The following is a 121,896-nucleotide window of genomic DNA, read 5'->3' as shown; positions in this document are numbered from 1 at the left end:
CCACACAAGTGCCCAACTGCAGATGGATTAGTTGGGTGCCATCCACCCCAGGTGAGGCTGGACACTGAGCCAGGCCCAGGCTCTGCTCTCCCAGAAGCCAGAGAAATGAGCCCATTTCCTGGCGCTCTTTTCTGATAGTCCTTCCTGGGGTCCTCTGGCCCTTCTCCGGACGCTGAGCCCAGTTGAGCGGCTGCGGGCGGAGGTGCGTGACACTCGGTACTAACTGCTCCCGCCGGTCGCGTGCCCAGCAGTGTATCCGCCGGCCGGGAGCCCCCAGGACTTAGGGGCGAGGACAGCCTCCTGGTGTCGGACTGGTGGACCGGGGCGCCGCACCCTCGGAGCAGGACTGGGCTTCCCACCTAGAGCAACCAACCCCTCCGTGTTTGCCACCCCGAGGCCTGGCAGGGGCTGGCGGCCACCCTCCCGGGGAAGCCGCAGAGACACCCGGCGGCGGCGGGAGCTCCCGAACGAGCCGGGGCGCGGGGCTCTCCGCCGGGTCCCGGGGGGCGCCATCGCCCCGCGCCCAGGCCGGCCCGAGGCTCCCGGGCGGCGGGGAGAAGCGGCCCGGCCCCGGCCGCCAGGCACCCCGCCCGCGCGCCCGCAGGGAGCGGCCGAGCGCACCGCCCGCTCCGCTCCGCTCCGCGCCCTCCCTCCCGCGCCCCCGCCCTCGCTCCCTGTTTGGAGGGAGACACCCTGACGTCGGAGCCGCTCCCCGCACCGCGCGCCGCCCGCCCGCCCGGGGCCGCAGACGGCGCGCCGCGCAGCCCAGCCGAGCCTCCGGGGCCCCGCCAGCCCAGCCGGCCGCCTCCCCAGCCTCCGGGCCGCCGGGCCGCCACCCCCGGTCCGCGCCCAGCTCCGCGGGAACCGGCCGGCGCGCCGCACGGTAAGTCCCGTCCGGGCGGCACGCGGGCGCCCGGGGTCCGGAGACTCCGGCCGCGCCCCCGGCTGCGAGCTCCGTGCCCGGCTGAGCTGCCCGGCGGCCCGGGGCGCGGGGCCGGGGCGCCGCGGCGGAGCCCCTCCGGACGCCGGGGCCGGGGACGTGGGCGCGGCGCGGGGCGGCCGGGGGACCGCGCTGCGCCCGGAGCGCGGAGCCCTCCCCGGACCCGCCCGGCGCTCCCCCGTCTCGGTGGGAGTTTCTGGAGCCGGGAGAGCGCGGGAGGGCGGTGCGCGGCGGGGCCGGAGCCGGCGGGTGGAGGGCGGGTCGGGCGGCGCGGGGAGCTGGGCCCCGGGCTCCCGCATCCCCCTCACTCCCCCCGGCCTCCCCGCGCCACGAACCGCTCCGCACCGGGGCGATCTGCCTCCCTTTTGTCTCCCTGTCTCTGCCTCCCCGTCCGCCTCCCGCTCCCTCCCCGGCCCTCCGGCTCTGTCCCTTTCTTTCTGTTTCTCCGTCCTGAGTTTCCCCGGGTTTGCGTCTCTGCCCGTGCGCGTCTCTGTCTCTGCACCCCGCCCCGCAGCGGGGGCTCTGGGTGTCTGTGTGTCTCCCCGATCCCCCTCCCTCCAACTCAGACAACCGCCCAGGGTCGGGGTCCTCGCCCTGGTTCCCTAGACCCTGAAACAGAAAGGGAACCCTCTCCCTGCCTGCCGCCTGCCCCTGGAGCCCAGCCGGGGTCATCCCCCCGGAATGGAGCCTCGGCCCGGGGGAGCCGGCCTCTCCGGGGCTCAGTTTTCTTAGGACCCCCGCCCCCCGCCAGGCGGCCCGGGCCCCAGGGCCCGCTGCCGGCCACCTGCCCGCCTGGCCCGGGCGGGGCGCCCTGATCTTTTACGAGCGGCCGGGAAGGGGCAGCTGCTGCCTTGGCGCGGCCGGGGGCCTGGCGGGCACGGGGGGAGGAGGGCACATGTTCCGGCTTTCGGAGGCCCTGGCCCAGCTGGGGAACACCAGCCTGTCAGTGAGGGGGACCCCCCACCCCTACCCCATCCCTCGGAAAACAGAGGTCAGGGCCTGAGGCCAAAGTCTGGGCCCTCAGGAGATGGGGGTGAGGAAGCAATTTGTCAACAGGCCCCTCATCCTTTGTTACTGTCAGACCGCCGGCCTCCCAACCTTCCCCAGATGCTGGGGCTGCTGGGTCTCCTTTAGCTGGAGACGGAAGAGAAGGTGAGGCTGGAGTATTTACTCGGCCAGCCCCCCGCCCTCCCCATCTCTTCCCCCCACCTTTGCAAGCTTTCTCCAGGTCTGTGGAGTGGATGGGGGTGGAGTGGGGGTGTGTGGGTGCTCTGCGTTGGCTACGGATATATCCTCATTCTTTTAAAGTGAAATCTCAGGCTGAGTTTAGCCCCTTCCCCCAGCCCCCACCCCCAAGGGTCGGAGGCTTGGGAGCCGGCGGGGTGCTGGCGAGGTCTGCAGGGGACTTCTGCTGAGCAGATGTGCAGGCCGGCCCTGTAGCCGCTCATTAGCATGGGTTTGTTTCGGAGACAGCTTTGGGGCTTCCGGCTGCAGGGTGTTCGGGGCAGGAGGGCCCTGGCCTGGGCTGGGGGTTTGTGGCCAGGAAGGTGGAGCTGCCTGGCAGAGACGGGCAGGCCTCTGGGGCCGGGGCTGGGCCTGGACAGTGGGTTCGGCTCTGCCAGCGCGCTGACGGAGGGGGAAGCCGCCCTGCGGTGAGAACAGTGCTCGGGGCCGATGCCCGGTGAGAGGACCTGCTGAAGTGGATGCTCCCTGCTTTACAGACGTGAGGCTGAGGGAGGCGAAGCCAGTGGCCTGGGCTGTAACCAGTAGACTATCCTGCCTCCAGGCACACTGGGAGCCGGGACATGAGCTTGGGCCTGAAGTTGCCCTGGACCCCTGAGTGGCCTGGGAAAGCCCGCTGAGCTGACCGGGGCTGGGTCTGACACCGGCCGGCCCCTCTCAGAGTGACCTTTGCAGTTGCACCCTTCACGGAAGTCCCTGCGCTCCGTCCAAGCCCCGCCGCGATTGCCGCGCCCTTGCTGATCCCGGAGCCCAGGGCCACAAACGCCACACCCTCTGCACCCAGCAGCCAGCGCAGCCTGGCAGCCGGGCCCAGCCCTGTTTTCTGCAAGTTGGATTCTACAGGGGGCCGGTCTCTCCTGGGCCCTGTCCCTTCAGCCTTCCGCCCAAGAATCAGAGTCTGAGTGGGATCTTCCTCTCGGCTCCACACCCCCTTCCTCCCCCCCAGTAAGCGAGTGTGTGAAGGGGACAGGACTTGACAGTTTATAAAACCCTTTCCCGGCCATCCTGTCATTTGCTTCCGTTTCCCCTCGAGGCTTCCCCTCATCACCGTGGCAGGTGCAACCCCGGATTTGCATATTTTCAGGACCACCCAGACCCTGGGGGAGGGAGTGGGAGGAGGGGGAGGGGGGAACCCTGTGGGAGGCCGAGGGACGGGCGTGGGCAGAGTTCAGAGAGGATGTGTGGCCCAGGGAGACGCGGAGCTGGCAGTAGCAGTGACGTTCACTGAGGACGGATCCCAGGACAGGGCCCTCCAGAGGTCTCCACGCACAGCTGCCCTGTGAGATGGGGGGGTTATCTCTGCCCACTTGGCAGATGAGGGAACTGCTGCAGAGAGAGGGCGACGGGGCTGAGCTAGGATGGAACTCGCGTGTCACAGTTTTCGGTGGAGAAGGGAGGAGACCCAGCCCCTGCTGAGAGAAGGGGGGTGGGGGGGAGAGACAGAGGCAGAGGCAGAGGCAGACAGGCTGGCTTGGGGTGCGTGGATACTCTCTATCCAGAAAATCCTGCTGTGCTTGGCTCGAAGGGACCCTGAATATTTAGATGTACCCCAAAGAGGAAGTGGGGAGCGATTGTTATACAAGTGGACTCTGCGCCACAAAGAGCTTCACAGTGGGGGGCAGGCCCAGGTCTCCCTGGAAATCTGCCCCCTCCCTCCTGGGAATTTAAGACTGGATTCGGGGCCTCAGAATCACGTGGGAGACCATGCAGGTCCAGACCTAAGGAGTCAGAAAGTCCGGGGCTGGGACCGGCCTCTCTGAGAAGAGGCGAGGTTCTGGGCAGTGCGGACACCTAGAGGACCCCGCAGTCCTGACCCGAGGCCTGTGTTCCTGCTGACCCCCACCCCCAGCCCCACCCCCAGCCCTTCCCGCGGGAGCTGTGCGCTGAGCTCTCCCCGTGGGGGGGGCCTGGCGGCCGCTCTCTTGGGCTGAGCCTCCGTTTGCACAGGGCTGCGTGGGTCAGAGTGTCCCTCTGGGGGGGCCTTCCTTCTGTGTGTTGGCAGCCTCAGAACGTGGGGGTGTTTGCACGAGGCCTAGGGCTGAAGGGCTTGGAGCTGGGGGTGGACAGTGAGAGGGTAAACGGCCGCCCCCTGGGTTTGGCACCCTCGCTGAAGCCTCGCCTCGGCTCTGAGAAAGGGCAGTGCCATCCCCGAGGCTCCCAGGAGCAGGGTCGGCCGTGGCCATGAACTCGTCTGCGGGGGAGTCAGCAGTGGGGTTTGAACTCTGTTTGAAGGGCTTCCCAGATTCCCAGCCAGGCAGTGGCCACGCTCCAGAGCGGGAGACGCAGGCCGGCCAGGGATGAGAGACAGCGGCTGGGCCAGGGCAGGGCGGGGAGCCCCAGGCCTCAGGCCCACTCCAGACGATGCCCCAGATTCCCGCGGCTTCTCCGTTTCCTGCTTCCTCCTCTGTGCCCCTCTGCGTGTGCCCAGGTGGCTGGTGGTTCCCCTGCGGCTGTCAGGTGCAGCCTCAGACCTATGTACGACCTGCGGATTCTAACGGTGGGCAGGCATGTGCTAAGTGCATGCCCTCATGTATTCAGTCCTCACGACCGAGGCACAGAGGGCAGTTGTCAACAGATCTGGAGCAAACCTCTTACCCTTTCTGTGACTCAGTGTCTTCATCGATAAAACGAGGAGAACAAGGGTCTCGGCCGCAGAGGGTTGTTGTAAGGATGGATGAACGAGTTTGCAAAAGCACCTAGACCTGTGCCAGCCGGTACAGTTAGCTGTGTGCGCCGACGACAAATCCCCCCCTCCTAGCCTTTGCTCAGGCAGTGCCTTCAGCCAGGAGCTCCCTTCCTGTCCTCACCATGATAACTGATTGCGATTCTGTGTCAAATCCAGAATCAAGAGTCTCTGCTCCTGCCCTGGCCAGTGTGCTCAGTGGTTAGAGCACCCGCCTGCTCACTGAAAGGTTTGATTCTGATCAAGGGCAAGTACCTGGATTTTGAGTCCGATCCTCCTCTCCTCACCTTGTCAGTTGTGTGTGTGTGTGTGTGTGTGTGTGTAGTTCTTTATTATTGAAAGTATTACAAATGTCTTCTTCCCCTCCCCAATTACCTACCCCCCCCCTCGATGTGTGTCTTGATGTCTTGCTCACATCAATCACATCAATGTTTCTCTCTCTCTCTCCTCCTCCCTCCCTTCTACTCTCTCTGAAAAGCAATGGAAAAAATACCCTCAGGTGAGGATTAACAAAGTAAATGAAAAAGAGTCTCTACTTCCTGGCCCCCCCCCCCCAGCCCTCTCAGGCTGCCCCTACTTTAGACAACTTCCTCTTACCCCCCTCCCTCCCCTCCCTCTCTGGGCTTCGAGCTCCTGAGTGGGCCCAGGGTCTGGGCCCCCAGCTCCCCTGCCCGCACCCCGCCTCCTAGCAGTTGCTCATTAAAGAGTGTGGGCTGCAGTGAACTGGGTGGCTCAGGGGAAGGGCATTGTTTGGCCTGCCGTGCTGGGGGGCCTTGGGACCAGTGGGGATCCCCCTTCCCCCCCTGGTATTTTGAGGGCCCCTTGACTTGCTGTGTGACCTTCAGGGTGGGGAGGAAGGTCTAAAAAAAAATAAAAGGTAGCTGAGTTGCTGCTTGAAAATAGAAATAATCATAAACCAACAAAAAACGAAGCCTGCCAGCAAAGAGCCTACCCCGGTCAGTGTGAAGGGGGCAGGGGGAGTGCTTGGTGGTGGGTGTGAGGGCAGGAGGAGGGTGGGGGTGTCCCGAGGACCAACATGCCTGGGAGTGAGCGGCCTGGCACCCTCCTCGCCTCCCATTCCAGCGCTGAGCTTTGGCTCTGCTGCCCGCCCAGCCTTTCCCATGATCCCCCAGGGGAAGAGGACTGGGTGCCCGCTGGGTCCTGGGTGCTCTCCCTGCATCGTCCCAGTTGTTCTCCAAGGAAGGGGCTCTGCTCCCCATTCTGGGGTGGAGGTCAGCGGTGCAGAGAGGGGAGCTTTGTTAGGCCGGAGGCTGGGGCTCTCGGAGGAGAGCCCGCGGGCCTTGCATGGGGAGGCTGGGTGTGGCCCAGGCCCCTCCTCCTGCCCAGGGTGGGAGGGGGTGGGTGACCGCCCTTCTGTGGACACAGCTGACCCTCAGGATGAACTCTCGGCTGAGTACTAGGAAGGGAGGAAGGTCAGGGAGGTGGCCTTCCCCTCCGCTTATCTCACTTCTCTTCAGCTTCGGCCGTTGCGTGGCCCCAACAACCAACCAGTCCCCGTCCTCTGGGCCAGCGACCTCCCTAAAAGACTCCCTGCTGTCTCCTAGCGAGCCTTGTCATTTAGCCTCAGCCCCGAACCCTGCTCCCCGTGAGCCTCATCCTGGTCTAGACCCTGAGCTCATTCCAGCTCCTGCCCAGCCCCGAGCGCGCACCTCCAGGATTTCGTTAAAATCCCAATCTCCGGTCCAGATCCTAAGGAAACGGACACCACGCCCTGTCCCCGGTGCTTCTGCCCGGGCCACACCTGCCCCGACCTTCCTGAGCATCACGACGGGGTCAGGGACAGGACACAAGTCCCCGGGTTTCTCGGAGGTCTCCGGGGGCCGGTCCAGCCTGGGGAAAAGCCAAAAGCATAAACCAACAAAAACATTAAAAACTTGCTAAACATGAAAGCTCTCTTCTGGTGAGCCGTGGCCAGACCCTGACTCAGGCTGATCCCCCGGGGACGGACAAGCACCATTAGGAGCGAGGAGGCCTCCTGGATGCCAAGCCTGCTGAAAAATTAGCCAGGCTGCCAGCGAGGAAGGAGCCCGTTGTGTTTTGTTAGGATGTGGTTATACTAAAAACAGGGACTCTGCTGTCGAGCTTGTGAGAGAGGCCGGAAACGTGTGGGTGAGAGCCGGGGCCGTAGCAGACTCCTCTGGGATGGGGGCATTGATGCTCCCCCCGCTTCACCCCCGGAGCGGAGGGGACTTGCTGGACGGTGGAGGTCACAGCCCTGCAGGCTGGCTGAGCCCTGGGTGCAAGCCCAGCTCAGCCAGTCCACCTAGGTGTTCACTGCGAGGGGCAGGCAAGGCCTTGCCCTAGCATGACCCTCCTCCCCAGACTCTGTATAAAGCACCTGCCCCTTCAGTCAGACAGTGGGCTGGCGGTGGTTCTGAATGGGACGTCCAGCTCCGAGCCAGCCCGATTTAGTGCTGGGCATCTGTGGGACCGGTGGACAGTGCCTGACCCCTGCTCCTGTCTCAGCCTCACCCAGGCCCCGCTGGGGACGGTCCCTGGTGGAAGCACCCCTGACGGACCGAGTGGGCCTGGTTCCCACGCTGGCTGCAGAGCAGAGCCAACCTGGAGCTTGTTGGAACTGCAGACTCCCACCCGCCCTAGAACTTGCACTCCACAAGCCCCCGGGGAATTCTGAGCATCTACCAGGCTTGGGAACCGGTGGTCTAGGGCAGTGGTGGGCAAACTCATTAGTCAGCAGGGCCAAATAACAACAGGACAACGATTGAAATTTCTTTAGAGAGCCAACTTTTTTAAACTTACAGTTCTTCTAATGCCACCTCTTCAAAATAGACTCGCCCAGACCGTGATATTTTGTGGAAGAGCCACACTCAAGGGGCCAATGTGCCGACCACGAGTCTAGGGCACCTCACTCACCTGACAGGTGGGGAGGCTGCCACTTGAGTGTGCAGGGTCACATAGCATGTGTGGACTCCTGACCGTCTAGCGCCCTTTCCCCAGTGGACCTCCTTTCTGTATCTCCACCAAGCCTTCCTCCTCCTCAGTTTTCGAGGGGTTTGTGGTGGGGGGAACCTACAGAAGGTGAACTTGGGGAACATGGGGAGAGAGTCCGCTCTGCAACCTTGGGACACACACTGCCCTGCAGCGCCACCTGCTGGCCAGTTCTAGTATTGTTCTAGTGTCTGGCTTCTTTCAATTTACAGAGGGGGTCAGGTGCTTGGCTGGGATTGTCTCCTGCATGTCCCAGGTTTGGAGGGAGCTGGGGTTAATGATGTGTACGTGTGTAGACTCAGGGCTCAAGGCTTTGGTGGGTTATCCTAAAAAGAAATACAGTCTAGTCCGGGGTTGATTTTTTTTTTTTTTTTTTTTTTTAACCCGGGGTTCAGCCAGCAACATGGCCCGGGGTTTACAGTGACATGAAGGTGGAGGTGAGCTTTCCAGATGTCAGAATACTGACTCCTGTGGCAGCATGTCCAGGAGGCATTCTGGATGGCCAGCCCTCGAGGGCCTGCACCGTGTGGGCCATGTTTTGTGTTTTCCCAGAGGAGCGAGGAGGGGGCTAATGAGGGCTCAGCACTTGACACGTGCTTGCAGCTTAGTGTCCCATTGGGTCCCAGCAGCAATCCTTCACCAAGCACAGCATCGCCATCCCTTTTTACTTTTTTAATTTATTTTTAAAATATATTTTATTGATTTTTTACAGAGAGGAAGAGAGAGGGATAGAGAGCTAGAAACATTGATGAGAGAGAATCATCAATCAGCTGCCTCTTGCACACCCCCCACTGGGGATGTGCCTGCAACCAAGGTACGTGCCCTTGACTGGAATCGAACCCGGGACCTTTCAGTCCACAGGCCGACACTCTATCCACTGAGCCAAACTGGTTTCGGCTCACCATCCCTTTTTAGACGAAGCAGCTGAGGCACAGGGAAAAGCAGTGTTCAAAGCTCCCTCGTAAGATATAAAGACGACGGACATGGAGTGTGTGTTATCTGCCCAAGGCTTTTTGTGTAATGCCTCATTTAACCTTCACGACAGCCATTGGGGTACACACGGTTACCAGCCCCCGTTTCGTGGTTCATGCGGAAACGCGTGTCCAAGGTGTGATTGGCTCGTACGTGGGAGAGTTAGGATCTGAACCCAGGCAGTCAGATGTCAGAGCTCATGCTGACAATACCTGTGACCCTCACTTCCCAGCCTCCTCCGCCTGGCTGGCCTCACCGCAGTCTGTGCTCAGTTCTAGGGCTCTGCAGGCCACGGGCATGATGCTCCGGGTTCTGGTGGGGGCTGTCCTCCCCGCCATGCTGCTGGCCGCCCCCCCGCCCATCAACAAGCTGGCGCTGTTCCCGGACAAGAGCGCCTGGTGTGAGGCCAAGAACATCACCCAGATCGTGGGCCACAGCGGCTGTGAGGCCAAGTCCATCCAGAACAGGTGGGGTCCCGGGCATGGGTGGAGGGGAGGGGACAGGGGTCCAGGAGGGCGGAGGGGAGGGGACAGGGGTCCAGGAGGGCGGAGGGGAGGGGGCAGGGGCCCGGGAGGGTGGAGGGGAGGGGGCAGGGGCCCAGGAGGGTGAAGGGGAGGGGGCAGGGGTCCAGGAGGATGGAGGGGAGGGGGCAGGGGCCCAGGAGGATGGAGGGGAGGGGACAGGGGCCCAGGAGGGAGGAGGGGAGGGGACAGGGGTCCAGGCGGGTGGAGGGGAGGGGACAGGGGCCCAGGAGGGTGGAGGGGAGGGGGCAGGGGCCCAGGAGGGAGGAGGGGAGTGGACAGGGGCCCAGGCGGGTGGAGGGGAGGGGGCAGGGGCCCAGGAGGGAGGAGGGGAGGGGACAGGGGCCCAGGAGGGTGGAGGGGAGGGGACAGGGGCCCAGGTGGGTGGAGGGGAGGGGGCAGGGGCCCAGGAGGGTGGAGGGGAGGGGACAGGGGCCCAGGTGGGTGGAGGGGAGGGGGCAGGGGCCCAGGCGGGTGGAGGGGAGGAGGCGGACAGGGCTGCCCATCCCTGCCTCTGCCTCCCTGACAAAGGCACGGCGACCTCTCCTCCCGCAGGGCATGCCTGGGACAGTGCTTCAGCTACAGTGTCCCCAACACCTTCCCGCAGTCTACAGAGTCCCTGGTGCACTGCGACTCCTGCATGCCAGCCCAGTCCATGTGGGAGATTGTGAGTACCGCGCCCGCCCCTGCCCGGCCTGCCGCGCCCCACAGAGCCCGGAGTGGTCCGCTCGCCGTCTCTCACCTTCCTCACTGGCTGGACACATGACACCAGCTCACCTCCTGTCAGTCTCCTGTACCCGCCCGGTGTCACCCTCACAGGGCCCTTTGCTCATGCTCTTCTTTGTTGAGTGACTTTGACAAGCCTATTCCCACACTAGACTCTGAATTCCTCAAGACACTGTCCTTTTTTTTTTTTTTTTTTAATATGTATATTTCTATTTCAGAGAGAAAGGGAGAGGGAGAGAGAGAGAGAAACACCAATGAAGAGAGAGAGTCATTGATCGGCTGCCTCCTGCACGCCCCGCTCTGGGGATCGAGCCCGCGACCCTGGCATGTGCCTTTGGCCGGAACTGAACCCGGGACCCTTCAGTGCGCAGGCAGCGCTCTGTTCAGTGAGCCACACCGGCGAGGGCGAGGGACTATAGAGTCCCCCAAACTGGCACGGAGTTGAAGGAAGGGGGAAAGAAAAGGAAGGAAAGAAGGAAGGAAGGAAAGAAGGAAGGAAGGGAGGGAGGGAGGGAGTGAGGGAGGGAGGGAGGAAGGAAGGAAGGGAGGAAGGGGAAGGTAACGAGGGGAACAGGATGTTGAAAGGGTCCCTACAGGGCAAACCTGAAGGAAGGGAGGGAGGGAGGGAGGGAGGGAGGGAGGGAGGGAGGGAGGAAGGGAGGAAGGAAGGAAGGAAGGAAGGAAGGAAGGAAGGAAGGAAGGAAGGAAGGAAGGAAGGGGAAGGGGAAGGGAAGGTAACGAGGGGAACAGGGTGTTAAAAGGGTTCCTACAGGGCAAACCTCAGCCAGGCTGGCGGTCTGGGTGAGGGAGCGCTTGGAGGAATGAGTGTGAGCTCAGACAGAGGTTGAGGAGAAGGTAAGGGCAGTGTTTGGGCCCGGCGGTAGGGCTGGGCTGGGCTGGGTGCGGACCTCCCAGGCAGGGGAACAGCAGTGCAGTTGTAACCGTGGCCCATAGTCAGGGGTGGAGAGTTCGCCAGGGGCAGCCTGAGGCCTGGGTGGCCTTAGCAAGAAGCCAGGATTTTTCTCCAAGTGCAGGGGGGTGGGGGGTGGGGGGGAGAGCGGGAGGGGGGGGGGCACTGAGGGGAATTTAGTCAGGGGCAGGCCACATTGGGTTTGTCCCCCAGGTGGCCCTCTAGCTGATGGGAGGGGTGGATTGGAAGGCGGTGGGGCTGGGTGTGGGGAGACAAGTCAGGTGGCCTCTGCAGGGACTCTCCCCTTCTCTGCTGGGTGGGCCCGCAGAGCTAACTGGGGTCTTGCCTGTGGGCTCAGGATTCTTGGGCCCATGAGGATGTGAGAGCCTTGAGGCCGCCCTGCACCCCTGGGCCCTGTCACCCCAGCTCCTGTCTCCGTGGGTGCCCTTTTCTGGCCTTGTATGGGGCTAACGGTGGGCGTCCCAGCTGCTTTTCTTGGTTTTGGCCCTTGGTCCCTTGGGCTGGCCCATGCCATCCCTTTTCACCTCTCTGCTGCCCTCCGCAGGTCACGCTGGAGTGCCCCGGCCACGAGGAGGTGCCCAGGGTGGACAAGCTGGTGGAGAAGATCCTGCACTGCAGCTGCCAGGCGTGTGGCAAGGAGCCGAGTCACGAGGGGCTGAGCGTCTACGTGCAGGGCGAGGACGGCCCGGGCGCCCAGCCCGGCCCCCACCCCCACCCCCACCCCCATTCCCACCTCCACCCCAAAGGGGGGCAGACCCCTGAGCCCGAGGAACCCCCCGGGGCCCCCCACACCGAGGAGGAGGGGGCTGAGGACTGAGGCCCTCCACTCTTCCTCCCCGCGCGTCCCCCGTGGGATGCTGGGAGAAGTGTGTGGGGAGAGGCTGAAGCCCCCCTTTGGCACTGGATGGACTTGGATTCAGACTTGGGCTTGGAATGCTTCCCGGTTGCCGTGGAGACCTGAGGGGAGGGGCGGGAGCCAGGCCGCACAATTTAATATATTTGAGAGTGGGGGGAGGCCGCTTCGTCAGGGGGGGCTCCCTTCCTCTCTGCCTCCTAGGGATGCGCCCTCGGGAGGGGAGAGCGCTGGCTAAGCCACTGATGTGGGGGGAGGCCGTGCAGATGGCGGAGCCGGGCTAAGGCCCACACAGCCTCTGGTGGGGCAGGCCCCTGGGCACAGGTGGAGCTGGGCCCTGAGCTGAGGTGGGTACTTGCCACAGTGGCCCTGAAGGAGGGGCTGGGGCTGGGCTGGGCAGGCCACTGGCAGCAGCGGGAGCTCCAGCCCCACAGGCCTTCCCAGAGGCCTCAGCCCACCCCCATGCCCAGCGCACCTTCTCCCCTTGCACTGAAGTGGCTCTCCCCCCGTGGTTGGGAGTCAGGCCTGGGCAGGACCCTGCTGACTTGTGGGCCTCTGGTTTTCTCTGCTTTCCAGGGGATGGAGGGAGGCAGGGAGGCCAGGGGGTGGGAGGGACCCCAGCCCATCAGCAGGAGAGCATCCCTCCTTTTCTCTGAGATCGTTGTGCCTCCCACGGCCCCCTACCTGCCAGGCCCCTCAGAAAGCTGATGAGACAGCCTCACCCTGTTGGGGAAACTCTTTCTCAATCCCTGATGGTGGGGAGGGTCTCCCTTGCTCAGATCCCAAGGAGGGGCCTGGGGGGTGGACTCTGGCTGAGCCGCAGGGGCGAGGGCTCTGTGTTCACTGTGGCTCTGGCTGCCTGTCCCAGCCGCCTCCCCCTCCCACTGCACTTTAACCCCGAGGAGGTGCGGGATCCGGTCCGGGGCGGGGCAGGCGGTGGGAAGAACTGCCGGAGTCCGCTCTTCTGTCCCCAGCTCTGTCCCCAGCAGCATCCAGCCCCATGGCCCCCTGCCTGAGGGTGCCCTGCTCCTCATGGCTGTTCCGACAAGAGCTTCTGGAGCTTGTAACCAGTAGATTGTCCCCCTGATGGACCCTGAGTGTTCTCACGAATAAATCTGTTCAACGCCTGTGTTCTCTCCCTCACTGGCTGGCTCCACCGACCACGGTTTCTGGGGGGCCCCGCGGTGGGGCCTGGGGAAGGGTCAGCTGCACGGTGCGCCCTGAGTAGACCCTCCTGCATCCTGGGGCCCCTCTCACTTTTCTGCCAGGTGCATGGCACCCCTGGGCCCTGTCACCCCAGCTCCTGTCTTCGTGGGTGCCTGTTTCTGGCCTTGTATGGGGCTAACTGTGGGCTTCCCAGCTGCTCTTTTGGTTTTGGTCCTTGGTCCCTTAGGCTTGCCCATGCCATCCCTTTTCACCCTCACAGTGACCCAGCTTGGACCTTTCCTGGACTTCAGCCTGGCCTGGCACAGGAGAAGGGGAAACGGACAAAACTGGTGCTGTGCTAAAAAACACACATAAGCATGCATACACATACACACGCACACTGGTGCTGTGCTAAGCACACACATACCCATGCAAACTGGTGCTGTGCTACACACACACACACACACACGCACTGGTACTGTGCTAAAAATACATGTACACACATACACATGCAAACTGGTGCTGTACTAAACACACACACATACACATGCAAACTGGTGCTCTACTAAGCACACACATACACACATGCAAACTGATGCTGTGCTAAACACCCATACATGCACATGCAAATTGGTGCTGTGCTAAAAATATATGTATGCACATACATACATACATACACATACACACGCAAACTGGTGCTGTGCTAAACACACACATATACACACATACACACACAAACTGGTGCTGTGCTAAATAGTTGACATAAATAGCTCACCATCATCACCACCACCCTGTGGAGCGGGTATTGCCCTCATTTTGTAGATGAAGTGCAGAGGGGTAAGTAGTGTTGCAGGGCCACCCAGGTAAGAAATGTCGCCAATAGGACTCAACTCCAGGCAGTCTGGGCTAACAGCTCTGTAGGTGCCAGTTCTCAATTACCTGCTGTGAGATGGTCCTGACACCGCACGTCGACCCTGCAAATTTGGTCACGTTAGCCCCATGCAGCTGAGCTTGGGCTCCTCCCCACTCCCAGTTCTCCTTTGGAAGGGGACAGCGTGGGGGCCATGATCTCCTTTCTTCCTCGCACACACTGCTGTAACCACCGCATACCCGGCAATTTACATACATTATTCCTAATTCCTGGGAAATACTTACCTCGCTAATGAGAAAAATGAGGTCCTTAAAGCCCTGGGAGTCCAATCTGGCTCCCCCTAGTGACGACTTCCTTTGTGTCCCTAGCCTTTCTTTCATGGCTGCTCCCTGCTCTGTTGTGATTTATGACTGTCCCAACTCAAGAATGGCACCTCCTGCATGCAGACTTCAGTGACCCTCCGTCTTGGAGGGACAAGTCCTGGCCATATTAATAGTCTTTCTATATGGCCTGAGGTGAGAACCCTCTCGGGGTTGCAGAGAAAGTCCCGGGGGCTTCTGAGGACTCAGAGACCAGGTCCAAATGAGAGACCTGCTTACTGGGGCTTGGTTTTGGTGCTGGGCCTCGGAGACCTGAGCCCTTGGCCGGCTGTGTCAGGAACTGCCTCCATCCTGTGTATGGAACAAGGCAGGGAATAAATTCATCCACAGAAACATAAAGAAGTGAAGAGGCTGCTTGGGAAGACAGCAGGAAGGTGGGTTGGGGGGGCGGGGAGGCCGGTGGCAGGCCTGGAATGCTGGTCAGAGTCCAGGCCTCATGCTCTCTGCAGGAGGAGCCCCAGAAGTGACTGCGTTTCAGCAAGAATAGAAGCAGCCTCGCGGGAGGAAGAGGGGGAGGCTGGAGAGCAGCTGGGAACTGCAATAGTTGAGGCAGGAGATGGTGGAGGCCAGAGTTGGGCAGGAGCAAAGTCTGGAAAGGCGGGGGTCACACGGCAGGGGCGGGGCCACGCCGCTGAGACGCAGCTGATTGGATTGGAAGCCGCAAGTGGGCGGGGCCAGATTGGAGGGCCTGGAGGCGCGTGGCGAGCTGTGTGTTTGCCAATCCGAGTGAGATGTCAAGTGGTGGCTGCCAGTTTTTCTCTTCGCCAACCTCAAACGGAACCACAACGGCTTAGAAAAGAAAAATTGCACTTCCTCCCCCCCCGCCCCCTCACCCGCAGGGGATTAAAATCTTCGCAGGGATTAGCACTGGCACACGGCCTGCCATGCAGGCCCCTCTCGGGTCGGGCCGGTAATTGGCCCCAGCTTCCCCGCCTGGTTAGCCTCTTATGGAGCCAACATGCCCCACCTATTTTATTTATTTATTTTTTTCCTCTAGCTCCAAGCCTCAGGGAAAAGCCAGTCTGCCTGGGTTCAAATTCTGGCAGGGCCACTCTTTAGCTGTGTGATCCTGAGCCAGTCACTAGGTATCTCCGGGGCTCAGTTAACACGGGGAATCGTGATCACATCTTCTTCCCTCTCAGGGTCATGGCACAGCTTTCCACCCATCAATGTACATGTAAAGCTTGACACAGTGTCTGGAGGATAGAAGACCTCGGTAACTGCCAGCCACCATTAAAATATTGAGCATGAGTGTTCAGCCCATAACGGCTTTTTAGGCTGATGGTTTTGTTCATGCGCTCATTGGACATGTATTTACTGACAGCCTGACATGTGCTGAGGATACAGCAGGGAGCAAAACCAACTGGCCCATCATGCAGTTCACTCATTCGGTTGATGTGTTCCGAGAGGGCAGCTTTGTGCAGGTCACACCCTCCCGGGACCGCGGTGTCTCCATGTCTGTAACAGGAGTTCTCTGGGTTCTCCAGGTGCTGACAAAAGTGGAGGCCTGGGGCAGAGGACGTCCTAAGGCTCAGTTGTTCCTTGCGTCACCCGCCTTCTCTAGGAAGAGAGCAGCTCGTGGCTAGGAGTAACCACCCTAAGCATCTTTGAAGGCCCCTCTGTACCCTAAAGTGTTAAGGAAGTCTCGGACATTATTTTTTAAAAATATATATATTTTATTGATTTTTTTACAGAGAGGAAGGGAGAGGGATAGAGAGTTAGGGACATCGATGAGAGAGAAACATCAATCAGCTGCCTTCTGCACCCCCCCCCCCCACTCCCCGGGAATGTGCCCACAACCGAGGCACATGCCCTTGACCAGAATCGAACTTGGGACCCTTCAGTCTGCAGGCCGATGCTCCATCCACTGAGCCAAACCGATTTCAGCTCGGACATTATTAATTTATCATGAAATGATAGATCGAGAGGCACACACAGGAAGAACTTCTGAAAAGTTCTAAAATTCAAGCTAGTAACAGCATGGCCACTAGGTGGCACCACCACCCAGGCCCAATCTTGAAAAAAAATATTTTAAATTATAGCAAAGTACAGATCATAATATTAGGTCTAGTAATAATTAATGTCGTTTCTAATACTTTTTTAAATCGAATTTATTTAAACAATACAATAAAATTTAATCAACAATATAGTTGCCATTGTTTTCTACTACTTGTGCCCAACGCTCAGGAAGCATTTTAATCCCTCTGTTGTAAAATTCTTGTGATTTTGATGCAAAAAATTCGGTCAATGCATTTTTGAGGCATTCTTCATTATTAAATTTTTTTCCAAGAAGAAAGTTTTGCAAAGAACGAAACAAATGGTAATCGGAAGGGGCAATATCAGGAGAATATGCAGGTTGAGGGAGAACTTCCCATTCCAACTGGCGCAGTTTTTCAGCAGTGATTCTTGCAGTATGCGGTCGTGCGTTATCGTGGTGAAGAATTACGCCCTTCCGATTAATCAGCGCGGGTTCTTTTTCTCTTAAAGCTTGGGCTAACCTTTCCAATTGGGCACTATACACTGCACTTGTAATGGTTTGGTTAGATGGTAAAAGTTCATAATGAAGAATTCCTTTAAAATTCCACCAAACACACAACATCACTGTTTTCGCATTCAAGTCAGGTTTTGGCGTGGGCTGCCGAGCCTCATTTTTGTCCAACCATTGAGGCCGCTTTTCAAATTAACATACAGTACCCATTGTTCAGCTCCGGTAACAATTTGCTCTAAAAACGGCAAACGGTTTTGACGAGAGAGGAGCAAACTGCAAATTGTGACGCTTTGATTACGGTTGTTGTCGGTCAACTCATGAGGAACCCATTTTCCAAACTTTTGGACTTTGCCAAGTGCACGCAATTGATTGGAAATTGTTTTTTGTGAACAATTTAAAGTTGTCGCAAGCTCTTGTTGGGTAATTTGAGGATTTTGCACCAAAAGAGCTTGAAGAGCTTCTTGATCAAAATTGGACACACGGCCTCGACCACTCTTGTCATCTAACGAAAAATTTCCCTCGCGAAATTTCTCAAACCAACGCTGGCATTTTCTGGCGCTAACTGCATCTTGACCAAGAGCACTACAGATGTTTTTTGCAGCCTCACTTGCTTTTCTTCCTAATTGGAACTCGTAAAGCATGCAGTGCCGAATATGCTCTTCATCCGCCATCTTCTTAGCCCTAGTTTTGCAACAAAAACCAAACCAAAAACAAACTTTTTCAAGCAAAACTTGTTAATTGCACTTCACACGTTCTGTAGATACCACGTGTTTGAAGGTTATGTCAATACAAGTCAACGCCAAGCAAGATTTTAAACGAATGTTTAAAAACGACATTAATTATTACTAGACCCGATATAACAAACATTTGTGACTCTGTCACCCGGAATGAACAAATATTAACGTGTTTGTCATGTTTTCTTTATGTCTTTTTTTTTTTTTTTTTAATAAAGGCTGTCAAACATTACAGCAAATGTTAAAGCAGAGGGACTAATATTCTATTCCACTATAGTCCGTGAATTTTTCAAAGCTAAAATTGATCAGGCAGCCCCCATGGGTGGAATGGCTTAAATGCTCATTCTGTCCACATCTTTACCACCCCAATTTCAGAGTAGCAGAGAACCGAAGCGGCTTTGCCAAGTTCACAAAGCAAGGAGCAGAATCAAGATTCCGAACCCAAGTCACTGGGCTCCAAGATCTGCTGTGCACAGTGCGACATAGGTTTGCTGTTGGTCAGCCAGGAATCCCCGGGCCGAAGGATTTTCTGCGAAGCTGAATGCATTCCCATTGTTCAGATGGGAAGACTGAGGCCAACAGCTAGCACTGACACAGCACCATCAAGTTCACAGATTACACCAGAGTCACGTCCTCCCCTCAACAACCCGGTGAGGTGGCAGGGAGAAATTCTCCTCTCCCTTTCTAGGTTCTCCCAGCTGGTCCAGTCATCAAACTGACAGGAGACAAGTTGCAGATGAGAAAATAGTGACTCAAGGGGATGGAGCCGCTGGCCCCAAGTCCACAGAGCTGGTGAGCCACAGAAATGGGACCCCAGGTCTGGTCTTTATGACGTTCGCCACATGCTTGGTATATGACACCCTTTTCCTTGGGGCCTGGCAGAAACTGTAGGTAGGGGTGGTGCAAGAGTTACAGGCCTCCTCCCCCAGCTGCATCCACTGATCTGTGGGTAAGATGGGGGCTCTGAGCAACAAACACAGTGGTTCATGGGTGGCTGGAGGGTGCTATAGGGTCTAAAGGTTTTTCTGTTTGGGGTGTTGAGCAGACCCAGGTTTCAGTTCCACTTGGGTGAGGCTCTGAACCCCCGTGTAGCATCTCTCTCAGCATTTTTATAGTCAGAGCAATGTAACGGAGTCTTTGGAACACAGCAGGACTCACATGTGGAAATTACTGCAGGATGCACCTCTGTAGCATGCATGTTCTCTTGAGCAGAAAGCAATCGAGACCCTCCTGGGCTCAAGAGAAACTTGGACCTCTCCCTTAAAAAAATTAAATTTGGCGCCCTGCCCATAATACTAGTTATCACCAGAAATAACCTTTTGTTTGACCTCACTGTATGGCAGGGCGAACATCTGATTACTGAGCTCTCCTTACCCATCTGTGAAGAAGGGCCCTCCGCCCTCTGAGGCCGGAGGCCCTAACCTCACCCTCAGCTCAGACGTCACAGAGACTCGATTAGCCCGTCTGTCTCTGAACCCTGACGCGGGCGGGGTTCCCATACGTGCATACGCAATTCAATTCGGTTATTTTCTCTTGTTAATCTGCCCCACGTCAATGTGATTATGAGACCAGCTGGAAGAACCTGGAAAGGCAGAGGGACCTTTATTCCTCCAGCTCAGAGGCATGGCTTCTCATTTTCTATGGGAGTGGAGGGGAAGAAACGTCCTCCCCACCCCCACCCCCCCACCTCTGCCCACACTCTCTACATTTCCTTTATACTGCTCTCCATGACCGTTTTTTTCTCTAGCAAGTCTCCTTCTGCTGGAATGTAAACTCCACAGAGCTGGGGTCTCTGTCTTGGTTACTGTGTGTCCACGGGTCAGAACAGTATCTGACACCAGGTGCTCAGTAAGTGTTTCACAGAATTAATCTGTGAAGTGTGATGGGGACTCTCAGCTCGGGGGGAAGAGATACACAGTGGGGCCATACCACACCCCTCTGCCTGCAGTGATTCCACCCCCCGACACAGTTTCCCAAATCTGTCCACACTCTGGAGTGCCAGCAGGCCGGGGTCTGCTTCCTGAGCGCCTGACGCTGGAGGGGAAAGGGCTGGAAAGGGCTGGAAGGACCCCAGGAGGAGGGGACCTGCTGCTTACCTGAAGGTCTGAGGGAGTATGGGTATGCATTATCTGTATTATATGTGTGCATGTGTGTATATGTGTGTGCACACATGCGGGTGTCCAGTGATTTGTCCAGTATTTTCTGCTGGGTTCCCGCGGACAGTGCGGTGCCTGGGCTGCGGGCGGGCGCGCAGACCCGCCTTGGGGGGCTGTCCTCGGTAGAGGCGGGCCACAGCCTCCTCCCCAGAGTTCCTCTTTCGCCGCTGCCACGTGTGGTCTGGGGAGGGGTGCGCCGGGCCAGGGAGGGGTGTGCAAGGGGCCGGGGAGGGGTGTGTGGGGCCGGGGAGGGGTGCGCGGGGCCGGGGAGGGGTGTGCAAGGGGCCGGGGAGGGGTGCACCGGGCCGGGGAGGGGTGCGCGGGGCCGGGGAGGCTGCCACCGCTGGGGAGGCGACCTGCCGCAGCGGGGTCGCTCGGATCGACCCTCCACAGGCCTGGGGTGCCGGGGGCCCCGCCCGCCCGCGAGGCGAGGGCGCGGATCTCCCCGCCCCCCGCTCGGAGGGGCGCAGGCTCCGCGGAGCGAGGACCACGCTCCTCGGGTAGCGCCGCCGGCTGCGCGCGTGCCGGCCCCGCGCAGCGCCTCCCGGCTCCCTGGGCGCCTGCCCGGAGGGCGGCCCGCTCCCCGCAGCCCCGCGGGCCCGGCTGCCGCAGTCCCGGCGGCGGAGCAGCGCCGAGCGCCCAGGTACCGAGCGCGGGCAGAGCGGGCGGAGGCCAGGCGGCCGGAGGGGAGGGACGGAGGCGCGGCCGCCGCTGCCCTGTCCCCGCCGGCGGGCCGGGCAGACCACCCCGGGCTTCCCCGCGGGGGGCCCCACCCCGCGACCCCGAGCGCCACGGCCCTGGACCAGCGCACACCGGCCTCGGGGAGGGCCCCTTTGCCCTCTGCGCCTACCTCCCCGGGCCCCCGCCCTTCCCCCATCCCACCGCCCTTTCTAGGGGCCCTTCGCTCACCCGCTGACCCTCCAGGAGCCATCCTGCGCCCTGTGAGGCGCTCTGCTCCCCATCAGGGGCCCCTCCCAAACTTCCTACCCTTCTATCCGGGTGCCCCTGCCCTCAGCCGAGGACGCCTGTGTAACAGATTCCTCTCCATCCTCCTGGGTCCCTGCCCTGGACCCATCTCCCCATCCCTCTCTTCCCACCTGTCCAGAGAGGCGCGGGAGGGGTCTGATCTCACCCAGGACGCCCCTCCAGGCTCCGCACCGTCAGATCCTCGCCATCCTCAGGACTCCCCTCGTGGGTCTCACGGCCCGGCCGCCCCGATGGTGCCAGAGCCGGGCCCGGCGCACAACAGCACCCCGGCCTGGGGGTCGGGGCCGTCGCCGGGCGCCGGGGGCAGCGGCTGGGTGGCGGCCGCGCTGTGCGTGGTCATCGTCCTGACCGCCGCGGCCAACGCGCTGCTCATCGGCCTCATCGGCTCGCAGCCCGCGCTGCGCAACACGTCCAACTGCTTCCTGGTGTCGCTCTTCGCGTCCGACCTGCTGGTGGGGCTGGTGGTGATGCCGCCAGCCATGCTGAACGCGCTGTACGGGCGCTGGGTGCTGGCGCGGGGCCTGTGCCGGCTCTGGGCCGCCTTCGACGTGATGTGCTGCAGCGCCTCCATCCTCAACCTCTGCCTCATCTCGCTGGACCGCTACCTGCTCATCCTGTCGCCGCTGCGCTACAAGCTGCGCATGACACCCGCGCGCGCCCTGGCGCTGGTGCTGGGCGCCTGGTCGCTGGCCGCGCTCGCCTCCTTCCTGCCGCTGCTGCTGGGCTGGCACGAGCTGGGCCGCGCGCGGGCGCCCGCCCCGGGCCAATGCCGCCTGCTGGCCAGCCTGCCCTTCGTGCTCGTGGCGTCGGGCCTCACCTTCTTCCTGCCCTCGGGCGCCATCTGCTTCACTTACTGCCGGATCCTGCTGGCGGCCCGCAGGCAGGCCCTGCAGGTGGCCTCCCTCGCCACGGGCGCGGCCACAGGCATGACCGGCCAGGCCTCGGAGCCGTCACAGGTACCGGGGTGAGCGGGGAGATGGGGCTGGCGGGTTGGAGAGACAGGAGCAGGCCCCTGGGGCGTCTGTCTCTTAGTATGTATACACTTTCTGGCAAGGTCCGAGCCGCCACCCCCAGCTTTCCTCTGAACTCCAGACTCGGTGCGGGCCTGTCCACAGGACAGCTGCATGCGGAGGTGCGGCAGGCTGCTGGGAGGTGACACCTGCAAGAGGGAATTCAGGGCACCCAAGCCTCCCATCGGCTCCTGGGTCTCCCCCATGATGGCGGTGGCACCGTCATGACATCCCAGGCCAGAAACATAGGGATGATTTTCTCCCCTTGATCGTGAGACTCATTAGCGAGACCTGCTGGTGCTGTCTTTCACACACGTGCCATCTCAATGCCAGCCTCCTAAGCCAAGCCATTGCTACGTCTCACCTGGGGCCTTCGAGAGTCTCCCATGGGCCCCCTGCTTCCTCCAGACCCGCTCCCCTCCCTTTCCCGCACAGGAGTCAGAGTAGGAGAGAAAAGAGTGACCCCGGCACTATCTTGCTGCAAACCCTCCAATGGCTCCCTGTTGTTGTCAAGGTAAAGAGGAGACCCAGCCCGGCTGGTGTGGCCCAATGGTTGAGTATAAACCTATGAACCAGGAGGTCACAGTTCAATTCCCAGTGAGGACTCAATCCCCAGTGTAGGGTGTGCAGGAGGCAGCTAATCTATGATTCTCTCTCATCATTGATATTTCTATTTTTATCTCCCTCCTCTCTAAAATCAATTTTAAAAAGTGTGTGTGTTTGTGTGTGTGTGTGTGTGTGTGTATCCTATATAATAAAACCCTAATATGCAAATCAACTGAACAGCACATTGACCACCAGGGGGCAGACGCTCAACGCAGGAGCTGCCCCCTGGTGGTCAGTGTGCTCGCACAGGGGCACTGCCACTCAGCCAGAAGCAGAGCTGATGGCTGGTGAGCACAGCGGCTGTGGCAGGAGCCTCTCTCGCCTCCCCAGTGGTGCTAAGGACCCTTCAGGGGATGCTCAACTGCCGGCTTAGGCCCACTCCCTGTGCACTGGGCCTCTAGTATTGTACGTGTGTGTGTGTGTGTGGGTGTGTGTGTGTCCATGTCAGGATCTGGCCTCAGGAACCTGTCCTGCCAACCTCTCCCACTTCACCTCCCCTCCTCCCACTCTCTGCACCAGTCACATGGTTCTTCTGGCGCCAGGCTGACTTCTGGGCCAAGGTCTTTGCACTTGCTGCTCCCTCTGCCTGGAAACTGTCCCCCCAGAGCTCCCCTTGCCTGACTTTCTCAGCTCACAGGTCACCTCCCCCTCGAGGCCGTTCTGTGGACCCACGTCCTGTCTGACTAGCTGTTGACCTGTGTGATTTGTCTGTCTCCCCACGTGAATGGAAGCTCCATGAGGACTGGAATGTCTGGGTCGGTTTTGATCTCCACTGCACACGCTCATGCTTCCTGTCATTGTGAATGGGTGAGGTGCTCCATGTGCTGCCTGAGTCCTGTTGTCCACCCGAGGGGGCTTAGACTGACCGGACCTGAACCCCGAAGAATTAGGTCACATGCCGGAGGAAGTGTCAAGTTGGGCTCTCCAGATTCACCTTGGTGGAAGAGGCTCTTGCAGGATGGGGTGGGAGGTGCCTTGAGGGTCACTGGGTGAATAGGGAATTGGGTGGGGGCTGGGTGGGCAGGAGGTCCTGCCTGCAGGCCTGCTCTCTCCCCCTATCTGTGCTCATTGGAGGACATTCTGGAGTCTCGGCAGGTGTCTGTGGCCCTGGCTTGGCTCTTTAGCAGCAGGAAGAACCGCCACGGGCCAGCCCTACGCTCCTTGGGTTCTTGTAAAGGAACGTGTCCCGAACTTCAGGCACAGGGAACCACCTCTGGTTCCTGCCTTACCTCCCCTCTTCTCCCCAACTCTTCAAGCCACTTCATTCCTGTGTACTTAGCATTTTCTTTAAATCATCTCATTTATCTTTTTACTCCCATGCATTTGTTTAGGAAGGGAACTTGTTTCTTCCGGAAATGGAAAATCAATATTTTTGCCATAAATAGAAGGCGATCAGACACAGCTTCCGTGAGGGTGCAGAACCAGCAGTGTTCCCAAGACCAGCTCATTGGTCAGTGTCGGAGCCGAGGCCGGCTTCCTCTTTGTTGAGTGTTAGACGGATGGTAAAGCCAAAGGAGCATCCACATGAGGCTCTCTCATGACGTAAGCAGAGAGCAGATGTTCCGACTCTGTGGTTCAGTTATTTCACAGGATGTCCATTTACCACTTCAAGCCCCCGCCCGCCCCACATGAAGCTCTGCACCTCACCCGTGGACATGCAGAGTTTGTCAGTCACTGCGCCTGAGTTTGCAAACTGAAGCAAGGAGGGCACAGGAAGTCCTAAAACGAGTGCTGGGAGGATCATTTAGGCCAGCACACTGGGCCTCTCCCATCAGAAATGTGTCTGAGCTGATTCCTCCTGCTCCCGGGAGGCCTTTTCTCCTGGTTTGAGTGTGGAAGAGCCAGACCCCACCTCTCCACTCGCTTCCCAAACCACCCTGCTCCTAAGCAATCCTTCCGGTGCCATGGTCCATGTTGCCTGGAGAATCACTGCGTTTGGGATTTTGCTTCTGGGATGTGGCCTCTGTTCCGGCCTCCTGGGTCATGACCCCTTTCTTCCCACTCAGACAGTCCTGTCCGAGAGAACAGAGGGTGGAGGCTCTCTCAGTGCCTGGACTTACAGCAACTGATGAGAATGAACAAAAGCCAGGACACGTTGGGCCTCTTTCCTCCTGTTTTCAGCCCCAGTTAGCCCTTACCTCCCGCCCCAGTCCAGCCTCTGGCTTCCCCGCAGAAGCAAGGGAGTTGGGCATGAGTCCCTGAAGTCCCAGCGCCTCTGGGCTGAGATCAGGGAGCTGAGCAGGGCAAGCACCTTCTTTCTCCCTCCTCCCCTCTCCACACCTGCATCTTGATGCGAACGGGATTGGAAAAGCCACGTGTGGCTCAGCCCAGCCTTCGGGCCCCAGAGGCTGTGAGAAAGGGGGTCATGCTTAGAGCTGAGGCAGGGACTGTGGGCGTGGGAGGTGGTGATGTCAGAGTAAGAGGCTGCCTGAATGTTTGGGGGGGGGGGGGCGGGGAGGAAGAGAGAGAGGAGAATGGGCCCCAATGGGAGTGGGGCTCATCCTTGGGAGATTCCAGAGGGACCCGTGAGGGAGCTCAGCGTGGTGGGGAGCGAGTAGGAGGCCCAGCTGGCCATTTCTGCTTCCTCGGCTCCTCTGTCTGCCAGGATCCCGTGTCTCCGGTCCACAGCCCCATCCCCATCGTCTTCCTCTGTACCTCGTCTTTCTCCCCTTCTCTCCTTCAGTTCCATTTCACCCCATTTTCTTCCTCCTGCGTCCCTCCAGCTTCCTCTGCACACTTCTCTCCCATCAATTTCTTCTCTTTTCCCTCCCTCCTCCCCAGCTTTCCCACCCTCCCTCACCCAGCTATGCATCATTCTGTCTTAGTAATCTATCTCCTCCATCTCTGCTTCCTCCTCCTCAGAGGGGGAGGCTGTGATCACAGAAATATCTCAGAGGGAGAGGAGGGGCTGGACTGGGGAGAGGCTGACGGAGGAGCAGTGTCGAGCAGGGCAGGCTTGGCTGCTGCTGGGTCCGAGGCGACCTTGTGGAGCCAGGGCTGGGAGCAGGAGCCTGTGTGTCTGGCTGGTCATGGGCTCAAGTCCTGCCATCACACCCAGATGAGTTCAGACAAGTCCTCCAACTCCCTATGCCCCTGGGGTAATGCTACAATAGTTAGCACCTGAGGTTGAGAGAAGAACCAATAAGATGATATATATACTCTTGGTACACAGAGTGCTCAACAAATGTTCTCCTTTCCCCTTGTGGTAAAAATGGTTCTGGGGAGCTCACCGCCTTTTGAGCCTTTCTAGGAAAAAACACTATTGATGCCACCACCATCATCATCATCATCACCATTATCCAAGAGATAAACTGGACACTGACAACAGCCAACAACAGTATAGCTAACACATGGCATACACCATGTGCCAGGCTCTGCCTGAGTAACTCACTGCATACTCTCTTACTTCAGTTAATTCTTACCACAGTCATCTGAGGTCCATGCTATTGTGATTGCCATTCTGCAGACAGGAAATCGGAGGCACAGAGAGGTGAAGTGCCTTGCGGAAGGTCTACACCCAACCAACTGAGCCAGGCAGGACATGACTTCTTTGAAGCCTGTTAGTATTCTACAGTGGGATGTGCCATGGTTTATTTAACTGCTCTACTTCTGATGGACATTTAGGCCATTTCTGCCTTTTTCTTTTTTTTTTTTTCTATCACGAATAATGCTGTGGGACACCTTCTTATACCTGCCGAGGGTGCAGACCTGTGGGGGTTCTTATGAATATAGTCACCCGTTAGCGGAATTGGCCACTGGGAAGGCACTGCCAGGTTGTCCTCCAGGTCTGTGGTCACCAACTGGTGGTCCATAAGGCCCGAAAAGTTGGGGACCGCTGCTCCATGAGTCTGCCCTCTGACAGTCACGCTTGTCATGGACACGTATAAGGGACATGTAGAGACAATGTGACCACGAGGGGCCATGAGGTGGGTATGGGACAGAGAGGAGTGGGGAGGGGGAGGCTGGCATCAACCAGAGCCCGGGGTGTGGGCTGACGGTTGCCATTGGGTCCTGCCCTGTGAGGGGCTCTTGGTGACAGCAGTAGGGTTTTTGCAGCCCCACCCTGACTATGGCCCATGGATGCACCCCCCCCCCCAAATGGCAGCGGGATGGTGAAGCGCAAGAAGTGCAGCTCCTGGAGCCAGAAATGACATTGGCCCTGAGTCAACACAAATCTGCGGTTACTTTGCCTCTCTGAACCTCCTCTGCAACATGGAGATAATAGCACGCGCCTCCCATAGAGATGGAACGGCACCATGGATATCAAATGCTGGTGCATAGTTAGCGCTCAATAAATGGGGTCACCAGCAGGAGCTTCTCCTCCCGGATAACCATGGTGGGGCCACACAAGCCATGTGGAGACCACTCTGGAGGAGAGAAAACGAGAAGAGGGAAGAGAAAAGCAGATCCCCACCCTTGCCTGCCTGCCCTTCTGCCTTGCCACAGCACGGTGAGTCAGAGCATTTGTCCTGACGTCTGTGCTGTTTTGGGGAGCCAGAGCTGCTGGCAGAAGGACCCAGCTCCCGAGGGTGCTGAAATTTCTTCAACCTCATACACTCACCCTGAGCTCACATCAGGGCTACCATGTATGTAGCACTTTGTGTTGGGCACTGTGGATGCATTTATTACCCCAGCCCCACAGCGACTCCGTATGCTTCTCCCTCTTTACAGATGTGGGAACAGAGTTGTTTCTCCCTCTTTACAGATGTGGGAACAGAGACTCAAGGCCACAGTGTGAGCAAGTGGTAGAGGCATGGTTTGAAGCCAGGTCCCTTGTCTTAAAAGCCCTGCCTCTGCCCCACGCTGCCCCACGGAGGCAAGAGGGAGGGAGCAGGGGCCTCTCCTTGTTTGCTCTTTGTGAATTGGTCCTTGATAATCCTATAACCAGGCTTCACCTGGGCAAACACACCGAGGGCTGGCAGTTGCCGTGTGCTTCATGTCTCCCCTCCTGCCCACTGACATTTCAGAATCAGACCCCCTGATCCTATAGGTGGATAGTAGGGAGCTGGTGTTTCAGCACCATGGACAGGAACAAAGACTCTGCTTCTTTGAGGAGGCTGGGGAAGGCAAGGCTGGAAGGTGTGTGTGTGTGTGTGTGTGTGTGTGTGTGTGTGTGTGTGTGTGTGTGTGTTGGTGGTGGTGGTGGTGGTGGGGTGTCCTGAATCTGAGAGCACGTGGGGGGATTGACTTTTGTGCTAATGTGATGGGGCTGACACCTCCTGGCTTTGTCTCTTCCGCCCCCTTTCCATTTGGGAAGGTTGCTTGGGAATCTGGTTCCCTTATTGCCTCCTTTTGACTCTGTCATCTCTCTATACCCAACCCACTCCTGGCTGCCTCATGAACTAAGCTGCAGTTTAGGAAATGTTGGGGGCATTCTGTAGGCAGGTCTCACTTTGTGTACATGTTATATATGAAAATCCAAATTGCTTACAACCTGTGGTTTAGGGGAGGACTCCCTGGACTCTCAGCGGTTCATGACTGGACCTTACAATGGTCTCAGAAGCTCCTGGAAGTGTGGGAATTTTTTTTTTTTTTTTGATTTTGTTTTTTTGTTTTTTACACATTTATGTGTAACAATGGAGAAGCTTTTAGTTTTCTGGGGAGTAGTGTTTATTTCATTAGATTCTCGGTGGGCTCATGAGGTTGAAACAGTTATGGGAACTTGTGGGTGGAAGGATCATCCAGTTCAGGGAGACATTTTCATGTTTTGAGGCTGCGGACCCCCCCAGTTTTCAAAGTCATAATCTAATGTCCCTGTCCCCCTTCCGATGGCTGCTCTGGGGCAGCTCTGTTCTCCCCCTTCCTCTCCACACCCCTGCTCTTCAAGTCTGTGTTCGGGAATGGAGACGTCTGCCAGCGCACACATAATCTGAGCTGTGCAATGCCAAGGTCACGAGCACCCCTAGTAAATTATAATACATTTCATTGTAAACGTTTGCTGTCTGTACATGTTTTCAAAATAGCACTTTATTTTGTGGAGGGTGAGGGTAACAGTGCAAGCAAACAAAACCTTACTCCAGACCAGGCGTCCTCAAACTTTTTAAAGTGGGGGCCAGATCACGGACCCTCAGAGAGCTGGAGGGCCTTACTATATGAACTACTAATTCCTACTGTAACACCTCGGCTGCGCTCACTGCCCAAAAAACCTGGCGGGCCGGATCAGACTCCTCTGCAGGCCGCATGTGGCCCGCAGGCCGTAGTTTGAAGACGCCTGCTCCAGACCATGAGGAGAACCCATATACAGTACAAAGAGATTGCCACGTCCTGGACAGCAACAGGGGCTCTTGTCAAATACTCTTCAATTGCAACCAATTCTTGTAGCGCCAAAGGCTTTGGGGGGTGCTGGGGCTCACGGTCGTGCATGCTGGCCCGTGCAGAGCTGTCCTTTGCATGGAGCGTGGGTCTTTGGAACTGGTTTGTGTTTGGGGCAGTGTCGCTCTGTCTCACTGTAGTGCCTAGAGCTCGTTGGGAAGAGCTGGGTCAGGATCAGGGCTCAGTCTATCGCTGGGGTCAGGGCTCAGTCTGGGGCTAAGGTTGGCTCAGTCTGGTCCCCGGTTGAGTTTGACAACCGTGGTTATACAGGACTTAGTCTATGGAAGCCTTCAGGGATCAATCAGTCCTTGGCTCATGGCTGATGGCAGGGTTTGGTCTGGAGTCAGGTCAGGCCTCAGGTTAGGGCTGAGTGGGGGCTGAGTCAAGGATCAGGACTGAGTCAAGGATCAGGACTCAATTTATTGCTGATACTGGGGTCCAGTCTAGAATTAGGGTTGAGGCTCAGTCTGTGGAGGGGATCAGGGTCAGGCTGGGGCCCTCTCTCTCCGCTGACTCACGTGACCTTCCTTCCGGCAGGCGCCCAGGACCCCACGCCCAGGGATGGAGTCAGCTGACAGCAGGCGTCTGGCCACCAAGCACAGCAGGAAGGCCTTGAAGGCCAGCCTGACCCTGGGCATCCTGCTGGGCATGTTCTTTGTCACCTGGCTGCCCTTCTTTGTGGCCAACATAGCCCAGGTAATGCCAGTGCAGGGGGCAGGGGAGTCCAGGCCTCCCTGGGGAGGCCTCCAAGCCCCACCGCAGCCCAGTCACGGAGGGAGGAAGGTGGGCTGCTGCTCATGGGCTGTTTGGCTGTGTGTGTCCCGGCTGTGCTGGGTCGGGGGGTCTGTGTTCCTGCTCCGAGACCAGACGTGACGCACCCTTCCCTCCAGGCTGTGTGCGACTGCGTCTCGCCAGGCCTCTTCGATGTCCTCACGTGGCTGGGCTACTGCAACAGCACCATGAACCCCATCATCTACCCCCTCTTCATGCGGGACTTCAAGCGGGCCCTGGGCAAGCTGCTGCCCTGCCCCCACTGGCCCCAGGAGCCCCGGGCCAGCGCGGCCTCCCCCTCCATGCGGACCTCCCACAGCGGCGCCAGGCCGGGCCTGAGCCTGCAGCATGTGCTGCCTCTGCCCCTGCCCCCGGACTCCGACTCCGACCCTGACTCAGGCTCAGGGGGCTCCTCGGGCCTGCAGCTCCCGGCCCAGCTGCTGCTGCCGGGAGAGGCCACCCGGGACACCCTGCCGCCAGCCAGGACTTCGGCCACCGTCAACTTCTTCAACAGGGATCCCGCGGAGCCCCAGCTGCGGCTGCATCTGCTTGGTGCCCCCACGAACTGAGGGGGCTTGTGGTTGGGGTGTCAGGGGGGAGCTGGGCTGGGGGAAACCAAGCCCCCAGGCCTGGGGCCAGCTCCCGGCTGAGGCCAGGAGGCTGCAGGTCTCTCGGGAGCCCTCTGAACTCTGGTGGTGGGCACAGAGTCAGCCCCACTACCCACACCAGGCCTCCCCCTGTGGGGTAATCGCTGGCTTCATGCAGTGTCTCCAGGATGCTGCTCTGCTGGGTGTAACTTGGGTAGAGAATGGTTGGAGGGCTCTGGGAGTGGGGGAGGGGGCCCTTGGCTCAGATTAGGACAAAGATTGTGGCCATTGCACATTCTATCAGATCACACATTTGCAGAGACGGGTCAGTGCAGGCTGAGCCCTTTGCTCCTCTGACTGTAGTTCGTGGGCATGGTCTCTGGGGAGTTTGCTGAAAATGCACACCTCTGCCCCCCACTCCGGACCTGCCGAGGCATAATCTACATGTGAGCGAGGTCCCCGGGGACTCGGGTGTGCGCATGGTTTGAGGTGTGCTGGTTAGCTGACCTTTAACCCTGAGGATGGTTTGCTAGACAGTTTTTGGACCAGGAGCCCCTCGGAGGTGTGTGGCCTCCCAGGGACCCCCTGTGCCTGGGAGCCAGGCCGGCCTCAACTGGAATCCCTGCCCATTACTGACTAGCTCTGCACGGGCGACTTAACCTCTCTGAGCCTGTTGTGGGATGTGTAACCTGGGGCAGTGATGCCTGCCTCGTAGACTGTCATGAGAACTGGGACAATAGCATCGGACGCCAGCACCCGGCAGATAGTGGTGGGACCTGAGGTTAAACCTCTCGGCCATTCAGCCCCCTGGCCTCTGGCTGCGGGCCAGGAAGGGCCATTTGTTCCCATTGTTTCCCTCGTCTTCCTCCTCTTCCTCAGCCCCTCCCAGCTCCCAGGCTACGGCACTGCCTCTCCCGGGGCACAGGGGTGGCTGGTGGTTTTTGCCCAACATCTGGGATGGGTGTCCTCTGCCCTGGGCTTCGTTGGACCTAGAAGGGGACCTGCTGATACAGAACCAGCCCCTTGTCCTCCCTCCCTCCCTGGGTCAGTGGGGGAAGAGGGAGTGGTGGCCACTCAGGTCAGCAGATTGAAGAGGAGCTGTGCCTGGTGTGGGCTGGTGCCTCGAGCAGGCAGGTGACCTCCGGCACAGGGACCTGGGTTTTTTGTTTGTTTTGTTGTTGAGGGAGTGCTCAGTGACTTTGCCTGCTATAGGTTCCTTTTCAGTCTGAGGTTTTTCCCGAGAGCGCGTCCGTGTCCGTGCAGCATCCACGTACCCTGCTGCCATTTTTAATCTTCAGTCTGAGGTTTTTCTTACTCCCCACCTGCACCAGGTTCCATCAGCCCACAGTCCTAGGGGGCTTTCCGCAGGTGGCCGGGCACTCTCCTTGGTGCTGATTAGACTCCGGCTTTGGCTGCTGGCCACGGGCTGCAGAGGGTCCATGGTGCTTGTTGGGGCTTCCCCTCTGCCCCAGGCCTGCTCGAGTGGACGATCAATAAACACTAGCTGACCGCAGCGACTGCATTGTGGACTGGATTCACGGGAGTGTGGACTGGGTCCGCTGGAGGGGCCACTCGGGCTGGGGATGCTGCTGATGGAAGTGGGAAGAGACCCTGGCACAGGGACCTGGGTTCATGTCCACACTCTGCCCCTAGTTTGCTTTGGGACCTCAGCCAAGTCACCTACCCTCTCAGGGGCTCAGCTTCCCATGAGCTGTCTGGAATAATGGCAGCAAGAGTCTGTAAATATTTGCTAAATGAGCGAACAAATACACATGCCCCTGAGGGCCAGTTCAGCTCCAACACCAATTCCTCCCGTCTCTCCTCCCCACTGCCTGCTCGCGAGCTTGCCAACACTTTCTCTGTGTGGATCTCGATTTGCCCATCTGCACAATGGGTGTGGGACGACCTCTGGCCCTGTCACTCATGGGCAGTGGGAGGAACAAAGGGGAAGGTCCTTAGAGGTGTAGGGTCCCTGGATCTTGCTGGCACAGCTGGGGCAGCCCAGTGGGTTGGGGCTCACGTCATGGCTGCACGTCTGGGGGTTCTCTGCAGGGCAGGCAGCAGCAGGAAGCGAGGCCCCTTCGGGCTGGTCCAGCCCCACTGGCACCTGGTACAATGGCTAAGAGCTGGGCTCCAGAGGCCCACGCTTGAGATGGACCAGCTGTGTGACCTTGAGTAGGTCACCTGACCTTTCTGGGCATCAGTGGCTACAGGTGTAAAATGAAAATGGTACTACCCTGTTTCCCCGAAAATAAGACAGTGCCTTATATTAATTTTTTCTCCCAAAGTTGTGCGAGGTCTTATTTTCAGGGGATGTCTTATCTTTCCATGCGCTAGGTCTTATTTTCGGGGAAACACGGTAGTAGCTGCCTCATCCGGTTGCTGCAGGGGCCAACTGAGGCAATTCATGGTCAATACTCGCTAGGTGGTAGCCCTTCTTTATTTTCACCATCACCATCACCATCCCCTCTGCTCCTGCTACAGGCAATCCTTCCCCCGCATCACCCACTCTTGCTACCAGGCCCAGCTCCCACCCGTACCGCATGTGGATTCAGCATTGCTCGCTGTGCTCTGTAACAGTTATATCCAGGGCCGCCATGTGGTACAGCTTTGGGGGTGCCTCTCTCATAGCATCGGGGTGACTGGCACCCCTGTTGTTGTGCAGTGCACAGCCCACGTCTGATCGGCTCTCCCAAGAGCAGAGGGAGCGAGATGCCTGCTCCTTCTGGTGCCCACTCCGTAGGTGTCAGAGGTGTCCGTGGGCTGGTGGGCAGTCCTGGCGTGGAAGGAGGGCAGGCAGATGGAGGTGTGGGTGGGGGGGGAGTGGCAGGTAGGAACCTCAGGCCCCAAAGAGCCCCCCGGACCTCCTGATGGGGAGCCAGCCCCACTCTGTGACCTAGAGGAGTCCGAGGCTCTCAGCTGGGCGTGGTTGACTCTGCAGGGGAGGAGCCAGCGTCTCCCTACAACACCCCCTCCCATCAATTCCTTGCTCTTCACCCCCACAGCCTGCATTTAGGAAAGGCACTTCATGGTGGAAAGTCTTCCCAGCTCCTGCGGGGAGCCTGGTGGGCGGGGAAGAGCACCACATATGGAAATCTGGGACGACGGCTCCAGTCCCCTGTGGGGTCAATCCAGCCCCGGGCCCGGTCCCTGGGTCTCGCTGGCACAGCTGGGGCAGCCCAGTGGGTTGGGGCTCACGCCATGGCTGCAGGTCTGGGGGTTCTCCGCGGGGCAGGCAGCAGCAGCAGGAAGGGAGGCCCCTTCCAGTTGGTCCAGCCCCGTTGGCACCTGGGGTTGGCTGGGGTCAGCGGATGTGGGCACTTGGGAGGCGTCTCTGAGTGCGGAACCCTGAGTTTGCCCATCCTGGTCGCTGGTCTTGTCCGATGAGGCGGCGGCTGCCGCCTGGCGAGGCTCCTCTTGGGGCACGTTGCTTGGGGCCATCGTCAGCCCCTTTTCGTCCCAGCCTGGCTTGGTGGGGATGCCCACGGCCTTCAGGATGATGTCCATCTGCTTGCCATAGTCCAAGTGGCCGCTGACCTGCAGGAGGACAGTGAGTGAGGGCACCGTGGGGGGCAGAACCCAGCCCTCCCCAGGGCCCCAAGCTAAGCTCCTGGGCCTCACCCTCCATCACACACGCTCTGTCTCCAGCTCTCCATGACTCTGATATCCAGAGTGGGGCGGGGACCTCTACGTTCAAGGCTGCTCTAAAACCCCTGAGGTAACGATGAAATCTGGGTCCTGCTCTGGGCAGTGGAGGTTCTCATTCTGCAGCTGTAAGTTGTGGAGGAAGGGCTCTGCTGCTCACCACCCAGCTCTTGGCTCTTTTTTTAAAATTTATTTATTTTTTATTTAAAAAAATATATTTTATTGATTTTTTACAGAGAGGAAGAGAGAGGGATAGAAAGCTAGAAACATCGATGAGAGAGAAACATCTATCAGCTGCCACTTGCACACCCCCTACTGGGGGATGTGCCCGCAACCAATGTACATGCCCTTGACCGGGATCGAACCTGGGACCTTTCAGTCCGCAGGCTGACGTTCTATCCACTGATCCAAACCAGTTTTGGCTAGCTCTTGGCTCTTATTCTCTGACCTCCACTTGCCTCAGCTGTAAAATGGGGATAATAAGCGTAGCTACATCAGAGCGTTGCTGTAAAGGCCCCAGCCTGACAACAGAGCTATGTCACAGACTTCTTCTACAACCCACTCTCCCCCTTTCCCTGAGTCATAGAACTTCAGTGTATGGCTGGACACCTTCTTCTCTTGCAGCTGAGCATAGCACTGTGATAAATTCTGGCCGATGAATGAAGCGGCAGTGTTATGTGGTACCGCCTGGAGGTCTCTTTAAAAGGGGGCGTGCTCTCCTTTCCCCCATATTTCCTTTCCTGCTGGCTGGAACTCTGACGTGATGGCCAGAGGCAGCTCACGAAGTCCACCTGCTGGCTTGCACAGCAGCAAGGCCGGGAATTTTGGCCCCTGAAAACTAAGGAGCCACCATCCCAGCCCTGAACAACCTATTCTGTCCTGTTCTTACATGACAGTATCAACTCTTTTTGTTAAAGCCACTTCAAAGGGGCCTCGGTTAACTGGACCCGAATCTTCAGGTCAGGAACTCAGATGTGCCACCCTCTTCCTCCAAGACTAGAGACACCCCCAGTTTACTGTGTGTGGATGTGTCAGCAGAAGTGTGAATAGAATGCCAGATGCCCAACTGCGATAATGAACCGTGCTCAACACACAGGCGGTCCTTCATACGTTGCGGAAAATGAACGTACTGGATGTACTCCTTGACAGGAGTTGGCTACTAATTATAGATGAAGACATTGAGCCATAGAGAAGTAAAGTGACTTAAGTCATACAGCTGGAAAAGTATCAGAGCTGAGATTTGAGTCAGGTCTGTTCTCTTCACAGATAATCAGTGAACGAGAGGAAATTTTAAAAAATCACTCACATTTTACAGATGAGACAGTGAAGCTCAGAGAGGGGCGGTGGTTTGCTTAATGACACACAGCACGGGGAGAGCAAAGCCGCGTGCTGTGCTTGAGAGGTGCTTGCGAGGAGGAGTGCAGAGGTTGCTCAGCTCAGATCTGCTCCCTGCCCTGGAGTCCCATGCTTTACCGCCCAGGGTAGGGGGTCTGCAGTCCGTGTCAAAGGTAAACCTGAGACAGAACTTCCCTTCAAGGCTGAAGAGGAAGACTCTGCTTATAACAAAGACAGGGAAACCCGGGGGGGGGGGGGGGGGGCGAGGGAGGGGAGGGGAGGCTGGTGTGGGGAGCCTTAGGAAGCCACACAAAGGCTTGGCTGATAACATCTGCATTTCCATCTGAATCACCGATCACACTGGCTTATGCAAACCACTTCTCAAAAACACAAAAAGATAGTTCCCTGTACAGTGTGTTATTTTCTCATAACCAGAACCTGCCTACTTCTCGTTCTTTTCTTACCAAAACGTGCAAATCGTGTTCAGTGACAGCACTCACACAGAAGGGCCTCTCAGACTCCTGGGTACAGGGTGGGGGTCAAGGTGGGGCAGCTGCCTCCGCAGAGGGTGGGCATTAGAACCGGAGTTTGGGACCTGAGAAACGCCTTGGCTCTGTCTCTGACTAGTACCTGGGTGAGTCCTTACGAGGTCCGGAACCCCGGGTCCCCATCTGTAAAATGAGGGTCATCACACCCACCCTGAATGACAGCTACAAGAGTTCAAGGGCCTGGCATTTCCAAGGGACCCCGAATATGCTCCCTCTTACTGTTATGTTCCACGGGGGACCCAAAACAGTTCTCCAGGGACATTAACTAACTAGGGAGATGCTCACAGCACCTCCAGCACAGCACATGGCTTTGCTCTTCCCCTGTTATGTGTCACGGACAAGCTATCGCCCCTCTCTTGGCTCCACATGACCTCAGGGTGTCTGTGGGAAGATATAATGCAAACAAGCCACAAATGTACATTCCCCTTACCTTAGTTTCCTTGGAAGCAGGGGGTGGAGGGGAGGGCGTTAGCTAGGCGGATCTAGGTGGGAACCCAAAGTGGCTGCCAAGCTCTAGCCATCATGTCTGCATCCCAGCCAGCAGAAACCTAGACCCACAGGAACAAGCAAGAACTGCCGCCCTATCCCTTTCCAATGTTGGTGAAGGTGGTGCTAGGGCTGGGTGGAGGCAGGCAGGGAGGACGGAGGGAGGTGTCTGTGGCCACTGGCTACAGCTGATTCCAGACGGAAATTCGGTGTGCAGCTTCCTAGAAGGCACAGCTCTGGTCCTTGGGGGCCACAGGTCTGGGTCCCAGCCCACCCTGTTCCTGAGCTGCCATTCTGCAAAGACCCAGGGGGAGAACTCGCTGGCGGAGCTCCAGTTTTATAGATAGGGGGGAGGGGGGAAGAAAAGGGGGAGGAAGGAAACACGGGGGAGGCGGGGGGTGGGGGGGAAAAAGAGTATCTTTAGCAGTGGAAAGTTCTGGAGTGGCTGATGTTGGATCAAGATTTCAGCTTAGCCGTAGCAGGTTTGGCTCAGTGGATAGAATGTCACCCTGTTAAGGGTCCTGGGTTCGGTTCTGGTCAAGGGCACATGGCCAGGTTTCAATCCCCAATAGGGAGCATGCAGGAGGCAGCTGATTGGTGATTCTCTCTCATCGATGTTTCTCTCTCTCTCTCCTCCCTTCCTCTCTGAAATCAATAAATAATAATTTAAAAAGATTTCAGCCTATGATCATCTCCCTGTCTGTCTTGATTGAAATCTGCCTCTCACCTCATTACATGCTGGGTGCCACTGGTGTGAGAAGCCACCCTAGACCTTCCCACGCTGGTTAGGGCTCCCTGGGACAGTATTCATTGCACCCCATCATTTTCATCTGCTTACACGCTTGTGTTCTCTGACAGACTGAGCTTAGCGAGCACGGGGACCACTTCTAACTCACCTCTGCTCCCCACGGCCAGCCCTGTACATTGTGGGTGCTCACTGTTATGGATCCACACAGTATGAACGGGCCTCAGCACTTCCTGTTTCCTGCCTTGCAAGACGCCTGGTCTTGCCCAAACAAGCTGCTGCTACCCACCTCTGCCTGCCCAACACCTCCTTTCAAGCCTATCGGGCACCTTCAAGCTCCTTTCCTCCTGGACCTCAGTTTCCTTATCTGCAAAATGGGGCTAATAGCGACACCTATACCACGTGACCTTTTGTGAGGCTTCAATGAGACAATACATGTAACAGGCTCCCTGACCTAGAGGGAGAGGTCACTGATGGGACAGCACAGAGGTAGGGGAGTGTGTGTGTGTGTGTGTGTGTGTGTGTGTGTGCGCGTGCGCACGCGAGCGCGCTCGCAGTAGGAATGCCTTGGGCAAGAGCCTAGGCCCTGCAGCAGGTTCCCCGGATTCATCTGGCTCTGCCTCTCACATGCAGTGTCCCCTCCTGCAGCCTAAGTTTCCACATCTCTACAATGGGCTTCCTAGCCCTACTTCCTGGGAGCGCCCTAAGATCTGCGAAGCATGGAAAGCAGTACCTGGCACATGCTGGCTACCATTGTTCCTGTTAAGTGTCTATTTTATGCCACGTCTGTGCTAATAAGTTCTAGAAGCCAGCTGGCCTTTCCTTTGGGACATGGAGATTCAGAGACCCTGGGCTAGGTCTCTGCCCCAGAGGCCTTCTGGCTTGGCCCCTGTGGTGGCGGAGTCCCCTGCCTATGGTAACCCACCCTGGGAGGCAGCCTGGCCTTTGTCTGCCTCACTCACCCCGAGATGCGACAGGGCCAGCCCCTCCGGCTCAGGCTTAGGTTAGGGGCCACCTCAGGCCACGTTTGGGCAGGTGGCTGGCATCTGAGATGATACACCAAGGCCCAGGCCAGTGGTCCCAGGAGGAGGCAGCTCCGGAGGGTCCTGCCCTGAGCACAGGGAGCAGGGGCTTCCCCCAGCAGCTCTAAGGAAACTCTTTTGCCAGCAGCCTCTCCTCCAGCAAGAATTTTCAAGGAAAACAGGAGGGCGGCACAAAGCAATGCTAATTACTCTAATTGCCCCAAAGAGGAAAGCACTGCTTTTTGTGATGTTCTCCTAATGGGATAAAGAGCTATTATTAGGCAGAGCTGGGAAGCTGCCTTGTAGGCAGTCAGAGGAGGGAGATGTCTGTGAAGCTGCCCGGCCAGAGGGCAGAACGGAAGGTGGTGGCGAGGCAGGAGAGGAGGGAGCTAGGATTAAGTGAGGGCCTTCTATTGGCCTAGCCTGGAAGGTAGGTGATTTCCCCCAGTTCACAGATGAAGAAACAGGCACAGAGACGTTAAGTAACTGGCCCAAGGTCACACAGCCAATATACCAATGACCAAACCAGGATTCTAGGCCATGCCTCCCTGGTGCCAATGGCCATGCTCTTCCCAATATATCCCACTCAGGAGCTTTCCTGGGGGCAGAAACTGGATCTTGCTAGGGCTGTGGCATTGAAAGGAGTTTTCATTTAAAAGGAACGTACTATGGCCGTCCCGCCTCTGGCAGAGGGAGACTCTTGGGTGGTGAGGCACATATCACTTCTCCTATCCCCTTACGGGCACAGGATCCCTCAAGTGGGACAGAGGCCCCTGGACGTGAGTCAGGAGGCATCGCTCTGAGTCCTGTGGTTTCCGTCTCATCACCCAGTGCACCTCCCTCCCACAGGGAGCTGGGCCGCTCAGGCCCTGGACCTGGCGATAGGAACCCGCTGTCTCAAGCCTCGGCTTTCAGTCTGTGCCTTGGGGAAGCCTCACACCACATTCGGGGGCTGTGGTGAGGTTTGCATCATATGAAGCAAGTCTGTCGGGGGAAGGATGATGAAAAAGGCGTCCTCTGGGGCCACCGGCTCCTGTCTGCCCCGGGATGACTCTCCCTTTAACCAGGTGCTTCTGCCATGGCCTGGCCTGTCTCCTCCACCTGCGTCCTCTGGTTACTTTGGGAGAAAACGGACTGTCCTGACTAGTCATCTGGGGTGAGGAACTCAGGGTGGGGGACCCTGGGAGGGGGAATGGGGGAGAGGGGGAGGCGAGAGGCCTGGGGCAGAGCATGGGCTGTGGGGGCTCAAGTGCAGACTATTAATTGCTAGTTTGTGATAGAAACTTTTCTAAGCCTCAGTTTCATACCCTAACCTGCGATAGGCGGGTGATAATGCCGAGGCAAAGCGTGTAAAGGGCCGGGTGACGAAGACATGGTCCAGGGATGATGCACAGAGGAGTCCCCTCCCCACAAGCTGATGCCATGCTCTCCCTCCACGCTGAGGAATGGGCTGGGGCTAGAGTCCCTGGTTCATGAAGTGCCCCGGCTGGCAGAGGCAGAGCCCTGGGAGGGCCGGGGGGGTACTCACCACGGAGGACAGGTCCACGTTCTCCATCCTCCTGTCCTGCAGCAGTACGGGCTGCAGGCCGGCCACCTGGAGCTGCGCCGAGGACGTGCGGTACACGAAGCTCAGCAGCCAGTCCCCCCTGCGGGCACAGAACGGGTGAGTACCAGCCTCGGGGAAGCCCCAGGACAAGGAGGGGCCCTGCTTGGCCCAGGGAGTCTGGTGGGACTGGTGTTTCTGTGGGAAACCAGGGCCCTGACTGTACCCGTTGGGTGGGAACTGCAGGGGACCCTTGGCAGTGCTGCCAGGGGCATGGGAGCTCCAGGAAGGTGTGTGCTTTGTTCCCTGCTGGGTCCCCAGAGCTGAGAACTGACTGAATGCAGTAGATGGCCACCTATTGAATGAATGAATGAATGAATGAATGGGTGGATGGATGAGGGAACTGGGCGAAGTTCTGGACAAGTCAGCACATGGAACAGGAGAGGTGTTCTCGGGTCAGAGGAGTTCCCACTTCCTCCGGGATGCCTGGTCCTCCTGGGGGAGTAGATTGATTGGAGCTGGGTGCACGTTCAATTTTAATTCTTCCTTTGCTGTTTCTGACGCAGGCAGTTATAAACGAGCAAAGTCAGAATCGTTCCTTTCGAAACGTTTGTCTTATGACAGCACTCTACTCAAAGCGGAACACTGCACTCACAGGGACTGAGGGACAGAATGGGAGCATCGGTGAGAAGGCTCCCTGTTCTCTAAGCTGTGCTGAGCAAACCATGGGCCTTCAAGACCCCCCTCTGCCTCTCTGTCGGAGTGGGTCACATGGAGCCAGTTCAAGTCCCGCCTGGTCGATTGTTCACTGTGTGATCTTGGACAAGATGCGCGGCCCCTCTGAGCCTCAGCCTCCTCTCAGGGGAAAGGGGGAAGGGGGGAGCGTGCACTGAGATGGGGAATGGGGGGGATGGTGGGTGGAGCATGCACTGAGACGGCACGCTTGTGCACAGTGCCCCCATGCGAGCACTGGAGAAGATTCAGGGACCAATCGACCGCCTACTCTGGGCCTTCGTGGGTGGTGTGGCCTCTCCTGCGCGGTCTACTCCGTTAGTGTCTGTGGGCTAAGAGAGACTTTCCATCCTTTCAAAATTCAGCTTGGATTACTTTCCCCGGGGGGCGTCCTTGAATCCCTCCAGCTGATATCGTCACTCCTTTTGTCCTTCACATCTATGCTCCTTTGGTGATGTTTGTCACAAACCCTCCATGTGTCCGGTCCTGGCTCTTTCCCCCAGGACTGCGCCTCAGTCCCATCTCCTGTATCCTGAGCTGAATCAGGAACTCCCTGGGGTGGGGTCCAGCAAGCCTTGCCTCAGTGGCCCTCCGGGCGATGCTGGGGCATGAATCACACAGCTGGACCCTTGACTGGCCATCACATGGCCTGTTGAAGGGCGCTCCTTTGCTACTCAGAGGCTGAAGCCATTATGGGTCCTCCCTGCTCCTCCTTCTACCTCATCTCCTGCTCACATGGTCCCTGGAGCAGAGGCCACACGGGTTCCCCCTGGGAGGCAGGATGAAACCTTCTCTTCATGGAGTGAGACAGGCCTGCCTGAGTTCACATCCTGGCTCTGCTGTGCGGTCCTGGTGAGGAACTGGACCCTCCAGTACCACAGGGGGCAGCACCACTTGCCTGACTAGGCTCTGGGGGGTTTGTGAAGGGATATGTATAGAGCTTTATTGAAGTACACTAGAAGCCCATTGCATGAAGATTTGTGTAATAGGCCTTCCTTCCCTTGGCTGCTGGCACTGGTTTTCCTCTGGTACCTGGGACCCAGGCCTTCACTCTGGCCACAGTGGAGAAGCCAAGCCTCCTGTCTTCAGTCTTTGCTCGGGCTTCAGTCTTCACTCCACGCCTGCATATTCAAATTAACCCACCATATTTGTTGAGTTAATTTGCATAGTCACTCCTGATTGGCTGGTGGGTGTCATAGAAGTACGGCCAATTTGCATCTTTCTCTTTTATCAGTGGAGTATACATTTGTAAGTGTACTTAGTCTGACAGTGTTGGTCTGACACTCCCCTCACTCCCTCACTTCACATTCAAGTAGGCTCATGGCAACTAAAATGCCTTTGGGAACCAAGAATATAAATTTCTGATTGGTGTTTAATTTACCAAGAAACTACAGTTATTGTCTTGGTCTGTTAATGTTCCTTTCTTTTTCTCTCCTTCCTCTTCTTCCTCCTTCTTATTCTCCTCCTCCTCCTCTTCCTCCTCCTCCTCCTCCTCCTAACTCTCTCAAGGGATGGCCCACGATTTCACAGAATAATTGAAAAGCAAGCTTATTAGCCTCCGGTCCTCAATAGAATAGATGGGTTTAATAAGAATCTGTTGATCTCATATTGCACACATGCAATTTTAATTCTTTCCCTTGCTGCTTATGACAAGCACCAAGAAGTCGTGTGTTATGCGAAGATGCCAGAAACAGCCATTCTAACTGCTATCGTCTACTGGGCACCTGCTGGGCACCCTTTTTAATTCTCCTAGAACCTCATTTAATTTTCCCAGAACCCCTGTGCAGAGGGACTCCCGTTTCCATCTGATAGGCAGGAACACTAGGATCCAGAATTGTTTGTCCAAAGCCACGCAATAGGTAATGGTGGAGCCAAAATTTTAACCGAGGATAGTCTGACCTCAAAGGTTGGTCCATTCTGCTTCTTTTCTTGTTTTTCAAACTATCCTTACTTTAAAAAAAATTAATTAACGTCTCTTTCATGTCCTACCTCTGGTGCCTGTCCATTCCTTAGGGGTGGCCATGTCATCAGCTCCCGATGGCCCGCCTACACCTTCCTGGGGGCTGCTGGGCAGGCAGGCTCATGTGCGCATGGGCAGACGGCTCTCCCTTCTTATATGGGATCGCAGTATGGGTTGTGGCACCCCCTTTTTCTCCCTTTAACTAGTCCCCTTCCTATGGTCCTTCAGGTTGTTTTCATTTTTAAGTTATAAATGAAGTTGCAACTACCCACTTTTTACAGCCTTCTCTGTGCACATGTGTATCTAGTAGATCAGGATCTTAGAAGTCAAACTTTAGGGGAGGAGTGTCAGAAAAGTGGCCCTTTAAAACTCCTAAGAGCCGAAACCGGTTTGGCTCAATGGATAGAGCGTCGGCTTGGGGACTGAAAGGTCCCGGGTTCGATTCTGGTCAAGGGCATGTACCTTGGTTGCGGGCATATCCCCAGTAGGGGGTGTGCAAGAGGCAGCTGATCGATGACTCTCTCTCATCGATGTTTCTAACTCTCTATCTCTCTCCCTTCCTCTCTGTACAAAATCAATAAAGATATATTAAAAAAAAAAAGTAAAATAATAAAAAACAAACAAAAAAACACAAAAAACTCCTGATAGCTATTGCTGCTTGTCCTCCTGCCGGATGCTAGGTCCCCTGGGTTTGTTGGCGTGTTTGGTTGGCTTGTTCCCCTGCAGCCCCAGGCTGGTGCTCACTCAGAGTCTGTGGAGTGGACGCCCCATGTGGCCACTCCTGCTGCTGCTGAACAGTCACGGCATCTGCATGTGCTTGAACGCCATGTGCCTCTCTCTAGGCTTAACCATCCCCGCAATCCTGGGAATCACTAGTAACTCGCCTTCCTTTCTGATGGAGAAACCGAGCCAGCGTGGGGACCAGGTCTGTGTGGCTCTCGATCGTGAGCTCCTGAGCACGCCATCCTGTCCGGCTCCGTGTGGAGGCTGATTCCCGGGCATCTTCTCAGGCCCCTCCCCTGAGGTCTCAGCGATGGACATCATCTCTCTTCTTCCCCGAAGTCTGGGGCACGGCCGTGGCTGAAACCTCTCAAGTCCTCCTCTCAAACCCCATGCCAGGCGCCCCCTCTCCAGCCCACAGCTGTCAGTCCTGGCAGGTCCCCGTCCCTTGCCGGAGGTCTGATGCATGGCCTGGGTCCCGGTTCCCCTATCATTGCCAGCTTCCTGGTCCATCACCCTGCCCCGCCCAAAGCCGTGCTCAGACCTCAGCCTCCCGGCCCCTTCCTGCATTGCCAGGTGACGTGCACACGCGCTCCTAGTGGGCACTGGAGACTCCCGATGAGGCCAACCTTTGTTTCTCAAGCTATGCCCCACTCGCCCATGTCCCTCTCTCCCCTGGTCATGGGGACAGCCTGGTCTCAGGCCTGACACAGCTCTTCACCCTGCCGGACGGAGGCTTTCATTCAGAGCGCAAATGGGGCCAGGCCTTGGGCACACTGGCTGCTCCGTACGCGTGGGCACACCCACGGGGGGGGGGGGGGGGGGGCAGACCTGCTGTAGCCATTGATGATCCTGCCGGACACCACCTTCCGGAAAGGCTCCCAGTGCTTGGCTTCTCCCTCCACGGGCGCGCCCAGCAGCACCACGTCCTCCACGATCCCCTGGCAATCTGGCGAGAGACCGGGAAGGCTGTCAGTGCCCCTGGCCACCGTGCGTCCTGGGAGGGACTCTCCAACGGTGGAGGAGATGGGTGTCACATACACAGGTGCGCACGCACATTCAGGCACACACATGTGCAAACACATGCACTCATATGTTTGTGCACACATGCAAACACACAGTCATGCATACACATGCATGCATGTATGTGCGCACATATACACACACACACACACAAACACACACGCACATGAGCACACAGTCATAGGAGCGTCTCCTTCCTGAGTTCCAGGCCCTGCGTCAAGCCCCTTGCGTGCTTGAGCTATTCTGGCAAAGCACCGTAATTCCCATGTTAGAGTTAAGGAAAACCAAAGACATTTTTTTTTAAGTTTTCCTTTTTTTTTTTTTTAAAGATACATTTTTTTTCTTTATTTTTAAAATTTTTTTCCTTTATATATTTTATTGATTTTTTACAGAGAGGGAGAGAGACAGAGAGCCAGTCAATGAGAGAGAAACACTGACCAGCTGCCTCCTGCACACCCCCTACCGGGGATGAGCCCGCAACCAAGGCACATGCCCTTGACCGGAATCGAACCCGCGACCCGTCAGTCCCCAGACCGACCCTCCACCACTGAGCCAAACCGGCTTTGGCCCAAAGACATTTTTCAAGATCACATGGCCAGTGAGTGGCAGCCTGAGGTGGGACCCAGGCCTGTTCCACGATTCACGAAGCTCACCACTGGCCAGGGACTCGGATGAGATGTCTTCCTTTAGAAGGAACTGACCGGCCTCCATCATCACATCTGCCCGGGGGCAGGCACCACAGCCTCTCTTGGTGACGGTTCCTGGGAGCTGGTGCAGCACGGCGGGAAGGTGGGCGTGAAGGGGAGACGGGGCGGATGAGTCCAGGGAAGGATGGGCCCCTGGCACTGACGGCTTTGTTCGTGGCAACATTATGCCCAGACACCGAAATGGTCTTTGGGTTATGATTGATAATAGTATTTCACAAGCCAATAGCACACAGGGTCATGTCTCTTAATAAGCCAATAAAGAAGTAACATTCTCCAAAGCAGTGCCAGATGGAGGGCACGACTGTCCCAGGCGAAGGGGCGATGAAAGAAACGAAGCCCAAATCGCACTGAGGTGTGACTCTCCGCTGGCTGGTTCTCGGAGGAGTCGCTTCGCCAACCAGGAGCTGATCCCCGGCTGCTAGCGCTCATCCCGAGTCCCTGGTGCGAGAGCAGAACAAAGGTGCCCTGTTGGTGGGCCCGGAGCAGCCTTGCCCACGGCTGGAGCGAGTGTCCCGATACCTTCCGAGAGCCACTGAGGTCAGAGGGCGAAGCCTCGGCCGCCCTGGACACTCTCTCGCTAAGCCCTGCAGACGCTTGGTGTTTCACGTTTCAGCGTCCGTTACGCCACAGTCGCTCTTCCATACGTTTATGTCCATCAACACTGAGGAGCTCGACAATTCTGATGACATCATCCTGACACGGCCTCCCCAGGGCAAACAGATCACTCCTTAGATCGAAACAGCTTCACGTAAGTTATAAACCTGAGGATGTGAGACCCTAACACACCAGTCTGCAGCACTGGCCTGGTGGCTCAGAGGCACTTTAGCCAGGGCGGTGCCAAGCGCAGTTCATGGCCCAGGGCCGCTCCACCAGGACTATCTGTCCCGAGGAAACAGGGAAGGAGCCTGGAAACCAGCAGTTCACAGGTGATTGTAATTACGAGCACCGTTCTTGACCAATGAGAGGTACCCACGCACCCCCCGTTCTGTCACTCATCCATCACTTCACTCCCTTGCATTTTGCTCCTTGTCATTTACCACTTGTTCACGCCTGTCTCTCCCTCTAACACCCAGGTCCAATGAGGGCGAGTGCTCTAGCTGCCTTATCCACAGACGCACGGGCTCAGCACAGTGCCTGGCGTATACTTGGTGCTCAATTAAGATTTGAATTAATGGCCGACTGAATGAACGAACTGCCACCCCTCAGGAAAGCCAGGAGATGAACTTCCCGATCGCAAAGCCCTGGTTCCATTCCCAGTTCCCCACACGTGGCCCTTTCTTATGATTTTGAGTCTCTGCAGGCTCAACGTCACTGCTGGGGAATGGGCCCGGGAGGGGGCAGCCCCACCCAGCTTTGCTGAGTGACATCGGACCGCTGGCTCCCTCTCTCTGGGCTCCAGTTTCTAACCAGAGTGCAGCTAACGGCATTCTGTTTGGGCTTCCATGTCTGAGTTTGTCCTAGTAAAGGGTTCCAGGCTGAGAGAGGTCTGAGAACCCCTGTTGTACCATGTTCTCTGAGTGCTCCTCTGTCTCTGACATTGAAACATTCCGGGGCACAGAATGCTGATTTCGCTCCTTTTGCTTCCAGGGCGGTGATTATCTGGCAGAAGGAGGGAAGGCTTCGGTATGCTGGCGGTTTGTGCTGAGCAGAAGGCTGACTCAGACACCACTTGATGTCAGGGCTATTTCAGGTGCCTACGTTGCAGCAAAGCAATAGAGGACGAGATTTTATTCCAGCCCCTTCCCTGGGCAGACGAGGAGACTGAGTCTCAGAGGGGATGGGGGCATGCCCAAGGCCACACAGGGAGTGGGAACCAGGCTGGGACCAGGACCCAGACTGCAGAGAGAGCTGCCTGCTCCCTGGGGCCGTGCTTCCTGCTGTCTGCAGTAATAACACAAAGCTCAGCGACTGCATGCGCGTTACCATTGCTCCCACAGCGCCCAACGGTTATTGACCCAGGGCCAACCACTGAGCTCAGCAGCTCTCTCTTGGGGCCGCCCACTCAAGCCACCTGCTCTGCCCACTGAATCTCACAGAAGAGCTGGGACCACTTTCCATCCCTGGGTGTTGACACTTGGAGGGCTTGGGACCCCTTGTGGCCAGAAGTGGCAATGCAGGATTCCTGACTGAGTTATCCAGGGCAGCTGCTAGCATCCTGAAGTTGCCCGTGACCTTGAACTGAGACAAGTAGTTAAACCTCATTAGACTCAAGTCAGGGCGGGCTGCGGGCTGGAAACACGTTTACCCTTCTCTGAAGCTGGCTGGCCGCTGTCTTACTAGACCTTTTCCTCTTTCCTCCTCAGGCTGCTGCCACACTCCGATTGCTCTTCTTAGGTTTTAGAGACGTTGCAAACCTGCTCTCTGTGATGTTGCAAACGTGGGATAAGCCATGTGACGGGCTCTCAGTAACACACATGTTAGCGAAGGGAGGTCGGCGAGAATCACTTCAGACACAGGGTGGAGTTCTGTGGGGCAGCTCGGAGCCGTCACCATTCCCGTAACAGGATGGTCCAGGAGGGAAACTCGGGCTAGGAGACAGATGCTGGCCACTGGAGTAGGTGATGGAAGCGAAAAAATGCCAAAATTCATTGCTCGGTCCAAAACCTTATAACAGCAGATTTCAGCCGTCTGGGTAAAAGGCGAAAGCTCCTTGCTCAGGGACCACCTTCAGTATGAAGCAGGCCCCTTCCTGGCACGGACGACCCCTCCCATGACGAGAACTCATGCAGACGCCCCCACTGCTCAAGACCAAGAACAGACACCAGCTTTAACGTTTCCCAAGAGCTCCAGCGAGACTCCACCGCCGTTTTGCCGCAGGAACAATGAATGTTTGCTGCAATGTGTTTAGGTTTATTCCAGTTGCTACTCTCCACCTTGGGAATTTTTAAGGCTTTAAAAGATGGTCCTGCAGCTTACTTTTATCCGTGAGAACTTGGATAAACCAGTTTCTGTCTTGTCAAGTGCCCATGTTTTCAGCGGCTCACACTGGAATCCTTTTACCACATGGCCCTTCTCAGTGGGGAGACTGTCTTAGCTTTTCAAAAAAATTAAGAGCTGCCCTAACCGGTTTGGCTCAGTGGATGGAGCGTCGGCCTTGGGATTGAAAGGTCCCAGGTTTGATTCTGGTCAAGGGCATGTACCTTTGGTTGTGGGCACATCCCCAGTAGGAGGTGTGCAGGAGGCAGCTGATCGATGTTTCTAGCTCTCTATCCTTCTCCCTTCCTCTCTGTAAAAAATAAAAAATAAAAAAAAATAAAAAAATAAAAAAATAAAAAATCAATAAAATGTATTTTAAAAAATTTAAAAGCTGAGGACGAACACTGCCTTTGCAATAGCATACTTCCATCTACTCTATCACCTTGGCCTTAAAATATGTATATAAATTGAGTTTTTATAAAACTAAATATTTAAAAAACATATATATTTATTTATTTCAGAGAGGAAGTGAGAGAGAGAGAGAGGGAAACAGAAACATCAGTGATGAGAGAGAATCACTGATTGGCTGCCCCCTGCACGCCCCACACTGGGGATTGAACTTGCAACCCAGGCATGTGCTCCCGCCGGGAATTGAACTGTGATCTTTTGGTTCATAGGTGAACACTCAACCACTGAGCCACGCCAGCCAGGCAAAACTAAACATTTTTAAAATATACCAAACAGGGCCGGCTCTACCTAAAAGCCCACGGAGAACCCTCTGTGCAGAGGCCCCTCCGCCACTGGGAGCACCGCTCCTGGCCTGCCTTTGGCCTGTCTTTCCCACACAGCGGGCTCTCTCACAGCGGGGGCAGGCCCGCCCAGGTGTTTCCGAACAGCCTCCCCCCTGTCACGTCGTCAGTAATGAGATTCTCCTGGGCCGCAAAGACCAAAGGATCTCAAGTTTGAGGAGCGGAAGAGCCGGATTGTCTCCCTCCCGGCAGGGGGTCGTGTGTGCAGCCAGCGATAAGCGGCAAATGGAGGAGGGAATTATCTCCCGCCTGCCGGCCCAGGAAACAGACCTTGAAGGAAATATGAATTGCATCCAGCACAAACAAGATCCATTCCAACACCCCCCTCTCCTCCCCGCACCACGATAAGCACGTGGAGAGAAGCCGCCGGAGGGAGGGGGAGGGCGACAGGTGGGGAGGGAGACAGAGCTGAGGCAACAGGGACGCTCTGCCCGTCTCCCCCTCCCCTCCATGCAGGGAAGAGCTGCTTAAAGAAGGTCATGTGGCTATATTACAAGGACGTGGGGTGAATTCTTTAGGGGACGAGTAAGCAAGCCTTCATCTGCCCCTTGGGGTCCCAGTCTCTTGGATTTGGCCATGCAAAGTGGTAAGGCTGGTACCAGCACCCCGGCACCCGGGAAATGAATCTGCACGCCTGACTCCTCCTTGCTCCCACCCGGGGGACGAAAGCTGGGTGGGTCCGAGAACAAAACAGAACTAGTGGGTGGATGTCACGGAGGGAACTGTCACATCAAAGGTGGTGTCAGCCGTCAGGAGGATGGAAGAGAGGAAGGGAAGAGGGATAGAAAGTTAGAAACATCGTTGAGAGAGGAACATTGATCAGCCGTCTCCTGAACTCCTCCCCCCCCCCCCCCCCCCCCCCCCGACTGGGGATGTGCCCGCAACCAAGGTACATGCCCTTGACCGGAATCGAACCCGGGACCCTTGAGTCCACAGGCCAACGCTCTATCCATTGAGCCAAACCGATTTCGGCCATAAGATTTTTTTTGATTGACTAATTTTAGAGAGAGGGAGGGAGAAAACAGAGAAACATTAATTTGTTGTTTCGCTTGTTTATGCATTCCAAATTTCCTGTTCTTTTTTTAGTGCTTTGTTCTTTCCACTTATTTTCAATGTTTTAATTTATGTCTTTAATAATTGTAAACACTTTTTTGGAGGGTCTAATCCTGATGCTTGTTGTTTCTGAGACTCTCCCCATGGCAGTTTTTCCCTTGTGTGTTTTAAAGTAAGTCTAGATTCTGAGCTCATCGTTAAAGCTGCTCACGTGTTTACAGATGGGAATCTGGTGGCCTGGGTGGAGGGCCTGTTTTCTCCAGAGTAAGATGACGTCAGCTTTTTTGACGTGGGATTCCTGGGTCATGCAGGTAGCATTAATTTGAACGCTAATCCAGTAAGGCCTGGCCCTGAGTCTCTGAATTTCCAAGGAGACATCCCCGCCCCATTCTGGGGACATGACTACTGCTTTGGCTTCTGTTTCCTCCTTGTTTCTCAACTCTGGTAATTTCCTTACTTTTGGGGAGTGCAGCCAAGCATTTAAAGGGACATTTGCTAGAGCTTGCCTCGCATTTCGGGAGTATTTGTAATGGAAGAATTTCCAGGCAAATTAGTCCATTATTGCCACTGCAGAAGCTTCTGGTTTGTTTAGCTCTGTTATTTGTTAACCTCCCTTTTATTTATTTTTAAAAATACATTTTTATTGATTTTAGAGGGGAAAAAAGAGAGAGAGAGAAACATCAATGGTGAGAGATAGAAACATCAATCACTGATTGGCTACCTCCTACACACCCCACACTGGGGATGGAGCCCATAACCCAGGCATGTGTCCGACCAGGAATTGAACTGTGACTTCCAGGTTCGTAGGTCAATGCTCAACCACTGAGCCATGCTAGCCAGGATGTTAAATTCCCTTTTTAAAGAAAAGGTTCAGGTCTCAGGCTCAGAGCTTTTGGCAGGTGACAGCATTACGCTAGATCTCAATAGCATTGTTTTATTTTTATTATATAACTTAGAGGCCTGGTGCATGAAATTCATGCATGGAGGGGGGGCCCTCAGCCCGGCCTACACCTTCTCGCAATCCAGGACCCCTTGGGGGATGTCCAACTGCTGGTTTAGTTCCTATTCCACAGGGATACCAGCAGTTGGACATCCCTCTCACAATCCAGGACTGCTGGCCCCTAGGTGCTTGCCTACCTACCTGCCCGAATGCCCCTAATCACTCTGCCTTCCTGCCTGACCACCCCTAACTGCCTCTGCCTGCCTGCCTGCCTAATCACCCCTAACTGCTTTCCTGCCTGGCTAATCACCCCTAACCACCACTGCCTACCTGCCTGATCGCCCCTAACTGCTCATCTGCCTGCCTGATTGCCCCTAACTGCCTATGCCTTGGCTCCTGCTGCCGTGGCTTCATTTGGAAGGATGTCTGGAATGGTGTCCTGAGCAGCCTACATCCCAGGATGTCTCTGTGAGCATGCGTGTGTGTCCGTGGACCTCCTTGGTCCTGAGGCAGCTCTCAGGACCAAGGAGGCCATGACCTCGGTCACTGATTTCTCCTCTCTGGAACTGATTTCTCCACAGAGTCTGTCGCATGACAGGGGCCTCCCAGTGACGGCTGGGACGTTGTAAAATTCTCAAAAACAACCTCACCTGAGTTCCCATCCACCTTAAAAAAAAAAAAAAAGAGCCATGTCACTGTTTTTTCAGTGTTCAGGTCATTTTAAAACACGGTGACTTGGCACTAAAAAGACACAATTATTATTTCGTTGTCCTTTCTTATAAGAAATGTTTGGCCAGATCAGTCCCTCCGGATTGTCATCCAGGAAAAGAAAAAGGTCACTCAAATAACAGCACATGTCGGGCAGCTGCTGCCTGGAAGTCCAGTCACGCTGAGCTGGGCAGAGCTTCTGCTCTGATAACACTGAGCGGTGGTCCGATGCCAGCCCGAGGGAGCCGGGCCAGGACGCACCTGTCCATATCCTCATCTGGAAAATGGCCCAGGAGTCCCTGTGAGAAAGGGAAGCCTTCGGGCTGTTGGGAAGGTTCCATGGGATGATTCCTAGAAACACCTGGCACAGCAGGTACTGGGTAAATAGCAGGTCTTCCCCCTCTTTGTGCTTTGGATGCCTAAAATGTGAGCCAGAGGACGTTAAGTGGGTGGCACAGACATCTCTCCGGAAGCAGGAGCAGCTGCTCAGTCTTGCACAAGCCCTCGATGGAAGGCAGTCAGTAGACTCGGCCCAGCTAGCTTGTCCCAAACCCACCCAGTGCTGGGCTTTGAAGAGCCCCTTCTTCTGGATAACGTCTGCCCTCCTGAAAGTCACCAGAAGGTGGCGCTGTGGCGACCACAAAAATTCCAGGTGTCTCTATGGCCAGGTATGGGAGCTTCCTGGATTGCCATTCCAGTTAGAGAGGGCTAGAGTGGCCTGCCACGGGGTGGGCTGACCACACTCAGATCGCCCACGGCTCCCTGGGGCCTCTGAGATGAGCCATGAGACGGAACCTGGCGGTCCCTGATTTTAACTAGCTGTGCAGCCTGGGCAAGTGGGGTAACCACTCAGCTATAATGTGAAAGGGTCTCACGGGGGCAGGGTAGAGAGCCCTGGTGTGGGAGTCAGGCCCGGGCCCACCCTCAGCTCTGTGGTGTACGGGCTGTGTGATGGAGAACAATCCCCCGAGAGCTGAGCCTGCTCTCCTGAGAACCAGGGACAAGCGTCCCTCTGTCCCTGGCTGGCTGTGACAGTAAATGCAGCCACTACACGTGAAGGGCCCGCCATGAAGGGAACTCGATCAGCTGGCTTCGTTTGGTGCAGTTCGACAAGCCCTGTTATAGGGGATCCAAGGTGGGGCCACACGGGGCTGGAGACACTGCCTTGGGGAGGTGGGGCGAGAGAGGAAAGGCCTTCAATGGGTAGGTGCAGCCACCGGCGGGGACGGCTGCAGGGCAGGGCAGGGACTGTGTTCGGAAGGGAGATCCCCTTCTACCTGAAGTCCCAATGGGGAAGAGACCTGGCTGACCACTGCCCCCTCTGTGTTCTGCACAGGTCCTGGCAGAAGTAGGTGCTCAGCACAAGTCGGCGGCTAATGGATAAATAAATATATCGAGTGAAAGTTAAAACGGAAGACTCAAGTCAGGGCCTGCATCCGTCTCTGCTTTTAGTCTGACCGATCGAGCCCCTGTGTTCAGAGAACCCTGTTCATCCCAACCTTCCTCCTCCCACTTCCCAGCAGAAGCCTTCGCGCAGGCGGCCTGCCTTCCCAGGCCACTTACCTTCCTGCCTCTGCGTCTTTGCTGTCGCCAAGCCTGGGCTCCAAGGCCTCCTGCCTCCCTCACTGCCTCTCAAGGCTACTAGTTCTTAAAGGCCTACCATTCTCCCCCCTCTCCCTCCCCCAAACCTCCCCTGCCACCCAGAGGAAAGGCTTAGCGTCGAGGCCCTTGTGACAAAGGCGCCTGGACCAGTCACCTCACCTCTCCGGGCTTCTGATTCTCCATTCGTAAAAAATGGAAACTCTAACACCTGCTTCCAGGTGTAACCAGGCCCACACCTTCCACCGTGCCTGGGAAGAAGATCAAGATGGAGGTTGTCCCTCTCCGGCACATAGTAGGTTCTCAATAAACATCAGCTCCTCCCCTCCTCCCCCTGTTGGAACGACGGTTCTTTATTCTGGAGATGAGCAGCTGCTCTCCATGAGTGTCTGCAGGGCAATGTGGCAGACGGACTAACCCCACTTCCCACTGCTTTCTGAGCCTGTGGCCCAGGCTCGACGAGTCCAACGAAGCCTCAATCTCTAGCACCAGCTGAATTCCAAAATGTACAACCACCCAAATGGAAACACAACGTGGGACCTGCTGCCTGATTCATCGTCTCCCCAGGTGCTCCCCAAAGCGGAAGAGACCTGATCGACCTCTAGGCTCAGTTTCCAAGGGAGCCCCTGCCGCCAGCCTCCTGACAGCCAGGCAGCTTCCTGAGAGATTCTTCCCCACCAGGACACTCCCCTCCCTGTTCCGGGTCTGCAAGCCCAGCCCCGACCTTGCTGGCCAGCCAGAGGCAGAGATGTCTGAGGCTCTGGGGGCGGAATAAGCCTGAACCTGAGCGCTCAGCTCCTAACGAGGGTGCCGCTCTCTAGCAGAGTAAGTCAGGTTGAAAGCTGGCACCTCCGTGTGCCCTCACGGGCCTTCTGTTCTGCTTTGATCGCTTGAAAGCTACTCGCTAAATTCGCAGCTCAATTACGGCAACGGGGTAATCACAGGAGAAAATACCTTCATAACCCTAAGAGGGACAAAAATAGTGGTTACTAAGTGCCGGCAGTGAGACAGCCATTCTGCTAACTGCTTTACATATACCAGTGGTAAGCAAACTCATTAGTCAACAGAGCGGCAAACCGCGGCTCTCGAGCCACATGCTAGATACTGATATATACTATCCCACTTAATCCTCTTAATCGTCCTCTGAAGAAATATTGCTAGACCCATTTCACAGGTGAGGAGACTGAGGCCTAGGACTAAAGCATGCACCTGTTCGTTCAGCTTGAAGTAGTGGAGCTGGAATTCAGGTCCAGGCCCTGCTCCCCTGTATCTGAGCCTCTTAGCTGGTTTATGTATCCCGTTCAGGTTTGCCTTTTTTCTGGCTGTGATGTTTTATATGTATCCACAAGTTGTTGCTTTCGTGGCTGTGTTTCCTGAGAAGTCCTGCCAATCCTTTGAGGAAAGAGATGTAGCTTTGTATGAATGAATAGATGAATGAATGAATGAGTGGAGGTGTGAAAAAATGAGTGAACAAAAGACAGAGGAAATCAAGAATAATGAAGAATATACTACAGACTTAAAAGGTCAGAGTTTACACAGGGACATCCTGTCCTGGGGTGCCCTGCCATTAAAACACAAAGTGTGGTCTGTGCACTGACACCCCCCAACCCCCTCGGCAGGAGCGTTTCTATCTTCTCTTCTGCACAACAGGCCTGGCAGTTTTCTAAAAGATAACAGTTTGGACAATACCGGCTAAGCAGGCTTGATGCTCATGGACATCCTAGATACAAGGACAAGCAACCCCACTTCCCATTACAGAACGCCAGGAACTGAGATGGTGAATTAACATGTAAATTAATGAGACTGGAGGGTTTCCCTCCCTGTTTTAAAACCCCCCAGGAATGCTCCTTCTCTACAGACAGTCCAGATTCTTCAGTTATTATGGACTAAGTCTCATGCACAGGACTTGCTTTTGCAAAATTCTGAATGAGGGGCAGGCCAGGAGGGGAGGAGACAGCATGGCCACAGGAGAGGGGTCTGTCCAGGTGTCTGGGATGGTCATCAGGAAGAGAAATGTCCCTGGACACCATTCCCTCTCTATCCCTGGCACTTGCTGTGTCCCCAGGCACGTGGGCAGCGAGCATGGACATCTGTTCCATCTGCCGCGTGGCGATTATCGGGGGACATAAAAGAATCAGCATTCTGTTTGTGCATTTGCATAATGGGGCTCTGATCAGCTCTGGGTGCAAAATGGATAAACTCGTGTTTCTGAAAAGCCTAGGAGCAAACCTGGGGACATGCTGGTCACGTGGGTACTGCAGCCCGCACTGCTCCATCAGGGTGCCAGCGACCTCCAGGGCCCACATCAAGGGCGTCTGCATCCCTGAGAGGAAGCAAATGCCCTCAAAGGCAGTTGGCATAATCCCTGGCCAAGCCTCTTGGAAACACCCTGTTCGTGTAGACAAAAGCAGCAAGAACGCTAACTTCTGCTAACTCCTTCCTCCCTGGGAGCATGGTCGACTAAAGACGGTCCTGTGTTTAGCGAGCTCAGATGTGGTGTCGCAGCCTTGGATAAATCCATCTAATAAAGTAACCGAGAGAGGAAGAAAGTGGCCCCTGTTTAATGGGGGTCTCCCATGTGCCAAGCATTGTGCTGTCATTTCCACCATATTACAGGGCCAGCTATGCGGTCCCCCACACCTACATCATTGTGCCAAGTCCCTTACTGGCCCTGGAGACACAGGGGGAAGGAAATGGACACCTCTTCATTGGTAAAACAGGACTATCAATCCCCACATCTCAGGGCTCTTAGTACACCAAGGGGGGGAGACTATGCAAAATGCTTAGTGTAGCTTAGTGCCTGGTGCACTGTGGGAAGGGTTCAATAAGCATTCAAGCCCCAGGACACTGGGGAGGCATCAGTGTCCCCTTTGACTAACGAGCCTGAGCCACAGAGGTGACGTGACCTGCCGTAGGGCGCCCAGACAGAAACTTGCAGGGCCTGGACTTGAACTCAGGCGTCTAGATCCCGGGCCCCGTGTTTCTTCATTCAGCTTAGGGGTGTCGAACTCAATCAGAGAAGGGGCCAAAATCTAAAATCCAGCCTAAATCGCGGGCCGAATGGTTTACTGAACAGTCATAAACTGTCATTGTGATGGAAACGCAGTGGAGTGCAGTGATGACAGCGCAGTGCGGGCCACATTGCAAGGCCTGGCGGGACGGATTTGGCCCGCGGGCCTTGTGTTTGACACATGTGATTCAGCTCCTGACTCTCAACTGATTGCCACGGGCCTGTGCATCTTTAAGACACGGGGGGAGTGATTCAATGGAGGCAGCTTACAGGTGGAGAGGGGGTGGGGGAGCCAGGACTGTCCTAATTAGTGGGTGGCAGTGCCAGGGTCCAGCAGCCCCATGGGTTTTATTTGTCGGATACACCGACAGGCAAGCCGACTCATCTCGGGATGTCTCTCCCACGGGGTGGATGGGGTCCCGGGCAGAGGTAATGGCTCTAGTTCACTCCCTCCAAATCCTCCGGGAATGAAGAGGAGAGCAGATGCATACGTCAGCAGAGGAAGAGCTGATTTCTTGGTTCATGAGGCCATTGCCTGGCCCAGCCAGCAACAACAAGTCTGTCTGAATGGAGCTTACTTTCCAACCAGTTAATTTTTGAAACCTTTGAAAAGCAAATACATAGAGACATGAGCATTCCACTGTGGTCTGGGGCCCGGGTCTCTCAGGGAGACTTGGAGAGTGGCTCTTGTTGGCATGAGGCACTGCCACCCCTGCCCTTGCCACCTGCTGGGGCCAGAAATACTCTGGGTCAGAGGATTGGTCACTCCCGAAGCACGCCCACCCTGCTGGCTGGCAGGTGGGCCATCGTCAGAAGTGCCTGCTCATCTCTGGGCGTTCTGGCTACGCTCATGTCCTGTCCGAACGCACACACGTGACAGGTGTGCTTTTGTCTTGGGGTGTCGAGTGGGCAGGATCACTGCATGGATGTGCGTGTGCTGGCTGATCGTGCCTGCTGGGCAGTCCGGAAGTGGGGTGACCCAAGTGTCCTGGGTCACTAGAAGGTTGGGCCAGTGACTGTATCTTTGTAAGCCTCAGTTTTCCCGTGTGTAAAATGGGCACAGTGACAATCTCCTAGGATTACTGTGAGGATTCAATGACAGCTGGCAAGATGGTGACAGGACGAAGCAAGCAGGCTCTCTTTCTGTCTGAAGAGACGATGCCTCAGCCACACTGAGCATTCAGATGCTCATCCAGAAGGCAAGCGATTCCCCTTGGGAGACCTTCCTTCCCACCCAGCCCGGGCGCATCTGAGTACGGGGCAAGGCTGCTCTGAGAACCGGAGGAACAGATGGAGAGAGCTCCAAAGCTGCCTCACGCATCTCCAGGATGATACAGAGCGAGCAGGGTCCAGCCCCCGATGCCCCTCTGCCAACCCAGACCCGAGGGTCAGTCCGCAGGGTCAATTTTCATCGTCTCATTTTAACTTCCCCACGAGCCTTTGAATGCTCTAAGTCCACCTTCAGATGAGGAAGCTGAGGTTCAGAGCGATTCAATGACCTCCGCCTGGTCCCACAGCTGGTCAGGCCCCAAATCCAGGCCCACCTACCAGCAAAACCCCAGTTCTTTCCGTTGGGCCATCCGTAAAGATGCCGGGGAGGGAGCAGCGACCAGGAAAGAGGCAGGAAGGCAGCTGCTTTGGGAACCATCCCCGAAAACGGAGGTGCAGGGACATCTCAGTGTCTCCCGAACTGGCCCTGCTACCCAGAGGTGCCACCTGCCTCCCTCCACCAGCTTCCAGCCTCACTTCCGCTTGCCACGGCCAAATGGAAAATGGTAATTGATTCAGTTGGATCCATAGGGGAACGGAAGATTTGGCCTGCGTTACCGATCTGAAGTTATCGTGTAATTTATGCTAATTGCAGCCAAAGACAGGCCTTGCTCCTCTAAATGGAGAATCGGTCCTATTAATAAGAGCACGTCACTCCCGGTAATGAGGAGCCTGGCAGATGGTCTGCTGCATGGGCTGCGGGAAGGATGGCAAGGGAAGGAGCAAAACGATGACAGCACAGAGAAGGACAACTTTTCAGGAGCCTCCCCCGGGTCAGGGGGAGCAGTTTTAGAGACCAAGGGAGTCTGCAGCCACCCTGGTCCCTGGAGGCTGTTAGAGGATGTGTTGACCAGGACCCAGCCTGGGTTGCCTGCCTGACTTCCTGCTCTCTGGCCTTCGCCACTGACCAGCGGGGACTTGAATTTCTTATTGCACATGGAGAGATAAGATGTCCAGAGAGGCTGTGTCCTTGCCTAACCCAGGCTACCCAGAGGCAGGACTCAGAACCAGGTCTCACTGACAGCAACGCCCATGCTTTCCTTTCCGCAATATTGAGTCTGGGTTACCATCGGAGTCTGGGTTGCCGTCGGAGTCTGGGTTGCCGTCGGAGTCTGGGTTATTGTCGGAGTCTGGGTTATTGTCGGAGTCTGGGTTGCTGTTGGAGTCTGGGTTATTGTCGGAGGCTGGGTTACTGTCGGAGGCTGGGTTATTGTCGGAGTCTGGGTTACGGTCGGAGTCTGGGTTGCCGTCGGAGTCTGGGTTATTGTCGGAGTCTGGGTTGCTGTTGGAGTCTGGGTTGCTGTCGGAGTCTGGGTTATTGTCGGAGGCTGGGTTATTGTTGGAGGCCGGGTTATTGTTGGAATCTGGGTTACTGTTGGAGTCTGGGTTTCTGCCTGGCATTATGGGCGCAGTGCACTGCCCACCTTACACCCAGGCCTCGGCAATCGTTTGCTTTGGCAAGCAGAATACGTGGAAGATTAAAAACTGCCGAGCCCCGGAGTGTCGTCTCGTACACCAGAAGGTTGTGTGCGGGAGGCAGCCCTTTCACACCCATGTTTCTCTCTCTCCCTGCCCCCCTTAACAATCCAAGTTTTAAAAACTGCCCAAAATTCTTTGCCACTTCTCCCACCCAGAAGAGGAATCAATCTCCCCTTGGACCCTTTGAATCTGACCAGGCCTGCCGCTTGGTTTAACCAACAGAACATGGCAGAAGAGCTGCCTTCTAGAATCTCGGCCTTCAGACGCCTTGGGTTTCACTCTTGCCATCTTAAAAGGCTGCCTGAGGACACCACCTAAGGAAGCCGTGGGGGTGAGAGGTCTGGGGAGGGACTGAGGCGCCCGGGCAGCTGCCAGCGCCCACAGCCAGACAGTGAGTGGGATGGACTTGGATGGCCCAGGCATTCCAGCTCTGAGGGCAACTGCCGAGTGAGACGAGGAGAAGAACTGCCTAGTCCCAGGGTCAGCAAACTGCGGTTTGCTAGCCACATGCGGCTCTTTGGCCCCTGAGTGTGGCTCTTTCATAAAATACCACTGCCTGGGCGAGTCTATTTTGAAGAAGTGGCGTTAGAAGAAGTTTAAGTTTAAAAAATTTGGCTCTCCAAAGAAATTTCAAATGTTGTACTGTTGATATTTGGATCTGTTGACTAATGAGTCTGCTGACCACTGGCCTAGTCAATTGCCACCAGTAATCAGTTATGGCTGTTTTGAGCCACTGTGTGGGCAGGCTGTTAGCAGTGATAATTAACTGATACAGAATGCTAGTAAATACGATGTGAGCAAAGTTCTGAATGTGCATGTGTGGCCTGGCCTGGCTCTGTGCTCTCGTGAGAAACTGGAAGAGCATGCCCCAGTGGCTGCTGCCCTTCAACGTCCCCCGGACAAAGGCACGTGGAGCCAGATCCGAGCTCAGCCTGCAGCCTGGGCCCAAGCCTATGCCACTTACAGCCAGAAACAGGCTATTCAAGATCCTGGGCATGAACATATCTGTTTGGGGGTGGTTTGTTACGTGGCGTCACTGTAGCACTAACTGACTGATACACCCATCCCGCCTCTCTATATCCCACACGTTTGCATAGCAAGGACTGTGTTCTGTGTGAGAGACAGTCCCCCTGTTTTTCCCGAGAGAGGTTTCGGTGGCGATATAGGTATAATTTGTACAAAGCTGCAGAAAGACGGAACAAGGCGTTATGCAGTAGGAGTCAATGGCATTTCTGCAGCTCAGCAGAGCCATTTACTGGAGGGGATGAAGAGCTAAGGATGGGGAGATGTTGGGGGGACCCACAGGGGCCCTCCCAGCAGGCCATGAGGCCCCAGGTGGATTATCTCTGGCAGGCAGAGCAGGAAAGGCAGGCAAAGGGTGCCTTTTTGACTTGCTCTGTCTCTGCTGATGCTGGGCAGGGGGAGCTCGTATATAGAGAGGGAAGGCACAACGCCCGCCTTCACCAAAGCTCCAGATTAGCCTTCTCAGTGGTTACTGCCTGACCTCTGACCCCAGGCTGGATTTTCCTGCTGAAAACAGCCCAGCCTCCCCAGGGCCTTCTGAATGGTGGTCCCAGGTTACCTAAACTGGGAATGGGACACTGTTGACTGATGTGGACAAAACCAGGTGGAAAGGAGGCCGCTGAGAGCTGCAGGGGGCCTCAGGGGCCTCCAAAACGGCATAGAGAAGGTGGGGAGGCCCCGCGCGGTGCTCACACACAGGGCATGGCCCTTCCACACTGAACGCCGAGGATGGCACGTCCCCCATGTCTGTGCAACCGAGAAAACAGCTCTGACCCCCAGTCCATGTCTAAAAGCTGAGAACACATTCACAGACTCACGACCCCAGGTCCCAAACCTCTGGACTGGGTGTAAACGTGGGGAGGGGCTTCGCCTGTGACAACAGCCAGACTCACCTTTCTCCTGCGCCATCTCGTGCAGGCAGAAGTAGATGACTCTGGCTCCCAGGCTGAAGCCAATCAAAGTGACAGGCCGCCGGCCCTGGGGGAGAAGGACACAGGTGTCTGGGAGGGCACATAGCTGGTTCTACAGAACACCAGCTCCGAAGAGGGCGGCCCTTGCCCACTCCTCAGTGCCTGCCGTGAATGTGATGCAAGGTGCATGTGCCTGTCTCGCCCCCCGAACTCCGATGGCCCAATCAGGAGAGTCAGGGCCCTCGTCACACAGGATCACACCTGACCCCGGAGTCGGCTGCCTCCAGGGCCCACGGGCAGCCGCTGGCTGGGTTAATTCCTTTTCACCTCAAACCATAATCCAGCCCTCATCTCTTCTGCCCCCGGAGACAGGACCCATCTACCTCATGACCAATGACTGCAGGGAGGTGGGGCCATTCTGGAGCCGGGGAGAGGAGCGGGAAGGTACCCCAGATGCGAAGGGAAAAAGCAGAGTGACATGGGAGGGCCAGCTGTTCTCTCTCTAGACAGGCAGGTGGGGCATGAAATACTGGCCTTACGTGATAGGAGTAGGGAGTCAAGTTAGACGTAAAGAGGAACTTTCTGACTAAAGAACTAGTAGAAAAGGTAACACATAAGAAAAAGGAAGTTATTTGGGGTATCTGGGCACAGGTTCTGTTTGGAGCAGATGAGCTCCCAAGGCCCAGTCCGGTCTCACTGGTCTATCCCTTTTCCTTGTTTTTGTGTCAACACGTGCCCACCTCCATTTACTGCCATTAAATAGGACTCCAGCTCTGAGGACCCTGATGGCAGAGGCTGCTACTCAGCTCCCAACATCTCTACACCACCACCACCCTTCTGCCCGCCCCGTCCGTGGAGACAGAACTGAGTTTTCCTGGCTCCCAGCCACAGGCAATGTTTGTAACTCCCCTGTAGCGAGGGACGGCCACAGGCTGAGCCCGGGCCAGGGGTGTGAAGGAAGCAACTGGTGTGACTTCCAGGCATGCCCTTCACTCCACTTGCCTGCCTCTGATGGTTTGGGACAATGTGGATGTAACCTGGGACATATCACATGGTATATGGACCACTGATGATCTGCTCTATGCTTCTTCTTTTTAAAAAGATGTACATTTTTATTGATTTCAGAGAGGAAGGGAGAGGGAAAGAGAGATAGAAACATCAATGATGAGAGAGAATCATTGACCAGCTGCCTCCTGCACATCCTACCCTAGGCATGTGCCCTGACCGGGAATCGAACTGTTTCCTGGCTCATAGGTCAACGTTCAACCACTGAGCCCTGCCGGCGGGCAAGAGCTCCGCACTTCTATGAAGAAACACCTGGCTTTGTCCTTCCCTGCGGTGCCTCCCTTATCCAGTCCTCACCTACTTACCTGCTAGGGATGCACAGTCCATAATTTTTACTGGTCTGTCCTAGGGTACTTTTGAGACTGGGGTCGGAGGAGCAGTGAAGACCACTCCCCCCAAAGCCACTGGGCTCCCCCCACACAGATGAATTTAGGGCTAATGTCTGTGCCAGCACCCTCATTCCCCTCCGGGCCCCCAACCACAGCCGTTGCCACATACCTGCTGCCGGGAGAGCAGGACGTGGGCCAGGTGCTTGCCAACCTCTGCTGACCGATGGAGACAGACCCCCCAGGGGTTGTCAATGATGTTGGCGACAGAGAGGAGTGAGGCTGGCCAGGTCAGGGCAGCCGTAATGCCTGGGGAGGTGAAATGTCCGTGATGAAGGCAGTGGGGGTCCTTTTGGGGAAGGGGCTGGCTGGCTACTGGATGCCCGAGTGAGTGCGTGTGGCATCTCTGCCTTGGAACCTATAAGTTCTCCCAGTGTTGTCAAACTGCTACACAGCAAAGAAGAAACTTGAAGCTCATGCATTTCTGACACATGGCCTAGATCCCTTCTGTTCAGGCATCTGTCATGTGGGAGATTCCAAAGATGACCCCACTTTGTCCCTCCACTTGGTACCCTCCCACTTAGCCTGGTAACTCTGCAGTGTCTCGCCCCTGCCCTGCCCCTCCACTGTGGGCTCAGCCATGTAACTTGCTTTGGCCAATGAGATGCTGCTATTGATAGATGTGAGACTTCAAATGGACTTGTGCATGGAGGCCAGCCTCCCATGTGCTCCACCACTGGTGTGGGCTAGCCTGCTGACCCCAGGAGGAGGAGGAGAGACACATGGGACAGAGCCAAGTTGCCCTGGTTGCCCCAGCCCAGGCTAGCTAGATCGGTGGACAGTCAGCTGACCCACAGATGCACAAGCAGACCCAGCAAAGATCAGCCAACTGCAGACTCATGACTCCGGAGCTATTATGATAAGTGATGGTTATTTTAAGTCATTGAATTTTGCGGTGGTTTCTTATGCAGCAATAACCAACCGATACATTATGTGATAAAGGGATTGGCCGTTTACCTGTCTCCTCCCCACAAAGACCCTATACTTCTCACAGACAGGAACTCAGTGTCTTAACCTCTCCATGTTCCTATGGGCCAGCCCAGGGCCTGTCTCGCCCGGGGCCTCAGGTACGCAAAGGTTTGGTACCAGCGTGGATTGGGAGCGGGGGCATGCAGCTGGTGGTAGACAGGAGGACTTACCAGACAACACTGTGTACTTCAGGGCCTCCTGGGCCACGATGTTTGCAAGGCCGCTGAGGATGGTCTCCAGGGCGTTGCCGAGCTCCATCAGGTACTTGGCCTCCCAGGCCAGGCAGTACTGCTCGCAGCTGCGTGCCAGGGCAGCCCACGGAGCGCTGAAGGTGCCTGGGGAGGACGCAGGTAGGTGGGGTCTCTCCTGTCTGTGTTAGAGGATGCCCCGCCCCACTTCCCCAGACAGGGGACCACTCACCCTTAGGAATGGACAAGAGGCCCATGGTGTGTACTCTATACATACTGATGAGTGGGTGGATTTATTGATGGGTGGGTGGGTAAACAGGTGGATAGATGGATATTAGGATGCAGGGATAGTGGGATGGATGACTGATGGAAGGATAGATGATGGATGGATGGATGTGTAGGTAGTTGGGTGGATGGGTGAATGGACAGACAGTTGTATGAATGGATGATGGGTGACAGATGAATGGATGAGTAGATGGATGTCGAATGAAGTCTCCTTACTTCTCTGAGCCTCAGTTTCCTCCTCTGCAAAATGGGGCTCCCTTACCCACCCTCTAAAGACACACACAGGCCAGAGCCAGGTCAGGCCCCCACAGCAGGCCTGCTCAGCCAACATCTACCCCCTCTACATCCTGGTCCATTCCACTCTGGTCCTCACGGTATTTGCCGGATGCCAGCCACCCCGTGATGGCGATGGTGATGTGCAGCTGCCTGCCTTCCGTCAGAGGCAGGAATGTGAACTCCTCAATGGCCCCGACACGCTTCTTCATCTTGTATCCTAAAGACCCAGACACAAAAACGAGAATGGAGGTGACCTGGGGTCCCCGGGGAGGGTTAGCCAGAGTGGCTCTCTGTGTTCACAACTCACACAGTGAGGGCAGGCCATGTGCCCTGCCTTTGGACATGTCTCTCATTTTCCAACTCACTAAGGTAGGTGCCATCATCGTCCCCAATTACAGATGAGGGCAAGAGGCTTCCAGAGGCTGGCCTGCCCCTGAGTGGCAGAGCTGGGGTTGGAGCTCACTGCCCAGGCTCATCACTACCACTCCGCCCTGACTCAGTCAGTTCCATGTCGTTTTTCCTGCCCACACACTTCAGGGGTACAACACACTCCTCTCAGTAAAAGTGGACCCAACGGACCAAGATTCTCCATGTGGAAAGCGACAACCCATGTGAGGAGTTAGAGGATGCCCCATCCCAAGTCATATGTGTCAGCGGCCCCCCAATAGGAATGTGGGGGGCTGCTGACACATATGACTTGGGAAAACTCCCCCAGCAGATGCTGGGAAATGAAGAGCAGCCATGTGCTCTCTTACATGAGGAAGCCCAAGTGTCTCCGAGGAGGCCCGTCTGGAAACTTCCTAACTGGTGACAGGGAGGTCCAATGAGACCTTTCCCAGGATGTCTACACAAGGTGCATTTTCTCAAGCGCAACCCTTACACCGACCCATGTCGAGCGATCGCCCAGTTCTCTGGGAAGCCTGCTGCCAGTTCCGGCAGGCCTGGGACCCAGCATGAGAAAGGCCGTGTGCTCCTCCTCCATCTCCCGGGAGCCATCACTGGGGAGAATCTGGGTGGGGCCACCCTCCTCTGGAACCTTACCTGTCAGACTAGCTCCAGCTGCACCGAACAGCGACGTCATGACAGCTATGCCGGCCACGGAGCCCAGAGCCGCTGCCCCAGCGCTGCCAATGATCGTGGCGGCCCCGGCGGCAATAAGAGGGGCAGCCAGACCCCCCGTCACTCCTGCAAAGAAAGCAGAAAGTAGGGTAAAGGTGGGAGTGAGGACGTGGCCTGCTGGGTTATTCTCCCATCAGCTACCCGCTGCTTTCCACAGAGGCACACTAATGAACACACTGCTGATGGAGCACCTGCTATGTGCCCGGGGACACCTGCCAGCCCATCTCCTCTCCACTCCCAGCCTGACATCCCCCGTCACTCTGCACTGCACTGACCCACGTGCCACCACCTCGGCTTGAGCTGGCCTTACCGATCACTGTCCCGCCTCCGACGGTCGCCAGGCCTATCAGGAGATAGCGCTTCCATTTCCTCCGGTTTTCTTTCTTCTTCCTGGACGCCTCAGCCGTTCTGAGGGAGAAGAGGTTGGTCCTTAGGGTCAGTTGTGCCTGGCACCCCTTGGGACCCCTCTGCCTCACCAACCCCCAAGCTGGGTACTCTGTCCTTCAGAGCAAGGTACCAAGGCCACCCTGGGCCCATCGGTGCTTTTAAAAAGCTGAAAACATCCTAAAACCCAGCTGGGGAATCCCAGTGTGTGGGATGCACTACTTACCCAAAGGATCCATCCTAACAGGGTTGCAATTTGAATGATAGGAAGACAAAAAAATAACAATAACAGTAAAAGAAGCGCAAAAATATCTTTTCACAGATGGACCTGGATGAGTACCAGATAGAATCACAGACTCCCTCGCCTCCCTCCTTCCTCCCCTTCCCCGTGACATCTGCGCTCGCCTCCTTCTGGGATATTTGGAAACCAATTTCTTTCAGAATCATCACTTCAAAGATGGGTTAGAGACATGTCTGCTCTGGAGACCGTGGCCGTGGGGCAATAGCTAGAATCGTTCGGACTAGAAAGGTAAAAGCTATAAGATGTAGCAGGAGGGAAGCATTTAGAGTGATTTGGGTCAGTTGAATCCTAGGAATTGCCAACGTGAGTGCTCAGAGCGTCACTCAGCCTGTTTTCCTGATGGACACCCGGTCCTCAGTGCTTTGGGACACTAAGGAGTAGGACGAAGAGGTCATTAGGGGCACGAACTCTGAACTGAAGTTGGTGTTGGGAGAATTCAACATGTAGAGGATAGCAGACGATGATGATAAAAGAGGAATGGTTATATTGATTATGGAATTCCTGCATGTTTCATGTGGTTTATCTTATCCTTGAAGCCGTGTCACTATTGTCCCCATGTTACAAAGTCAGGGCTAAGATCCCCCCTGGAGGGGCTATGGGGATCGGTGAAGAGGAAGTCTGTCAACCATGCGGCACCATGGCACACAGTGAATGCTGACTAACGGTGGCTCCTGGGTCTTCCCGAGCCTCAGTTTCCTCTTTTGTAAAATGGCGACAACAACTCCTACCTCTTAAGGTAGTTGGTTTGTAAAGATTAAATCTATTCCTTCTTCATTCATTCAATCAACACACTGACTTAGAGTGGATGACCTGGGGGCCCTTCCGGGTGCCAGGGATCGGTAGTCTGGACCAGTATCTGTTTCCTTCCCATCTCTTCCCTCATGAACTGCACAAGATGGTGAGAAATAGCTCGCCTAGCCCGGTCAGAGCGGCGTGGTGGTTGAGCACTGATTCACAAACTAGGAGGTCTCGGTTTGATTCCTAGTCAGGGCACATGCTCAACAAGGAGGGATAATAACAATACTTAATTCCCAGGGGTATGGTGAGAGTTCTGGGGAACAGTCCACATTCAACCCTGGCATGCTGTCATCTTTCTGGTGGTCTCAGCTTGCACTTCTGGGCCATCAATTCTCAGGGGATGGGCCCTGGATCAACTGCATCAGAATCCCCGGAGGGTAGCCGTTAAAAGCACAGCTTTCCTGGGTCAGAAGCTCTAGGCGTGAGGGTACGGAAACCTCCTGTAACCAGCTCTCCAGGGATCTAGTTTCCTAGTTTGAGAACTGCCGAGCCAGACCTTCAGGGCTCAGGCTGAGCCTTTCCTGCTTTCCACCCTCAGCAGCAGGCACTGGGCTAGGACGGGGAAGGTGCTCAGAAAGAGTTTCTTGAACAGAACCGAGTCATTCTGACCAGGATTGACCCTGAACCTCTTGCTGCAGCAATCTATCCCCCCACTCGCTGTCCACATCTATGAAAATCAGAGGGGCATGGGACAGAGCATAGGCCAATCACCATCGAGAATGAAATTCTGGTTGACCAGTGTGGATCAATGGTTGAGTATCAACCTATGAACCAGGACATTGACCTATAAACCAGGAGATTACAATTCAATTCCCAATTAGCGTATATGCCCTGGTTGTGTCTTTGTCTCTAGTAGGGGCTGTGCAGGAGGCAGCTGATCAATAATTCTCTCTCATCATTGATATTTCTATCTATTCTTCTCTCTTCCTCTGAAATGAAATCAATAAAAATATCTTAAAAAAAAAAAGAATGAAATTCTGGTTGCAATAGCTATGTATGGTATCAGGTAGGTACTAGAAATATTGTGGAAAACATGTGGTAATTTATATGATTGTCTATCCACTATGCTATCCTCTTGAAACTAATACAAAATCATATTGAATGTAAACTGTAATTTAAATAAATAAAATTATTTTAAAAAGAATAAAATTCTGGGATATTAGAACAAATCTGGAATGATATAATATTTTAATGATTACTACAGATTTGTTTTTAAGAAAACAGTCACATTTTTGAGCTGGTGCCCTTGACATCTGTCAGCCCCTTCTGCTTCTAGATGGTTCCTGCAGTGACATCAGCACGTCTATGACACTAATCATCGTGTTTAGCTGAGCTTATGGAGGGGAGACTCATAGCCTCGAGGAAAGAAAAGAACTAAAAAATAAAAATAGTTCTTGAGGCTGTTGTATCTAAAGGTGTGAATGCTAGTGTATCACATCCATTTTGCCAAGGTTAGATGGACCATTACTCTAATCTCCCGCATTCTGCTCTGTATTATGAGTGAAATGTTTATAAACATTTGCTGAGTCACTCTCTCCTGGCATTCACCTGAACTGCCAATGTACTTCCTTATTTATGTAAGCACCTGAACGTCCTTCATAACTGTTTTGTCATCATCAATTATCCCAGCGTTTTCCTCCTGCTATTACTTCCCTTGTCTGAATGTCAACACGGAAAGCAGGAGATATTCGCTCTGAGTGACAGGACGATGTGTCTGTCCTATAGTTGGGAGTGAGAGCTCCGTGCACAAATCCCAATTCAAATGAAGATCTGTTCCTGCTATTGACTTTGCCTGTTGGTTAGGTACCATGGCAATCTCCGCCATCCTAGTCCCTGGCCACACTCAGGTTCTGGAAGGCCAGAGAGGACCCTGAGTTGGCCTTCCATGTCTGCCTTCCGAAGACAGAGGCAGGCGTTTAAAGACAGATCTGGGCCAAACCCCAGGCTGAAGCCACAGATGCTTAACCAAGAGCAAGAGGTCACCCTGCCCATCGCCCAGTCTCACACGTAGGTTTCAATCCCAGCCAGCTTATCTCCCTGGGAGGGTGCTCCTTGCCCAGTCATCCTTACCCCACCCTCTTCTTGGTTTTAGTCACCTTCTCCAGTGGATGGAGATGAGAGCTTATCCCTGGGATATCTAGAGACACTTCCTAGTAAAAGCTCAGAAAGCTCCATAAAACAACTATCATACCTTTGCTGCTTTCTTCAGAATTAAGGAGGGAACCTGGACGGTCCACCATGCCTTGAGGGATGCGGCAGTGAGTGACATGCAGACTGGATAGATGGTTGAGTCAACTGACCACGGGTGACCTTGGGCAAGTTAAGTCCCTCCTCTGACTTCCTGTTTCTTCCCCTGTGAGACCGTTACAACACCCAATGAGGAGACCTCGTGTGCTACATGTGCTACATCAGTAAACACTCAATAGAAATTAGATGATAACCATGTTCTTATGTCATCAGGTGTGACCGGTGTCGACCTCCAGTAGGACTTTCCGTAAGGTTCACTGAGACCGACTATGTGCCAGGCACTATTCCAAGCTTTTGATATGCATTCATTAACTGAATCCTCTGAACTGCCTAATGATGGAGATTCTACCATTATCCCCAAGTCTGAGAGGAAGAAACCAAGGCACAAATGAGTAAAATCATCAAAGAAATGGGGAAAACTTGGATGGCTTAAGGACTCAGACAGGGACCCAAGGACAGAAAGGAGGTACGTCACAGCCTGAACCCCAGCTGCGAAGGATCGCCTTGGGGTGCCGAGTGATAAGCTCACCTTGCAGAAACACAAAACCTTCGAGTTAAAGGAAACCTACATGCAATCCGATCCTCTGCTTGTATCGGCGAAGAAGCTGGTGCTGGTGCTGGTGCTGGTGCCGGAGAGGGAAAACGGCATGTTCTGGCCCACACAGAGACTGGGCAGTGGAATCAAACCAAGCACCAGGCTGAACAAGTGCTATGCTTTTCCTGGGCCTCAGGTCCTTCCAGAGACCACAGACAGAACCTGAAGCATCTCCCTAACATTGAATTAAAAAATTCCACACGTGGACTATTTTTCTGAGGGGAGGGTTCATACATAGTAATAACAGCCATGATAACAGATACTATAACAAATAATGAGATTTGTCAGCCAGTTGCTCTGTCCAAGGCCTATCTGAAGCACGTCACATGTATGAATTCATTTGAGCCCCATGAGAACCCTATGAGCAGGGTGCTATTATTTTTAAAAATATATATTTTGTTGATTTTTTACAGAGAGGAAGAGAGAGAGAGAGAGTTAGAAATATCCATGAGAGAGAAACATCAATCAGCTGCCTCCTTCACACCCCCTATTGAGGATGTGCCTGCAACCAAGATATATGACCTTGACAGGAATCCAACCTGGGACCCTTGAGTCCACAGGCCGATGCTCTATCTCCTGAGCCAAACTGGTTAGGACGCAGGGGTCCTATCATTATCCCAATTTTGCAGGTGAGGAAACTGAGGCCCAGAGAAGTGAACTAACTTGTCCAAGGTCACACGGCTGGTAAGTGGCAGAGCTGGGCTGTGTTAGAACTTCTTCTGTTTCCAACATTCCCTGATCTGACTACCAGTATCATCAGGGCAAATCCTCTGGGTAATGTGTTTCTTTCTGACAACAAGTTTTGCAAACGACAGCTGCGAGTTTCCTCCATTTCAAGGCACCTGAGACACTGCAAATGTCCAAAACATTTCCAGACGCTGAGCAGCCCTCGTGAAGGTGGTCACTGACCTGGTTCTTACTTAACACAGTTCTGGGAGTCAGGTTTTTAAAACAAACCAAGTCTGTTAGGTTTTTAAAACAGACCAAGCTTCTGCCTTTCTCAAGCAAACCTCCTCTCCTTTTGCCCTCCAAACCCTGGCAGGAGGGCTGCTCCAGGCCTGAACGTGGCTTCAGAGCTAAATTCCTAGCTGGGCTGAGCTGGCACAACCTTGCTGCTCAGACAGTCACTGTGTCTGAACAAAACCCAAGGCTGGGAGACGTGCCTGGTGCACGGAGCCTGCAATTAGGCTGTGACTGGATCGATTGATTGCTCTGGGATTAGATTCTGTGTGTTTAGCAAAGAGCTGAGCTCTGGCCAAATTGCCAGGATAATTTCCCTCTACACACTCCTGACAGTGCATAGATAGCACAGCTGGTATGTCCCAGGACACATGGGCAGGGGGGGATGGGAAGGACTCACATACTGCCCACTTGCTCATGCCAGCCCTGGGCCGAGCATCTTCTAACATGGTCACATTCAGTTTTCACAGCCACCCTGGCAGGACGCTATCCTTATTCCCGTTTGACAGATAAGAATATTGCATTTTAGAGAAGGGAGGACACCTGCCCAAGGTCAAAAAGGTGAATGCAAGTCAGAGGTAGGATTTGAACCCAGGCCACTCCAGCCCACGGACAAGAACCCGGTGTGACACCAGGTGTTGGGACCACAGAATGTTTAAGTACAAGCCTTCAGCAATCACCTTTCAGTCTCCTTTTCCTAGAAATGAGGACTGGGGCCCAGAGAGGGGAAGTGACTTGCGAAGGCCACACAGCCAGGCTGGCTGCCTCGGGACTCTCTGTGCACTGTCTCTTCATGGAAAGAGGGGGTTTTTATCTGAAAAGTGCATTCAAGTGGCAGTTCTGGATTCCTGGCAGATGTGGCTAGTCTCGGGGCTCGCTTACTCAGATTCCTCCTCTTTGCTTTCCTTCAGGCTCTCAAGGAACGTCTCTTCCAGGAGATCCAGCTCCCCCAAAGGCAGGCGGAGGAGGAAGGTCACGTGGCAGATGAGGACCCGAGCCCGAGCATCGTATCGTCCTCGAAAGAGAGAAACAACACGGGGAAGGGAGTTAGTTTGCCTTTAAGAACAGACACGTTAACAGCAGATAACAGATAAAACCCAAACCCTAGAAACATCCTAAACACGCAACTCATGAGAACCAGTCAATTAAACAAACAATAGCACAGCTTCCTGGATGGAATATGTGCAACTATTAAAAATATTAATCATTTTGATGATGTTGACTCTACCAATCCATGAACATGGTATGTTTTTCCATCTGTTTATGCCTTCCTTTATCTTTTTTCAGTGTCCTGTAGTTTTCCGAGTATAGGTCTTTTATCTCCTTAAATTTATTCCTAGGTATTTTAAAAGCAAGGTAGTACTTTTTCAAATTAGCAAAGGTTATTTTTTTAAAAAAAATCCCAAAGCTGTTAAGGAGGTAGTGAACACAGTGCTCAGGTGGGAGTGTGTAGTCTGACAATATTTATTTATATATTAAATATATATTTTTATTGATTTCAGAGAGGAAGAGTGAGGGAGAGAGAGAAACATCAATGATGATAGAGAACCATTGATTGGCTGCCTCTCACAGGCCCCACACTGGGGACTGAGCCCTGATAACCTGTTTCCTGATAGGGAATTAAAGTGACCTCCTGGTTCATAGATCGACACTCAACCACTGAGACATGCTAGCCTGGCGATTGTGAAGTCTGACAATATTTATATCAAAAACTTAAAAAATGTGCATTATCTCCTCCCTCCCCACCCCCAAAATCATAGGGCCAGAAAGTAGAATGATGGATACTGGGGAGGAAGGGCGTTGAAAAGGGGAGGATGAGGAACTATTGTTTAATGGAGACAGAGTCCCAGTTCTGCAAGATGAAGAGGGAGGGATGGTGGTGATGGTTCATCATGTAACTGTACCTAATGCCACTGAACTGAACACTTACAAATGGGTAAGGTGCTGAATTTTATGTTACATGTGTTTTACCACCATTTACTCAATAAAAACATGGGAAGAAGAGATGCATCCCCCTTGGCCCAGGAAGTCTGGTGATAAGACAGGCTTCCATATTGGATCTTTTTGATAAAGAGGGGAAACCACAAGGACCTAGTATCCCGCTGCTCTGCACCCACCTTCGTATAGGCTGTCTGATGACGTGCGCTGTCTAAAATGCACATCACAAAGTTCTGAGGAGAGGACACCTGTTCTATGACCAGCCCCAACGAATGTTACAGAATTGTCTTCTTTGCTGGGCAACCCTATCTAATAAAGAGGGAATATGCTAATTGACCATCACACTCTCACAAAAGATGGCGGCACCCACAGCCAATAAGGAGGGAATATGTTAATTGACTGTCACACCCTCAAAGATGGCGGTGCCCACAGCCACAAGATGGCAGTGCCCAATCCTTTCAGCCCTGGTGGGTCCGGCCACTCTGTGTGCCTGCCTCCGGAGTTCCCCATCCCCTCAGCCTTCAGCTACCCAGGACTGGCCTAAGGTGCAGGCCAGCCTTGGATGGCAGCTGTCCAGCCGCCCAGGGCTGCCCGAGGCTCAGGTAAAGGGCCACCCAAGCTTGTGCTGCCAGCAGTGGCAGCAGCAGAGGTATGATGGGGGCATTGCCTTCCCCTGATCACTGGGTCGCCTCCCACCCCTGAGGGTTCCCAGACTTTGAGAGGGGGCAGGCCAGGCTGAGGGACGCCCCCTCCAGTGCATGAATTTTCATGTATCAGGTCTCTAGGAATATTATACCAAAGTAGTAGTGGCTAGCCTTCGACAAGATGCAGCCTCAAGTCCTGAAGTCTGAGGTGTCCTTGAACCTTCCTTGAACTAGGGTCCTCAGAGCAAGCTGCGGTCTGGCAGCATTTGTCCAGCCGCCCTTGGCTGCCTCCCTCGATGTGGAACTGTCTACGTGCTGGGGAACAGACACCTGCGTGTTATATCTTGGGGTTATTGAGTTAATTAAAGCTCCAAACAAAGGAGCTCGCTGTGCCTTCACAGGATCAGACTATCGTACCAGGTGATAACTGAGCCGTGGAAATTAACCAAGCCTTGGCCGTGGTGGCTTAATTGGTAGCAATTATAATTAGTGACTAATTTTTATTCCATTCGTTAAGGCTGCAGTGGAAGGCTGCCAGAGGCACAGGTAATCTCCCAAGGTATTCTCAGGCACGGGGCTCTCGAGTGGCAGCCTCGTGGAAGGGTCACTTCAAGAATCTTGGTGGCCAGGCTGCTGGACTTGGGGCTGACATCCCAGAGCTGCTGAGGGGTTGACAAAATCAGCATAAAACACAGGCACTCGGTGAGGATCAGCTATGGTTACATTTACTCCCAGGGCCCAGCAGAGGGCCTGGCGCATGCACTGGGTGCTCAGTTCCTATTTGCTGAATGGATGGTCCAGCCAGTGTTAATGCTGGTAACAACGCTCTAGGATGCTGATGGAGAACACAGCGATCAGGTGACAATGTTTGCCTTTCACCACAACCGGAGACCAGTATCTCTAACCCTTCTGATTCATCAGGGAGGCAGGGCTTTTGTTTCAAGAATAAAGACCAAGCCAGAAAGGAGAGCCAAGTTTGCGTCGGGCGTGCACCTCCACAGGCCCCTTGACCTAGAGTTGATGCCATTTTTGGCTTCAGAGTTCAGAGGGCAAAAACCACGATTCAAGTTTAAGTCTCCAGGGCACCAACGCAGAGTTCACGAGGAGACCGGCTTTCCCTTAAATGGTATTTTGAATGTCTGAAAGGTAGTCCTGGGCTAGTTAACCTACCGAGTAGGCTCTCTTCTCCTGCCAGTGGGCATAACAGGACCGGCCTGAGCAGTTGATCTGAGGATTAGATGCTATGCAATTCCTCACAAGCTATGTTTGGGACCTAGAAGAGCAACTAGAATACCTTGTAAAGATTGCTGACTACACATAAAGCAGCCCCTCCTGAGATGGCCAAGTTTGGGGTCCTAGAGCATTGGCTTCTGACCAGGGCTGTGTTTGCTGTGCACCCCCGACTCCCCCTCCCCCCGAGAACATGTGACAATGTGTGGAGACTTTTCTGGCTGTCAGCACTCAGGAAGTGCTTCCGGTGTCTAACTGACTGGAGGCCGGGGATGCAGCTAAGCATCCTACACTGCACAGAGGCCCCCCCCTGAGAAGGACCCAGCCCAATGGCCACCGTGTCCAGAACAGAAAGCCCGGCTTAGAGTCAGCTCACATACAGGTTAACCTTCAACACACAAAGGACGTCTTGTTTCCATTGTGTGTGCTAAGAGCTTTGTGGGTTGTTACAGGATAAGGAGAAATAAGTGATTAGCACTCCCCCAAAATTCCCCTCAGCTGCCCAAATGGCATCGTTCTGTGACTCAGATCCCTACACTGTCCGTAAAGGTCAATCTTCCAGGAAGTTCCAAGAAATGCAGCTTTTCATGTTAATCTCTTGTGCTGATCTCATGACTCATCACTCGCCTCACACCAGAGGGAAATCCAGACAGAGCCTCCTCCTCCGCTGTGTGCCCACCTCATCAAGGTCTGCCGTGGAGATTGAACCCTGAGAGTGCGTAAACTCGTCCCCTGAAGAAAGGCCATCTGTCCATCCTACCCGTCCTTTCATCCATCCATCCATCCATCCATGTATGTGTGCATTCATATATCCATCATCCTATCCATTTATCCTTTCATCTGTCTGTCTATCTGTCCGTCCATCCATCCATCCATCCATCCATCCCCCCATCCATCCATGTATGTGTGCATTCATATATTCATCATCCTATCCATTTATCCTTTTGTCCATCCATCCATCCATCCATCCATCCATCCATCCCCCCATCCATCCATGTATGTGTGCATTCATATATCCATCATCCTATCCATTTATCCTTTCATCTGTCTGTCTATCCGTCCGTCCATCCATCCATCCATCCATCCCCCCATCCATCCATGTATGTGTGCATTCATATATTCATCATCCTATCCATTTATCCTTTTGTCCATCCAACCATCCATCCATCCATCCATCCAGTACTAAATGCCCAACGCATGCCCAAAAGTGCTGTAGATGCTGAGATGCAATGATATGCAATCCAGACAAGGCTCTGCCCTCATGGAGTCTGTGAGGAGGGACTTGAATAGATGGCCCAACTATGACACCGTTCCAGACCCTCAGTAGATGCCAAACTGTGGGCAGTACTGAACTATATATGCCACGTTTTTTCCTTTACATACAGACCTGTGAGGAAGTGTAATTTATAAATTAGGCACAGTAAGAGAGAAACAATGACTAATAAGAAAATAGAACAATTATAACAATATCTGGAATAAAAGTTATATGATAGTGCTCTCTCTCTGATAAACATTTAATAAGTGAGGAGGCTATTCTGTGACTAATGGGAGGGTGACATACATGACACAGATATGCTGGACAAAGGGATGATTCACATCTCAGGCCAGATGGAGCAGGACTTCAAGAGTTCACCACACACTCAGGAACGGTGTGCAATTTAAAGCTACGAATTGCTTATTTTTGGAAATTTCCACTTAATATTTTCAAACCGTGGTACACCACGGGTAACTGAAACCATGGAGGAGGGGGGCGGATCACTGTCATTAAGTTAGAGATCTCAAGGTGAAGTCACCTTGCACAATGTCTTTATGAGAGACGTGCAGAGGAGAGGAAAGGAAGGAGGAAGGGGGAGGAGGAAGCCCTGGAGGATGGAGGCAGAGACCACAGTGATGCAGCCACAGCCAAGGAGCACCTGGAGCTGTCAGCAGCTAAAGGCGTGAGGATTCTCGCCCACAGCCTTCAGAGAGAGAGCAGGACCCGGCTGACACCTTGCTTTCACACTTTTGGCCTCCAGGACTGCAAGAGAATATATTTCTGTGGCTTTAAGCCACCCATCTAAGGAACTTGGTCACGACAGCTTTAGGAAACGGATGTAGTGAAATCCTGAACTGCCACTTAGGAGCAAGCGTGGGTAAAGTGCTTAACCGCTCTGAGCCAACGTCCTCATCCATAAAACAGAACACTAGGATCCATCCCATTAATTCTTCTGCAGATGTTTGCGGAGGGTTTGCTATGTGCAAGTATGTGGTAAAGAAAACTAGGCATGGCTCTGCCCCCATGGAGCTGACGGTGGGAGGGCAAGCCAGTCACCAAGCAAAGCAGCGTGCAGCTGGGTGTTCAACCTTGGCGGACATCATACCGAGGCGTGCCGGGGGCTTTCCCTGGGAAGTGGTGACTGAGCGGAGGGATGAAGGAGAGGGAGAGAGCACCGGGCAAGAGGAGCAGCACTTTCTCCAGCCAGGGGAGGGCCACGTGCAAAGACTCATGGTGCCAGGAGCAGGTGCACTCAAGAGGGGAGGGCATGCGTGGTAAGAGGTGAGGAGGGGGAGTGGCCCCGGGTAGGAGCCAGGAGGCAGCATTGTGGTCGGGCAGGGTAGAGGCCAAACTGCAGGCCAGAGTGATGGCAGGAAGACCCAAGAGGATACCCCTGCTGTTATCCAGGAGGGGGTGATGGTGGCTCAGACCAGGGTGGCGGATGTAGATGAAGACGGGGCCAGATTCAAGAACTACTCAGAAGGCGAAAACACAGGCATGGCGAGGGAGAAATGAAGTAACTGCTAAGAAGTGCCCCACAGTGCTTGGCACGAATGAAGTGCTTCCGGCTCCCCGGCTTGTACCAAAATGACCACAGGGAACCTTCCCTTCCTTGTACCAAAATGACCACAGGGAACCAGGCCACGGGTGGCAGCCCATCCCCAGCTTTCCTGGGGGAAGATGAGTACCCACAATTCACGGAGCGTAGAGAATCAACTCACCGTCCTTGAGGGAGAAGCTCAGCAGGTCCTGGGAGAAAGGAACAGAAATGGGCAGTAAGTTGATATGTAATCAGCCTGCTCATGTGACACATATGTACTGACGCCTACTAAGTGGGAGAACAAGACAGACACATCTCTGCCTTATAATCTAGTGGTGAGCCAGACAAACGAGTAAGCAAACAGACGAGTGTGTGAGCACTTCCGGGAGTGAAATGAAGTTGACCCACCAGCAGCCCCTGTCACAAGCTGCCTGTTTTCACTGCACGCAGAGCCAGTGAGGGACATGCCCAAGGGATACAGCAGAGCTGCTGCTTCTGAACAAAAGCACCACAGTGTGGCAGCAGGAGCCGCGGCTCTGGAGTCAGAGTGCCAGGGTTCAAATCCGGGCTCAGCCACGTGTGAGCTGCATGACCTTGAACAAAACAAGGTACTTAATCTCCGTGTACCTCCGCTTTCTCATCTACAAAAGGGGAATGTGCCCTGACCGGTTTGGCTCAGTGGATAGAGCGTTGGCCTGCGGACTCAGGTGTCCCAGGTTCGATTCCCTTCAAGGGCATGTACCTTGGTTTCAGGTACATCCCTAGTAGGGGGTGCGCAGGAGGCAGCTGGTCCATGTTTCTCTCTCATCGATGTTTCTAGCTCTCTATCCGTCTCCCTTCCTCTCTGTAAAAAATCAATAAAATTATTTTTTAAAAAATGGGAATGCTCACACTACGAACCTTATAAATTTGCTTTGAGATAATATTTGATAAATGAGTAAATATTTGTTAAGTTACTAGCACATACGAAGCACTATTTAAGTAATACATGAAATCAATAGTAGATATTCAATAATGATCACTTCACATAGCTATGATCATCATCATCATCATCATCATACGTTATTCTGATGAAATATTTTATCTTCCAACTCCCCCTAGAAGCAGTCATCAGCCTGACTTAGAAAACCTTTTGTTCTGGTTGCCCTGGCAGCCGCCACCGGGGGGCTGGGTGTACCTGGGTGATCACCAACGGGTCGTCCTTCAAGACGGGGTCCTTCGTTAAGATCTGAGCAAACATGTCAGCTCCTTCGCCTCCCAGGCCGCTGGCAAACGCAGTCATGGTCGGCAGGACGGCTTCGGACAACTCCAGCCACCTGGCCAGGCCCGTCACAAACTCTATGCAGAAGGAGCTGAAAGACAGACATGACTCAGATCCGAAAGTTTCCCGACTGCACTTCGCAAGGCCGCTGGGAAGCTCAGAGGAGCCATGTTCACAATGGAAACAGCCAGCACATCCGACCTCACCATGGTGCCTGCGGTCTACGGGATACAGAGGGGCCCAAACCTTATCTCAGGTGGCGGGATTCTAGGTTCTTCCCCCACCAAACCTCTGACCAACAAGGATGATAAACCACAGGAATGAGGCCGCGTGCCCCGGGCCCGGCCTGCGCCGGGGCTGTGCTGGGGGCTGAGGAACCAGAGAGAGCGAGGTGCGGCTCTGATGAGCAGCTCACAGCGCAGGGAGACAGGGAAACAACGAACTCATCCTGGTGGCATGAGGTCTGCGAGGAGAGGGGCAGGGATCGAGCCCTGGTGAGCCCCGAGGGAGCCCCAGACCGGCTGGGGAGGAGAGGAGCAGCGACTAGAAAAGGGTTCCCACAGAAGGAGACTTGCCGCTGTTGGGGAGTACCCAGATGTGCTTTCTCAGGAAAAGTCGGTCACTCAGCAGCAGATAAAGCACAGAATCTGTCCTCCCCATGCCCACTGCCCCTATGGGCCTCTCTCCACAGCAGGCATTGGAGTTGAGTCCCCAGGAGTCCCTGGCTGGAGGATGGCTGGATCGCTCTAGGGGAGAAGGAGCCCTTAGAGCTGAGACACGGCTGCAGGAAGCACGTGGCATTTGGGGACACATCAGGCTTTAAAGTTTCCGCTCGTGGCAGCGAGAACGGTGAGCACGGTGGGTGGGCAGGAGACGGGGAGCACGGGCGTTAGTTAGGAGGTGATCACACCAGTCCAGAGACAGGCCTCTCTCTAAACCCAGCAGCCCAGCCTGCCTCGCCTCCACTGTCCTGGGGCTCCCTGTACTGGGTCCTACACCCCTTGTGCTGGCCAGATCGGGTGGAATCAGGCCTCCTAGGGACAAGCAGAGCTCCCTGGTGGTGGGGACAATGTCAGAAGGCCTCCTGCTTGCACCACCTGGTCCCCCAGGCCCACGGGTCCCAGGCAGCCCACCCATCCCGGTCCTCAGAGCTGGGGCGGCCGAAGCCCAGTGCAGAGAGTGCTGCAGGCCAGGCCCCTGGCAGGAGCGGTGAAATGCTCAGGTTCCAGCCCTGGTCCACCCCCATGACAGCCCAGGTCCCCAGGAGGCAGCTCTGAGGTGATTACAATATTCGGGTCCTCTTGGGACCGGTGCCTGTGGGAGGTCGGGGAGGAGGCAGGAGCGGGCAGGGAGCAGAGGAGTTGCCAGGCAGCCCTGCAGGGAGTTCTGAAGATGAGTGGCCTTTCAGAGTCGCGGGAGGGCGAGCGGGCTGGGCCTTATGCCGCCACCTCCGCCGGCCATCGGATGCAGGCTGCCCCAGAAAGGGCATAGGACCGTGGGCGAGGAGTCTCGCTTCCACTGCGACAGGCCCAGGCGGTGCTGGCAGCCCTCTCAGCAGCCGGGGGACAGTCTTTCATTCTTAAAGGGGCATCTGGGCGATGGAGCACCTTGCAAAAGTAACTTGAGTCCTCTGGGCCTCAGTTTCCTTATCTGAAATGGGTTTAAGAGATCAACTACAGCCCTGGCCAGCGTGGCTCAGTTGGTTGGGTGTTGTTCTGGGCACCAAAAGGTTGCTGGTTCAATTCCTGGTCAGGGCACATATATACCCAGATTTGGGGCTCAATCCCCAGGAGGGGACATGCAGGAAGCAGCTTATTGATGTTTTCTCTCTCTCTTCTCTTCCTTCCTCTCTAAAATCAGTAAAAATATGCTGAGAGAGAGAGAGAGAGAGAGAGAGAGAGAGAGAGAGAGAGAGAGAGATCAACTTCATAAGGTTGTTTGAGGTTAAATGAGATGATACATATGAAACACCCAGAGGAGGGATTGGTATGGAGTAGCTGTTCAGCTTAAGCTAGCTAGCGGCATTACTTTTATTTATAAGCCAGCCAAGAGCGGTAGTGGAGAACGGTGCAGAGTCAAAGGCCCCCTTGGGGAGTCCCCTTCCTGCCTTTTCTTCATTTTTCTCTGCTGTAAAATGCAGAGGGTAACAGACATACCTCGTAGGTTGGTTGGAAAGATTAAATGCCACAGTAACAGCACCTGGCACCCAATAACCATCAGTAAATGTTAGCTACTGCTATTACAATCACATGATGGAACTCGCTGCCATTACCAGGGTTACCCGGGATGGGGTGTGGGTGGGAACGGGGCCCAGGGATGACTCTGTGAACTGAAGAGCACTCAGGGGTAACCTTTTCTGCAGACAGGGCGCGGGGCTGAGGGCAGCAGCGTGGCCCCGCGTCCACGGAGAACGTCTTGGGTGCAGAGAAGCATCTCCTAACAAGAGTGGAGGCAAGTTAACAGCTCTGCCACTGGCTGTGTGACCTTGGACAAGTTACCTAACCTCTCTGTGTTTCAGTTTCTTTGTCTGTAAAACAGGTGATAATGACGAAACCTATTTCATAGGGTTGTTAAAAGGATCAACTAAGTTAACATCTGCCGTGTGTTTAGAATACTACCTGGCACATATAAGGCACTCTATAAGTTTCTTTAAATGAGCAATGGAATTAATAAATATATATATGTAAAGTGGCAGAACAACAATCTATAATAATAAAGGCATAATGTGCAAATCGCCTGAACAACTGAACAGCAGAACAACCGTCTGGATGACCTTCCAGACACCCATGTATGACACGCACTGGCACCAGAGCAGACAAGGCGGGTGTAATGTGATTGGTTGGGGGTCCACCCACCATCGCCCCATGATCGCCCCACAGAGGGAGGCCCAGGCCTCCGGCCAGCGATGCTGTGGCAGGTTTACAGGGGGGGGGGGGGCAGCCAGTGATCACCCCTTTGAGAAAGGCCCAGGCCAGCCAAACGATTGCCCCCCATGCCTGCTGCCCACAGAGGGAGGCGCGGCAGCTCTGCTCAGAGGATAAGCAGTGGCAGAGGTGGGGGCGGGGCCAGCTGCCAGCAGCTGGGGGAAGGAAAGCCCTGATAGGCCCTGATCGTAGGTCAGGCCTAGGGACCCTCCCCCAGGGGTCCCGGGTTGAGAGAGGGCTCAGGCATTTTAGATGGGCGGAGCCTCGGGACTGTCTGAAGTGGTGAGTGGTCTCATTGAGGTACAAGAAAATCAACAGCAGCAATGACAGTCACAGAGGAGCGATCTCTCAGTCCCTGTGCACACTGCCTGTTTACTTCCCACCAATCCCTATGAGGGAGGATTGGTGCTAGATATAAGGACACCCAGGCCTGGAAGGGGTATGGGACAGCTCCAGGGTTCAAGGCCACCACCGTCTGGCTCCAGAGGCCACGCTTCCCCACTGCAGGGACGGCCCTCTCCAGGGGTTACAGACCCGGGCCTCACCCTGTGCCGGGCGCTGGCGGAGCAGGTGCATCCAATGTTCCCTTTCATCCTCGCCGCACCTGGCAAGTGGCGGCCCGGGCCGCAGAGATTAAACGCCTTATCAATGCGCCACTGATGCGAAGGGCAGAGCTTCGCCCGGGGTCCAGGGAGCCTGAACTTGAGTCCAGAGCTCCTCCTAGTCCCCAGGGGCCCGCACTCCCCCAGGCCGCCACTTCTGGCCCGCAGCCCGTTCCCGCAGATTATGTTTTATTGGAAAGAAACCTTTGGTGGAAAGAAACCAAATCAGAAACTTTCAGGAAGGCATGCCCCAAGGCAAATGCTTCCAGCCCCGTGTGCTTAGAATTCATGGGGGAGGGGGGCGGAATGGGGGGAGACCCCGGACAACAATAACCCACTTTCCTACGTGCTCTCCCAGGCACAGGCCTGGCACACTGTCTAGGCTCATACATGTTTGCTTATGTGACCAAAGTATGCAGAGCTCTTCCCCATCTATGCATCAGCGTATCAGGCAGGGAATGATCAGGCCAGAAGAAGCTTCTGGAAAACTGGAGGTTTCCCAGATATGGCACAGGCAGGAGCAGGGGAGAGTTGGGCCTTTGCAGGGAACAGAATATCCAACGAGATATAGTCTAACCTCAGACAGAGGATGTGATGTGATTCCATTATCAATGATGAGACTATTCAACATGTGTTGGGCAGTAGCTCGGCTCTGCAGGGCCACCCACACATTCCCTCCTCACAAGAGCCCTCTCTGCCGGGGCTGCTTCTCTGAGGCAGGGACTCCCAGCAGAACCCCCTTGCTGGCCAGCAGAACCCTCTCTCCTGTGGAGGGCAGGAATGGGAGGGCCTTGATTCTTCCCCAGCCCCCACACCTTGCAGGTGAGGCTCGGGGAAGTGACTGGATCTAGCCAGAATCCTTCGTGGCATATTCTGGGAGAGATTTCCTCCTGATGAGAGAGATTGAGGGGAATCCCTGCCTGCATCCTTTGTGCCCCGGGCCTTTTTCTGTGAGGAGGCCAGGTGTGGAGCGGAGCAGCCATGTTGTGATCTGGAGAGGAAGGCCAAGAGAATGCGAGAAGCTGACCCAAAGGCTTTCTGAGGCACTGATCAAGCCTTTTGATTTCCTTTTAAGTGAGGAGGGAAAACCTATTCTTTAAATCTCTGTTAGTGCAGTGTTCTGTTCCTTGCAGCTCCAAATACCCTGACTGGTAGGAGGAAGTTCCCTATTATCTCCATTTTACAGGTGAGGGAACTGGGGCAAATACAATAAGTCCCAGCGTTAGCAAGTAGCCAGTACATTTATTGAACACCTACCATGTGCCAGCACTGTGCTACATTATCTAATCCACCCCTCTCCATTTTATACACACACACACACACACACACACACACACACACACACACATACACTGAGTGGCCAGATTATTATGATCTCTGGCCACTCAGTGTATATCCTATAAATAAAAGGCTAATATGCAAATTGTCCCCTCAACCAGGAGTTCAAGCAGCAGGCCAGCCGGCCAACCGCCCATGTCCCCTTCCCCCTGGTCAGGATGGCTGGACCCCACCCATTCATGAATTCATGCTGAGTGGCCAGATTATTATATGTCCAGAGATCATAATAATCTGGCCACTCAGTGTGTGTGTGTGTGTGTACATATATATGTCACTGTGTAAGTTTAAGGGATACAGCATAATGGTTTAACTTACATGCATTGTGAAATGATTACCACAATAGCCTTAGTTAGCTTGCAGCACCTCATATAAACACAATAAAAAGAGAAAGCATAAAAAGAACAAGGGTGTTCCTTTCAATGAGAACTCTTAGGATTGACTCTTTTAACAACTTTCCTGTGTATCACACATCAGTGTTGGCACAGTCATGCTGTATATTACATTCTTAGCACTTATTTATCTTGTATGAAAGTTTGTACCTTTTACCTCCTTTATTCAGTCATTTAGTTCTTGTGATCACCCTGCTTCTAAACTCTTTCCCCATAGAATCATTGATGCCTTTCAAGGCCAAAGCCTGAGCTCTTACCAAGTCCTCTATTAGAATTTTAGATGTACATCTAATGCACGTGCTGGATATTGACAAGGCAGATATTAACACTGTAATTCGAACTCTCTTTTGCTCCCATGACATCCCATCTGTTCGCTATTACAATCAGTCACGTGTGTATCCTCCCCTTAGATTCTGTCTGCTTTGTTCATCTACACCTTCTCTGTACTTCAAATGATGGCTGGCACACAGTAGGTGCTTAGAAAACGCTTGGTGAAGGTATGAGTGCGGGATGAGAGGTCATATTCCCCCGTCAGTCTGTGAGCTCCTTAAAAGCAAGAACAATGACTCTCCCCCCCACCTTGTGGGCTGCTTGGTGCCTCTGAGGAAGCACGACCTTCCCTCTGTGAGACAAACGCACTCACCTTTGCTCAGGTTCTGGAAATAGCTGGGACAGGGATATGCCACAGAGGGCGGCATAGGCAAAGCGGTTGGCCTCGGACAGCTCCCGGCCCGTGGGCAGACGTGGGTCCCCCTCCGCAGCTGGCTCAGCCTCCTGATGCAGCTGGGGGCTGGGCCTGCCCGATGTGGCCATTTCCAGTCCTGCAGGAAAAAAACCCCAGTGAGCAATGCATCAGGGGTAGGAAAAGGTTACTTAATGGGACACAAAAATTCCCAACCCTTAGAGGAAAGGTTCCTTGAAATTAAGAACTTTCATCATCCTTAAGAAAGTGAAAAGACATACCAAACACTAGTAGGAGATATTTTCAACTTAGAGGCTGAGGTAATTGTGCTTATTAACCAAGATGGCATTTTATTAGGCTGATCTCCAGGGAGACCCACATTGGCTTTTAGTTCAAGATTAAACAACCTTGCACGGCTGGTGTGAGCGTTGTTTGTGTGTTGATTGAGCGTTGACCCATGAACCAAGACGTCAGTGGTTGTATTGCCGGTCAGGGCGCATGCCCGGGTTGTGGGCTTGATCCCCATCTGGGGGCTGGATCAATGTTTCTCTCTCTCCCTCTTTCTCTAAAATCAATAAAAACATATTTTTAAAAAAGAATAAACAACCTTCTAATCGGAGAAGTGTGGGCTGGCCTGCTTCTAACCACAGCGAGAAGGGGAGATACAGGGGTAAGTAGGTTTATAGTTGTACTTGAAACTCAAAGTTTATTTTGTATTATTATTCAATAATTATTGTTTGATTTTATATATGAACAGCCATAACATTCCCGCGCCCGGGACTTAATGCACAAAAGCTCAGCTCAGGCCAAATGCATTCATTCATTCATTCATTCAACAAATACACTCCTGAAGTCCTATAATCCGTCCTGTCCACAGTGGCCCACATGGCCTTTTTTTCACATACGCCAACCCTGTCACTGGCCTGCTTAAAAGCCTCTGAAGGCTTCCCACGCACCAGGATGAGTACAATCCCCTTCGGATGGCCTACGACTCCCTGTGTGAGAGCCCCGCCTGCCCCCAACCTTCTCATGCCCCCCATGCCCGGCTTGTTCACTACACTGCGGCCACACTGGCTGTCTTTCTTTTCTTTTTTCTTTTTTTAAAAAAATTAATATATTTTATTGATCTTTTTCACACAGAGAGGAAGGGAGAGGGATAGATAGCTAGAAACATCGATGAAAGAGAATCATCGACCAGCAGCCTCCTGCACATCCCGTTACTGGGGAGGTGCCTGCAACCAAGGTACATGCCCTTAACCAGAATCAAACCTGGGACCCTTCAGTCCGCAGCCCGATGCTCTATCCACTGAGCCAAACCGGTTTCAGCTACACTGGCTGTCTTTCTGCTCTTCCAACACCCACACCGGTCTCCTTCCATTGCCATTCCCCCTGTCTGCGACACTCCTCCCCTGACCTTGACATCCTTTGGCCTCAGTCCGAATGTCTTCAGGCTAAAGTTCTTCTGCCCCCCTCTCCCAGCATCCTGTCTAGTTTCATAATACTTAGTTCTATCTTAAATAATATATTCTAAAATATTCAGTCTGTATACATATTTACTTATGTATACAAACAGAATATCTGCTTTTCAAAGCAGGCCCCTGGTTATTTCCTCACGGGTGTACCCCAGATTTCGGAGCAGGCCCTGAATGTTATAGGCATTCAATTAACTACTTGCTGGATGAATGAAGAAGGATATATGATATATGATGTCCTGTTCTGGGCCTTGGGTCAGTTCAGGGGACAAAACTGACAAATTCCCTGCTCTCCAGGGGCTTATGTTCTGTGGGACACAGGAAATAATAATAATACACCAATACATAATGATAATAATAATTTAAATAACTTGCCCAAGATTACATAGCTAGTAAGTGGTGGAATCAAGATTTGCATGTGAGTGGTCTGTTTATAGGATCCATGCCCTTAACAGTCAGCCAAATAAATCAGTAAACATTTGGTCAGGAAGTGGTCATGGGGGCGGGGCCCAATAAGGCAGTGAGGGGATAGAAAGCGATGGGCAGGAGGGACCTGGCTGTGGTCTGCAGATGACAGGTGCCCTTCCAGCAGAGGCAGCAGGAAGTAAAGGGGACAGCCCTGCCGACAGGGGGGAGAGTAATCTAGGTGAAGAAACAGGACAGTAGAAGACAGACAAGTAAACAGACGATGACAAACCAGCAGACTAAATGCTGTGAAGAAGGAAACACATAGAGAGGGGTAAAAAGAAGGCGCCTGGCATGTAGAATTGGCTTCCTGGAGAAGGTGATGTCAGACAGGGGTGGGGTGGGGAGGAAGAACATGTTCTGGGTAGAAGGAGGAAATGCTTTTTAAGAGCCCTGAAGATGCTCAGTGCAGCCAGGGTTTGAGCGAGTGGGTGTGGAGGGGTAGACGAGGTCGGAGGGGATGTTGCCGGAGCCAGACCATGGCGGACCAAGTTCTCTCAGCTAAGGAGTCAGACTGAAATGTAAGGCCACGGCCATGCTGGGAGCTGTGAGCATATGCAGGACCTCCCATACTATTTTTCAATTGCCTGTAGTCTATAGTTATTTTAAAATAAAAAGTTAAAAAAATAAAAAGCGCCGAAACTGGTTTGGCTCAGTAGATAGAGCGTCGGCCTGCGGACTGAAAGGTCCCAGGTTCGATTCCGGTCAAGGGCATGTACCTTGGTTGCGGGCACATCCCCCGTAGGGGTTGTGCAAGAGGCAGCTGATCGATGTCTCTCTCTCATCGATGTTTCTAGCTCTCTATCCCTCTCCCTTCTTCTCTGTAAAAAATCAATAAAATATATTTTTTAAAAATAAATAAATAAATAGCAGTGGAGTGTCTCTATAGAATTTGAAAGACCTTTTCTTAAGGTCTAAGTAAACTAAAAATAAAAATTCACCACCTCCCAGAATTAACCAGTTAGTGAATTTAATAAACACGTATTGCCCTACTATGTGCCAGGACTGTCCTGCATGCTGGGAACACAGCAGTGACTAAGACAGACAGACAACAACCCTCCATCACGGAGCTGTATTCCAGCGGGGCAGACAAGAATGTGTAAACTCAGCACATTTACAAAAAGACCATTTGAAACAATGATGAGGGTTCTGAAGGGAAAGAAACCTTAAATAATATTTACTCAGATTTCAAGAAACAACTGTGGGCCTCCCCTCAAGGTCTCAAAACAGCTGCCAGCTTCTGGATGGTTCTTCTGGGAAATATGCAAATTGTCCCGGAAGAGCAAACCAGAAAAACCAGCCTGTGGGTCCACAGGGCATGGAGTCTGGAGGCTGTGGGAGACAGGGATCCGGTTCCCCAGGCTCAGGAAGTCTCGCTACTACTTTCCTCTGGGCCTTTGCCCCGCAGGTCCCTCTACCTGGGATCTCTTTCTCAGTAGGGCTTCAGGCAGCCCTGGACTTTGCTGGAACTGACTGTTCTAACTCCTCGTACCCTGAGCTGTGGTTGCTGTACTAACTCCTTGGTTAGCTTGGCAGTAGAGGCCAGATACCGGATCCCTTCCATTCCCATGCCCAACCCTTACCTGCCATAGTCTGAGTGATCAGAAAATGCCTGCTACGTGAATGGATGGATGGATGGATAAATGAACTAGTTTCGGAGGCTTACGTGAGAGCTAGGTTTTCCTGGTTATTTCTCTCTTATTCTTACCCTCCCATGGAGCATCAGATGAAGGACAGAGATGGAACAAGGGCCAAGTGTCTGAATTACCCAGGGATGTGACAGAACCCCAAACCCAGGGTTCCCCAAAGCTTCAAATAACCTGAACTTCATCCTAATGGCCTGTTTTCATCCCAAGCAACTAGAATATTATTTTCTGCCTCTTTAAGCCTCCAGAGGGTTTGTATAAGTTATTAGTGATAACACCTTTCCCCTGGATGTTCACCTTCTATGGGGCATGGGAATGTGCCTGCACCATGCCTTACGAACGAAGAGAATCAAGCTACAAGTCCAACCATATTAAACAGTGCAGAGAAGAAAAATGGCTGGGAGAATATCCTCCAAAATTATTTCTGAAGTTGAGATGCCAGAGAATTTTCTGGATTCCCCAACTCTCTGCCATATATATGTACTAGTTTTGCACTTAGTGCAAAAAAAATTATTTTATGTCTCTATCCATAGCGAGGGGACTGTTAGGATTTGTATCAGGATGGTGACAGTGGCTGTCTCTAAGCAGGGGGAGGGAAGGATTGATTGTGGATTATTTTAAATTTTCCTTTTACGTTTCTGCTTTATGAATTTTTAATCATGAGCATGTACTGGTTTTAAAATCAGAAAAAAAAATAGATGCGATTTTAAATTAGAATATGGTATGCTGTTATAGGCTCATACTGGCTGGTGAGAAGTGATGCTAGTGCCTTGAAATGGTTCCTGACGGGAGTATTTACACCACAGGGATTGGCAATTGTTACAAATGAGGAATTTTATTTTTCAGAGAGGTGGTGAATAGCATACCAATGTCTATATGATAAAATTCCAGTTATGCTTTTAAAAATGTTTCATGGAGCAAGAAGATCACAAGGAACTACATTAGAATGTTAATGATCCTTGTCTCTCAGGGGTAGGGCTGTGGGACAAGAAGTAACTGTTATGCGTTCTTTCCATTTTTTTGGTATTTTTAACATTTTCTGTCACAAGCTTATTGGTGCTTTTATCATAGAAAAAACAGCTTTAATTAAAAAAAAATGCCAATTCTGTTCTTAATCCCTAGAAGGGGAGTGCTTTATCTCGGAGAGTCCGGCCCTGTGCGGACCAGCCGAGCCTTGCAGAGCTGAGGTCACAGTTAAGTCCCACTCCTCTGACCAACAGGTTCTGTTATCAACAAAAAGGATATAAGGGTTGGCTGGACAGACAGGGATTTGCAGCCATCCACCATGGCGGGATGGAGGTGCCCGGGGTTCCAACTCCATGGATTGTCCAGTCAGATGGGCTGGGCCACAAACTATTCCAGCTGTGGGTGTGTGTGGCAGCTGTGAGGTGAGGGGATGTGCCAACTGAACTGTGCATACTGGTCCTCAGGGGCCTGCACTGGACCCAGAAGAGCTCCGACTCTCAGAGCAACAACAAAGACACAGTGAGAAGAGCAGGCGAACACTGAACCATGGCCAGACTGCAGAGACCAGCTATGGGATGGACAGGGACCTTGTCTTGTTTAGGACCTTGTCTCGATGCCCTATGACTATGGTTTTGCCAGTCACATTACCCGCCACCAAAGAAAACACTGGCTGCAGTATTTTTGTCAGTAGTGGGGGTAGACAGACATTCCACAAATATCTCTCCTTAGTCTGCAAGCACCCACAGTGGGTGTTCACCAGTGTTTGTTGACTAACGCCAAAAACAACACGTGGGGTTTCTCCTCAGGAAGATGGAAAAATTCTGAAGTCAGCATCGAGGAGAAAATCAAGTCTGATCAATATCATCCTTAAGCCAAAAACGGTTTGGCTCAATGGATAGAGCGTTGGCTTGGGGACTGAAGGGTCCAGGGTTCGATTCCGGTCAAGGGCATGTACCTTGGTTGCGGCCACATCCCCAGTAGGGGGTGTGCAAGAGGCAGCTGATTGATGACTCTCTCTCATTGATGTTTCTAACTCTCTGTCTCTCTCCCTTCCTCTCTGTACAAAATCAATAAAATATATTAAATATATATATATATATATATATATCATCCTTAAAAATCTTTTAAATCGCCCTTAACGCCCTGTGAACTGGGCCCTTAGACGATCACATGCAAGAATACATTACTTTTTTTTTCTTTACATGCTACAGTGACGGCCTTTATTTTAGGTTTTTGTTTTTTTTTAACTTGGAGCAGCCAGTGAAGGTCAAGGTGAAATTTGATGTGCCTGTGCCAATGTGTGTGTGTTGTTCTCTTTCTCGTTTCTGGTTAACTGCATTTTAAAATGAGTCTGCAGTACAATAAAATGAGCATTTCAACTAGAGAAATGGCTACAGAGTCGCAGGAAGGCCGAGAACTAATTATCTAATTGTTCTAGAGCCAAGGAGAAGGAAAAGCGTCTGGTTGAAGAAATCCTTTATAAAAACTAGAGCTATAGCACTGATTTTAGCCAGAAACTCGAAAGACTGTAAATCAAAGTTCACACACACACACACACACACACACACACACTCATACACACTTGAGCTGGTCTCAGAATGGAGAATTCAGGCAGGCCCAGTTTACTCCCCATTCCCCTCTCCAGCAATTTGGGAGAGAAACCCATTCATTCTGTACCTCTATCTGGAAGTTAAGTTGGAAGCCACTGGTAAATGCAGCATCTCAGGAGGTCTCCATGGCAACAGTTCCAACAGAGGAGAACCCAGAGAGTTCTGGACAATCCCACTACAGACCAGAAGAAAAAAGGGACGTTGGCACAAAAAGTTCCCATCCCAGCCTCACTTCAGCAATCTGGAGGATGGGCGGGTGCTGGGGTGAACGGATGCCATCAGGGGGGTGCCCAGGCTCTATAACACGTTGTCCATATTTATCATGTGCCTTCTTCCCCAACTCACACTCCAGTACAAGCTGCCACCCTCTCTCCAGCAGGAGCCTCCTCATCTCCCACTTCTTTCTGCCCTCACCCCTAGCTATCCACCACCCAGCACCCAGCCTGAAGTCAGACCATGCTCCTTCTCTGCTCCACACCTCCAACGACACCCTCCTCACCCACAGTCACAATCCTTACAATGGCAACTGGGCCACGTACAATCTGCCCTCCTTCTTCTGTCCCCTTCGCTCATTCTGCTCCAGCGACACCACCCTGGATCCCATCAGGCACATTCCCACCTCAAGGCTTAGCCTTGGCTGTTCCCTCTGCTGGGTATACTCTTTCCTCCCCCAGATAACCACCTGGCCAGCTCCCTTACCTCTCTCCGGCCTTGGCTCCGATCTCACAGCTCACTGAAGCTACCCTGTCCCAGCGTCTCATCCCAGGCCTTTTTACCTGGCTCCTTGCTTGCTTCAGAACACACATCACTTACTTGTCATTTACTTGTGTATGTTTACTGCTTACGGTCTACCTCCCTCTGCCCACACATAAGCACAGTAGGCACTTACAATCATTTGTTGAATGAACAGAGGTTCCCACTTGGCATCATTAAAAAAATAATTCAAGAGGCAAATCTGCCTGGGAAGCAAGGGGGAGAAATGGCACCGTCTGCAATGGTTTGTTTGACTTCCTGTTTTTCAAACTGTTCCATAGGGCTCCAGGGACTTCTCTTACTCTGGTGGCCAAGAGGAAGTACCGTGGGAGCCCTCAACGCCCTGCCTTCAAATTATAACCGTAACTAATTCCTGGGTGTAGACATCAGAAAACAGACAGTAGGGTCTCAAAAAGGGTGTACCAATATGTTCACAGCAGCATTATTAAAAACTAGAGGCCCAGTGCACGAAATTCATGCACAGGGTGTGGGGAGTGTCCCTCAGTCCAGCCTGCATCCTCTCCAATCTGGGACCCCTTGAGGGATGTTCAACTGCCCGTTTAGACCCGATGTGAGAGAAATACATCGATTGATTGCCTCTACATGAGCCCCAACCAGAGCCTGGGCTGGGGAAGAGCCTGCAACCTAGGTGCATGCCCTTGACCAGAATTGAACCCGGGACCCTACGCTCTATCCAGTGAGTCAAACCGGTCAGGGTAATATAATTTTATATAAAGCGAGGCCCCTGTATTTGCTCCAGAGCTACCCCTAAAGGTAGATTTCATTACTGAGCATCCCTCTAAGCCAGTGTTTCCCAAAGTGTGGTACGCGTACCCCCAGGGGTATGGGAAGAGTTTGGTGGGGGTACACATTGCACCGGAGTTTGGTGGGGATATGCACTGCACCGTGCTTAGCTGCGCCTAATTCTACGTTCTCATGAGTACGAGGGGTACTCAGCGTTACAAAAATTATAGAAGGGGTACACATATGTCAAAAGTTTGGGAAACACTGCTAAGTGAACATGGACATGCCCTAGAAGGCCTGGGAGTTATGGTCCAGGTGGAGTGCGGGGTACAGGCAGAAATTACTCCCAGGGAAGAGTGTAAAAATCCACCTGAGTTACACCTCCCACCTATATACCCGGGACGTCCTGGGACCTGCGGCACTAGTCTAATTTGGCTCAAATCTGAAGGATGAGGAGGTGTTAACCAGGAAAAGGGAGACAGGGAGAGGAGTGGTCCAGAGGAGCATGGGCAAAGGCTCGGGAGAGGGAGGGAGCAGGGCGCCTCCAGCATAGAGGGCCATTGACAACGTGCTCTGAGCCGGGCTGGAGGAGGCCCAGTGTAGGTGGGGCCCGGGCTGTGCAGAGCCTTGTGGTCCACGCTAAGGCTTTTGTTCTTCACGCTGAGAAAATGCACAGCCGCAGCGGGGTTTTACACAGAGGATGGAACAATCAAATCTGTCGGGCTGCCCAGTGGAGGGGAGCTAAGTGGAAAGAGCGTTGGCCCTAGCCGGTTTGGATCAGTGGATAGAGCATCAGCCCGCGTGGGCAGAAGGGTCCAGGGTTCGAATCCTGTCAAGAACACACACCTTGGTTACAGGTCTACAGAGAGGTAGACCACAGCCCTGGTTGGGGTACAGGTCCCCCATGAACAGGCCCCCCCATGAACAGGCCCCGGTGGCCGAGCAACCACTGTCACTGGTGGTACCAGGCAGGGACAGCTGGGTTCAGGCGGATGAGAAATTCTGCAGGCTCAGACCCTGATAAGCTTCCCACGCTGAGCTATGCTACCTAGTCAGGCAACCGCGCCCCTCCTACCGCTCCTGGGCCGTAGGCCCAAAACGCAAAAAAGGCTCCCTGGGTGGCAGACACTGCACGGGGCTCTTTGTGGCTCCTTCCATCCTCATGACAACCTCGGAGACAGACATTTTACAAATGAGGACACTGTCCGAGAGGACTCAGTGAGGAAGCCGCAGAGCTAGGACCCGAGCCCACATCTGTCGGATGCTGCACCCGTGACGGCGCTAACGTGCTGACTGTGGTGTGAGCATCCCACTTCTAGTGCCGGGCAGTCTCCTCCCGGAACCCAGCCACCCCATCGCTGCCTCTCACACCTTACTGAGAGCAATAGCAGGTGACCGGCCGGGTTCCTAGAGCCTCTCAAGCAGTGGTCGCCAACCAGTGGTCCCTGAGGTCCGAAAGGTTGGCGACCACTGCTCTAAAGAAACGCCCTAGCCGAGACCGGTGTGGCTCAGTGGATAGACCGTCGGCCTGCGGACTGAAAGACCCCAGATTCTATTCTGGTCAAGGGCATGTACTTTGGTTGCGGGCACATCCCCAGGAGGGGGTGTGCAGGAGGCAGCTGGTCGATGTTTCTCTCTCATTGACGTTTCTAGCTCTCTATCCCTCTCCCTTGCTCTCTGTAAAAAAAATCAATAAAATATTTTAAAAAAATAGAAAGAAAGAAGGAAAGAAAGACAGACCCTGGCTTATACCTGGCCTGACAGGGCCTCTGACACAGGCCATGCTTTGGATTGTGCTTTGCCATTCACGAAGCATTTCGACATAGTGTCATCAGCTCCGTGTACGTCTTATGACACCCCCTGTATTAGAAAGCAAAGGCCCAGAGAGGTAGACCACAGATAGACCACAGCCAGGAAGTGGCAGTGCCAGGCTTCCAGGCGCTGAGGTGTTCGGTTTATGGCTTCCTTTGGACCACTTTCTACCCACCTCGCCCCCTCACCCCCAAACCCCTGGGGGTGGGGTGAAAGCTAGAGCTGGCAGAGCATCTCCAACAAGCGAGGATCAGAGGCTCAGAGGGTTGGAGGCCGTTCAGCCTTTCTTTGTCCTCTCTACATACTTCACAGGGTGGGAAGATTCCAATGGTCTCTCCTCTCTGCCCAGTCCCATCCCCCAAACCCTCCTCCCCGCCCCCTCACCCTCCACTGAAGGGCTGTGTTCTATTCCACTCTCTGGGGTGTACTCTTGTTCACTGCTGTATCCTCAGGCCCTGAACAATGCACACACCGGCACACAGTAGGTGCTCAAGAAATAGCTGTTGAATGAATGAGTGGATACTGCTAAAACTTAAAGGGGTTACCTGTTTTCTGCAGTGAAGTGAACACTGGATTAGGGAAAGGAGAACCATCTGTTGACTCCTACTCTGTGCTCTTCAGTAGTCTCTAGGCCAAAACCCTGGCTCAGGCCTGTCTGTGCTCCTGACTCCCTGTGTGAGCCAGGGCAGGGCGGAGAAGGGTACTGTGAAGGCCTACTCTGTGCCAGGCACTGGGTCAGGCTGCAGGGTGGAGTATCCCAGGTTCTCATCCTGTTCTCCTCCCTTGCTGTGTGGTCTGGGAGGGGGGCAGGGGTGGGGGGGAGTGTAGGGAATCATCCCATCTTCCTGAGCTTCAGCTTCCTGAGCTGCAGACGCCACCCTGAAGTCAGCAGCAGCAATTCTCCCTCCTCTAACCACAGCGCTGGCTGAGGACTCAGGCCGGCTGAGGACTCAGGCCGGCCTGTAACACTGGGGGCCGGGCTTTTCTCCAGCTGGATGGTCTGATAGGAGCTCAGAGGCTATAGGGACTAGGAAAAAGGGGGAGGGAGAGGGGAAGAGGTGCCGGGGGAGCTGCGTGGGAACAGGGACGCCCAGGTGACCTTGAGCAAGTACCTTCTCCCCCTGGGACCAGAGCAGCGGCCTCACTCACCAAAGGAGGGGCTGGGTGACGGCTAAGGGCTGGGAGCTGGGACGCAGGAGACAGCCCCAGGCTCCGCCCCGCCTCAGTTTCCCCAGCTGCCTCCCCACGTGGTTTCTAAGGGCACTTCCGGATCGGAAAGAAAACAAGCAACGGCCTGGCAGCCCAGTCTCCGGGGCACTCCCGGTCAGCGGCGCCCACGAGGGGCGGGGGCCGGGTGGGGGGGCGATCGGAGCTCTCGCGTGGGGCCCCGGGGTGGCGGCGGGGAGGGGCCCCTTACCTGGATGGAAGGCGGCGGGCGGCACGGAGGGGAAGGCGGCTCGGGCTCCTCCCGCCGGGCTCCTCCCCTGACCCGGCCCCGCCGCCCCGCGCCAGCCCGGCCCCGTCCCGCCGCCCGCCCCGCGCCCGGCCCGGCCTCCCCGCCGGGGGACGTGCGCTGGGATCCGGCCTTACGGACTCCAGCGGGGGGGGAGGGGGGGACCCTCCGGCCCCCAGGCTTGTCCCGCTGCCACCAGTCACCCGGACAGGGGTGCCCACCCGGACAGGGGTGCCCACCCGGACAGGGTGCCCACCCGGACAGGTTGCCGACCCGGACAGGGTGCCGGCGTCAGGAAGTGACGGCCAAGTCCGGCGCGAAACTGGGGTGTGGGTGCAGGCCCTGCGCGAGGCGGCGCAGCCCTGCGGGGTGTCTGCAGAAAGGGCTCAGGGGTAAGGTGCCCAGGAGTCCCGCTCTGGGCGGGACAGTCCCGCTTTTCCACAATTCTGCGGCGCTTTTAAAAAAGTCCCGATTTATTTATTTATTTATTTATTTATTAAATCGGGACCTTTTTTAAAACGCCGCGGGGACGCGGGGCACATTGTGAAACATCGGGACTGTCCCGCCCAAAGCGGGACGTCTGGGCACCTTAGCTTGCAGTGTTGCCAAAACTTCTGACATATGTGTACCCCTTCTATAATTTTCATAATGCTGAGTACCCCTCGTACTCGTGAGAACGTAGAATTAGGCGCAGCTAAGCACGGTGCAGTGCGTATCCCCACCAAACTCCGGTGCAACACGGACCCCCACCAAACTCTTCCCATATCCCTGGGGGTTCGCGTCCCACACTTTGGGAAACACTGAAGGGGATGGCTAAGCAGCGACTTGGATGGGAATCTTCCAAAGTAAATGATGGAAAACCAAATAGCCAGCCCCAGAAACACCCTTCCCCGGGCACACAGGCTGCCCATGAAAGCTTACGGATGTTGGGGTGTCCAGGCAGTTAGCTGATTTTTCTTTCAGTTTCTCTAACGCTAACTCTCGTTCAGCCTTAGGACCTTGCACGTGAGGTGCCGGCGCCTGGCACTCTGCCCCCAGACCTTCCTCTTCCTGTATCTGTTTCCAGCTTTTCACTGCGGCGTCCACTCAGGCTGGCATCTGTGAGTCTTCCTGAACCACCCAGCAACGCACAGTCATCAAACACAGTTTTACTGAGCACCTACTATGTGCCAGGTACTGTTCTATGTGCAGGGCAATCACATACCGGACTTCCAGCCCTGTTCTAGTTAATAGTAGTTTTTCTGACCCTGTGGAATTACCTTTTTCGTTTTCAGTTTGCAATTTATTATCTGCCATCCGCACTAGAATTTAAAAGCCCAGAGAATGGGGGTCTTGGCTGCCTTGTCCTCTGCTATGTGCCCAGCTCCAGGGGCTGTGCCAGGCTCTTGGTAGGTGCTCAGAGTCGTTTAATGGATTCATGAATGGATCTTGTTCCTTTAGCTACCCTATGCATGCTTATCATACCCATTCTACAGGACAGGAAACTGAGGCTCAGGTCTGGGCCATGCAGAAGCCACAGAGCTAAGGAGTTCCAGAGCAGAAGCATGAATCATTGCAGTCAATAGTGGAGGGTTTGGGACAGTGATGTGACGTGGCCTCATCTTTCAAAAGGATCTCACTGGTTCTTTGTGGAGGTCAGAGGGATAAGTGTAGACACAGGTAACCAGTTAGGAAGCTGTTGGAATCGTCCAGGCCAGGAAGAGCCTGGATTTGTTGAGTGCCTACAATGGGCTAAGCACAATAAAAGCGTATAATGGAGACATAGGTTCTTGGGTTCTGCCCAGACCCACCCAGTGTAGAATTTCTTGAGGGTCTGGAAGCCTAGGAATTTATACTTTTAACAAGTTTCCCTGGGAAAAGGAAAAGAAACAATAACAACAACAAGTTCCCTTGATGAGTCCAGTGGATAATCAGACTTGGAGCAACTAAACAATTGGATTCTATTGTCTCAGGAATTACAGAAATAACCACAAATACTGGTTATTCGTGGTTAGTATTACCATTGTGGCTGGCTCTGCATGCTTTTCACACAGACTTCATATCATTTAATACTCTATATACGATTATTAGTCCCATTTCACAGAGGAAGGAAGCAACTGAGGCTCAGAGAGGTTATATAACTGGCCAGGGTCACCGAACTGTAAGATATCAGAGCCAGGATTGGATCCCAGATCCGGCTGATTCTGCTAAGTCTATGTTAAACATCAATACAGGCTCAGAAATCTTTATATGAGTTATAAATAAAGGATCCCCAGCAGGGAATGGCTCCTTTGCTCTGCCCCATAGATGGCCATCTTCCCAGGGTATGGGTGGGGCCTGGCCCGGCCTGGGATTTTGAATGCCTGGGTGATGTCACCGGAGGCACCCCACATCCCTTCCCACAGGGCATCGTTATGAGGCCATCAGGATGAACTTGAGACCGAGTGACTCAGAAGATGGTTTATGGTCACTTCTTTCTTAAATGACGCGCAGAATAGACAGGGCTCCGGTGGGGAGGGACTGGACACACCTTTAGAGGAAGGTCAAGGCGCTGATGGTTTGTGGTTACCATGGATACCATCCTTGCTGAGCAACCTCTTGTTTATGTTTCCAAGGAACTTAACGTCTTCTTGTTAATTGGGCATCAGCTGGAATTAGCTATGTGGCAGGGAGTTTGAGGTCAAAGCCATTTGGGTTAATATTTTCCCCCCATTGTTCTTGTCTGTTAGGAGATTAGGACACGTCTTATTTATCCTCTTGTGTTCTTGTCCTGAGATTTGCAAATACTAAGACTGTCCTGTTCCTACGCACAGAGTCTGTGCCAGGAGACAGAAGTGGAGAGAAACAGTCTTAAGGAAGGCCCAAGTCTTAGTGTCATCATTGCCAAGGCCCAGCAGCAACCTGTCTTTGTGCCCCAGCTCCCTGGCTTGTGGCAGCTTGTTTGGGCTTTGGAAGGGCTGCAGGTCATGGGGGAATTTTTTTTTTTTAGAAACTAGGGGCTTAGACAGCTCCTGTATTGGTTTAGGAATATTGATTGCAAGCAACAGAAACGGATCCTGGCTAGCTAAAGAAAAATAATAATTGTAGAGACGAAACCGTAGTGTTCACTGAATCAGCCAGTGGCTCAAGGACCAGAGCCGCAGAGCCCATTTGGTCTGCTGCTGCTGCTGCCACTTTCAAACTTGCATCCTTCCATCGCTATCTCCCCTTCCCCCATTCCACTCATTACTAGCCTCAAGTTCTGGGAAAGATCATGTGACCTATATCAGATGACCACCTCAGGAGAAATAGGAGGTGGGTAGTAGAAGGACCAAGTAGAAGGACCAGTTGGTGAAGTGGGAGAACCCTTCAATAAGATTAACCAGAGAGCAGTTATCTTAGAAAGGGAGAAGGGGGAGTAGGGTAAGTGGAGGGAGGTGGTTGAATATAAGACAAAGGAAAGAAGAGAAGACAAATTCCACTACAGCTTTGTCCTCTTTGAGCAAACTAGCTCTTAAGGTGGGCATTCAAGCGTCCTGAAGGACAAACTTGCCAGCCTCTCAATGCTGGCTAGCTGCAGATGGAAGCAGTGTGGAGCAGTGGGAAGTGCAGAGATAGCTTTGGGGTCAGTGAGTTCAAATTCTGGTACCTCCCTCACTCGCTTGTGACCTTGGTCAACTAAGTGCCTTAATGCCCTGGGTTTTAATTTGTGAAATGGGGGCAATAAGTAATTCTCATATGGCTGCTGCATAGATTAAAGATACATTAGGAATTGTGGGTTGCGATTTTAACTCCATCTCTGATAGAATGGGCACTATGAACTTCGGTTTCCCACCCACAAAATAGGAGAAGTAAGATCTAACTTGGAAAAATAAATAAATAAATAAATAAATCTAACTTGGGAGTCCAGCAGACTTAATTATCAGCCTGACATGGCCACACATGCGCTACAAGACTCTGCGCAAGTTCTTTAGCTTTAACTTGAAATAATCCAGTAAAGGGGCATGGTGCAAGCACAGGTACAGGAGAGGTCCTCTATTGGTGTCCTTGTATGGCAGGTGTCACAACACCTTGTTTCTTTCTTTTTAAAAAAATATATTTTATTGATTTTTTACAGAGAGGAAGGGAGAGGGATAGAGAGCTAGAAACATCGATGAGAAAGAAACATCAGCCAGCTGCCTCCTGCACACCCCCCACTGGGGATGTACCCGCAACCAATGTATATGCCCTTGACCGGAATCGAACCTGGGACCCTTAGGTGTGGGCAGGGTGGGCTCCTGCTGAGAACTCTGTGGGGGAATCCACTCCAGGCCTCTCTCCTGGCTCCTGCTGGCTTGCTGGCCACTGTTGGCTTCCCATGGCTTCTCCTCATCACCCTGGCCTCCGCCTTCATCGTCACATGGCATTCTCCCCGTGTGCCTTCACATTGTTCCCCCTCTGTGTGTCTGCCTCAGGGTCCAAATGTCCTCTATTTATAAGGACACCAGTCATATTGTTTTAGGGCCCACCCTTGACTTCATTTTAACTTGATTATCATCCCTGTAAAAACCCTGTTTCCAAACGAGATCACATTCTGGGTGGTGGGGTTAGGGTCTCAACCTAGCTTTTTTGGGGGAGGGGGACACAGTTCAACCCGTGACAGGCGCTTTGCACGTGTTAGTTTTCCTTCCTCATCAAAGTGCCCCATCAAACAAGATGAAATACTCTGATCACTGCTTGGAACAGAGCAGACGCTCAATCAATATTTGTTGAACATGTAAATGCATGGATGGGTCGAAGATCTCATGGTGTTCTGAATTGTTCACAGTTCTCTTCTGACCCAGTAAATACTCCTCCTTTGAAAAGAGGGATCTCAAGATCTTTTGACGAGAATACAAAGTTCAGACGAATGGCTCCAGGCAGTTTCCAGAGCGGAGATCTGATAGCCCTTTGAACGTGCTCCATGCTGTTCCCACAGTCTGAGAAATTACAGGAAGGTCTTTCATTCTGGAAAGGCTTGCCTTTGCCACAAAGAGCGAATTGCTCTGGCAAAGGCTGAAACACTTCCTGCAGTCATTTGCAAAGAGGTTCCCACCACGAACAGGTGCTGGAAGGTGAGGTGAGAACATGGCGGTGGGTAATGGGGCAGGAAAGCTCCCACAGCCTCAGCCCCAGACACCCACGAAGTCAGGAAGCTATAACCAAATGGGGGAATGCCAACTCCTCTGAATTCTTTACTCTTCAGGCCAGGGGCCCACATATCTTGAGGGCTTACGATGTGCCGGAAATGTTCCTTTTGATACAGCAAAGTGACTCCAAGCCTACATTCTGCTGGAGCTGGGCTTCTGCAGTCTACTCTTGGCCCACCGCTGCATCGCTGTGTGATCTCCAGCAAGTTGCTTAACTTCTCTGTGTCTCAGTATCCCTGTTTGTAACTTGGGGGTAATCATAGTATCTACTTTATAGCAGAGGTAACTTAACACATGCAATATACCACCCACAGTGCATTAGAATCATGCTAGCCATGATTGTTTTCTTATATTTTGCTGAGGACATGGCTGCTGCTGAGGCTGGTCATGGGGAGGTGAATTCTAGTGGCCAGGTTTTAATAAGATCGAATAAAATAAGAGGAGTCTGATCTCATCTTGTTAGAACTCGACCCCCTCTCTCTCCTTGTTTTTCCATTTCTCTGCTTTACCTCCGTATGATCTTGAATGCTCACCAAGGGTTATTTCGTTAGTTCCTCCAGCAACCCTATGAAATGGGGACTGTAAACTCTGTCTCCTGGGTAAGGAACCTGAGACTCAGACAGGTAAGGTGACTTGTAAGTGGTGAAGCTGGAATTCAAGGCAGGTGTGTTTGACTGCAAGGCCACAGGTTGGGAGATGGTTCTGATGGGGATGAAATTTGCCCGACCCTTCCTCCCCCAATTCTTCATCCTTTGGACCTCCCCTTGGGACCTAAGCACAAAGTTCTCCACCAGAGCGCCTGCCCTGGACAACGTTTCCACTTTGGATTGGCTTCTCTATCCTATCATCAAAGCCAGCCCCCTGAACAGGCCCCAAGGAACCCATTTACCCCAGGGGCCGAGGATTAATGACAAAGGCCACCCATTAGGACAGAGTGTTCTCCTCTGGGAGGGCTTTGAATCGTCATGGAGACTCTGGAGGTGAGTCCTGTCCTTCCCAGCTTCACAGGTGAGCAAGCTGAGGCTCAGAGAAGTTCTGTAACTGGCCCCATGCTGGGTCAGAACTTAGCTTTGAACCTTGGCCTGCCTCCCTGGTGTCTTCCACTCACACCCTTTTTCCACACTGCCTGTTCCTCTGCTCCCCTGCAGGGCAGCCTGGCCTGATACTGGCCTATGGGCTCCCTGTCCCCATACCGCAGGGGCCAGAAGGTCTTTGGGACCAGCTGGGCTTCCGGGGGAGTGGAGACAGCAGTGTCAGGGCATCTTTGCTCAGGGGGAGGGAGGGTACACTAGTTGGGGACTATGTGACAACAGAGCTCCCTGCAGGGGAGGCTGGGACTTGGTGGTAAAAGTCTGTAGGAAAGCCATCTCATTTGTATCTTTCTCTTTAGCAGAGTTGACAGGTTCTGGAATTCTCTGGCCTCTCTGAGTGCCTAGCCATTGGAATTTGGAGGTTCCTGAGCTTAGTCTTCTACTCTCCCTTGCAAACCCAAGTGGCCACTAGCTTCCTGGTTGTTTTGGAACTGCATGATGGAGCAGAAAGAGCTCTGAAAGTCGCCCCCCTGTGCAGCCCGAGGCAGATGAATTTACCTCTCTGATCCTCAGTCTCCTCATTGGCAAATGATTTCTACTTGCACAGGTTATCATGAAGATTCAGCTAGACAAAGCACATAAAGCAGTTTGGCAGGGCTTGGCACATAGTACGCACTCAATAAACGTGCACCCACCATTATGATGGTAGAAATGGTGCTGTCATTAACAACAGAAATCTTGGGGAAGATTTTCTTGGTGGTGGAGGATCCAAGAACTAGATGGAATTGGAATGGTGGCGAGAGGAGAGAGAATGTTCTTTGCCTACCCTACTGGCACCCATCCCAAAACACACATGCCCGAGGCCAGCTCAGGAAATGACAAACAATTTTTGTCACTAACTCCTCCTGGGGAGACAGGGTATTCTTTTCTTCTACCAAAGGATTTTTCCATTGATTTTTAGAGAGAGTGGAAGAGAGAGGGAAAGATAGGCATATCAATGTGAGAGAAACACATCGATTGGTTGCCTCCTGCATGAGCCCTGACCAGGGCCCAGGTCGGGAAGGAGCCTGCAACTGAGGTACGTGCCCTTGACTGGAATTGAACCTGGGACTCTTCAGTCCATAGGCCGATGCTCTATCCACTGAGCAAAACCGGCTAGGGCGAGACAGGGTTCCCCTTGGCCTTGGCTTAACGGTGTGGGCAACACATGCCCGCATCCACTCACACATTCTCTCCCAGCACCAGGAGCCCAAAAAGCCAATAGCGCGGGTGACACTGAGTTACCCTGGAAGGACCTTATAAGAGAAAAATAGAGGCACCCCGATTTAAGGACAGTTGATTGCACCCACGCTTCTATCTTGACCTTTCTTTGCACAAGGCCACAGGGGATGTGGCCAATGCAAGTCCATTTCTTGGGGGCTGGGCAGTGCCCTCAGCTGCTGGGCTGCAGGGGTGTTAGGGATATTCCAGTTCTACCAGCTCATTTCCGGGAAAAGGAAGCTCTGAGAAGCAGGACCCTGTTCACCAGCACGGGGTCCACCCCTGCGCTCCGGTGGCAGAGTTCTCACCTCCCTCCTGACAAAAGTACTGTCAGCCGTAGCGAGTCTCAGGACAGGACAACGGATTGTGCTTGGGGAGCCTGTCTGAGGTCTCAAGTCTGCTTTCCTATGACGGCCTTTGGAAGGAAATAGCATGTCATCGCTCACCCTCCTCTCCCCTGCACCCCACGGGTCTCCCCGGCCGAGGCTTGACCTGGGTGACCGTGGAAGGTCATTCCTCCGTGCTACGGAGCTGAAATGACCAAGAAAAAACACAAAAGCCTTTCAGATGACTGCGGTTCTCGGGGTGAGGCGGGAAAGGAGGGGTTACTGGAGAGAGGACTGTTGCATTTACGAGGCTTCTTTAAGACAAACGCTCAAGTAGGAAGGGAGATGCAATAGTAAAGAAAGAAGCACTCACAATTTCCAGTTCTGGAGTGCGGGGCAGGTGGTCAGCGGGGCCAGCATGGGGGAAGCCCTTGCAACTCGGAGATTCTCCGTTAAGTCAGGGGGCCGGAAAACACGGACCTGGGAATTTCCAGACCCACACGCTTTCCCTTCCCCTCCCAGCTCTGCCAACTAAATGTGGGGGCTCCTGCTGGCATCAGGAGTACCACTTATCCATACAGGTTCTCTCCCTTCATTCTAGTGGGGAAGGGTGGCGTGGCGATACAATGCAAGACCCAAACTGCCAGCACCTTTGGCAAGGTGGGGTGGGCATGAGACGGGCAGCGTGGGTGGGGACTCAGGAGGACGTCCTGTGAGTTCTGACTTCCCAGGAGGGAAAATGTGTAGCAGCCAGGAATATGAACAAACGACCCCACACACAAAAGCCCAGCCCCAAACCGAGCCATGAAATAAAACCAGCTGCATACATCACAAAACGGTAAAAGCGGCGTTCTGGTTCTATTTGTCCTTCAACACGTTCATATTGCACTACTTTCCTCAAGGTATGGGAAGGAAAACCCGGAGCACTGAGTCAGCGGGACAGGAGGCCCCCATGCAGGGTTCAAGTCATTTGTGTCTCCTCTTCACCCCGAACAGCTCAGCCATGCCATCCCCGGGGCAGGCATAGGTCTGTCGTCCAAGTTCCGGACCCGAGACAGCATCTGGCTTTATTGCAAGTCTGGCCGGCATTCCGTCTCCCGAGGGAGCATCCTTCCTTCACAGTCCCTTACCCCGTTCCCTGTGAGAATACGGGGGCTGCAGAGGCACAAGGCGCTGTGGGTGCCTGGACGGGGCGCACGCAGGCCACGGAGGAGACCTCGCTGTGTTTCTGCTCCCCGCAGAAGAGGGTCCTGGGGGCCGGCCGGCCGCGGCCCCTGCTGCAGGGGTGACAGCAGAAGAGGGAGGCCACCAGCAGGGCCAGCGCGATGATGAAGGTGAGCGTCCACTGCATGAGGCCGGGGTAGATGAAGGGCAGGATGAGGACGATGAGCAGGGCCAGCAGGAGCAGGTGTGCCACCAGGCGCCGGGCTGCCACGCGGTTGGCACTGGCCACGTCCTGCCCATCCCCTCCGGCCAAGCCGGGGTGCCCTGCTGTGAAGGCGGCAGCAGCGGCGGTGGGAGACACCAGCTCCTGAGGACAGAGCCACACTTCTGGGCACGGCCGGGCCAGCCGGCCCACCAGGGCCTCCTGGTCACGCAGGCTGCAGATGAGGCCCCCGGGGACGGCGGTGGCCTGGCGGCACAGCGGGCAGGTGACGGACCAGCTGTCGTTCTGCGGGCACAGCAGGAGCTTCAGGCAGACGGCACAGAAGGAGTGCTGGCAGCCCAGCAGCTTGGGGCGTCGGGCACAGCTGTAGGGCTCCCGGCACACCAGGCACTCCAGGTCCGGGCCCGCGGAGCCTCGATGTCCCCCAACGGTGCCCGTGATGGTGGTTCCTGCCAAGATGGGCTGGGGCTGGTGGGCGGCTGGCTGCTGGGGGGGCTCGGGGCAGGCCATTCTGGGCAGGGGGGCCGGCGGGACGGGGCAGCTCAGGGCCTGGGCATGGACCAGGCGCTGCGGGGACCTAGTCTGACCTCAGATGGCGGGTCAGCCTCCTGGTCCTTCTGCGAGGCGCCTGGTGACAGCAGCCGTCTGGCCCCGCTCTCCAGGACTGCCCCGCTTGCCTCTGGGCTTGTGTTGCCCCTTCGATTATTATTATTTCTTTCCCGGGGTTAATCAGTAACCAGCAGGCTGGAGACTTTGAATTGCCTGATGGAAGGGCCAAAGTGGGCAGGGCCTATTAGTGAATCAGAACTGCCCAGTTGGGGCCAGGTGCCTCAGGGCTGGTGAGCTTCAGGATGCGTTAGAATTCCCACCACCACCACCACCACCACCAGGCCAACCCTGGAGCCTTAAAAAAAAAAAAAAAAAAAAAAAAAAAAAAATATATATATATATATATATATATATATATATATATATATATATTTATATATCGATTTTTTATAGAGAGGAAGGGAGAGGGATAGAGAGTTAGAAACATCGATGAGAGAGAAACATCCATCAGCTGTCTCCTACTGGGGATGTGCCCACAACCAAGGTACATGCCCTTGGCCAGAATCGAACCCAGGACCCTTCAGTCCGCAGGCCGACGCTCTATCCACTGAGCCAAACCGGTCAGGGCCCCCTGGAGCCTTTGAACAGGCAGATCTCTAGCCCTGAAACCCAGAGACAGACCCAGCAGGTCTGGAGGGGATCCGAGAATTTACAGTTAAACATTGCCGTCCCAACACAGGGGGACGAGGGCCCCACTTTCAGAAGCGCTGCCACAGGCGGTCTCAGACTCACCCTGTGGGTGTCAGGATCCGTGGGGATAAATGTCTGTCTGTGTTTTGAACACATTTACGAGCAGGTGGCCCATGAGAAAGAGAGAGGGAAAGTGTTCAGAGAAAGTTGGGGAGGGAAGCCCAGCCAAACAGTGGATTTACAGTTACCGCTTCCTGAGCATCTCCTCAGTGCCCTGCTGTGCTCTTCGCACCCCTAACTGCTGGGCACATCACATGGCACAGAATAGCTGCCGTTTATCTGGCCGACTCTGAGGAAGCCTGCTGCCAGGGGTCCTGTCTTAGCCTCTGGCCCAGAGCGGAAAGGAGACACTGGGGGCCTGGCAGTGGAGGCGGCCCGGGGTCAGGGCAGGCCTGCTGGCTGCCTGCCAAGGGGCCTTCCACGGGGCAGGAATCTATTAGCGTCCAAGGTCGGGTTCCCAGCCTCTTGTGGCCGGGAACCCAATCTCATCAGTTTGTGTGTGGGCAATAAGCTTCCAGGAAGGTGACTCAAGTTAGCAGGACTCCGTGGGACCTCGAGACGGGCAGCATGGCAGTTAAGGAAATGTAATCCCTTTACCTGGCCCTGAGCGTCAGAGGGCGGGCGGGGTGGCGAGTCCACTCCCTCAGACAGCTGCCTCGCTCACCTGTGGAGAGCCACGCAGAATCAGCGCTTCTGATCCAGCTCTTCCCACCCTAAGGGGCAGGCAGTGCCCTCTGGCTTCACCCTCCCCTGGACCCTCTGTCTCTGAAATCTAATCTCTCCTCTCCTCTCCCTGACCCCCCTCCCTGCCACTGAGCATGGCAGCTCTTCTCCTTAGTCTTCAGTTTGACTGTCAGTTATTTCTTTCCATTCTGTTTCCCCCCAGATCAAGATGAAGGGGATCTCGGACGGAGCACTGGGCATCTGTTTTGCCCCCATGCGAAGCATCCGTTTTTCCTTCTACGGTGCCCTGTGTTCCCTTTGGGCAAACATTGCTCCCACGGTCATTCTCTGTGGTTCCCAGTTCTGTGGAAGCGGGAGGTGATGGGAGTCAGGGAAGACCAATCAGAGTATTCCTTCCTGCTGGCTACAGCCATTGGTTCAGATGTAGGTATCTGATCTAAGCCGAGCCAATAAGATTCAAGTCTGAGACTTGTGTTGAGACTACTGAGAAATTTCTCTGCTTGATTTCCAAACTAAGGAATGGAACTCTGGAGCTGCCAGGACCACTGCATAGCAAAGAAACTGCCTAAGAGTAAGGTCTCACACACACACATGCGTGCACACACACACACACATACACACACACACTAATCCTTTATAATAAAACTCTAATATGCAAATCGACCAAACCACAGAATGACCAGTAGCTATGACAAGCACTGACCACCAGGGGGCAGATGCTCAATGCAGGAGCTGCCCCCTGGTGGTCAGTGTGCTCCCACAGGGGGCGCACCCACTCAGTCAGAAGTTGGGCTCATTGCTGGTGAGTGCAGTAGCAGTGGTGGGAGCCTTTCCTGCCTCTGCAGCAGCATTAAGGACCCCTTGGGGGATGTCTAACTGCGAGAGGGCACAGGTTAAGCTGAGGGACCCTTCCCCCCGCTACCCCCCAGTGCATGAATGTTGTGCACCAGGCCTCTAATAATAATAATAAAAATAGAGAAGAGTCAGAAAAGGGTTGATGACATTGAATGCCTGGATCCAGCCATGTCTGAAGTCAGAGCTTTTCCCTGTTATGTTAACTTCTAAAATCCACCCCAATATTTATTCTAGAGCCAGAACCAAGGGAAATTGTAACCCAGCAGTAGATGAAGAAGCCTTTATTTGGTATCTGACACAGGGTCAAACATCAACCAGACAACCAGCCTGCACGTGGCCAAGAGTGAGCCAGTGCCTGTGTGTCTCTAGGCTAGGGGTGTCGAACTCAATCAGAGAAGGGGCCAAAATCTAAAATCCAGCCTAAATCGCGGGCCGAATGGTTTACTGAACAGTCATAAACTGTCATTGTGATGGAAACGCAGTGGAGTGCAGTGATGACAGCGCGGTGCGGGCCACATTGCAAGGCCTGGCGGGACAGATTTGGCCCGCAGGCCTTGTGTTTGACACATGTGCTCTAGGCTAAAAGACACTATTTCTCTTCTCTGCTTTGACTGGCACTTTATAATGCTCCTTTCTGTTTGCTGAGCCCTGGGAAAATCTGGGGATAGGAAGAGAAAATATTTGTGGAGCTGCATTCATTTATATTGAGAAATAGACATTCCAGTGGAAAATATGGTGAAGTCAGCGTGGCCAGTGCCCCCTCTTCTGCTAGCCAGCTCTATTGGAAGCCAAATAATCAGGAGGTCGCTAGGTGAGGTTGAAATCAGACCAAGGGCAGTTCCTTGGGGTTAGTGTCTAAAGAATGACCATGTTCAATTGTTGGGAAAAGACAATGAAGAAAACACATGGATTATAACCACCCAAATATTACAGAAATACATTAAGCAGAAGGTGAACGTCTCTTTGAGAAAGTTCCATGCCTTGAGGAAATGACGGCTTATAACAGCCTGATCCTTCATGTTGCCCCATCCTGCCACCTTGTCCCTGCCAGGTGCCTTGGCTTAACTGGCTTTGGAGTTGGACATGCAGCTCCTGTCGCTTTACTAGTGACCTTGGGTGAGTCATTTCCACTTCACCGAGGCTCAGTTTTTTAAGTTTGATTAAATGGAGACAAACACACTGCAGGGGATTGTGGGAGATGACTTAACCTCGCACCTCCATCCAGACCTGCTCACCGGAGGCTCAGTAATTTATACACCTGGCTTTGTAAGTGACCGCAATGTAATTGATCCCTTCAGGAGCACTAGACAAGACACTTTGGTGATCTGCTCTTCCAATACTTTTTTTTTAATTAAAAAAATTAAATGTATCTTTATTGTTGAAAGTATTACAGATGTTCTCCTTTTTCTCCATTGACCCCCCCAACCCTCAACCCCCAGTGCTCCTTAAAGAGCAGTGAATGTGGGCAGGATCTGGAGCACAGCCTGGAGCAGGTCTGACCCCGGGGAAGTACACCGTGTCTCCTGAGCCTTAAAATGTTGAATTCATTTAGATTTCTCATTCTTGTCTGTGCTGTATTTGGGCTTGCTGTAACATTATAATTAAAAAACACAGAGTCCGATCCAAATCTCCAAATAAAACATGTTTGTTTGTTTTTAATTGCTGTACAAATATGAACTCCTTAATTCTCAGTAAATTTTTCCCCCTCTTTGAAATGCAATTTCTTTCATCCTGTGACTTCAAATACTCCAGGGGTTAGAGGAGGAGTTTGAGAAGCTCAGTCTCAAGCTGGGTTAGAATTTCACACCCGGCTACAAGTGGGGAAATCGGAGCCCGGTTGGACCACTCTGAAAGCCTGCTGTGCTGGTAACCACAGCCCCACGCCTTCCAAAGGACACTTTTGACCTGAGTTGTAGGCTCTGCATCAAGTTCCTGGGGAACGGAGTGAGGGAGCGGCACTATCAAGAGGTCAAACAGTCAGATCATGCCTGGTCTTTGATCTTGACCAACCCACCCTCACTCCACACTCCAGTAGCTGCCGAGAGCCCTGTCCCAGCCAAATGCCCAGCACTCAAGCCTTATTCTAGATTTCCAACTTCTGTGCTCCTGAGGCTACACCTCCATCCCTCTCACAGCATCTGTGTGTCTGAGGTTGGATTGGTGAGGGAGACAGGAAGGGGATTAGGAACCAAACTGACGACAGGACAATAAAGATTAAGCATGGTGAAATGATGCAAAGAGAAAGTGCCCTATGTACCAACTGTAGGAAGTTGGAAACTGCACTTGTTTTCTTTTTCTGCTTCTAAGAATAATTATGTTTTAAAAAACCATGCTTAATGTAAAAAAAATAATTACTGATGATCATAAAGAGAAAGGCATCAGTAATCAGCGACCTCACAGCCCATACAGAAACAGTTCTAATTCTGAAATGTGCCTTTAGCCTTCTTTCATTGCATACTTGCACAAAAACCCTTTCTTTCATTAAAACTGGACTCTGCTATTTATATTTTGGCAAAGTGTATTTTACTTAATAGCTTATCTTACATCTCTTTTGCATATTAATAAATACATTTCAACTCATTCGTGAAGGTTGTTCTATCATCTGAACATAGCATACTTTGTCTAGTCAGTTCCCATGCGAGGAATGTTGAGTTTTTCCCCCCATTTTCCACTGTTATTAACAGTCCTGTGACGAGCATCCTTGGACTTGTGCTTTTCATATGTTGCCCTTTCAAAGTTGCATTCTGCATGTTATCTTCTCTATCTGCCTTTTTGGCTCAGAGCATCTGGTGGTTTCGGTCCCAAACTTTAATCTATGCTGAGTTGTTTATGAACTTGATTTAAGGCATGAAGGTTGGGAACTATTGTTGAGGAGCAATAGATGAAACCACTTTTGTCCGACTCAGAATTATCACATTACATCTGAGTCCCAAGGTTACAGACCAGATAAGGAACCCGTAGGTCCACATTTTTCGAATTCAGAATGATTCTACAGTCCAGACTCATTTCCCTCCCAGCCCCTATCCTTTGGCCAGCTCTAGTTCAGTCTTCAACTTGAAACTCATCCCTGACCTACTTCTGACTGTCTCTTAGAACACATGCAGCATGTCTTTAAGATGCCATTCTCTTGACTGTTCCTTTAATTCCATGCAGCTAAGCCAGGGGCAAAGGGAACCCCACCCATGTGCCTGACCCAGGCCCCACCTTAGTGGAGATGGAGTCACTCACAGTCTGTGAGAGGTGTAAGGTGTGAGGCGCAGGAAACTGGAGTCGGAGACCACCAAGACATATTAAAGGAAGGTTCATTCCCCAATAACGAGTGAGATCCATTATGGGGGTAGAGAAATCAGAATTAAAGGAGGGAGAGAAGGAGGGATCCAACCGGGCTGACTCTTAGAGAGAACAGCAACATGTGGAGCAGTGAAGAAGCCTTTTGAGGGGAGGAACAGGAAAGGGTTGGGCCCAGGGTGGAACAGGAAGGGGTGGGCTCCAGGGCACTCGTCACACGCTGATTGGTGGTTCAATGTCTTGGGGATGTCTCGGCAGCAGATGCCAGTAATGTCATAACTCTGCCAACCAGTTGGGGAAGGAAGGATCTCACAAGAGGGTCTTAACTTCACCGTCTGTAGCCTCTTTCCCACGTCCTCTAGTTGTTCTGACTAAGGAGAAGAGGAGTTTGAGAAAGAGGCGTTCTTATTTCATCACGAGAGTATCTGGACCTGAAGTCTGGGCCATGTTGGATGCTGTTGCCTTAAGCTAGGGGTGTCGAACTCAATCAGAGAAGGGGCCAAAATCTAAAATCCAGCCTAAATCGCGGGCCGAATGGTTTACTGAACAGTCATAAACTGTCATTGTGATGGAAACGCAGCGGAGTGCAGTGATGACAGCGCGGTGCGGGCCACATTGCAAGGCCTGGCGGGACGAATTTGGCCCGAGGGCCTTGTGTTTGACACATGTGCCTTAAGCTATCAGATGGCCAACTCTACTCAATGCCTGGTTGAGAGAACTTTTATTTGGAGGAGTTCAGCTCAGCCATTCCTCTTGATCAGCATTCCTTAAACTGTGGTCCATACATCTCAAACATGGTCTCTAGCTTTCTGTGAGCTTTAAGACGACACTCCTGAGAAAACTAGGGGGTGGATGTAAAGGAAGATTCCATCCAGTTGGAGAGTCAACATGGCATTAGAGTGTGACAAGCTCTTGGAAATTCTAAAGTAAAAAGCTAGCTTGCCTTTTAATTCTGATTTTATCTCAAACTAATCTTCCTGTAAGACTCTCTTCTTTTGAAACAGTCATTAATGCTGTGTACAACTGAGGTTTTGAGAGTTTGGGAAATGCTGTTGAATCACCTAAATCATCAGAACCTTGCATTTGACTCTGCTTTCTAGAGGCTCTCAAGAGTTGTATTTTGGGGCTATTTTGTTGCCTTCCTTCAAAGGACACTCTAAGAAATAAGCTTATGAATCTACATAATTGACTCTTTCCCATTTTTGCTTTGGCCACCAGAAAGCTCCATGATAGCAACTGTGAAATGTCACATTTGGCATGTGGTACTGCAGTCCTTCCCTATCCTAATAGTCTATACTTCCTCTTCCTTTTCTAGTTTATTATTTACCTAGTCCTTGTATATATTTTCTGTAAATTGTTCTGAAATCGTTTTGGAAAGAGGAAGAAAAAAGAAGAAGGAGAAGAAAAAGGAAAAAATAAGAGGAAGAATTGATAAATATGGGACAGAAGGCAGAGGTGGGGATTGAGAGTGTGGGCGTGTAGCCTGGCATCTCTCTTGAGATTAAACCCATGAACTCTTGCCTCCTCAGACTCATGCTGTCCTGGATACTCGAGGCTTGGAGACGACATGTGCCTATCTCAAAACACCTCTCCACTGTCCACTGCACACCACATTCCAGGGAGCACAGACCTGGGATCAGGGCCACTGGACCATGTGAACATTAATCCTCCCAAGCACAGTCTGTGACCCATTAAGCTACTCTGCAGGATGGTCAGGCCAAGGTCAGAGGCTGTCAAACCAGCTCCTTTTCTCTCACAATGTCTAGTACTGGCCTTTTCAGAGTCCCCCTGGGAGAAACACACTTGTCTAGAAGTAATGGAGGTTCCTGGGCACCTGGGATTTGAATCAGTAGTGGGAAGACTGCATTTGAGCAGACTGGCTGATCCAACACAGCTGTGTTTAAATCTTAGCTGTGTGTCCTTGAGCAACCAACTTCATGTCTCTGATTTTTAGTTTCCTCATCTGCCTAATGGAGATCAAAAGAGTGTCTGAGCCTAGTAATCTCTGGTTCTAGAGTCAGATACCTCAACTCAAGCTTGCATAGCTCACAAATAAAGGATGCTTCTTGGCTCATGTGACTGAGAAGTCCATAGGTGGTCTGGCTTTAGGTAAGCCTTGCCAACGTGGCTCTCACAAGAGTTAGCATTTGCTGAATGTGTTCAAGGATCAGCCATTTAGTCCCTCCAACACAACCTCCATGGCCCCAATCCCATCCCTTCTACAGGGCTAGCCTCTCGCATCAGTTTGGGATTCTCCTTCAGGCCTGTAGCCATGCATTTGTGTTTTCCTCTGATTCACACTGGACTGCAAGTTCCTGGTCACCTTTGATGATCCTGGAGCATTAGTGTTTTCTCTGGATAAAAGCTCCACCTATAACTGAAACGCAGGTTCAGCTGCCTGATGCAACTACAGCCAAACTCGTAAGGCAGGTGCTGGTGTGAAAGGAAAGAGGTTTATTCACGTGTTGGCCACCTGCCTCCATGTAGGCAGAGGTTTTTATAAGGAGGGAGAGGGGAATCAGAACAAATAAATCAAGGAGAGGGGTCTGGAAAGTCTGTTCTGGGAAGGACCCTGAAACTAGTCAAATGATGATCTGGTGTGCTTTCTCCTGGTTTTTATTTGAAGGTCAGCAAATCTCTTGGAGCCAGAATGCCTGAACATCAGAGCCAGCCTCTTTTGAAGTTAGTTTTGAGGATTCTTATACAAACATGCTGTTTATGTACACGCTAGATATTAGTCAGAGTCAGCATTTACAGAAACAGTGTCAAAAGAATGATGGGGTGGGTTACAATTCCCCACTGCTACACCCCTGCCTTCTCCCTCTCTTTTCTCTGTCGACCTTGATTTTATTTATCTCTTTCATAAAAATAGCACAACATCATCTCACCAGCAATCAAGCCACCCTCCTCTGCAGAGGCCTCGAGGTTTATTTCCATCTCAGAGTAAAGTCCTGGTTTGTAGTCTTGCCCCAGCCTTGTCCCTACGTCACAGGAAAAATCACCAGGGTTGTTAGTATTTTCCTTGACGGGTGACCTTGTCCTCTAAAATGAGCAGCTCTGACCTGAAAAAAGGAGGAAGGAAAGACAGAATATGTTCCAAATGTAAGAGCGAGAGGGTTGTGCAAGGGTGAAAGTGGGCTTGGAATATTTTTTTTTTGTTTTTTTTTGTTCACCTTCTGTGGGGACTGTCTTTGCCCTATAGAGTCAGCAGTGCCCATTTATCTTCAAGAAAACAACTTCTAAAATAACTATGACAGTAACTACTCCAGTTGGTGTTGGTACTAAGGTCAAAGCTGTGTAAGTTTACTGGCAAAAAAAATAAATAAATAAATAAATAAATAAAAAAGAAAAAGAAAAAAGAAAAAGAAAAAGAAAAAAGAAAAGGATTTATTATTAAAAATAAAATGGAAATCAATCCAAGCAATTCCCCTTAAGTCAGACTTTGATTAAGGAGTGTGAAGGATATATCACTTGTATATATGTGGCATTTACAGATAAGTCTGTATTTTTGTTCTCATCATGGTGCAAGGTAGTCAGAAGCAGCGGTTTCCAGGCCCTCTTTCAGCAGAGTCTCCCCACAACTGAGTTTCCCTGAATGACCAGAGTGGGATTGTAAGAGAGAATATGGGGCACCAAGGGTTGGGATAAGGCAACCCGTAGGGAGAGGACAGAGGAGAAATTTAAGAGAGCTTCCCCAGAGAATAATAACTCTAGGTGAGAGAAATTGTAAGAGTTACAGAAAAGTGGAGCAGGCAGGACCTCTGATGGGAATCATTATGGGCTGAGGAGAGGGGGTTCTGACCACAGACACACCAACTCCTGGCCCCGACAAGGACCTCCTGTGCTCACAGTAGCTCGAAGGCATCAGAAATGCCTTCTTCAAGGTAAGCTAGGATGGTGAACCTATCAAGTCCAGTGTGGGCTGACAATTCGTAGGTCTCTTCCAGAATGTTCTAGATTGCATAAGCCTCTAGAGCTTTTGCACAATCCTCGCGAGAGGAGGGCCTTGAAAAATGTGTCCAAGGTAGGATTTTCCTGCAGCCAGGCAAATATTAGATTTACAGAATGAGCATTTTCTTACACCAGTTTGTTAGGGAGTTCAATAAACACCCATTAAAAAAACACTGACTTTAGCCGGGACCGGTTTGGCTCAATGGATAGAGCGTCGGCTTGGGGACTGAAGGGTCCTGGGTTCGATTCCGGTCAAGGGCATGTACCTTGGTTGCGGGCATATCTCCAGTGGGGGGTGTGCAAGAGGCAGCTGATCGATGACTCTCTCTCATCGATGTTTCTGACTCTCTATCTCTCTCCCTTCCTCTCTGTACAAAATCAATAAAATATATTAAAAAAAAAAACTGACTTTAGACAAATAACAATTTTTGTATATTTCTTTTACTTTCAATTTTTATCTATAGGTGTATTTATTCCATTGAATACTTGACAAGATTCCAAAAATCCACTGCCACATACAAAATCTCATTTTATCTTCACATTACACTTTGATGGTGAATAAGGCAGGTATTGTCTAATTTGCTGACACCCAGAGAGAAATCTGATCCATAAAGAAGTCTTTCATGGCTCCTTTCTGTGTCCTTAGAGGCCTACGTTGGGCCCCAAGCTGTTTCACCCAGTCTTCAGATTGACTGCCAGCATTTCCGGTCTTGTTGTGGCTTCTACTGGCCTTAAAATTTGCCAACATTTTGCTTCTCTAGTTCGTTCTCCTTTATTCTGCCTTGTCCTATGCATAGGAGACTACTCCACGGCCTGTTTCTGTCCGCCATCAGTACTCCGTACCTGGCTGTTATCCCCATCAATTCTAATCTTGTCAACATGAGGACACTTCTGTTTCTTTGCTTCAACAACTGGTTCAGATCTAACAGACAGATATATGTAATGAGCAGCTCCTATATGTCATTTATTTGATCATGGAACCCCCTCTTCTCTTTTTAGATAGAACATCTTCCAGGACTTGAATTCAGCAGAGCAGGGCTCAGAAACTCGGCTCCAGCTTCGTTCAGCTGAATACAATTTCAGCTTTTCAACATGTGGCCCCAACAACTACCAACGAATCCTGGCCTCTGAAAATAGTCAGTGGGAAATTGAGCTGATGTGGCTTCCGTAGCAGGAAAAGTCCCTTTCTTCATATACAAAGATGATGGGGTTGGGCACTGCTGCTTCAGGGTCCTGAATGATGATCAGAGCAACTCAACATCCTTCAGAAGGGAAAACTGAGCGCAAAGAGAGAAACTGACTTGCCCTACATCACCCAGGCAAGACCACAGTCCCACTGCCCAACACGAGGTTAAAACCTAGCAGAGCACCAGACACTTCACCTTATTCAACTTTTAAGAATGATATGTGCACAAGATTTGTATACTCTTCTTAGTAACTGTCTATAGAGGGTGGGTTGCCAGATAAAATTCAGGACAGTCAGTTGAATTTGAACTTCAGATAAACAACAATGAACACTTATACTGGAAACTATTCATTACTTACCGATAGTTTTACTTGCTAACTCTTGCACACTTGAAGCCCTGTTGGTGGAATTTTAGCCAGAGTGACTCGTCAGTGGAGGAGATCTATTTGGGGGCAGGGACAAATAGCGACTCAAACTGATGAAATTGAGGCAGCACTTTTCTTGTCCTGGCAGAGGCCTTTCCAAAGGGTGGGCCTTAGTGGCAAAACATTCTTCAGACTTCATTCTAATGTAAGATGGAGAGAGGGATCCATGGGAAGCCCTCTGATGGGAGTTAACCTCTGTACAACTTTGAAGAAATGAGAAGAAAATAGCAACTGCAAGAGCATGACATTTTACCCATTAACAGCATGACACTTAACCCATGACACTTAACCCAACTGCAAGAGCATGACACTTAACCCATTATCTAGGTGGTGGAACAGGTATGTCCAGGTTGCCATCTGCACCCACCCTGCTGTTTTCAGAGAAACCCTCTCCTCTTCCTGGTGTTCTTTTCTCTGGGGTTCATCTTCCTCAGCTGACTCTGAGTGAGGCTGGTCCCCAGGGAAGCCCTCTGTTCCGTCTCTGTCTCTCAGTGTCTAGAGACACGTAGTAGTCAGGGAAGGATCACTGATGTGAGTGTCAGGCCAAATGTCTGCTGCTTCCTAACTAGGTGGCCATGGCAGGGGTCTTAACCTCTCTGGGCCTCAGAAAGCGACAAAAATGGTCGAATCTTTATTAGAGAGTTGTGTGGGCATTAAATAAAATAATGCATGAACATGCTTCAGCATAGGTGTGAATGCTTAATTAATGGTAATTTGGATGATTATGAATGTACTGAAAAGTCAAGATATGGGGTCATCCAATTCTTAGGGAGACTCATGAACCTGGCATGTACCTGTCTCCCACTGTCCTCTCCCTTATGGCAGAGAGTCTACTTTGCATATTTCTTAGAAAAGAAGTGGCTTTCCGTATGGAGTAAAGTTCCCCACAACAGGAGGAAATCCAGGGGGGTGGAACAGACTGGGTGTTGCTTTCTGATCTTTGTTATGACTCACCTGCTTTGACTTGGAAACTGCCTTTGAAAATGGGGACAATAAAACATTTCCCCCTTTACTGCCCTACCCTTGTTTCCCAATTTATGAGGCTGGCAGGAGCAACGACTAGCTTGTAAACTGTCTGGTCTTCCTTGCAAAATAACACCTGTCAGAACTGACGAGGTTAGCCGTAGTTTACAGGTACAAGGATTTGTTTTCAAAGCAATCCTTCCTGGTACCTGTAACTGAAGACTTTGTTCTATCTGGACTCAGGCAGGTATAGGTGGACATAGTATGAAGCTCACTCAATCTTGGAGAACCAATAGTCCTAGGATTGGTACTGAACCCGTGTGCTCAGAAACATTAGCTACACCAAATGGGCAGCTGAAAGACTTAGCTGCACTTTTGACAGTCTCTCAGAGGTAGGGGCATCAAAGTAGGACTTTGAATTCCATCAAGGGTAGTAATCTTGGCCGAGACCGGTTTGGCTCAAGGGATAGAGCGTCGGCTTGGGGACTGAAAGGTCCAGGGTTCGATTCCGGTCAAGGGCATGTACCCCCAGTAGGGGGTGTGCAAGAGGCAGCTGGTCGATGACTCTCTCTCTCATTGATGTTTCTAGCTCTCTATCTCTCTCCCTTCCTCTCTGTACAAAATCAATAAAATATATTTAAAAAATAAATAAATAAAAATTAAAAAAAGGGTAGTAATCTTGTAAATAATTTTAATTTTTAGCTGAGGTTCAAAAGGGGTATGAATGGTCTAGGAAAAAGAGAAAAATGGAAGTAAACCAGCTGTAGCACAGACTGTAGTCTTTGAATATTCAGTGTGACCTTCTAACCTCAATCTTTCAAATCTGATTAAATTGTCCTAGACAGATAGTACCCTTAGGTGTTTGATAAACCCTAATGAAAATCCTCTTTGGAAGAACATATCATCTTAGACCCCAAATTATTTTAACAAATAGGTTTAAAAATACAATATCCAATAAGTAATTAAAGATAACCAGCACACCAAAAGATAAGACACCATGAGCAAGAGTCAACAGAAACAACAGACAACAGAAACAGACCCATGGAAACTACTGCTGTTAGATTAATCAGGAATCAACAATAAAACAACTGTACTTAGTATGTTCAAGGAGATACAAACTAAGCTGAAAGTTTTTGTCAGAAAACAGGAAGTGATAAAAAAAAAAATGACATAGCAGATTTTTTTTTTAAAAGAGCCAAATAGAAAATCTAGAACTGAAACTTATAAGAAATAAAGTGGAGAACACAATGCATCAGATATGATACAGCTAAAGAAAGAATTAATTAATAGCAGTGAACTGCAAGACAAGTCCAAAGGAAATCTCCAGAAAAAAGAACAGGGAGTAAAAATATGTGTGAGCTACAGAAGAGAGGCAAATGACATGGAATGTCTAATTTAGGATTAATTAGAATCTTAGAGGAAAAAACAGAATGGAGACAAGCTATCAATCAAGTTGTAGTGGATGGTGAGCTAATAGGGGTTGATGAGCAAAAGGGAGGCCAGGCCCGTTTGTCAAATTCCTACTATGTGCCATTTGTTTTGCTGGGATTTTTATATTCATTATCTCATTTTAAAGTGGATGAAAATATGAGGTATGCAGTTCTCTTCTTCCCTCTCAGATGCTTGAGAACTAAAAGCCTTTCAGGGATATCCTTATAGAACTGTCCTAGAGGAAGAAGGGGAAAGAGAAAAGATGTTTTATATCCTGGGGAAGGTCTTGATTTTCAAGCTCCACTGCAAACTGAGCTCAAGGGGGAGGGAGATTACTTAGTTCAGCAAGATTCTCTCCTCCTATATCCCCAGGCAATTAAATTTTTTTTGGTAACAAATCTGCAAGGTCCTGAGGGCCTAATATTCCTCTTCCTATAGTCACTAACTTTCCAATAAAAGAAACTGGTTTGGCTCAATGGATAGAGCGTCAATCTGCAGACTGAAAGGTCCCAGGTTCAATTCAGGTCAAGGGCATGTATGTTGGTTGTGGGCACATCCCTGGTTGGGGGTGTGCAGGAGGCAGCTGGTCGATGTTTCTAGCTCTCCATCCCTCTCCCTTCCTCTCTGTAAAAAATCAATAAAATATATAAAAATAAAATAAAATAAAATAAATATTCAGTACAGTAAAAAATATCCCCTTTTGGAAATGCAAGAAGGGGGAAAGGGTTAAAATCCCACTACAACATGATTGATAGCTTGTCTCCATTCTGTTTTTTCCTCTAAGATTCCAGTTAATCCTAAATTAGACATTCCATGTCATTTGCCTCTCTTCTGTAGCTCACACATATTTTACTCCCTGTTCTTTTTTCTGGAGATTTCCTTTGGACTTGTCTTGCAGTTCACTGCTATTAATTAATTCTTTCTTTAGCTGTATCTTATCTGATGCATTGTGTTCTCCACTTTATTTTTTATAAGTTTCAGTTCTAGATTTTCTATTTGGTTCTTTTTTTTTTTTTTTTTTTTTTTTTTAATCTGCCCTAGCTGGTTTGGCTCAGTGGATAGAATGTTGGCCTGTGGACTGAAGGGTCCTGGGTTTGATTCCAGTCTCCTCCCTGACACGAGCCCTGGTCTCATGAGACTGGTTTAATAAGATTCAAACCCTATACTCAGTTATATTCATCCAGCATTCACTTTGAATAGGCAATGTATGACACATTTAATTTTTACAACACTTTAAGCTTGCATTAGTTAGTATAATAATGCTAGATGTTATAACAAATATACCTTAAAATTCAGAAGCGGAACAGAATCAAAGTTTGTTTTTCTCCCATTTACAGTCCAATGAGGGCATTCCTGATAAAGGGATGGGTTTTCTTCATATGGTGACTCAGAGACCCAGGCATGGAAGTGATACACATCACTTCTGTTTACATCTCAATGGCAGATATTTGCCCTTGGCCACATCTGGATACAAGAGGAACTGGAAAATGGAACCCATGGTTGGGCAGCTGCCTTTTAGCAACAGCATCACACTACAGAAGAGGAGACATGGGTTTTTGATGGGCAGCTAGCCATCTCTCAGCGAAAGTATTATTATTAACCTCGTCATTATCACCATCATCATCATTATCACCATCATCCCCATTCTTGGATGGGGAAACTGAGTCTCCAGTGCTTAGGTAACTTCCCCAAGGTCTGTAGCCAGCAAACGATGGAGGCAGGATTTGAACTTAGGTAGTCCAGTTGCAAATTTCATATGCTTGCCCCTGTATCCTGCTAAGCTAACCGTGATTATAAGATATAGCTCCCACTGTAAAGAGAAAGGCGATGTCAGATTTGTCGTTGAAATTTTATCTCCAAGAATAAAACACTTGAAATAAGCTAAGTGAGCACTTGAAAACAAGTATTTTCCTAGTCCATCAAAGTCAGAACTCAAATGCTACATTCTTAGTAGGGTCTTCCCTGCTCAGCTTGTCTTCCAACCACCCTGAACCCCCAGGTCCTCTATTTTCATGTAATCTTTTGTGTTTTCTCCCTGGTGCGATCACCACCTGAAATCAGGCACATACTGGTTTCCTTGTGGATTGACTATCTTCCTGAGAGCAGGGAGCTTGTCTGTGTTGCTCACTTTGTATTGCAGTGCCCATAAAGGGCCTGGCACACAGGAAATCTTCAGTGCATTTTTGTGAAATGCATGAGTAGGCATATCTACAAAGTGCTGTCAGAACAGAGGCATTCATTTATTCATTCTCACATTTATTTAATCACAAAGGAGTTCGTTCATTTGTTCATTCATTCATTCATTCATAGACACTTTCTCAAATGCCAAGGTCTGATCTGAGGATAGAGAGAAGACAGCCCTCCTCCTCCTCCTCTTCCTCCTCCTCCTCCTCCTTCTTCTTCTAAATATATTTTATTGATTTTTTACAGAGAGGAAGGGAGAGAGAGATAGAGAGCTAGAAACGTCAGATGAGAGAGAAACATCGACCAGCTGCATCTTGCACACCCCGGGGATGTGCCTGCAACCAACATACATGCCCTTGACCGGAATCGAACCTGGGACCTTTCAGTCCGCAGACTGACGCTCTACCGCTGAGCCAAACTGGTTTCGGTGACAGCCCTTATTCTAAGGACTATGAAACCTGAAGGCTTCTTGTAGGTGGTGATGTTAGAGCTGGAAGAATATTTAACTGTGAGTTGGAAAGGGCATGTCCTATTATTTTTTTATTATTTTTATTTTTATTTTTTTACACTTTTCACTTTCTTTTGATCTGTTACCAGATGCATTGCTCCCCAGCTTTGTAAACTACTGTTGTTCAGCAAGGAGACCAGCCTGGCAACCAGTTTATGACTGCAAAGCTCCTGAACCATCTAAACAATAAACAGGAGGCAGCCGATCAATGCTTCTCTCATCATTGATGTTTCTATCTCTCTCTCCCTTCCTCTCTAAAATCAATTAAAAAAAAAAAAAAGAGTAGAGAATACACTCACAATGGGCTAAGGTGTCAAGATGGGCTTGTCCTTTCTTTCTCACCGAGAGGGGGCCAAGGGCAGGCTATAGGTTCACAAAGGCTGGCAGCCTTCTTTGCCTATAAATAAAATGACCCAGCCATCCATGTGATGGCCAGCTCATCTCAAATTCCTGATGCCACAGCAATGCTAGTGCCACAGCTGTAAGCATGAATGTCCCCAAGGAGGTTTTTTCTTTTCTTTTTTTTTTTTTAATTTGAGTTTCTACTCTCCAGTGTTCCTTTTGGGCAAGCCAACAATTCGTATTCCATTCCTGATTCTAATGAATAAGGTTAGGTAATGTCACAAGTGACAGCCTGGCATCAATCAAAATTAGGATTTTCTGCTGAAAGAATGGAATATTTGGCCTCACCTCATAAAAGGCTGTTCCAGCCTTGGCATTGGGAGCCCTGGTGCCGACGGAAGCTTTAGGGAATAGGATTAGAGAAAAGACCCAAGTGTTCCAAGAATTATTCACATCTTTGGGGGCACTTCTTCTTATGACCATTATAATAAAGTTCTAATGTCTGAAATTCAGAAAAATATAAACATGCAATGATGCAAACAAATAAAATAAAAATCTCTTTCATTTCCAAGAGCCCAGAGGTAACCAACTGAACCTTTGTGTGTGTGTGTGTTTTAGTTTTTTTAAGGGTCATATACTTTTTAAAATATATGTTTTTATTGATTTTTTTAGAGAGAGAGAAAGGGAGAGGGATAGAGAGAAACATCGGTGAAAGGAAAACATCATCAATAGGTTGCCTTCTGCACACCCCTACTGCATGCCCTGATCAGGATTGGACACAGTGACCTCTTGGTTCCTGGGTGGACGCTTAACCACTGAGCCGTACTGGCCGGATTCAACTGAGCATTTTGATTTCTATTCTTTCATTCTTTCTCTTTGTAAATGTCTTTTTTTTTTTTTTTTTTTTTTTTTTTTTTTACAGAAATTGGATCCTTATCTCTTTACAAACTGCTTTTTTCACATCATAACATATTGTTTACATTATTCCATTTCATTTCATTTGACTGCTCATTTTCTGCCAGACTGCTTGGAATGGCTACAGATTATTATATGGTATGGTGGCATCTAGTTTATTTGTAAAAAACAAAACAAAAACAAAACACGCTATTGGTAGACATTTAGGCTGTTTACCATTTCCCATGATAATAAATGCCATAACGATTATATTTGAGTTTAGGCATCAAACAGTGTACATATCTTTGAAGCACAAACCATTTTAAAAATTAAGTATAGCTGACATTAGTTTTGGGTGCAGAGCACAGTAATTCAATATCTATAAACCTT

At 52.7% G+C, this 121,896-nt stretch overlaps 4 protein-coding genes across 10 annotated transcripts; 2 read left to right on the top strand and 2 right to left on the bottom strand.

The window, feature by feature from the left end:
- Window positions 1-749: 749 nt before the first annotated feature.
- Window positions 750-12,965, top strand: NBL1 (NBL1, DAN family BMP antagonist). The gene is made up of 4 exons (XM_036444314.2): window positions 750-883; window positions 9,080-9,274; window positions 9,884-9,995; window positions 11,530-12,965. Exons 2-4 carry the CDS (start codon window positions 9,105-9,107, stop codon window positions 11,800-11,802), a joined length of 555 nt encoding a protein of 184 aa, XP_036300207.1. The 5' UTR covers window positions 750-883; window positions 9,080-9,104; the 3' UTR covers window positions 11,803-12,965.
- Window positions 12,966-20,828: 7,863 nt separating this feature from the next.
- On the top strand, window positions 20,829-31,399 carry HTR6 (5-hydroxytryptamine receptor 6). Its single transcript, XM_036445841.2, has 3 exons — window positions 20,829-21,556; window positions 29,066-29,224; window positions 29,419-31,399. Exons 1-3 carry the CDS (start codon window positions 20,831-20,833, stop codon window positions 29,866-29,868), a joined length of 1,335 nt encoding a protein of 444 aa, XP_036301734.1. The 5' UTR covers window positions 20,829-20,830; the 3' UTR covers window positions 29,869-31,399.
- A 133-nt stretch (window positions 31,400-31,532) lies between these two features.
- TMCO4 (transmembrane and coiled-coil domains 4) lies at window positions 31,533-94,466 on the bottom strand. 7 transcript variants are annotated; one of them, XM_036445836.2, is made up of 16 exons: window positions 94,331-94,466; window positions 89,672-89,779; window positions 83,407-83,584; window positions 77,427-77,601; window positions 76,431-76,458; window positions 70,525-70,657; window positions 64,668-64,765; window positions 64,280-64,423; window positions 63,336-63,455; window positions 62,660-62,824; window positions 61,633-61,769; window positions 60,052-60,136; window positions 43,454-43,571; window positions 39,196-39,313; window positions 33,175-33,423; window positions 31,533-31,993 (listed from the first exon to the last, which is right to left on the bottom strand). In XM_036445836.2, exons 3-16 carry the CDS (start codon window positions 83,574-83,576, stop codon window positions 31,808-31,810), a joined length of 1,926 nt encoding a protein of 641 aa, XP_036301729.1. In that variant the 5' UTR covers window positions 83,577-83,584; window positions 89,672-89,779; window positions 94,331-94,466; the 3' UTR covers window positions 31,533-31,807. The 7 variants fall into 7 exon arrangements, with proteins under 7 accessions (XP_036301729.1, XP_045441055.1, XP_045441054.1 ...); XM_045585099.1 differs by lacking the exon at window positions 89,672-89,779 and having other exon boundaries at window positions 94,331-94,460; XM_045585098.1 differs by lacking the exons at window positions 89,672-89,779; window positions 94,331-94,466 and adding an exon at window positions 86,564-86,673.
- Window positions 94,467-102,936: 8,470 nt separating this feature from the next.
- RNF186 (ring finger protein 186) lies at window positions 102,937-104,197 on the bottom strand. Its single transcript, XM_036447633.2, has one exon. The coding sequence runs from the start codon at window positions 104,004-104,006 to the stop codon at window positions 103,236-103,238; it is 771 nt and encodes a 256-aa protein (XP_036303526.1). The 5' UTR covers window positions 104,007-104,197; the 3' UTR covers window positions 102,937-103,235.
- Between the last annotated feature and the right edge of the window lie 17,699 nt (window positions 104,198-121,896).

The sequence above is a fragment of the Pipistrellus kuhlii genome, unplaced genomic scaffold (genome assembly GCF_014108245.1).
Source record: "Pipistrellus kuhlii isolate mPipKuh1 unplaced genomic scaffold, mPipKuh1.p scaffold_m20_p_2, whole genome shotgun sequence".
Lineage (NCBI taxonomy): Eukaryota > Metazoa > Chordata > Mammalia > Chiroptera > Vespertilionidae > Pipistrellus > Pipistrellus kuhlii.
Note: the sequence above shows the minus strand (reverse complement) of the source record. Positions and strands in the feature narration are given on the sequence as shown.

Excerpts from the sequence above, each read along its gene's own strand:
- TMCO4 (XM_036445836.2), bottom strand. The coding sequence starts at position 83,576 with ATGGCCACATCGGGCAGGCCCAGCCCCCAGCTGCATCAGGAGGCTGAG. Across the intron at positions 64,424-64,667 it reads CGGAGGCGGGACAGTGATCG|GAGTGACGGGGGGTCTGGCT; the intron begins GTAAGGCCAGCT and ends CTTTCTTTGCAG. Across the intron at positions 33,424-39,195 it reads ACGTGGACCTGTCCTCCGTG|GTCAGCGGCCACTTGGACTA; the intron begins GTGAGTACCCCC and ends GTCCTCCTGCAG.
- NBL1 (XM_036444314.2), top strand. The coding sequence starts at position 9,105 with ATGATGCTCCGGGTTCTGGTGGGGGCTGTCCTCCCCGCCATGCTGCTG. Across the intron at positions 9,275-9,883 it reads GCCAAGTCCATCCAGAACAG|GGCATGCCTGGGACAGTGCT; the intron begins GTGGGGTCCCGG and ends CTCCTCCCGCAG. Across the intron at positions 9,996-11,529 it reads CCCAGTCCATGTGGGAGATT|GTCACGCTGGAGTGCCCCGG; the intron begins GTGAGTACCGCG and ends TGCCCTCCGCAG.
- RNF186 (XM_036447633.2), bottom strand. The coding sequence starts at position 104,006 with ATGGCCTGCCCCGAGCCCCCCCAGCAGCCAGCCGCCCACCAGCCCCAG.
- HTR6 (XM_036445841.2), top strand. The coding sequence starts at position 20,831 with ATGGTGCCAGAGCCGGGCCCGGCGCACAACAGCACCCCGGCCTGGGGG. Across the intron at positions 21,557-29,065 it reads AGGCCTCGGAGCCGTCACAG|GCGCCCAGGACCCCACGCCC; the intron begins GTACCGGGGTGA and ends TCCTTCCGGCAG. Across the intron at positions 29,225-29,418 it reads TTGTGGCCAACATAGCCCAG|GCTGTGTGCGACTGCGTCTC; the intron begins GTAATGCCAGTG and ends CCTTCCCTCCAG.